Source organism: Lethenteron reissneri, chromosome 23, assembly GCF_015708825.2.
Source record: "Lethenteron reissneri isolate LAM-NWPU_2019-01 chromosome 23, ASM1570882v1, whole genome shotgun sequence".
Classification (NCBI taxonomy): Eukaryota; Metazoa; Chordata; class Hyperoartia; order Petromyzontiformes; family Petromyzontidae; genus Lethenteron; species Lethenteron reissneri.
Window position 1 is genome coordinate 7,010,856 of NC_083801.1, and position 127,159 is coordinate 7,138,014.

A 127,159-nucleotide genomic window follows, 5' to 3' on the forward strand; every position below is an offset into this window, starting at 1 on the left:
ATAGTTAGTGGGGGAAAACCTCAATAATCATGTAGGGTACTAACTCAAGGTGTAGGTCATGAAGATCAGTAATGTGTTTTATTGAGTATATTAATACTGTATTCATCATAAGCCATTATCTATCTACTGCTGGATGAAGGTCTTCCCATGCTGGTCATGGGGGTTATCTGACCATACTTCATCATGTTGGGAAGGGTGGGGTATGAACGAAGCGTACATAACCTGTTCAGATATCAAACAGCTGATGTTTTCTTTGCTGGCAATCTAACTCATCTCTTTGGGTATATAGCACAGTGCAGATACTGTACATTACATTTGACTGTATTTAGCTTTGAGGACATGATAGTGACACAACACATAGTGATAAACACTCGCACTTCTGGTGAATAGTTTCTGCTATGGGTAGATGATATAAGTTAGTCAATCATACACTGGGGTAATTGGTGTCTCATTCTAAAGCATGCCTCTTCCAGGGTGTCCTATCATGCTGTCCACACGTGGTACGAAAAGATGAGAGAAACCTTGAAATACTTTGAACCAAACAAAAACGTACATGAATAAAAAAATAAAACTTTGAAATCTAAATGTCTAAAGTAATAATAAGGGCAAAAGGATTGACCGGCTAAAAAATGAAATACACTGAAATGTATTATTTTTGGAGAACCATCTGGGTTAAAGCTATAGTGTACATTGTAAAACGGAAGCAGCGAAACATGTCCAGCAACATTACGTATTCATTATTTGTATTCCGCTTAAAAGGTTACAGAATCACTTCCTATATGTGAACACACTTTCAAATGTCACATTGGCATTCCTAAACGAAAACAGTTACCAGCATTCATCACCGAGTGAACACCCAGATGAACTTCCGGCTAAAAGGAGGCCAACGATAGCAGAGGGATTTTTGTTGTTATTGTTGCATTTACTTGAATCATGTTGTATTGTAATTTATGGGCAGCGTATTAGCTAGGGCACATGACATTTCGCTCACTGACATTCTATTGCTAAATTATATGAATATAATAACATTGTGAGGTGTTAAAATATACTGTTGCGCGCACATTTACATTAAAATGCGTTTTGCATTACTCCAGCATGACAATAACCCGTTGATTTGTGTGCTGATCAAAAATACTACAGAAACATTAACGTCAGGAGTATTTTTAAGTAATAATTAATGTACTTGTTTTTAATGTGCGATTATATGAACAACGTCATGCTTTTTTGTCTCTAATTATATGATTAAATATCTAAATTCCCGGCAACATATTTTTTTATGAAGCTGTTTTTATGTTTATTACATATTAGCATGTTCATGTCATCAGGCATGATCTATCCACTGCTGAATGAAGACCTCTCAAAGATGTCATCATCTCTCACGCTCTCACAGCATTTTCACGTACTGCAGCTGACATTTTGAATCACATCAAGATAATATTTTACATTTGAATGAAATATAATTTGAAAAGGGTCATAGAAAGTTTGGGGGAGATATAGAAACAATATATGCATTTTTTTAAACATTAAGATTAACGAAATGTGTCATCGCATCAACAGATCGTATAATAATATGGCTATTTAAACATCAGAGATGGTTTTACAAGCTTCCATGATAACTAAAAGTACAGGGTAGCCAAAGCAGCAGTCTTAATGTCCCTCGGATTTGTTTTTCTTGGGGTTTAATTTCAAACAAGTGCCTCATCAAACGTTCCTATAAAGAGCATTACTTTCCACATTTCAAAAAAACTTAGGAAAATGGAAACAATAAATAGATTATTATTCAACATATAGTTGCTAACATTTATTTATATGGTTGCAGTGCATTTTTTTTACTCAATGGAATAAGAAAATACGTTCATTTCAATATGGGAACCGGAAATTGTCACAGTGCAACTTACTGTTTTGTTAGAGCTATTACAATTCTACTGCAGTGCCTAAATCCATTAATCAACTCCTTAATGATTTTGGCCGTGGAAAAAAAAACATCTGTCAACTGTTTGGATGTCATGGAGATCCTGTGGCCCACCCTGCCTGGAAATTTTGATCGTATCTTGTTGGGAATGTCATTATCGGAAAAGTCTCAGGACTTTGCCAGTTATTTGCCAAAGCCAAGTATAGCATTTGAATTTTTTGCGTACGTGATATGCGGGCTATTGTGAGCGTGTCAGTTCAACTACCTGACCTAATAATTATGTGTTTGGGAAGCGTTACGATGAGCCAATTTGTATGAAATAAATGGTTTGCATCCTGCAGATGCTTGCTAAGCTCTGTGGGAAATTACCAAAGTAAACCATTTGCACGGAATCAGATACTCTGTAATAACATTGTGTGTCAGTCTCTTAACAAAAACTGACCATTTAAAAATAAAATATAAAAGAGAGCAACATTGAGATGTTCAAGTGTTTCACTTACAACTGGAAATTATTTAAGTCTTGATCAGGGATTGACTCGATAATCCTTAAATGGCAAGCAATACGAGTACAGTACCACTTTGTGCAAAATCAACATTGATTATATTATTCATGGATGGATTGGCCACTCCCATGGTAATGGATCATTTACTCTGCTGGCATGTGAACCTTATGGCGGGACCCCGGGGTCCCATAAGCCCCCGGCTCTCGCATAAACATTATATTATATTGTAAACAAAAACTTTGCTCTTTTTCACTAATAGGTTTGAAGGATGGTGGTAAGTGTTGTCTTGTTAAACTATGTCTTTAAAACCTAAAACTACTTACCTGCAGTCCCTCTATTTAAATACACTATCGAAAAAATAATTTAAACCCCTCTGTCAATCATCGTGTTTCTCAGTGTGGATTTGTGAACACACTTTGTAAAGAGTACATAAATAGTACGCGTTTTCAATGCGCTGTTCATATTCTAACAAACGTTTATACCAATGTCACTCTACAGAGTAGTGGGTCGCCGCTCCTCTTATCCGCATTAATACAAGCGGTATTGGGAACTATGGATTAACCGCAAAAAAAACCTATCTGCACAGATGCATGCGGACAAGAGAAGTATTATCAAACAGGAGGAATTAACGGTGCAACGCATCTCATCTGTTAAATATTTGCAGGTAATAGGATTGTCATCGATTGATCCTGGCTGCAGACATTTAAAGGTCACAAATAATAATGAAGATAAGAGAGCAGTTTCATTGTATTATGCATCCCGTTATGACAAATAAAGGACTTAAGTCGTGTCGGCAGTTTGAGCAGCTTTAGATAAGACTCATGTTCCTGCCCATACCCGAGCATGGAGTGCAGCATTCGCTTGTTCAGCTCTTGTGTGCATTCGTCCTCGCTGCTGCGCTTGGACAACGACATGACAATAGAATGATCCGCGCCAGGTGGGTCGAGGCGTTTATGTGCGCGGTGGGACGGAGTCGCCAAAAATACATTAATTACGATTTTGACTTCCGTTTGTTCGGGACCCTGGGGTCCCGCCATAAGGTTCATATGGCCACCTGTTAAACGAGTGCCATGCCACCCTTATTTTAGGATGATGATTCTTGGACTGTATCACTTTTTAACTGACAACATGACCGTTCATAGTTACCAAATCAGCGTTCAAGTTAGGTCTCCATTACAAAGAGATCATGTTTTTTGGTGACCTATCAATATTTACAGACTGGGCACTGAATTTACGGCATTTATATTTGAAAAAGGTTAGTTGTTTAAAATTAGGCAGCCTTGCAGGATAGCTTGTAACATTTCTCCTGCCGCTTGCAGGCTTTGTGTTGCTTTAGATTATTCGTTCGAGCCTTTGGAATTAGCACTGAACATTAAGAGTCCTAAAACTTGGTCTTATGCGATTTTGGCGACGCGCACAACCCACTTGTCTTAAACACGGGTTTTGAATTCAGTGCTGTTCGCAGTGTTGTTGTTCACGTGATGGAGTCTCATCATATGCACTGTGATGGCTCTCTCCTCTGGCACCAATCACTCTTCAATGTCTGGTGCTGTTGTGAAGCAACTTTCCCCCTTTTTCAATCTTACCTAAAACTGCAAAAATTTTTAGCCGTGATTTTTCAAGAACTACATGTGCTAGTGATTTAAAATTTCACATGTCACAAGGACAAAATATATCAGTACATATATACAGTATAAGATATCTCCCTGCAGTACGAACTACAAAGGCAAAGTCATTGGCTTTAGTGTTCGCACATTTCATCATTAGCCTCAGGTTCAATATGAACAAAGCTGTTGTGTCCTTCTCAATGTCATCTTGAGGTTTTTTTGTGCCATTAGTACAAAACGAAGTAGGTTTCAATCAGGCCATTGATGTTCACACAATGACCTGAACATTCTTTTTTTTTCAAAACGTCCTACTGAATTAAAGGCTTTTGAACTATAAACATGTCATTATAACTTCTGAAAATAATTACATTCTTGGGAATTTGTACACATTGAAAGCACACACAAAATGTATTCAAATCCATCACTTATTTCTGTTGGAGCAGCGGCACAGTGGTTTGCGCACTGTATGCTGAACCCATGGACCTTGGTTCGATTCCCGGCTACAATTAACATGACTGGTGAGAGATATATGAAACAGTCCTGGGCCACATCCATCCTTCAATAACGCACACTTACCAGCGTGGTGAAGTATGCGCAAACCACATTACTGACAGGCCAAAAGAGCTGCAAAACATATTATCCGACAGGTATATTAAAAAAAAGTATTGGCATTACCTGTTGGCAAGGTCATTTCCATAAGCAGCAATAACTCATTCTCTATACTGAATAATTTTCAATAAATGTCATTGCACGTGAAGATACAATAGTATGTGCATTGTGCTGATATGACAAAGTACGAACTAAAGCGATGAGGCATATATTTGATGTGAGACCATTGCTCCCTCCATGGGGCTACTGCCAGACTATATTGGTCCTGGGAGTATTGCTTCATTGGCTCAAACCAGTGTCTGTTCATCACAATTATGGATTGGCCCTGCTTTCTATGGTACAGTACCTGCTAGTCTGACTCTTGGAAGGGCATTCACTCATCCACATCCACAAAAGAAAACAAGACATCCTCCATCAGACGGAATATACCAAGCCTCTGCCCTACAATGATGTTTGCGTACTGCAATATATTTACGCCTCACCTAATATGTGCAGGGCATTTTCCCACTTTGTATGCACTGTTGCACATAGGTCACATTCTCCCTGCCACCCAGCTCTGCTAATGATAATACAGTAATACATAAATGTACAGCTCTTTGACAATTCACTGTGCAATGAAGACCTCCCCATACTACACTGCTAATGGGGGTTGTTTAACCATACTTCACCACACTAGTCATTGTAGGTTGGTGAAAGGCAGGTGATCAGGATTGATTCCGATATCACATGCCATTGATGCGAGCCATGGCTGGGAATCGAACTTAGGAAGCTGGCTTTATCACAAAATGCCATTATTTTCATAGTTTTTTTTATTGTATTTAAACACGAGCCCGGTACAGAGCACAAACCGTGACATGGGGAGGGGGGAGCACAGAAACTCCACGGACAAAATTACCAAATTCTATACTCCTGGGTTTAGACACGTGCGTTTGTAGTATTTGGCTGCAATACATTTGCACGTAATACGCCACTTCGTTGAGCAATCATTTGTGGCCAGGTAGCTTTTGACAAAGAGCTATATAGCTCAGGGGTGGGCCTTACCTGGTAAAATAAAAAAAAATATTGTTTAATAGTTAAGAGGGAGGTAAGAAATTGAGCTCACTGCCCCACCTAGGTGGAGACCGCTAGTAGGAGCGTACACTTTTATATGGGGGGGAGGGGGAGATAATGGAGAAATAACTTAAGAGAGGGGATAAAAGGGATGGGGAGAAGGAGAGGGCAGTGGGGTGCGGGGAGCAGTAATGCAAATTTTTTTTTTTACATCACAGACTGTTAATGGGAATATTTAATTGAAAATCAAAGGCAAGCCTCAGTGTGATTGTGGCCATGCAACCCAAACAATGGACCGTATAGTAAACGACTGGAGGCTGCGCCACATCAACGTAGGAATAGCAAACGCACACGAACTCTCCCCTGAAGCTAGCAGGCCTGGACATTGGCACTTAGCCCCTGAAGACATTGCATGCGGCGAGAATAGTACTGACTGTTTACTCATAAGATTAAAAAAAATCAACACACCTAGAAATGTGTAGTATTCCTTAATTATATGAATAGTGACTTAAAGCTTTCGTGACTGCAGGAATTCATATTCTTTGGGTTTTTCGGTAAAGTGACATAGATAGGTTGAAAGAAAATAACAAAAAACTACGACGTTTCGATCACAACACAAGCGATCGTCATCAGGAGAAGAAAAGAGGAAAGCTGCTGAGGGAGGCTGTTTTAAAGGTTTAAAATGGATGTAGCCCAAGGGTCATAAACAAAGTGTGCGGGGCTAGTGATGTTAATGTGAGAAATTAGCATGTTAATGTAAGATCGGAGGGCGACATCCACGGTGAAGGACGCAGAGGCGGCTATGTTAATGTGAGAGATTAGCATGTTAATGTGAGATCGGACGGCGACCTCCATGACGAGGGCGCGGAGGTGGATAAGTTAATGTGAGAGATTAGCATGTTAATGTAAGATCGCAGAGCCTCTGCCGCATCGGCACGCGAGGTGGCTGTGTTAGTGTGATACATTTAACCTGTTAATGTAAAATCAGAGCCAAAAATAGCAACTAACATCGGAAGGTAGGGTGGAAACATCACAGCCAGTTATGATTTAAACTGGTTAATAACGTCCTTCCAATGATTGCTCAGTTTTTACCCATCTTCTCGGTAGAAATTGTGTCTGTGTCTATAAATATGGATGGCTTCATGAACAAATCTTTGTTGATAGCCAGTGGGTTTGCAAAGTACCTTCGTCTTGGAGAAATCAAATTCGTGTGAGCCCACAGCATTAAAACAATGATCAGCCACGGCTGAGGTATTGGTCCTACCATGTTTCAGATCTGCCTTATGTTCACGAACACGGTCCGAGACATGTCGCTTAGTTTCCCCAATGTAACTACTTTCTCAGACACAGCTTAGTTTGTAGACGCCAGGGTATGTTCCAGTTCACTGGCTAGGTGATGATGGTCGGAAATACATCAAGCTCTATGGTGTAGAGCAGGGGTCCTCAAACTTTTTAAACAGGGGGCCAGTTCATTGTCCCTCAGACCGTTGGAGGGTCGGACTATAGTTAAAAAAAAACTATGAACAAATTCCTATGCACACTGCATATATCTTATTTTGAAGTGAAGAAACAAAACAGGAACAAATACAATATTTAAAATGAAGAACAAGTAAAGTTAAATCAACAAACTTGCCAGTATTTCAATGGGAACTATGGGCCTGCTTTTGGCTAATGAGATGGTCAATGTCCGGTTCCATATTTGTCACTGCTAGTCGTAACAAGTGATGCAAGTGTGCATCCGTTAGTCTAGATCTGGTTGGAGATTTCAAATGTTTCATTCTGGAAAAAGTCTGTTCACAGACATAAGTGCTGCCAAAGATGGTTGCCATTTTTGAGTGCATGGTTCCTGAGATGAGGATATGTCTCAGAGGGGAGAGATGCATAGAAATTATGAAGGCTGCTTGACTTGAATGCGTCTTTCAGAGTCACAATTCTGCAGTTCAGCCAGTTCCATTTGGTAAATTGTATCCACATTTTCAATGTCAATAGAAAATGGGTTACGGAAAAGCTGTATGTCCTGTTCATGGAGATGAAGCTCTTTAAATCAAAATTGGAACTCCTTTTGCAATTTTTCCAGTGAATCCACACATGTTTTGTTTGGGAATGCAACCAATGGTTTTTCCGCTAACAGATTTTGAGTTGTGGGGAGATGGCAGAAGTTTTCCTCCTTCACTTGTTTGATGAGGAGGCCTAATTTTACTTCAAATGCTTTGACATGTGATTGCATATCACAGATGAGCTTCCCTTTCCTTGAAGTTGCACATTGAAACTGTTGAGTAGCTCTGTTACATCTGTCAGAAAGGCAAGATGCCATTTCCATTCTGCATCATTGAGCTCTGGTACTTCTTTGTTTTTTTTAAAGCAGAAAAGCTGTAATCTGTGGAAGTAAGTCATAGAAACGTTTCAAAACTCTCCCTCGACTCAGCCAACGGACTTCTGTGTGATACAGAACATCTTCATAGTCAACATTTAGCTCAGACAGAAATTCCTGAAATTGTCTGTGGTTTAGTGCATGAGCTCTAATGAAGTTAACACAAGATAACACAACTTTCATAACAGAGTCCCACTTCAGTGATTTACTACACAGCGCTTGTTGGTGGATGAGGCAGTGTATGGCTATTGGATGAGAATGTTTATGTTTGTCCATCTCTTGGTTAATGCGAGCAATTACTCCTTTCTTAGACCCCACCATGCTAGGAGCACCATCAGTTGTCACACTGGCTAGTTTAGCCCAGTTCAGCTCCAAACCATTCACAGTTTGGCAAACCTTTTCATAGATATCCTCTCTTCTTGGTTATTTCGGTAAAATCACGTAGAAGGGAAGTAATAAAATAATAAAAATAAAACATAATAAAATAATTCTCACGACGTTTCGGCCACCAACGCAAGCAGCCGTCCTCAGGTGAAAACCAGGTCTGTCGGGGAGACAGCGTCTGAATGAAACAGCACACGAGCTTGGAGCATATATAAGCTGGGTTGGAAACGGGGGAAAGAGCGCCTTGACAAAAGAATTTGCATATCAAGAGGAATTTAGCATATTTATGGGAAATGCAGGAATGTTATTAGTACTACATATGCAGCACGGGCATATGTAGTACTAATCACATTCCTGCATTTCCCATAAATATGCTAAATTCCTCTTGATATGTAAATTATTTTGTCAAGGTGCTCTTTCCCCCGCTTCCAAACCAGCTTATATATGCTCCAAGCTCGTGTGCTGTTTCATTCAGACGCTGTCTCCCCAACATACCTGGTTTTCACCTGAGGACGGCTGCTTGCGTTGTGGCCGAAACGTCGTGAGAATTATTTTATTATGTTTTACTTTTATTGTTTTATTACTTCCCTTCTATGTGACTTTACCGAAAGAACCAAGAAGATGAATCCCTGCAGTCACGAAAGCTTTAAATCGAAAGATATCCTCTCCTGTAGTTGTTCCTTTGATGCTTTGCAGTGCAGCAAGCTCTTCTGTGACTTCGAAATAGTCATTCGTCCCACGAATAAAAATTAAAAGTTGTGCAGAATCACGAACATCATTGCTTTCGTCGAGTGCCAAGGAAAAATAGGAAAGTTTTTTTGTGGAGTTTTGCAAATGCTGATGCAAATTGTCTCCCATTTCTTCAATCCTCCGTGTAATTGTAGGTCCTGAAAGACTCACTGTACTAAATAAATCGGCCTTCTCTGGACACATCTCTTTGGCAACAGAAAGAAGGCATTCTTTAACAAATTCTCCCTCCACGAATGGTCTGCCAGTGCACGCTATTAGCTTGGCAACTTGAAAACTTGCTCGCAGTGATGAAATATTTAGCTGCTTCTGCTTCACAAAAGTATTTTGCTGAGTTGTTAATGTATTTTTCAGTTTTAATATTTTATCTTTTCTCACTTCTCCGACCAAACAAGCATATGTATCTTTATGTTGAGTTTCATAGTGTCGACGTAAATTGTATTCTTTGAACACAGACACTATATTCTGGCATATCAGACACAAAGCTCTTTCCTTGTACTGCATGAAAAAGTAATCATAAGTCCACTGTTCTTTGAATATCCTACACTCCGAGTCAATTTTTCTCTTTCTTGACATCATTGTTTCCTAGGGAGTCAAAATTGCTATTAGTAAAATACCAATATATATACAGCGCTACAAAAACAATATACCAGCAATAACTTTGCCCACACAGAGACATACAGACTGCACTGCCCATCAATGCAGTCTGATTGGGGGGAACTCCGCCCCCTCTCCCTCTTCCACCAATGACCGTCCTTCTCATGTAGAAAAAAAGTAACAGACAGGCAGCGGCGGCAAAAACACCCGGCGGGCCGGATAAATGTCCTCGGCGGGCCGCATGTGGCCCGCGGGCCGTAGTTTCAGGACCCCTGATGTAGAGTTTTGATGAGGGAATTCTTCTGGGATGAATGGCGGTGGGAGTCAGGTTTTAGGTAGGCATCCGTATGGGTAGCTTTCCTGTAGACAGAGTGTCCCATTGAGCCATCTAATTACTTTTCGATTAAAACATCCAAGAATGGTAACTTGCCTTCCTTTTCCACCTCCATGGTGAATTTTATGGCTGGATGTATGGAAATGATGTGGCTGAGGAATTGGTTCAGATGTGGTCGGCCATGTGGCCAGATGACGAATGTGTCATCTATGTATCTCTTCCACAAGGCCGGACGTAGAGTGGATGCCTGGATGGCATCTGTCTCTAAATTTTCCGTGAAAACATTGAGAACCCATTGTTTGTAGAATGTTGAAGTAAGTGTTGGTGAGGCAGTGTCTCACAAGGGTCAGTACATCAGCTTTCAGTCCTTGTTGGACCAAATCTTCAAAGATCGCAATGGTGTCAGGCACAGGAACTTTGGTAAACAAAGAGACCACATCGAAACTAACAAGCAAATCACCTGGAGATAGTGAGATGTCCTTAATTAACGATACAAAGTGAGCTGAGTTAAGTTAAGTACAGCTAAGGTGGTTTTACCAGTGAATGGTTGTAAGGTCTCATACATAGCAGGGGTTACCAAAAAGATTTCCAAAATCATGAGCAAACACAAGATCCAGGTTTGATTTTACACAGTACATAAAATTTGTGATCTGATCCCATCTGTGAAAAATGTGATCCCTGACAGGGAATACCCCGGCGTCTACAAACTAAGCTGTGTCTGCAGCAGTAGTTACATTGGGGAAACTAAGCGACATGTCTTGGACCGTGTTCATGAACATAAGGCAGATCTTAAACACGGTAGGACCACTACCTCGGCCGTGGCTGATCATTGTTTTAATGCGGTGGGCTCACACGAAATTGATTTCTCCAAGACGGAGGTACTTTGCAAATCCACTGGCTATCAACAAAGATTTGTTAATGAAGCCATCCATATTTATAGACACAGACACAATTTCAACTGAGAAGATGGGTAAAAACTGAGCAATCATTGGAAGGATGTTATTAACCAGATAAAATCATAACTGGCTGTGATGCTTCCATCCTACCTGCCGATGTTAAAATTAATTTCCGACTCTCTGAGTTACATTACCTTGTTAAATGTCTTTACATTAACAGGCTAAATGTCTCACTAGCAAAGCCGCTGCTTCCCTTTTCCTCAATGTGGCGGTGGCTCTCGTTGTTTAATAGGCTGAATGTCTCTCGTTAACACAGCTGCTGCTGCGGGAGCCATCTCACATTGACATGCTAATCTCTAATCTCTAGCAATACAGTGGCTTCTTCAACACCGTAGCCGTGGGGTTACATTAACAGATTGACATGCTAATCTCTAGCAATACAGTGGGCGAGGTATATTACTTGTCAAGTCCATCTCTAGCCCCGCCCACTTACCCTTGGGTTGTGTCCATCTCAAGCCCATATAACCTCTTGCTGCGTCGCTCTCTCGCTATATTTCTCCTGCCTCAGCAGTTTGCCTGCTGTATTTTATCACCTGAAGACGATTGCTTGTGTTGCGATCGAAACGTCGTGATTTTTAAAATCATTTTTCTATCTAGGTGACTTTACCGAAAGATCCAAAGTGTATGCATTCCTGCAGTCATGAAAGCTTTAAGTCAATGCTAATTTCTCACATTAACATCACCAGCCCCGCCCACTTCATTTATGACCCTTGGGCTACACCTATTCTAAACCTTTAAAACAGTCTGCCTCAGCAGCTTTCCTCTTTTCTCCTCCTGCTGACGATTGCTTCTGTTGTGATCGAAACGTCGTAGTTTATTTTCTTTTCTTTCAACCTATCTTCGTGTCTTTACCGAAAGACCCAAAGAATATATGAATAGTAAGTGACTCTATGGTGCATATGCATAGTCACCAAAATCACATTCATATGTGCATTAAGCTATACACTGACAACACGTTCCATTCATTGGCTGCCACATTCAGATAACCCCCTCCCCCCTCCTCCTCCCTTAACTTGTATTTAAGGGCTTGCCTCTTGGAATTTTGCCTCACTTGATACAGTAAATCTAGCTGTGACGGTCCCACCTGATGACGGAGACTTATTTTGCCTCTGAAACGTCGTGATTTATAATTTTATTTCTATTATTATTTCCATTATTTTATTTTTATTATTTATTTTTACCTACGTGACTTTACCGGAAAAAAAACTAAGAGTAAGGGTGTTGAACTCATGATTGTTCTCATGCGCTGCCAAAGCTATTTTAAGCACATCTGCAGTGACTTATTTGCACCTGAGAGATGACAGCTTATGCAGGAGACTTTTGACACATGCACTCTTATATGAACTGATGGCGCAATCTCTCTTGCCTAAATCTTATAACCCTTACAGTAGATATGGCACACGCCGGACAAATATTTCATCGCGGCAATTCTACCAATGTCAACCGTTTGTTGAAATGTTTTTGTTTATTTGAAATGCTGCTTGGTTTGTGTCTGTTTTCACCCCTCTTCTTCCTCAATCCATCACCTTTTCCCACAGCATTCAATTGATGTCTGTACCGTTCATTCTCTTCCATTGCTAAGGCTACCAGGCAGCGTGGCTTAGACCTGTAGTCTAGCTTTATTCGCAGGTGGTAGAATTTAAAGTAAGATGCTGACTCATTTTGTAGTTTCGATTTAAAGCTTTCGTGACTGCAGGGATTCATCTTCTTGGTTCTTTCAGTAAAGTCACATAGAAGGGAAATATTAAAATAATAAAAATAAAACATAATAAAATACAATTCTCACGACGTTTCGGCCACAACGCAAGCAGCCATCCTCAGGTGAAGAACAGGTCTGTCGGAAAGACAGCGTCTGAATGAACACCACCAAGCTTGGCAGCGTATATTTAAGCTGGGTTAGAGGAGGTTTTGTAGTTGCCATACAATTATACTGAGTGATATTCGCTTGTATGCAGTTTTCTCCGGTATGAATTTCTCTGGGTAATCAGGCTTTCTACCACACTCAATGATAGTTGTGAATAAATTGGCCTACATTCCCAATGCTGGAACCTCTTAAGCTTTTAGTGTTGAGACTCAGTCACGTTTTCCTGGGTAAGAAAATTCAATAATTTATTTCTCAAATGAGGTGATACCCCTCTCCTATTCACAGCCCAGAACCAGTGGTGGAAATTCTGCATTCTTATAGCATGGGTGAGTCTACGGCTGTTGCCTTTCCCATGAAGCAGTACTAATTTTGTTGACCATGGAAGAATGATGGGCTGAGTCAACGCCAACCAGAATTTGAACTTACAATCTTCTGAAAAATGTACATGCTGAGCCCTACAGTACTATCTACTTGGAATGCATTGCATCAATGACTCAGCTGTTACAATTCGCTCAAAATGTACAGTTCATCACGCATACCTGATCTTTGTAGAATAATTGATTGAATTGGCATCACCTTAATAGACTTTGCACACACGCCGTCTCAAGAAACTGCTCGTTTAAACAACAGAGACAGGAGCACTGCCATTTCATGGTGGGCAGAAAGGTGCTCTAATTGATGGACGTGTCTGTGACTGTCAGAGTAATGGGCTGGTAATTGGAATTGGTAAGCTGGCAGACGAGCGTCCGAGGCATCGCCTCTGTTATGGTTGACACAGACGCTGCCGCCTGAGCAGGTCCCAAAGTGACATTTGCAATTCCTGCAGTAGGTAAAGTGGAAAATCAGGGCACCTTGCGCGATGTTCCCTACTCGTCAAATAATTTGCAATTTAAAACACTAAGATGTCATATATATATAGATATGATATATGTATGGAGCAAGCATGCACAGTAAAGTTGGCTAGGTGGCTTGGAGGTCAGAGCAGTGACCCGGGAATGTTGAGGTTCTGGATTCAATTAAATCTGATTCTCAAGTGCAGCAATTTTATATTCTTACCTCGGTCACCAATGACAGCAAAAAAAAAAACATATTAGTGAATTTAGATTTTGTACTTACTTTGACTGAATTCCAACTCTGAAAATTCAAACATTTTATTTGAATCTAAGCAACAATCTCTTTGCAGAGTGCACAGGAAAGTGTCGATCGTTTATGTTAAAGATACAAATTCCACTTGGAGGATGTTTTAGAAGCCCCGTGAAAATCTCCTCTGCAGGTGTTCTCTGACATATGGTCCACACTGCTCTCCGAGGTTTCTGAATGGATTTGGAATCTAATGACACGATGCTGGTCAAACAACTGGCGAAAAAAAACCCAAAACATTTACATTTGTAAAAAGCGTGACATACCCTGTGCCATTTTTTTTGGCGTAATCACATATAGATTCATCATCGCATGATGGTCTCTATCATGCTGCACGAATTATGCAGGAAAATATAGGATAACATTGAATTCATATGATTTTCATTTTCCATATATTTTGAGTGTCTACTTGGTTATAGTCAACGCGATGGGAAAGTTAACTTGTGTGCATGTGTGTATATCTATAACAATAGCGGCCATTCACCACAAAGTGGCTGTGAAATTACCACAATGCTTGTGCCAGGCTAGGGGCACTTAGGAGGTCACGGGACAACCAAGTGTTATGGGTGAACTGCCTGCGACGCACCACCTGTTCCTCCCACTGTGCCAACATACAAAGGTCCCCCATATAGCCTACCCAGGCTGTAGGGGCAAGTGCTGTTCGCGAGCACCTATGAAGGTTAGCATGGAATGCAAGGCGGTGGGTAGCCAGCACCACGCCGAACAACCTTTGTCTCCTTCGTGGCGATTTTTACACACCGCAGCAGCTACGCATTCGAGACTGAGTGGACCACGGGGAGGCCCAGGACCGGTTCAGATAATCGACCCTGATGTTGGCTGTGAGTGCGAATCAAACTCCGGTCTTCAGATGCGTAGTGCAGCGTGCTAACCGCGACACTACCGCTCCCCACAAATAAAGACAAAGATCCCCCGTATAGCCTGTAAAAGACTGTTCGGGCAAGTGTTGTTAGAGAGTAGCACCTATGAAGGCCGCCACAGCATACGAGGGGGTGGGTGGCCAACACCTCGCCCGGACGCCTTTGTATCCCTCGTGGCGACGTTTACACATCACACCAAGTACTCATTTGAGGCTGAGTCGACCTAGGGGAGGCCCAGGACTGGTTCAGATTATCGTCACTGGTGTTGGCCGTGAGCGGGAATCGAACCCGAGTCGCCAGGTTCGTAGCGCAGCGCTAACCGCTACACTACCGCCCCCCACAAACACACACTCACACACACAGCTAGACACAGACACACACACAAATGACAGATGCCTAATTTTGGTCACATACCCCGTATGCTCAAACATATACTTTCACCGTACACGTATATATATATAATTCTGAGTGATACCTGCCGCCTGCTAGCTCTGTAAGCTCATTTCATCACCACTGGACACATGGCATGCAGTGTAAGCTGCGTCTCTGTTTATAGCCAGTGACCGTGGGCATGCTTTATTGAAGAGGGGTGATTTCCAGTAAATTACATGCAGGTTGAGCTGATAAATGGGTCACGCTCCTGCCCATTGATAATAAATCGACATTTCATGAATGTGTAAACTGGATTTGCTTTGTCCTTGAAATAAGATTATGGTTGGGAGTACATCGTAACATATCGGAACACAAGTCTCCACCTGTATTACATAATCTGTTATAAATATGACAGCTGCTTTATAATACAATTATCGTACATTGAGGATGTTAACAGTATGTAAATGGAACCACAAAAAAAACAGTGGTACGTGTATCATGGAGAACTTGGGGGTTCATGTATCTGATTTATGTTATACAAAGAAGGAGACAGTTGTATACAGAAGAGAAGAGGAAGCTCTTAAGCCTGGACTTTAACGCATGCAGGGGGTCAACAGCAGCGCAGATGTCTGGGGGGTGGGAAATCTAAACTTCAGCAGAGGGGAAAGCGTGGTCTTCCACTGAGCGAAGGTTGGCCGTGGCCCTTGGCAGAAGGCCTTGGTTGCTTCAGCAGAGAGTGCGCAAAAAGAGGAGTGTCAAATGAGAGGGGGAGAAATAGGCAGGGGGCAAGTCAATGAAGGCTTTTGATGGATGCCGAGAGCGATGTTAAAGTTGATGAAAAATTGGATTGGGAGCTCGCGGAGGGGATCCGAGGATTGGGGTTATACTGTCACAATTACCGGTACAGGTGAGAAGTCTTTGGCAAGTGTTGACATTGAAGTGCTGAATAAGTCCTTATCCTAAACCTTGCAGCAATATTTTGGGGAAGCCTTAGAGGAGAGTTATATTTGCCTTAGCATTTGACACTAATTATTGGATATTTCAAAAAAATCACTTAATGATCCCTTGCCTCCTGATTGACCTTGTCTGCACGTTAGCACACATTTTTTTCTTACATTTCTCCAACGTGTGTAATGCATCGTATTTATGTTTGCAAGGATGGTTCGTGCTATGCACTGCAATAGGAATTGATTTTACATAAGGCCAGGGAATATGCCAGAATCTGTTATTATAGTCATTCGTTTGATTCCAATACATAACAATACATCAACATCTATACCCGTCAATGCATGATGCGAGGGAGGATGTGGAATGAAACATATAATGTATATAAAAATACATACATCAACATAAACACGTATAGTGTACTACTGTAAATAATAATTCATATATAGTGTACGATATATTGTATACATTATTAAGAAACATTCATTCAGGGTATACAGGATTGCCCCTCTTATGCGAGATCTTATTACCTGTGACTCTTCTTATCCGTATGAGGTGTGTGGCCTGCAAAAAACACCAATAGTATTAATAATTAACATTTTCAACTTGGAATGTGCACAGGATTTGTTCACTCTCTTATAAAGAAAATTACTCAAAGGCACGAGGAACCACAGTCGCCGACATTTACCAAGCTCTGGGGTTCTCTATATATGAAGGCGTTATCAGTGAACTAACGAGTGTTTACATGTGGGAGGTAACCGGAGCACCTAGTGAAAACCCACTACCTCATACAGGCAGAACAAGTGGAGTCCACAGTTGTTGCTGTACTGTATTCTCCTGACAATCATGGGTATAGCACCTTGACGCCCACGAGAAGAATTTGTGTGATCCACCAACGCTCGTCATGGGGCAAGGTAGGTTGATTCTGCTCGGACTGAGGAGCCTCTAATGTTGGAGGACGAAGCCACCCCCAGTGAGAGACTGGCTGATGCCATTTTCTGATTTTGTGCAGCGATCTAGAGCCTGAGACCAAGTAAAAATGCTGGGCAGACATGATTACTGAAGAAAACTGCTGAGGGAGGGTGGTGATTTCATGTAGGCTGAGCTACAAGACATCATTATGACTCATTGGATCATAATAATTAGATCAACGTCCAAGGCATCTCACTCCTCGGTGTGCTGGGAAAGGTCATAGCAAGGATTATTCAACATTGCCTTGCCAGGCATGCTGAGGAGAAGATTACGGAGGCCCAATAGAGTTTTAGGCTGGGACGAATAAACACAGATGCCATGTTCTCTGTCCATCTGCTAAAGTAAAGGTGTGGGGAATTTTTGCAGGACCTACATCTCTGCTGTAATGACCTATTAAAGGCCTATAATGCCATCAAAATGCCATGACTTTGGGTTATTGTTCATGTTTTTGGAGTCCCTGACCCTTTGCTCATGATCATTTAAGGACCTTTATGATGGTGGACAAGCCGGGGTAAAGCTGCATAGTTGAGAGTCAGAGCCATTTCCTGTTTACTTCGGGGTGTGATAAGAGTGCCCATTGGCATGTACACTGTTTAACATCTTCTTTGAGCACGTAGTTTTGAAAATCTTTCCATGGCTGTATCAGATGCATTTCAATGAGGTACAAATACAATAGGGGGCTGATCGATGCCCAAGTACCCTCAAGGGATGGCTTCCTCCTGGTCAACCATGTTACATATGCCCCGTCAACCTTATCTTGTTTTATTTCCCATTGTTCCCCTCGTCATCCCATAACATTTTAAATCGCACTGCACCATGGCTCTTCTCTCAGCCCGAGCATCGTTCTATTTCACCTCCTTCCTCAAATAATATGTATGTATGTTCTGTATGTTAAACTTCTTTTGCACCGTACGTAGCCAACCGTGTTAATTGGAGGCGTGAGATCGAACGCACACCCATTCAGAACATAGCAATCAAAGAATACTTCTTTTGTGCTTGAGATTAAGGACGGGTAGTCAAATATACACGCACATGCATAACGCTGATTATACAAGTACTCATTACAATACTCCAAATTCACATTTTGGCTCACAGATAATCACGATTGATTAAACACTAATTTTATTTCCGTTGAATGCGAGGGCTTTCATTGATTAGGATTCACATTGCGCTACAATTAAATCCGTGAACGGAGAACGAACGTGAGGGCTGGGCTGCTCAGCCTGTCCTTTGAGGCCTGACCCCGCTGGAGGTGAGTGGCTTCGGAGTATAAAGGTGTGAGCAATCACATATTTTACAGCGTAATTAGGGTTGCGGGCCAAGCCATGTATCGGCATTCAAAAAATAACAACAGATTACTGAACAAATTGATTATTTGGATTATTGATTAATCTATTTATACAATGATAATAGCTCTATCGAGTAGTATGGGAAAGCAATAATTATGCATGTCGTTACCTCTGGGACGAGGGATGTGTATCTTGAGACTTTGAGACAATGAGCAGGTGCTTATTTTCAGCTCATGCGGTGCTAACGGTGGCATCCAGAACCTCTCCATCAATGTGCTATTGAGTCAGACCTAAACAAAACATTCAACTGTGTCAGCCATACAATCAACGACGATAGTGTTTAACTGTTTCTTAAGCCAATTTAAACCAAGTTTCAATTAACAGACACATACTCAAACCCAAAAGCAAGGATTTTAATTTCACAATTTTTAATGATGATCTTAATTGTGTTTTTTATTACTGCTTGTGTGAGGAGTCAAATTTGGGGAAACGGTTTGAGCTGCTCTATGATTTATTAAACTGACCAGGTAATTTTGATATCAGGGTAGGAGAGAAACAACGTATTCATAAATAATTAACGTCACAAACTTTTACAGTTCAAATAACGTTGATTAGAACTGCACTCCTGTTGACGAAGAGGATTTCACCAAAACCCAGAGATGCCCCTTGTCTGGGGGCATAACCAAAGGGAACCATTGATAGTGACACGGCAGTGAGCGACCCTGAACGTTGCCTCAAAATGCTCAATTTTCTTGTCTCCACAGTGTCATATGAGATTGGTGTTTTTGGTCTAAAAACGAATTCAACAATTTAATAGTCATCATGATGGGGCAAACAGCATCTCTGTTGTGTTGGTGGGGGGGGGGGGGGTAGAATCTGAAAATAAAACGACTCATTTATCTGGACTACACTGCAACTTCATGATATTTGGGGTATGTAGAAAATATTAAATCAGCACCAAGCATATTTTGCAATGTCATCATTACACTGTGCCTTCTGTCAAAAGTGTAAATTGCCCAAGCAATATTTTACGATTGCAATCATACCAGAAATAAAATGTTCACACCTGAGATATATTTTTTGTTCGAAAAGAAAGTTTTCTTGACAAATGGTAAAAGTCTCCAGAATTAAATTAGCAAGATTATATTCAGAATGAAGGATTGTGACCTTTCCAGAACAAATGTCTAATTTACAGTCACTACTTATCATTGGCTCCCATGCCAACTACCGTTAAATATATTCCAATATCCATCATATTCTGATTGCAATCAAATTACGAGTGGAAGTTACCTCTCACTGTCATTCGTATGCTGCTCTTTGCTTCAGGACTTGATGTCTCCTCAACTTATTTGTGCTTACTTTAAAATATATATCTTTACCACTGAGACAATTCCCTTAGAGTTCTTCTTTGTAATTTTAGCTTCATGTTTTACATTCCAAAAAAAACTTTAAATAATTTACATTTTGATTCAATTTGTTGTGGTTTGAGCCTACGTGATATGCTGTATTTAGGGGTGCTGTTGGCATTAATGACGCTACATGAAAGTCAACTATTTACTACTAGCCTTTTGCCCGTCCAAGGACGGGTGGATTGCAGTAAATCTGAAACTTGCAAGCAAAAAGCAGACCGCAACAAGATAATCATTGCATCCATTCGTGTTCAATTTGTAAGGGCGCGGTGACACAGACCTATTTCATTTTAAGGTTATAATCGCTTGTTCATCATGACGTCCTTTTTACTTTGATGTCTCAACAGCGTTACAAAGATCGCGTGACGTGAGGGTTCTGCCTTTGTAGTGGGGGTTGTAAGTTGACGCCGAGGAGGGGGGAGGAGGCGCCTTGCCCCCCCCCATGTGGAGTGACGTCACCCGCTAATTATTATGAAAAGGGGGGTGTCCATTTGGAGGACGTAACCTGCTCATGAATATTAATGAGGGGGACTGGACAATACTGCTGTGATGTATGTTTGTCTACTTGAATTAAGAGGCCACATTTACATTTTGTCTCAATTCGGGACCTCAACACAAACGTCTGAACCTAATTTAGAAGCAGTACTGTAATTTCGGCATTAATTTCAATTACAGTATAGGTACACGACGCAGGGGAAAACAGCGAATTAAGTGCATCAGCAACTTGAACAATTGGATGCAGACCTAAATGGAAGGCCATGAGTGCCAAAGGACATGGTACATAGAGAGATAAGTTTCAATAAAAATTAACCCGTAAAAACTAAGTTTTTCACTATAAATCCTTTATATGCGTGGCGGCTAGAGTCCTCTCGTCCTCTGGCTTGAGATGGCTGCCACCTATGGGTCAGATGATTGCATGCAACCATTAAGCAATTGGTAATTAAATATAATATTTTGTTCTAAAAAGTGTAAAATTTTGGAACAAAAAATTTCACGAAAAGTAATTGTCACGCACAACGAGTCTGTGTGGAAAATGTCAGCTCGATTGGATCACGGGGAGTGGGTTAAAAAACGACCGAAATATTTGCACGGTCGTAAGCAAGCAAGCAAGCACGCAAGCACGCAAGTGAACTTAATATAAAGGATTTAAAAATGAGACCAGTGTAAAACACATTTCACATGTCCGTGACACAGAAATACACCATCAGACTTGGTTATAAAGAATGAAAGGATTCGACAAACAGGCATCACCTAATTAACCACACAATGTTTATTCTATAGCCAAGCACTACAGTATCTCAAATGTTAATGGATCCAATTCAAGCCAATACAAGTTCATCATTTGACAATGCCATTGTTGCTGTGGTAATAATGAACTTGACATTGGTCCTAACTTCATTGGAAGTGATATAATACTCTACAATTGTGTCATATTGATAAGTGTCATCATATATGTTTCATGAGACATCAAACCGTCATTTTGGAGTGCCACATGGCCCACCAGTGACCATAGCATTGGCTGTTGGGTGAGATTACTTGATACAGCTATCGTGCTGTGACGGTTCCACCTGAAGACGGAAGCTTGTGTTGCCTCCGAAACGTCGTGATTTTTATTTTATTTTTATTTTACTTTTTATTAATTTTAATGTTTTACCTACGTGACTTTACCGAAAAACCGCAAGAATATGAATCATTGCAGTCACGAAAGCTTAAAATCTAGAATGAGATTAATGCTGTTTCAATAAAAATTATCATGAATGGGTTAATTGCCTGTTCATGTAAATAAAACAAATGCATATTGCCATTGTTCGATAAAAGTAAGATTATTTTAATTTTGCTTGTTGTTGCTGTGAAAAATCCACTAAAGGGTGTTTATTTTGTGGAATTTGCCAAATAAGGGTAAAAAAATTGAGAATCCAATGTATATGAATAATCAACATTGCTAGATAAATCAAATGTATTTTTAAATACTTTATATTAAGTTCGCTTGCTTGCGTGCTTGCTTGCTTGCTTAGGACCGTGCAAATCTTTCGGTCGTTTTTTAACCCACTTCCCGTGATCCAATCGAGCTGACATTTTCCACACAGATTCGTTGTGCCAGACAATTAATGTTCGTGAAAAAAAGTTCCCAAAATTGTACACTTTTTAAGCAAAAACAAATATTTTACATATATTCAAAAGAACTCATTCTTGGCTTTGGCTGAACGTCACAGTATAAGAGCCCAGAGCGTAACCCCTCCACAGGCCGTGGCGGAGTAGCGCAGTTGGTAGTGCCCTCGCTTCCCATGCCAAAGGTCGTGGGATCGATCCCCGCGTCCTCCACAGGCGAATATATTTTTAAATCCTTTATATTAAGTTCGCTGCCACGCATATAAAGGATTTATAGTGAAAAACTTAGTTTTTTAAAATCATTTTTAGATGTATATGTACCATTAACTCTTTATGTCTTCGAGTAATATTTATTATCAATGGATAATACACCGCTCGACTATCCATACAGTAAACCCTCACTATTTTCCGGGAGTTGTGATCGCTGTTTTGCGTATTCACGACAAATGTATTGGAGTGCTATTTTAAATTCGCGGGGGATGTGTTTTTAAATATTCGCGGCCGTAGCTCTCGCTGCTGACGACCCGACAAGAAGTGGTGATGCGTGGGAGCGGCGTGCATCTTGAGATCACAAAATAAATAGTTTTTAAATCGTTTTTAACCAAAGTTGCCCCCGCGTGATGCTAATCCCCCCCTCACTCTGCCTCTATCTGCCGCACATTTCCTTGACGAATATATTTTTTGAGGGATGGGGGGGGGGGGATTACGCGCTGTCAATATTTTTTCATTTATATTTTCACTCTTAAATACGTGTGTGTTCATCAACATAAAAGGTAAGTTATATAGCACTTATGCAATATATGTATTCATTAATACAAAAAACATGTATATGTTCACCTTGCTAATCTCGTCAAGGAGCATAAACCATCACACGAACAAAGACGACGGTCACCGCATCGCGGCGCTTTCAGATGCGCTTCTGCGGCCGTCTGGAACGCTCTTCCTTCCGATATTAGGAAGCCACTGGAGCTATGCACTTTTAAATAATCTAGATTGAAAACTCTGTTTCTTCAGCACTGCTTTTTGTGTTTAGTTTGTTGTCCTTCCCCCCACACTGCCGATTAGCACAGGAGACTACGTATGGTGCAGAAGAAGTCCAACATAATACATCAACGTAATGTATGTTTATGGCCGTTAACTCTATTTTCCTCAAAAGCTTTAAGCATTAATAGTCACAAAATGTATATTCCCACCGTTCTCCAGGAATGTATCCCCGTGAATATTAAGGGTTAAAAAATACTGGCAACTCTTTTTTATATAAAATAAAAGTTGACAAAGCATTTGAACAATGCTAAATTGTCAACGACAGCCGAGCAAGCAACACACTTTCTCTGAAGGACATGACGTCAATCCATCCATTTATCGCCCTCGTATTCTCAGCTTGCGTCCAATCAAATATAGTACTTATTTTCAGAAATGCTTCCAGTTGACATTTATGGTGCAATGGGTAATCTAGAAATGTAATTTGCAGAATGCGTGTCCGTGTACGCCATACACCAAAACTGTGACCATAAATCATGATAAAAGTAGCTTTGTGTTCAAATTCCCTACAATTGATACTTTATATATGACTAGTTGCTATCACTCTTCATGCCTTACATTTTTTGTCCTGGCAGAAGTAAAGAGTGCCAGATATTTCGACAGACTGACAGAAACATGCTTCTTTTAAAATCCAGGGCTTGAGGCTTTCCATAGGAATCATTCAAGGACTACTGAAAGTCAAACACTGAAGACATGATGGGTTATAGGGTTACAGATGGCTCAGCATGCCAGGTTAAATCAAAACAGACAAGGAGACAACTGTTTTGCTTTGGAGTTTGGAGACCTTACTCAAATGACACGAAAAATACAAATGCTAAGACAGTCAATCTACTTGAGTGAAGCTGATAACAACATTTTTGTAACAAAAAACATTTCTCACATTATGCCAGTTGCTCTGAAACCAGATTACTCCAAGGGCAGAAATTTGTTTATATGGACACAATCACTTTTTAAAGAATATCAGTGTCTGGCCAAAATAGCGAACATTACATTTAAATACGTAGATGTAGCCCACACATTTACAGATACCAAAAATGTGCAGAACTAAACTGTGATTCGTATAGAGTTGGAGCTCACAAAATTCGCTCCGCTGGTTGGATCGTTAGCTTCCCTAGAGGAGCCCGGTATCGATGAGCCACGTGACATGAACGCTGATCCATTGCCCTCCAAGTTAGATAAAATACAATGTGAAATTAATTTGGGCTTAACACTAAGCATTTAAAACTGCACATGAGCGTGTGCAAATAATACTGAATTGTAATCCAAGCAATATATTTTTTTATCTAAATGTGGTTTTAAATAGTTCCACGTCACGTCCCATGTTATCCAACAGTACATCAATTAGACATTATGATGAAAGGCACTAATGTAGAAAGCAGTAAATGTCAAGGGATATGATAGATTGCATGCCTGCATTGCAGTCGTGCTCTTGACACACACGTCATTAAAATGTGCTTAACCTGAATGTGTGTACCGTAGTGCTCCGATCACCATGAGGTGTCAACGCTGTCTGGACACAGTTCACAGACATCATTAAAATCTTGGGTTTCCATTCAGCCTGGCCTATTAACCGTTCTTCATTTGTAAACTTCAGTATGTGCAGAAATAACTTTTTAGTCTGTCACATCACGTGAACCTCATTAAAAAATAAGTGAGCACAATAAAACAAAATGTCACGTTATTATCTGCTTTGTGTAGAATTTGAACTGCATTTATTATCAGAACTTTGCGGAATGAAATGCACGACACATAATCTTTAAATTAACCCAACGAGTAGACATTTTGAAAGTTGTTCAACTGATCATAATCTGTTGGTAATTATCAAAGCCATTCTAATTTCAGTAGGTGTATACTGTATTTATTAATCTTGCACCGTATTTTGGATGTTTATTCTATTAGAGGCTGTGTTGATAAGCGGGGGGGGGGGGGGGGTAGCAGCGATGGTTACCGTCACTTGGTTAACTGCATCGTGAACCCAGAAACGTGCATTTGATTCCTGGCTGCAGCTAGCGTCAGAGTCAAGTCATATATAAACTGGTCATGGGTATTCCCCCTTCCCCAACCTACACATTGACCCACAAGGTGATGTATGACCAAACAACCCATATTACCAACATGACGTGTACAGGTTTCTCATCCAGCAGTGCAATGACAAAGGGCTATGCATTCATGTATTACTTATTACTTATTAATCGAACTGTTTGGCAGGATTCATGGGATATTGTACAGATCTGAAATAAATTATTATTTTATTCTACCAGGTAAGGCCCATTGAGCTTTATAGCTCTTTTTCAGAAGCAACCTGACCGCACATAAGATCTCAACGAAGTGGCTTATCAAGTAGAAATGTATAACAGCCACCTTTTCAAAACGCATGTTTCTAAATAAGGTATGAAAAACCGAAGGACCTGGAGAAAAATCCATTCGACCACAGGGAGAACATGCAAACTCCAAATATACCGGCGTCAGGATTGGAATCGAACCCACGACCTCATGTATACCAGGTGAGGTAGTTAACATCTCGCCACAGTGGTGCCGAAAGTGCAAACAATGTAGCAATATTGATTGCACATATTGTAATACGTGAGACACAAATGCATTGCTGTAGGGTAACATCACTGTAGTGCATAGCCTACGTATATTCCGTGCCTCATCTGGGATGTCTTGTTTATTTTGGGGATGTGGATGGCCGAATGCCATTCCATAGCACAGGTGTTCGGCAACCAAAATAACGAGAAGAGACAATGTTTTTAGAATTCGGTCCAAAAAAAATTTCAAATGCACGTGGTGAAAACGAGACGGTGGTGGGTCTTTAATAAATAACGTGTCATAGGGCAGTCCTTAAAGAGACACCACACACGGCTCAGGAGCCGCAGGCTGCCGACCCCTGCCGTAGCAGATACCATCGACCAGCAGGGCAAGCGTAGTGACTGGCATGGTGAAGCATGGTCACACAATCACAGCCATTAATATGTTGAGTATGGAATTCAAAACATCTTAAAATACATTTTACATTTGTTTCCCACGCCGGAATATTTTTAGTTCGATTTATATTTGTCACAAAGCTTTAAATGTTGGTCCACAAACATCACTAATATGAATTATGTATATGGGGCCTCGTGCATCAGGATGCATGCTAATCCAGTCTCCATAGATATTTCCAAGTACTGTTAATGCAACAGATTTATTTTTATCTCCTATGAAATAGCTGGCTCCTCTGACACGTACTTTAATCTCAGAGGGTAGATGTGATTATGACAAAATGTTTAAGTCATTTCCCAGCAAAACCATTTAAATTGCCTGGACGTTCTTTCCCTATGCCAGCCACTCTTATTTTTTACCTTTTGACGTCCTCTGGTCTAACATTGTTTGAAACTAGGCTCGAACGAAAGCTGTCTCTGGTGTGGACCAATCAGTTTCAAAGACAATGCATATGCTATCAGAGTATGTTTTTTTTTGCAGTCTAACCACAAGTATTGTGGTTAATACAGGTAGGAACAACAGGTTCCACACTACCCACCAGGGATTATTTGTCTGTCTGTCGTGCATATTTGTCTGTCGTGCACGAATGCGCTGTCCAACCAAGTTCCTACCTGCCCACTCCGAAGGAACGTGTTGCACACATGATTCCTTGTAAAAGGTTTTAGTTTGGTGTTTTAACATCTTAACACCTGTTTTGTTGCCAGAACAAAGGGGAAAACCTATTCTCAAATAAATCTGAGTATAAACCAACATATCATTGCACTGGCCTGCACATGACTCTGGGAGCTAACACTCACTCTGGGAGCTAACAAAGCCAGTGGATTCCAACGTACATATTGCGTGCAAGTGGCTTCAAAGACGATACAAATAATCACGGCAATAAACATAACTCATCCCTCTGCAGTTAAACAACAATGCTGCCAAGCAAGCTGCAGAAACAGCACGTGGTTCGTGTGCATCAGGATGCATGTTAATCCAGTCTCCATAGATATTTCCAAGTACTGTTAATGCAACGGATTGTTTTTTTATCTCTTATGAAATAGCTGGCTCCTCTGACACGTGCTTTAATCTCAGAGGGTAGATGTGATTATGACAAAATATTTAAGTAATTTCCCAGCAAAACCATTTAAATTGCCTGGACGTTCTTTCCCTATGCCAGCCACTCTTATTTAGAAATACTGCGTGTGGTCATTTTAACCTTTTGACGTCCTCTGGTCTAACACTGTTTGAGACTAGGCTCGAACGAAAGCTGTCTCTGGTGTGGACCAATCAGTTTCAAAGACAATGCATATGCTATCAGAGTATTTTTTTGTTTGCAGTCTAACCACAAGTATTGTGGTTAATACAGGTAGGAAGAACAGGTTCCACACTGCCCACCAGGGATTGTTTGTCTGTCTGTCGTGCATATTTGTCTGACGTGCCCGAATGCGCTGTCCAACCAAGTTCCTACCTGCCCACTCCGAAGGAACGTGTTGCACACATGATTCCTTGTAAAAGGTTTTAGTTTGGTGTTTTAACATCTTAACACCTGTTTTGTTGCCAGAACAAAGGGGAAAACCTATTCTCAAATAAATCTGAGTATAAACAAACAGATCATTGCACTGGCCTGCACATGCCTCTGGGAGCTAACAATCACTCTGAGAGCTAACAAAGCCAGTGGATTCCATCGTACATATTGCGTGCAAGTGGCTTCAAAGACGATACAAATAATCACGGCAATAAACATAACTCATCTCCCTCTGCAGTTAAACAACAATGCTGCCAAGCAAGCTGCAGCAACAGCACGTGGTTCGTGTGCGAGTGTGCGAGCATCTGCTTTTCGTGACGCTTCCGGTGCGCTCATACTTTATTGTTAACTAGCTTTTTGGGTGTATATTGCAGTAAATCTGAAATATTCAATAGAAAAATTGTTCATTGTTCAGCTCATGATTATTAATGGGGGGGGGGGGGGTGCCCCATGTGGAGTGACGTCACCCGATACAGGTTGTTGGGGAGGGGTGCGGCATGTGGAGTGACGTCACCCCTCATGGTTGTTGGGGAGGGGTGCGGCATGTGGAGTTACGTCACCCGCTCATGATTATTGATGAGGGGAGGGGTGCGGCATGTGAAGTGCGCGACCTTGTGCGTTCGTGTACATTTCCACGTGGACATGAATATTAATGAAGGGGGGGGGGCCTCTTTTGCACTGACGTCACGTACAGATGTAGCACTGTGCTGCGTATATTTATTTTTTACCGTCACTTTTTGTAAAACACGTCATATTTGAAGCGACTTTGCGTAATAAATTATTTAATTCAGCTCGACCTTCCTCTGCGTTCGTGTAAAAATCCACCCACTCATGAATATTAATGAGGAGGTGTGGGCCTTATGTGGAGTGACGTCACGCGCGGGACGGACAGACATTTCTGGGTGATTATAGTAGGTAATAACAATGACGCATGCGTATCAAGGCCCAGCTTCAGCAACTCTCGGATTAGGTGGGGTGGGGGGGGCAGTAGAGTTTTTTTGTGTAGGGGACAGTGGCGGTACCGTAACAGTGACAGATCAAATTTTGACTTAAAACTTTCGTGACTGCAGGAATTCATAATCTTTGGTTGTTTCGGTAAAGTCATGTAGATAGATAGAAAAAAAAATAAAGTGAATTAAAGTGAATACAAATACGTGATATTTTTATTCACTTTTATTTATTTTTTTCTATCTATCTACATGACTTTACCGAAAGAACCAAATAATAAGTGACAGATCACTCAGGAGAGGGTGACGTCTCTGTAGAGCACAGCCTATGGATATTCCCTGTCACATCGAGAATATCTTGTTTGCTTTGGGGATGTGGATGGGTGAATGCCATTCCATAGCAGCTGCCATGGAACAGCAGAGACCAGCGTAGTGACGGGCATGGTGAAGTACAGTCACACACTCTCATCAATTAATATGTTGAGTATGGAATTCAGAACTTACAATACATTTTATATGTACAAAAATACAAACACGTTGTGTTTGTAACTTCATGTACAGTAGTACATCTGTGAAAAAATTACTTCATAGCTCATGAGATTTCTCCATGATAAATACATATTCTGGATCTGAAATACATATTTTAATTCTGACACTGAGATTGCATTAATTAATTGCATGTACATGCACAGCCCCGTTGTCAATCCGTTGCTTGTTAGAGATTATATTTTATTAAAAATGTATTGTAGATCTCAAGGTGTAAATACAGGCTGAGAAAATATTAACCCTTTCAGATTTTCTCATGGCACAATCATTTTAACAACCAATTGAGATTAACTGCAGAACGTAATAAAGTGGACTACAAAATGGGGCTCAAGATGAATACGATCGAAAAGAAAATTCACGTCCAACAACTTTGCAGAACAATTGGTTATTTATGTTGCAGGAAGACGACTACAGAATGCATGCAAGTCCGTAAACATTGGACATTTATATTCTTTGGTTCTTTCGGTAAAGTCACGTAGATGAAAAAAATGTAAATAACTCAATTAAATCACGACGTTTCGGAGGCAACACAAGCTTCCGTCATCAGGTGGAACAGTCACAGTAATTTTGCTGTGGCTGTCACGAAAACTTCAAATCTAGAATTGGGCATTTATTCAAGCATGGGGATCAACATGATGAAATAAGAGGCGGAGGAGAGCAAAATTGAGTTTCGTGGAAAAATTGAACTTCATAATGAAAAGTAGCAAGCCAACGTGCCTATAGAGCAACGATTTTGATTAGTCAATATTATACCATGCTATATGTATCAGAAACATGGACATTTACAGAGGAAAATGCAGCAAAAGCTTAAAAGTGTACACATTAGTACGAGAGGTGCACGCTTGGAATTATACTGAAGCGCAAGAAGAGAAACACATTGATTAAAGTTAAACTTAGACTCAAGAAGAGGAACACGTGGATTAGAGAGCGTAAGTGTGTTAAAGATATTGACTGTTGAGCAAAGCAAGTTTTGACAAGAAACGTCATTTTAAGTAATGATGGCCGGTGGTTGAGACTAACAACAATCGAGTAGCAGCTGAAAGAGAAATGGAGATATTGAATAATCTGGTATACAGGAGTTAGATGGATTGGTGCATGTTTACACCATGAGATATGGTGATGGCTATCCAGCAGAAGATAGACTGTGCTTTATGATGATTTGTGCTATAATGTTTCCAATCATTAAAAACAAAAAAATACCCTGCATTATTTTCCTTCATCGCATTTTATAATAAACCCGATTTTAACGTGCACTCTTCAAAAGCATCAATGTAATTGTGAGATCAAAAACTGATGGATTGACGCATGAATAAATCATGTTTCAATGCAAAACATGCGATGAATTGACGTATGAATTTGAAGGGTTGAAATTCTAAACAGACGGGCGTCTCAAATAACCTCTGCAAAATATTTTCATGCATGAACAAGCTGAGAGATTACAGCATAAATGGTGATCCATCTCAATTGTAATCGACAGGTTAGCGAAGGATAACACATTCAAACTGTGCTAAAAGGGAAAACATACGGCCACTCTTTACCAAAGACAGACAAGTGAAATTTCCTGTGGTTACCAGGAGCTGACAAGTACAGAAAACTGCATTATTTTTTGTTACTATATTTGTGCAAGAACACAAGTTGGTGTGTGAGATTTTGCAGTGGCATGGATACACCTATTGATTTCAGTGCGGTTTCAAGGCCTTTGCTTTTTATTATTTATATACTGTAATGGGTCACATATTTAAGCTTCGCATCCTTATATTTAAAATAAAAACCAACTATTATTTAATCATGCAATATATATTAAAAATGTAATTTCTACTTTCTGAAAAGATTGTGTTTTCTAATCGATCATCATCAGTCATGATCTATTCACTACTGCGATTGGCACAATATATCTCAATCCTGCCTATGAGCTGATATTGGTCGCCGCGGTGAGGAGATGTTATCTGCCTCGCCTGGTATGCAGGAGGTCGTTCGTGGATTCAATCCTGACCCTGATGCCTGAGTTGGCATGTTCTCCCTGTGGTACACATTTAGAAACATGCGTTTAGAATATTTGGCTGCTATACATTTCCACATGATAAGCCACTTAGTTGAGCTATCATCTGTGGCCAGGTCGCTTCTGAAAAAAGCGATCTAGTTCAGTGTGTTCTTACCTGGCAAAATAAAAAAAATCGTTTCAACAGTAGTTTCGTTTTATATAATTTAATCTGTAGGTCTGTTCTACCCCTTTGGCTGCGATTCCAATCACCACTCTCATTCATTGTCCATCGTCCCTTCTTTGATTACTTTTCTGATTTTTCAGAAAGCACATAAGAGTTAACATGCACCGATTGAGAACTGTTTTCTCTAAGCATTTTGATTCGTTGATTTTCATGATCAACTTCCATTTCCAGTGTGTGTTTCCCCACGTTGATTAGATGAATGCCAACATCGTTATTTGTATTGAGGAACGTGTTGTAATTGAGCTAATCAGTAAACACCAAAAAGCAGAATCCATCTATCTGAGAAGTGTGGTTCAGGAATCCAACATCACGGACAATCAAATCTGTATATGATGCGAAAACCCATCGTAACGTAAAAATAGTATAGTCTGGAAAGCCATGAGTAAAATAAAACATCATGGACACATACTGTATTTCCTTCACTGTTTGGCTTCAAGGAAATGCCAGTTGCAGTACATTTGGTAGTAAAATGTAACATATATATGCACAGCGCTGAGATAACTGTAATGCAATGAACTCTGAATATTGCATCGGACATTTTAAATGTCCAATTGGTGCATACTGTCAGCTGTAACATACAGATCAGGAATACTGACAAAGTAACATGGTATAACGATGAAAAGTGCACAGATGTGTGTAGAGATTTCGGCTTTAAATTGCGATGAGAGATAGAAAACGCAACACGGAGAGTCGAGGGACCAAACACAAATCACAGACATCACACTGACAATTAGGAACAATAAATGGGCTTGATCTTGACACATTGCTAGACAGGATGATAGCTGAGACTGGTAACGTAAAGGGAGCCAACGCGAATAGTGTGCCCAAGAGAACAACCTCTGCAGAGATGGAGCGATAAGATCAGTTAATTTGCATGAGGGAGATGTGTGTAGCACAGACATAGACCGTGAGGAATGGTTATGACATGGGGAGGCCTTCATCCAGCAGAGCAGTGGTTAGAAAATGGCTGATGATGTGTGAAACATTTTGAATTGAAACATTGATAAACCGATGCAATATGACAATGGCATCCATGTCTGTTGCCAGACACAATCATGATGCATAAAATGAATACACATGAAAGGAATATTGGAAATATTTTCAGAAAATATATCAGAAGCACAATCGCACTTACGAATTCTTAATGCAGGGTGAAGTGTTAATGTTTATTCCTACAATTACTATATTGTTTTGACATGCCATTGTTGCTTTTTATTGTTTTACTCGTACATTGTCCAGACGATGGGATTTCATTTCGATTTAAAGCTTTCGTGACTGCAGGGATTCATCTTCTTGGTTCTTTCGGTAAAGTCCCTTCTACGTGACTTTACCGAAAGAACCAAGAAGATGGATTTCAGTTTGTGAACAGTCCCACTTGCACTCGCGACATACATTAAAATAAAAATGTGCAAATAATTGTTTGACCACACCGCCCCCCTACAACGTCTAGTGGGGTGGACCAACGGTATGAGGAGAAGGCCTACCCGTTTGACACAATCTAGCCATAAAAACACAATTTTCTACATGTCTCGTTTCACAGTAATGAAGAAGCTGATAGTGATTGCTGCATAGTGCTCGGATGAAGGACTGTGGCCTAGAATAGAATTGAGGTTGGAAGGGTGAGCGGTACAAGGACATTACCAGAGCTGCTGTGGGGAATGGGAATGATAACCCAATGGACATTTTCCGTTGGGTTATCTAGGTCATGTAATACAAATCCTAAACATTTTTCCAAAAGCTTAGAACAATTTCCCCCCATAACTGAAGCTACGTTATCATATAAACCAATTACAAACACTTTCGAGCATATCACTGTTCTAGTATGCCTGAAAGCCTCTTAGGATGCATATATATTTTGTATATGTTTCTAGTAATCAACGAATGTGAATTGGTTAATATTTTCTCCATTAATGTTTACACTGTTTTTTCTCCAATCCAATTTTCAGAAAACATCTTCTCATGTGCCCGAACCCGCTTCTGATATATTATTTGGATTTTATCACTTTGTTCGTTAACCATACTGGGCAAGTATGGTAAAACAACCCCATATGACTGCAATGGCATGGACAGGGCCTCATCCAGCAGTGGGTTGACAAGGGGGTTGTAAATGTCCATGAACTTTATGAATGCAATCTCAGTGTAGCTGTTTCATCTTTGTAAATGTTAGTTTTATCGTCCGTGTGTTTTTATTGAGGCTTTTGTTTGTGGGAGCCTAGATGACTGCATCAATGCCCACTGTGTCAAATGCCTTCCAAAAGTCGTTCAATGTACATTCATATAAACCTGGTTTAATAAAACAAACGGAACTTCATTTATTGCTCAAATATACTGCTTCGTCATTAAATAATGTTTTACAAATGTGTACTGCAGTTTCATGCTCTAGAAACCTGCCCTTTTCCATATATTGCAGTTTGCTGAAGTCAGTGTAATGCTTTCAATTAAATTGAACGATTTGCAATAATACACTGAGTCATTTTCCTGATGCAACTTGCTGACTGATATTCAGAATATTTCAAATATTGTTATTACTATTACATTTCTTTATACAGTTCGTGTTTGTGTCTACTTAGTCTTCAACATAGGATTATGGTTTGACAAAAATACATGATAAATGCATAACACGCCCCTTCCCCCTGTCGTTAATTTCATAACAGGAACCTCTCTGCTGTATTGAATATGCATTTGTCTTGTCCAGAATCTGATTAAGTGTACGTATGTGGTCGATAGTATGAAAACAAAAATCCTAATTCCAGCCTCATAGTCAATATAAAACCAATGGAAATTAATTGTAGACAATGATTGAGGAATTTAATCAAAAAGGAGTCAACAAAGTTAGTGTCAAGAAAAATACGAGCAAAATAAAAGTCAAAAAGTAAATTGTTGGAGGGACAAAATTGTAAAACACATGAGAGAATTAATATTTTTTTATTTTACCAGGTAAGGTCGTCTGAGCTCTTCTTCACAAGCGACCTGGCCACAAATGATATCTCAACAAAGTGGCTTACCATGTGGACAGTTATAACAGCCAAATACGCTAAACGCATGTTTCTAAATGTGGACTGAAAAACCAGAGGACCCGGAGAAAAATGCACACCGCAATGGGGAGAACATGCAATCTCCAAATATGCAGGCGTCAGGGTCGGGATCGGAGCCACGCCCTCCTACAGTGAGGGAAAAAAGTATTTGATCCCCTGCTGATTTTGTACGTTTGCCCACTGACAAAGAAATGATCAGTCTATAATTTTAATGGTAGGTTTATTTGAACAGTGAGAGACAGAATAACAACAACAAAATCCAGAAAAACGCATGTCAAAAATGTTATAAATTGATTTGCATTTTAATGAGGGAAATAAGTATTTGACCCCCTCTCAATCAGAAAAATTTCTGGCTCCCAGGTATCTTTTATACAGGTAACGAGCTGAGATTAGGAGCACACTCTTAAAGGGATTGCTCCTAATCTCAGCTTGTTATCTGTATAAAAGACACCTGTTCACAGAAGCAATCAATCAGATTCCAAACTATCCACCATGGCCAAGACCAAAGAGCTCTCCAAGGATGTCAGGGACAATATTGTAGACCTACAGAAGGCTGGAATGGGCAACAAGACCATCGCCAAGCAGCTTGGTGAGAAGGTGACAACAGTTGGTGCGATTATTCGCAAATGGAATAAACACAAAAGAACTGTCAATCTCCCTCGGCTTGGGGCTCCATGCAAGATCTCACCTCGTTGAGTTGCAATGATCATGAGAACGGTGAAGAATCAGCCCAGAACTACACGGGAGGATCTTGTCAATGATCTCAAGGAAGCTGGGACCATAGTCACAAAGAAAACAGTTGGCAACACACTACACCGTGAAGGACTGAAATCCTGCAGCGCCCGCAAGATCCCCCTGCTCAAGCAAGCACATATACATGTCCGTCTGAAGTTTGCCAATGAACATCTGAATGATTCAGAGGACAACTGGGTGAAAGTGTTGTGGTCAGATGAGACCAAAATGGAGCTCTTTGGCATCAACTCAACTCGCCGTGTTTGGAGGAGGAGGAATGCTGCCTATGACCCCAAGAACACCATCCCCACCGTCAAACATGGAGGTGGAAACATTATGCTTTGGGGGTGTTTTTCTGCTAAGGGGACAGGACAACTTCGCCGCATCAAAGGGACGATGGACGGGGCCATCTACCGTCAAGTCTTGGGTGAGAACCTCCTTCCCTCAGCAAGGGCATTGAAAATGGGTCGTGGATGGATATTCCAGCATGACAATGACCCAAAACACACGGCCAAGGCAACAAAGGAGTGGCTCAATAAGAAACACATTAAGGTCCTGGAGTGGCCTAGCCAGTATCCAGACCTTAATCCCCTCCCTGCACGACGGACACAATTATCCCTTGTGGGCTGGTGTAACCAGGAGGTTCCTACCAGTATAAACTTGAAACTTACGGGCATGTCCGTATGTCAGCTGGCTATGGCAATCCTTTGTCAGCAGTTAAACGTCATAGACTAAAAAAAATCACGTAAATGCAGAAGACAGCGTCTGCATGCAAATTATATTTCTGAGAAAATTCTAAGTTTGTTAATCATATGCATTTTGATCCAATAACACGGAAGTTAATTGGTGTGAAAATGTCAACTTTAAGGAGAAATTAAAAAAATACCTCGCATAAATGTTAGGAGAAAATAATAATGCGACTTTAGTTCCTCATGCAAACGTTTTACTTGTCAATTTCATACTACATTTAGAGTACTGTATGTTTCTATCATAGGCAACGATTCAGGAAATTACCCTTATATTATTGGTTCTTTCGGTAAAGTCACGTAGATAGAAAACAAAAAATACAATAATAATTATAAATATAAATAAAAACATTTTAAATAATAAAAGCAAAAAACCACAAACAAAAAATGACTCTTCTACATAGCATACTTGCTATGAAAAATAAGAGGTGAAACGTGGCCTATTTATTTATTTGAACGCAATGTTATTGACGAATGTATGAAGCCTTTATACCTAGTTTTTGTCACGGTATTTTTAATGGATAAAACAGTGACTCAGATGGGATGTGCTCTGTATACTAGTTTGTGTAGGTCAACTCATTTAAATGGCTCTTTCTAGATGAATGTCATTAGCCATTCAACACTGCCAGACGTATTTTCAGTGCTTTGTTCAATTGTCCACGTTTTCAAATCATTCAAAGACACGAGGTCAATTCTGTTTGACTGCAGTAATAGCGAGCTCCTATTAAGGGCATCACAAAACTGTTGCAAAGTCACAAACTGTGAGTGAAGTGGGCACATTCCACACAGTGTCATGGAATTATCCTTATAAAAAAATGCGAAGGATTACATACTAATTATCTCAATCGTATGATGTACTTTCTAGCTAATCACAAAGATAATTATGAAAGTTATAATTTATTCATTAATGGTTGTTGAATCTATGTTATTTTGTCAAGGAAACTTGGCGCCACAGGTAGAAGTCTAACTTGACTTGAGAGTGCCTCCAATTAGCACGGTTAGCTACGTATGGTGCAAAAGAAGTTCAACATACATACAAAAAGGTTTGTAGGTTGGCTCATGATGCGCCGAAGGGTGCCCTACTCCAGAGCACTACATTATGCTGACAAGCCGTGGCCACACCAGACACGGAACTCGAGGCCAAATACACACTAAACTACTCTGACCTCGGAGAAAGGATGGGAAGTGAATTGCCCGAGAAAGGATGGCAGATTGATGAACCAGCTGTGGCCACACCTGGCACGGGACTCGAGGCCAAACACAAACCACCCTTACCTCCGAAAGAGGAGGATGGCGTGAAGGCCAATCTGTGGAGGTCTGTCATATGTGTAAGGCCTCCATTGTCTCACAAGAGAGAGAGAAATTGCTTCTAATAAGAAACACATTGTTAATTCTTACACACTGGCCCATTCATGCAATGAGTTTTATCAGTGGGCTACGGTACAGGAGAAGGGGAAGAAGAGAAGGAGAGATAGAGAGAGATGAGAAGAGGAGGGCCGGTGGGCCGGAGCCCAAAGGGACAGGGGCAGCCTTGATGTTCGTGTGGGCCGGGTAGCGTGCGCTCTCCCACCCCCCACCGGTGTTTGTGAGGCTGCTTGATCGAGAGAGAAGTCGTGCATTGCACGAGAACGGCTGAGACGCCGAGTAAAAGTCCTCAGAGGCGTCGTGGTGAAGCAGTTGAAGGTGCTGAAAGGTAATTTTAAGATTTGCAGTTGTTGAATCGTGTAGAGCCGAAACATATGGCAAGTCAGTATATGGAGACTTAAAGTGAGTTTTGCAGAAGTAATATTGGGGGGGGGGGGGGGAGGAAAAGATGCTACATTTGTGGCTACTGGAGGGGGAAATGCATTGAACTGAAAGTCACGTGCCGTGGATCACACGAGCTCAAGAAAAACGGTGAATGTAGAACCATCAAGCCCGTGAACAATGACCACGGTGAAGACACGACCGTACGTCGGACGTTGAATAAAGAAGGACATCATTCTACACGTCGTCAAGACACGACGACACCTGGCACTGAAGAAAGAAGAACATCATTGTTCTGCACATCGTCAAGAGTAATTGAATGACTGGCGCTCTGCTTTATAATAAATAAGATACTTGTTTGCATTAAAATATCTGTCTATGGTGTGTGATTGAACAGCGTATCAAAGCCATTCGTTAAATGCGAGATATCCACGAATCTGTACAATAAGCTTGGCTTCTGTCATTGCGTATAACGAATGAATCACAACCTAGACAAATCTAATATTAAAATAAATGACAGATACCTGCCAGAACTACAACAGTGTGTCATCTAAAGTGCGTTACTAAATATAAAACAATATTGTGCATACAATTTGACACAAATGTTCACACACAGCTCTGTCATTGTCGTCGTAGAAATGTGTTATCAGTACAGTTGCTGCCGTAATTTAAAATCGCACCATCCTAACCAGTTCTCGGTGACAACTTGTTAAAAGATGTTGCGCACCCACAAAGACACCACAAACAAACACAGTGAAAACTCTACACGCGATCTCATACCTCTTCCCCTCTCATCTCACTCGAACTCCCCTCCATGCACCACACACACCAGAAAGTAAACTTTTAGTAGATGGTCCCTGTCAATCTTCCCTGAGTGAGAGGTCGCTCATTCTCCTCTGCTGCTATCTTGGTCTGGAAATCCCTTCCTCACCACCCATCCATGCTGTTCGCATTTTTTTTTTACCACGGTATATGTCCATTATTTTCTACGTAATAAACATGCACACTGCTTCTGAACAGGGTTCGGAGAAGTGGTGACGTTTATACACAATGATAATAATAGTGGTACTGTATTGTACATGCAGTTTGGATGCTGTTCTTCTCGTTGGTCTACCAGTGTTCTACGATGGTTAGGGCGAGGGGTCACGTTTTGTTTGATGACCAATATTAGCAAATACGCATTCATAATTTAAAGTTCGTAGAAGTGTATAATTATTTGGTGATGTTGCGTTGGCAGTGGTGCACAAGGACACATGATCCATGAAAAAAAAACACCTCGACACAACCGTCAATAATAACACTGCCTTCAAAGAAAATTTTAAAAATAGCCGGTTTCGGCAGGACCTCCACAGAGGGTGCTCAAGAAAATCCCTCTTGGGTTTATTTTTGTTCAACTCTTCCACGTTGGCCAAACGTGTTGAAAGAGGTGGGAATTACCCACACTTTACCCCACCGCCAAAATATTTTTTTTACGTGCTACCAAGAAGGACCATGACCCGAAACGTCGCCTATGACACATTATACAGGACAGTAGATCTCCCACGGGCCTGCGTTATTGGCAACATAAAGCAGTGCAGCAGCATCCATTTAGCGCTGTACTGTGTCTCTATGCTCCCACGTCTACGCTCTCGGATACGGCTAAAGTCTTGCTCCCTTGGGGTGGTACAAATTCCTGCTCGCCCCCCCCCACCACACTGCAGGAGTTTAGCATTTAATGTCCGACAAAAAAATGATCACTGGCTTCGATTTTCCGCGAAGATCCCTGAGCCACAGCGCCTTAGACCACATCCGCACAAACCGTGGCAGGCAGGCAGACGTGGTTACTCGATGCACAAATGTAAGATAAAAAAACTCTCCGGCAGCGTTCGACCGTGGTCACCCAAAATTGGGCCGCTTCAATGCCCGGAATCACGACTGCGGAGAGGAGGCCATCATCTGAACGATGCACTCGCGCTACTTCTGAACGCAATTGCCCGGCTCAACCTGTGACATGATGGATGATGACATGTTGCACATCAACCCGTGCAAATTCCAATCATTGTTTGTGAAGTCAAACCGTTGCCTTGGGTGGCCGCGCCCTGCTCCGGCCGGCGATGGAATATCCAACCCTTGTATTTTTAAAATAGAGGAGGGGGGGTCGTATTTGACTCATCTTTGTTACGAATCGAGCTTGGGACGAGCCACCTGGTGGACGATGGCGCAACTTGCGACTTCGACTGTTCCTGGGTCATCTCCGAGCCGTATCGACACCGGCACGTGCTCGTCGACAACGAGAGTGCTCGCTCCGTTGGTTTTGGGGCCGTACATAAATGACGTCACGCACCTGGGGGGGGGGGTCAGACATTTGTGACGATGTGTGACGAGGGGGGCGGGGGGTTGAGAAATGTGACGTCACATCAAAATGCGCAACTTTAAATAAATATAGACAACACGTTCTACTTAATTAAATCGACTTTTTAATAAATGTTTTCTCCTACAAAATCAGAATGCAGCGCCACATTAAATACGCACTACAATGACAATAGTTTAAAGCGATTTGAAGCATGTTTTTTTGGGGGGGGGGGGAGGGCAGAGCTTTGTGACGTCATATTTGAGGGGGGGGTCTGACTTTTGTGACGCCGTGTGACGGGGGGAGGGGGTGTCAAAAATCGTCCAAAATCGCGTGACGTCATTTATGGACGGCCCCTTTCTCGACCGGCGTTGTGCGTGAGAAACGGGAACCAGTCGCAGGCGCGGTCAACGTTGGCTCTGACTGCCCCATCGACCCCTCTCCATTCTTTGATATTCTGGTCCCCACGGCGCCTGGGCCCCATATCTCAGTGTAGTTGCACCGCCTGCACACTCGGTATTCCACGCCGCCGTCTTGCGCCTCGGTGTGTGGTGTCTACAATTGCGGCGCCTCTTTCATACTCTTAGTTCTTTCGGTAAAGTCACGTAGGTAAAAAATGAAATAAAAATTAATTAAAATAAAACAATAAAAAAAATCGCCTCTTTCACTTTGGGAGGGAAGTCCGTTGTCCGACAGCTCGAGTGCCAACCCACCCAGCCCACAGCGACCGCTGTCGCGCTCGTGTTACTCTCGTTAGTTTGCTGATCCGACACATTTGGCAGCGTTCGTGGAGTCATTCGCGACAGCAGCAGGCAAGCACGCATCTCTCGGTTGCTCGTGTAAAGGCACCGGGCCAACATGCCCGACCAGTCGCGTGTGGTTTTTAAATCCTTTATATTAAGTTCACTTGCTTGCTTGCTTGCGCGCTTACGACCGTGCAAATCTTTCGGTCGTTTTTTAACCCACTTCCCGTGATCCAATCGAGCTGACATTTTGCACACAGACTCGTTGTGCGTGACAATTTATTTTCGTGAATTTTTTTTTCCATTACTTTACACTTTTTAGGAATTTTTTTATATTTAATTACCAATTGCTTAATGGCGGCAGGCAATCATCTGACCCATAGGTGGCAGCCATCTCAAGCCAGAGGACGAGAGGACTCGCCACGCATATAAAGGATTTACAGTGAAAAACTTTGTTTTTACGGGTTAATTACGGGTTAATTTTTTTCCCTCCTGGCTGTCGCCCAAAACTCGTTCCACAGGTTAACCCCGCTAGCGACAACGACTACAGCCAAGAAGGCAATGGGGGTGCGAGCGGGAAGATGGAGCGATGGTGGCATGAGATGATAGTGTGCAGGAGCTCTGGTGGATTGTTACTTCGCGCTCTCACACCTTGAGCAGTGGATTGGCCGGGTAAAGGCGCACCCTTGCAATTGCTTATTCGTGCCACTGCCAACGAAAGGCCTCCCGTCAGAGGAAGTTCTAGAGACGTCCCCAAGAGCATATTTGGTCTACGCTTCCATGATGGCCAGAGGTGCTGGAAGAGGTGTGGACAGTGCCGGATTATCCTCGCAGCAAAAGTAGCTACGTATGCTATGGACCCCGCACTTTCAAGGGCCCCGCGCTAAATGCTTTCAAGCTATTAATTCCGGTTCGGTGATTCTGCACTTGCTCTATTACTATAGTACTATACTGCCTTTAACTTTTATGAACGACTGGGTGTTTAAGGTTAGCGATTTGTCGTATTATCTGGTTGTATAGCAAATGAAAAAATACAATTTAATATGCAAGTTCAAATGTGTGTTTTAATATTAATTTTGAAATTTAGGGCCGCTTTAAAACATATGCTACAGGCCCCGCACTAGCTTAATCCGGTACTGAGTGTGGAGTACCCACACTTTATGCCACCACATGCGACCTGCTGGTTGACTTCTGTTTGGATAGACGGAGGTGGAGTGGAATTTGAAAAACGTGTCCATTGTGATAAGGGATAGCGAATAAAACCGGCTACGCGTAGGTTTCAAGCACAGTGTATGAAGCATTATATTAACATGCCAGCATCCATTATTCAGAGTACTTTACTCGATTTAAAACTTGAGTTGGCTAGTTGTGTTGCCTGTCAGTCAGTCACATTTGCGCAAATTCATTTTGATGGTGACCTAAGAATAGGATGACCACGATGCATTTCTACAGAAAATGATGATGGTTTTTACGTAATGCACAAATGACGAGTGGTTTTCTCGTGCACTTTTTGTGCATTCGAAACGTATCTCTATTGCACTCTCGCACAAGTGAGCGGTTAAAAAAAAATCGTACAACGGTAATGAGGCTGGGAGCAATGAAGTGGTTGAGGCACTGTATTGTATGCCCAGCTACCTCAATTCAATTATTGGCAGCCGTTACATCAGTGGCGTGTGCTATATGAACCCATCCTGGACATGTCCCCTTCACTGAGCTGCCCTGACCAGCATTATGAAGTATGGTCAAACAACTCCCATGGCCGATGCAGGATAGGAAGACGTTCATCAGTGAATTGACAAGAGAACTGGAAATTGCTCCGTATGCTGGTATTGTGTGCAAACAGTTGATGTTATCTATACTGTGGAAAAAAAGCTGTCTTGGGAACTACTGCTCCCAAAACCTAAACCCCAATTCCCAGCCCCTGGTAAACCATACCATGAATTTGGGCTCGTTAAGACCCTCATACCACCCTTTATACCATCTCTCAGTTAAGGTTTTAATGCAGTAATTACAAAACACAAATTCCCCAAAATGTAATTTGTTGTTGGACCAACATTCGTGCCCATGTATTGTTCACAATTGTTTATGTTTAACATTCATTGCATTCGTTTCCCTTAACGTCGGCATCAGAGCCGAAATCATGTTGCTTAAGGCACATCCCAGCATGGCCTCTCATCTAAGTGCAGGTTATTATCTCACACATACATGGATGGATGATTATCAATGTATATGTCTGCATTAGTTATCCAGGTAATAGCATCGGTTAATGGGCAGTTTTCCTCAATGCTTCAGAGTTCACAACAGCTTACGACTATGTGGTCGGTGGTCTGGGGATATTCTTTCCACAACTGCACACTGAGCTGTCTTTGTATTTCCGTTTGTGAAAGTCGCGAGCGGATCTGTCGTGAGATGTGCAGATGTGATTTAACGTGAACCATTGTTTTAGAGGTACAGTATATTAAATCCCAGAGGTACATTACAAAATCCGCAATCGGGCGCTTGTTTTGGATATTGGTGTTCATCCAAATCTGTTGCTGTATAGATTTGGATTGACTTGTGTGATCAAACACTTAAGATACGTGAAAAACCTCCCTGTCGTAAGTGAAACGTGGGGTGCGATTCGCGGGGTTTGTGCTGGGCCATTTGAGGTTGGATGGGCGTCCCATCTTGGAAGGACTAATGGAAAAACACATGGATGAATGATCCACCTGGCTAAAATGGGGGCCACCACCATTAATTTAATTCTTTATTTTAAAGAGGTGATTCTTATTTCTAGGTACACGCTGGACAATGGGATTCTGACACCAGAGCAATGGTTTTATTGTCATCAAGGGTCTGGTGGCAGATGAATATCTGGAGCGATATAGGTTGTTACAATTGAGTAAAAGAATACTTCTAAAACATACCACTAACTGGACATGTATAATGCCACAAATGTATTCTATTGTATAAAATAAACACGAAATAGAAGGCATCAATTAAAATCGATTCATATGCTCAACACATTCCTGTGGAGGGAGCTGGTAGGAACGTTGGGTTGCTCGGTCAATGGCCAGGGTCAATGGCAGCGTGGTGTATTCCGCAAATGTGCGGGACCGTGAGGGTGGGCACAAGCCGGCGTGAGTAGGTTAAACGTTGAGTTTTATAAGGGCACCACGGGGTGACCAGCCCCTCCCCACCCAGCCCCACCCCTCCCACCCCCCACCCAGCCCCACCCTCCCCACCCAGCCCCTCCCCACCCTCGCCTCCCTACCCAGCCCCTCCCCACCCAGCCCCACCCAGCCCCTCCCCACCCTCCTCTCTCCACTCAGCCCCACCCCTCCCATTTTTGGATGCACGACGGAAGGACGGACACAATAATCCCCTGTGGGCTGGTGGAACCAGGTGGTTCCTACCAGTAAAAAGCATCGTGTGTCCCTTATTTGGGGGGTGGCCAAAGTGGCTTTGAGGTCAGAGCCACTTAGCCGCCGTCACTAAAATCCAGGCAGCTGCCTGTGATGTAGACGAGTCGGCACGTGTAGCAATGGTCTAAACAAAACCCATTCAACTTCGTATTTCACTTCATTTTGACAAAATTGCGTGAGTTTCGGTCCTCTGTTGTGGGGTTGGTGGGAATGTGCTGCCCCCTAGTGTGGATCAGAGGATAACTTGAAGGGATCTCAAAAGTCGTTATGTGAATGTCTTGCTTCTGTTATCTAACACTGGTTGGTTACACTGCCATGCAAGAGTTATGAATGCATCCTTTGCTGCGGCGACGTAACACCAATCGCGCAATTGAAATGAAATGCGGAGAAAACACTAAAACATTTTAAGACGGAAAACGTTGCCTTGATTATGTCTATATTTGAAGCTGAGGGCAATTTGCCCGTTGATTGCATTTGCATTCATCATGTCCAAGTAGTGCATTTGAATCGCACGTTAAACATTTAAATTAATGAAAAGCAGATGCTCCTCATGCGAGGCAAAACATTGCATTGTAACTCGAGAGAGAGAACGGCTCGTTGTGGTTTCATTCTGCCAACCCCTGGCACACAAAATCCCTGTGGTGCCATTGCCCCACTCCTTCCCATGTTGCCTCTGCAGATCCTGCAGTACGTGGAGTGCTTCGCGGGCCCGGACATCACGGCTATTCACAGCATGCTCATCAACAAGCCGCCCGACACTGGGTAGCTTTACCCCTCGTCTTTAATCCCCTCTCTAAACATTGAAAAATAATGTTTTGTTGGTGCTCGTCTACATCCACTAAATGAAGTTACAATTTGATAATTGTTTTTTACCCTTTTATCTGGCAACGAAACTGACACCTTTTTTTACAAGGAGTCATGTTTGCATTGATATACACCAATGGATTCTGTTTCCCTGTTCTCTGCAGACAAGGTAGCACCAATTCAGCATGTTTACTGCATGGTGGCCAATCATCCAAGCAACTATCCAGGATCGATAACTGCTTGGCTTCCGAAATGACAATAACGGGATAAATTGGTAAATTGGCGTTGTAGAAATGTTTGGGCGATTTGATTAATGGGTGATTGTCAGATAATTGTTACACACCTAATAATGAATGTAGGTTTCAGACGCTAAATTGGGTTGTTTGGCCAATTGCACTCATTAGAGAACCTTTAGAAAACCGAGCACAAATGTGGTGCAGCAGAAGCCGAGTATAAGCACACCCCTTGTAAGCAAGTGCTGGCGAGATATCCGTGGTATCCTATATCAGCGCCACGGTGGCGAGACGTTAACTACCTCGCCTGGTATGCAGGTCGTGGATTCGATCCTGACCCTGACGCCTGTACATTTGGAGTTTGACTGTACACCCTGTTGTCGCGTGGATTTTACTGCAGGTCCCCCGGTTTTTTCCTCCACATTGAGAAACATGCGTTTAGAGTATTTGCCTGCTATACATTTCGACATAAGCCACTTCCTTGAGCTATCATTTGTGACCAGATCGCTTTTGAAACAATTGAGTACTCAAATTGTAAATGTTGTGCATCCACTCTTCAACACACCAGTGCGCTAAAGTAGTGAAATGTTTCTCTTGTCAACGTGACACATTTTTTTACTGATTGGCCGTGTCGGGTGGTGGAGGGTTGCGACGCATTTATAGATAATGCAATCTAACCCAAAAACCTTTATTATGAATAATACCGGTCGCGAAAGCCTACTACGTGTTAAATCTGGTATTGTATCAGAACCGTGCTTAAACAAGTTTGCTTACACCCATCCAGCTTACACCAGATAGATACACACCGCCTCGTGTCCTCCACTATGAGGTCGGTCTCTCCGTGTCTCTGCAGGCCTGATGACCTCGCGCCATCCGCTGCACCAGGCTCTGCACTTATTCCCTTTCGAGCCTGCGGACCGCATCGTGTGCGCCTGGACCGCCATGCAGCACATCGACCTAGAGAACGACACCCTGGTGGTCCTCCCCGGCACGCACAAGGGAGACCTCAAGCCTCACGCGTACCCAGAGTGGGAGGTGGGAGAGGTTGCCGCGTCCGTCCGCTGTTGGGAGCAATTTTATTTCCCCAGAAAACAAACAGTTGACACCGTTTTATTATCCATTGATAACAATTCAATGTCATCAGCCACGATGTCAGCTGCTGTATGAAGGCATCCCCGACTCGTTGCTGTCTCTCACGGTCATCGGCTGCTGTACACGAGCTTGACTTCCATTGCTCTATCTCTGCGGTGAAAGAGGTCACAAATAGACGATCTCTCCAAGGTGAGGGGCAAATCCGAGTTAACACAAACCAGGCAATGTCCGTGCGTCCGTGTGCAGGGAGGTGTGAACAAGCTGTATCATGCGGTGCGTGACTTTGATCCAGCGACCCCACGCTTTCACCTGACGATGGAAAAGGGCGACACCGTGTGCTTTCACCCTTTGCTTATCCATGGCTCCGGAATTAATCGCACCGACGGTTTCCGCAAGGTGCGTCCGCCTTTGCTGATGGGTGTGTGCGTACGTGATGATCGACTGCCGATAGATTGTCAGCTTTCCACAGCTGTAATACGAGCAATAAATTTTCGTTTCACAGCCCTGTGTTAATCCACGTAAATTAATGTTTGTGAGAATCGCAATAATTTCCACTGGGTAGGGGTAATGCCAAAGCAAATACTTAGGTGCCATGAGGAGTCAATTTTTTTTTAGCGAGTTCACTTTTTTTTACAAACCACATTTATCAAATTATTGGTTCTTTCGGTAAAGTCACGTAGAAGGGAAATAATAAAAATAAAACAATAAATTCTCACGACGTTTCGATTGCAACACAAGCAATTATCATCAGGTGTGAAACCCACAGCAAGAACATTTGATTGCTTGTGTTGCAATCGAAACGTCGTGAGAATTTTATTGTTTTATTTTTATTATTTCCCTTCTACGTAACTTTACCGAAACATCCAAGAATATGAATCCCCGCAGTCACAAAATCTTTAAATCGAAACCACATTTATCAAATCAAGAGAACACAATATAGAAGGAAGAGACCGGCACATAGTGCCCTCCTCAAAAGTCTGCAACATGTTAGTGGCCATTGAGAAATATATTGCCATAGGTAACTTCATTGGACGGCGACATAAACTATCAAAAACGTTTCTCAGAGATCTGATTTATAATTTCCCTGCATTAACATTTGTTCATGGCTTCGTGTCTGCCTTCAGGCCATCTCCTGTCACTGTGAGCGGCCAATGTCATTACGTTGATGTGAAGGGCACAAGTCGGGAGAACACCGAGGAGGAGATCATTGGCTCGTATCGCCATAACTTTGACAAAGATGCTAAGCCCTCACTCTTGTAAGTTTCCATTTATACTTGGATTTTTCTGTATTGCTGATGCTTCTTCCTGATGAAAAATATGGATTTATAGAGCATCTAAATGCAAAAGTATCTCAAGATGCTGCACAGAAACAGTTGGCATATATGTTTGAATAGGCAGTGAGATATAGGCGAAAAAAAGGCTTTGAACATGGAATTGAATAGTAGCAGGGAGTTGACAGTATGGATGGCGAGGGGAAGGCAGTTTGAGACTGTGGCTCAGCAGGTGATGTTATCTCCCTTTCCAGGTATGCTTGTGGGGGATACCTGTTTGTATATTTGTCGTCGGATGGATTTTTATCCGGGTCCTCCGGTTTTCCCCTCCATATTTAGAAACATGCATTTAAATTTAGATTATTTGGCTGCTATAAATGTCCACGTGATAAGCCACTTTGTTGAGCTATCATATGTGGCCAAGTAGCTACTGAAAAATTATCTAAAAGCTCAGTGGGCTTTACCTGGTAAAATAAAAAGTTTAGTTTAACTTTTTTTGTGATCTGCTTACCTTTCCTATACTTTTCACTCCTATCGTGTTTTTGTATTGATTGTTGTAACTTTCTGACCTGCCCCGACTGGACATCTGTGAAAAAGAGGTTTATAGATTATTGGATTCCTCCAGTATAAAGATTCTGATTCTGATATGACCTTTATAAGCCAGGTATGATCCCAGAGATCAGGTGTTTTATTTTAAAAGAGAAACCTGGGTGAATATCGGCCACCACAATCTGTTGTGAACTCTTTAAGGGGTAGTAAAAAGGTCAAAACGAATCCATAGTTCATATTACGATGCATAAGATGTTTAGAGATTATGTTAATTTAAATTGTTATTGTGCATGCTCATCAAGTTTTGATGCACAGTGATAAAACGAACGTGTGACCATAATAAGTGCAACTGCCTATGGTGTGGCGCTGGAAGGCAGGGTTGGTAAAGGGGAGGATGCTGCAACTGTGACGTTGCGAGCAGCCCCTCCTTGCTTTGGCGTCTTTTTTCAACGGTTTTACTTAACTTGATTCCTGTTTGTCTGGGTCAAATCTTGTAATCAAAATTTCGTCCACTTCCCGTTGTTCAACCAATTTAACATTCTGCACACGTACTCAGATCCGGTGACAATGCATGCCTGTATCAAAATCGGCATAAATTCATGATATTCATCAATTAATTGCCTCCTTTAAAGCACTTACAATGTTTGTGTGGACGGCATATTAATTATATAATTTTGTGTCAGTGTAAAACGCCGCTGTCCCTAAACTGTGGAATTGGCTCGCACAAGAAGCAGGTGCCGCGTGTCTCAGGCGCCATTGACATACTTCTCGATCATGAGTTAAACGAAGTTGTTAATAAAACCGTTGTTTTAAAAAAAATTTTTAAAGGAGTTTGTTTTACCTTCCCCTTAATCCATACCACTATCCCACAGCCCACAGCCCAGCAAAGCAGCCAAGGTCATTGTCCACATTTGTGAACATATTGTAGTTCATACACATGCCAATATCTTCTTTCCTTGGCAGCTTGATATATTCATCAAAATTCGGGGGTGGAGGTTAATTGACTAGTTGTTTCTCTTGCCATTGTGGTACATGTGTGTGTGAACTAGTACTTCCACACACCCCTTCATGCTACACCCCATATCAGGGGTGGGAATCATATGGCTCCCGTGCTGTATCCAGCATCCAGTCATGAGCCCTACTGCTTTGAGTCATCATGCACACAAGAAGAATTCTGCACTGAAAGTCTTTGACATTATTTGGGTACTAAAAGGGGCATACAATCGAACCTTGAAACTTGTGTTTCTAATTGTAGTGCACTCGGTCACCTGTTGTCTCCCAATTGGTTATGAGAATGTATTCAGTCCGAGCATGATCCAGAGTTTTTATATCAACTAATGAGCCGTCTGAATGGATGCATCTTTACCTCCATGCTTCATCATTATTAAACTAACGTTTTATCATCATCCTTGTTCAACCACTAGTGGATACAAGGCCTCCCTAAGTTTCAAGTCTATTTTGGATAACCAGGTGAGAACTCAATAGACCAGAGTAGTCTAATTAGCAAGTTTGGCCCAGGTGACCACCAAAGACAAAAGCAATCACTAAAAAACCCAAGTACAATGGAAACTACAAATAGAGAAAAAACATAAATTGGAGCAAAGGCAAATACGTTGGAAAAGAAATTGAAAACGGTGCAAAAATACTAATCAATATTAAATAATGTGACTTGCATGTCTTGTTATGAAAGTTTCGCTGAAAATTATTTTAGGAAAACCATAAACTCACAGCGGTCCCTGTGAAAGATGTTGCCATCCCGACCTGCAATCGAGCTGAGAAATTCGTGAGATCGACTCCGAGTCAGTCACTCCGCTTCCGGTCACGAAACTTCCAGATGCGGAATTAAATGCAAATGAACACATTTCATCGTGAGCTGATAAAAAAAAACTACATCATCCAAATCAAGAGCACTTTAAACTTTCAGATGCGGAATTAAACGCAACTGAACACATTTCATCGTGAGCTTATAAAAAAAAACTACATCGCCCAGATTAAGAGCACTTTAAACACCACTCTTTCACATCAAAATGAGACGTGATAAATAAGGAGACAAGAGAATTGATTGGATTGCATTTTCTTTCCAGAAATAAAAATACACTGAAAGCAGTTCTTAACATCGCATGAAGCACATCATTCCACACATTTTGCATATCACCCTTAAAACCAAACCCCAACAAAAGAATTAACATTTTAGGACAATAATCATAAATGAGCGTTCATTAAACATGAGCGCCCATCTATGATTGACAATAAATGCTTATTTGGCTTTAGGCATAAACCATGAGATAAATGTTGAGATGCCTCACAGATGCAACAACTCGTTCTTGGATTTTTGTTTTTACTATATACACGGTGGATGCTTGAGCACTGAACTGTTGCTGTACCATTCCTACGAGTGAAGAGAAAGAGAGAATATGCTACTCGTGTCAGCGCAAAAGGATATGCTTTCTGTTGATAGTCGTGCTACAAATAATTGTGTACTGAGGACTTTTTGCAGCGTTCATAAAGAAAACAGGTGAACCTATCACTGTGCATGATACTATGCATATTAAATTAAAATGTCTTTACTCGTTAAAAAAAAGGCACAATTAACTTTAGTTTTATAGATCTGCAACAGTAAAGTCACTTTGATCAGTGCATATGCATATTAAAGATGTTACTGTCAGGGACATTTAGTTTTTGAAACACCTGCACATGTTTGAGCATGGACATTTCAGAAAAAAATGCATGGTCTTCCCCCCTCCATTTGGGAGACCCGGAGCACAAGACGAAACAAATTCAGCTTGCGAGGCCACAGCATATTAAAAAAAAAATGAACAAAAGTTAAGACTGAAAAGGACCTGTGCAACATTTCACTGTATCGTTCGTAATATATTTCCTTGCAAAGTTAATTGACACATGCCCTGAAAAATGTATGCCTACCAAATCCTGCGAATGAATGGTATGTAAGTGTTTCAACACACCAGTTTTGATAAGCTTAAAGAACAGTTGTACACTTCGTGAACGCAAAAAGGATGTTATACGTTTCAACGTATCGTTATTGGCTTTATGTCACCAACAACTGTAATGTTGGGCAAACAAAAAGCCATTCGGTTTCAATCTGATTGCCACACATCATCCAAAACAACAACAAATAAATGAAAGCGTGAACATGATAATCCACAATCTGTGTTCAACGGGGAAAAGTGACCCCTGAAAAGACACGGGGAGGCTTTAACAAATTAATGAGGCATTGCGGAAGTGAACTAAAGCAGTAGCAAAAAAGGCAGTCAGAACAATAATAAATCCAATCGATGCAACGTTGCTTTGCTTGGAAGAGGATAGCGTGCATCATTATTCCTGAGGAAGGACCACATTTCTGGTGGACTTTATCTTCTCCAGCCGCTTTGTAAGCTGACTATTGGTGATCTCCAGCTCTTCCACACGGTCCTGTGCTGACCTCAGCTGCAAAGAAAACAGTGGCAAGTATAAGCACAGATGGTGTGCCGATAACACACACTCATGTGCAAATGCTCATCCCCCCACCAATCCCTACCACCACTATGAACACCATTAACACCACCACAGCCATCCTCCTCCAACAGCAATATCTTATCTGTACATTTCCCTTACCTCTCTTTGCAGTTTACGCTTTTCTGCTTTAAGCTCATCTTCAACTTTCTCTGCATTCTCCGAAGCAGTTTTGTAACGTGCAACTTGACCTTCCAGGCGAGCTATCTGCACACACAGATGCGCATGTGTGCACGTCTCTGTTTAAAATCTGGTGTTAGGCACTTGAGTTCACACAAAAAGCAAAACGAAAAAACACTTCAACTTGAAAAGATGGGCCAAAACAATGCGAAAGCTTACACTTTGTTCCAATGCTGTGATGTCCTGTTCCGCTTTTGAAAGCTTAAACTTGTGCTCACTGAGTTGTCTAGTTACATCTCCTGAGGAAAAACAAAGACAACACGCACCATGCAGTCACATAATGAAACCTAATGCAATACACACTCCTCTATAATGCTACCAAAAAGGCCCAAGTTGATTAGATTGCCATTACATATGTAGATAAAATATCCAGAGCTGGATGAGTGCCTCCTCACGTGCTGAATATTGTGGGATGGTGAAGTCAGCACAGATAGGGAACAAAAGATCTATAGCACAACAATCGATGCTGCTGCACTGCCATCTACTGCCCACTACACCCCACAAGCCCAATGACAACCTGTTCGTGCATGGTCCATTACCCATCCAAGCACTATCCAGGCTTAATCACACTGAACTTCTGGGATATGATGAGAACAAGTGCATTCAGGGTGACTTGATCATAGATAACATACTGGCAGTATAAAATGTAGTTACATATTAAATGCTTTATAAATTCTGGATGTCAGAAGAATTGTAGCTCGTTTTAACAAATGCCAAGATCAGCATGGTTTATTTTAAAATGTTTTTGTGTGATGTGAAAATTTGGTTCATTCCACAGGCATCAAATAAACTTATCTTGCAAATGATGTCTGGAGCATTAACATTTACTATTAACCCTTTCCCGTTGAGATGTCTGCAAGCTATAGGGTGGGTCCTGTTCACCACTGAATCTTTAAATGCGCAAGCGGTTAGGATACATTTTATTTGGAGAGACATAGCGCCATTGTTTTTAAATACATTGTACTCACTGCAGATAACTGTAGGGACACAACCACACCCCATGATAGCTGGCACCAAACTGTGTTACATGCCTTCCCACATGGCCTTGTGGGAGCCTTGGTACCGATAAAGTTATTTTAGTTTTTTCTTCTGTATACGTACGTCATCGGAATGGAAAAGGCTTATGTAAACAGCATGCAGTGGTAACGTTCTCATTACCAGATGGCTGTATATGCTTGGTAAAAAGTGAGCTGTATTAAATACAAATATGTTAAACAAGAAATGTGTTTTTTTCTTCTTGGTTCTTTCGGTAAAGTCACGTAGAAATGTGTTTATTAAGTAATACCGTACTTTTGGCCGTGAAACCATGAAGGAGTCGTGTGCTTACTTTGTGTCTCGATACCATCCATGCCGTTTTCTGTGGGGTCGCTATCCGATTTTCCCGATTTCTGTTTGGTTTCTTCCAGCTGAATCTTCAGGCTCTTCACCTGTGCCACAGGAAATATTCACATAGAACCAAAATTGAAACAATTACTACATTTCCCAAAAAGTACACTAAAAAAACAAATGAAATGACATCTGAAGCAATGCGATATTAAGTAGAGCAACATCTTCAGACTCGGAAATTGGACTTAAATTCCCGATCACAGCTAACATCAATGGTGTATAGTATTTAGATTTGTTCTGGGTCTCCCACTTCATCAACGCGTACCGACCAGTGTGGTGAAGTATGGTCAAATGACACACATTACTGACACCTCGTGGGAAGGTCTTCGTGCAGCAGTGGATGGATAGGGGATGCAAGTAATATATACCGGTAGGAACCTCTTGGTTACACCAGCCCACAGGGGATTATTGTGTCCGTCCGTCTGTCGTGCAGGGAGGGGCTGGGTGGGGAGGGGCTGGGTGGGGAGGGTGGGGCTGTGTGGGGGGTGGGAGGGGTGGGGCTGGGTGGGGAGGGGCTGGTCACCCCGTGGTGCCCTTATAAAACTCAACGTTTAACCTACTCACGCCGGCTTGTGCCCGCCCTCACAGTCGGCCATATTTGCGGAATACACCACGCCGCCGTTGACCCTGACCATTGACGGAGCAACCCAACGTTCCTACCAGCTCCCTCTGCAGGAATGTGTTACTTCACATCTTCAGTGTGTGTAGCCTGGGAATAGCAATCACCTGCTCTACAAGTGATTCCTTGTCTTCAACCAGCCTCTTCAACCTTATGTCTGAATAGGAGAAATCAAATCCACAACAATACTTGAATGTACGATTTTGAGTAGCGTATGTTAACACAGCTATAATTGCACGCACACACACACGAATGAATGTGAACCATATAAAGCATAAATATACTAAACGGATGAAAGCTGGTGAATACGTACTATTTTTCCAAAGACTCAGATCACCCTATATTTTGTCATCTGCTTAACTATTGCAAATATAATCTATAGTTCAACAAAGTTATCACTAAAATTCAGGATAGACCCAGCCTTTATTACTTGGCCACTAGATGGCATCAGTGTAGAACAAACCAGGCAATGATGTAAAGTTTACATTAAACTTTCAAATTGGGTGTGTCCAATTGGTGAGGGCTTCTTGGCAACTGAGGGGTATGGTCAACCACGTACAGTCCTTGACAGAAGTAAAAAAATAGACTTCCTTCAACTTGTTATCAACCAAACAGAAATATACTATGGCTTGTTAATATTTGCATTTCCTATGATCTTGCAATATTATTTGTCGTCTCATAAACTACTCTGATGTTACATTATAAGCTATATGCACAATATAAAATGTTGAGTTTGTCAATGCGACAATTTGATAAACATGGCTTGCCTTTCGTTAAGTTTAAAGTTATACATGGGACGTAAAGCACTTCATTTTGCTAACGTCAGTATTTAGTTAAAAGAAAAAAATATTACTTGAGAGTATGCCTTCAAGTTCACAATAACCTTTACAATGACGTAAACGAGCTGTAGAGATGTGCTTACTAACACACCCATCACCGCAACCAGACCACCTTTACCTGTTCGTCGAGAATGTTTTTTACATGTAAGTTTAAAGTAATTTCTTAAAATTACAGCACAGCAACAGTAATCACAACTGCAAGTACAAAAAATCACCAAAAAACAATATTATGAATGTCTTGAAGAACTGAAAACAAATTAAATGTGTATGTGGGGAGTTGTGAGCCAATTGTGAAAAATCCACATTACTAAGTTAAAAACACAAGCTATCCAAGGGATGACCACTCTTGCTGTTACACGCAACCTAAAATACGTGGCAACATCATCTTATTAAAAACTGTCAAATTGTATAATCTTTTAGCAAGAAATATAAACATTTGTAAATATCATGCACTAAATGAAGAGAAATATGGTGCATTTAATCCAACAGTACTGTAAAGTGAGTGGCCCTAATCCTTTTTAATTGAGCATGAATATCTTGAAAAAAAATTAAACAATTCAAATGTGCATGTCAGGAGATGTGAGTCTAGTGGACATCTGTGAAAAGGGCTTCATAGCTCATCGGATTCCTCTAGTCTCAATAAAGATTCTGATTCTGAGTAATAGTGGAGAAGAGCCGTGGGCGACGCATTGTGCACGTGTGCGGTAGCGTGGTGCGGGAGGAAGCGTTGGATTGTGGCATCGCGAGACCACGACGGGTGATAATGAGGATCACAATGTCGTGGTGGGGAGGCCTTAATCCAGCAGTGGGTAGAACACGACTGGGTGACAATGATGATGAGGCAATGTCACCAGGCAGCGAGTGGATCAAGATGACGTCTCACCAAGCGGCCCATCCCCCGCGCCCTCGAGCAGCTGTGCAGCCTGCCGCGACACCAGGGTCACCGCCCCGCCGCCGGCAAGCGGCTCCCCGTCCGGCCCCACCTCCCCGTTCACCTCCCCCTCCGGAACCATCACCAGCCCGTGCTTCTGCATGGCACAGGAAACGCCGCGGGCAAAGTCACGCAACCGTGCCCGCATTGCCAGCACACCACGTACGCACACGCACCACGGTGGCAAGATGCTCACTACCACGCCTGCTATACACAGGTCGTGGGTTCGATCACGACCCTGATGCCCTGTATCTGTATTGTATTGGGGGTTTGCGGTGTTTTTCTCCGCGTGGTCATGTGGATTTTTCTTCAGCTCCTCCAGTTTTTGCCTCCGCATTTAGAAACATGCGTTTCGAGTATCTTGCTGCTATACATTTACACATGATAAGCTACTTCGTTGAGCTATTAATTGTGGCCAGTTCGCTTCTGAAAAAGAGTAATATAGCTCAGTGGGCCTTAGCTGGTAAAATAAAAACAGTTTTAATACTTTTGCATGCTGCCAAACCTGTGGGCGGACCCAGTATGCCTTTGAGTTTAAACTCATGTTCAAACTTCGAATGACTTATGCCACAAATATGAAAAGTGGACTTTCTTTTCTTAACAAGATCATGAAGACAATGTGGTTGCAATGTAAAAACTATAATGCTGCATTGATTTAACGCATTTGAATGGTTCCTGTTACTAGACAATGTCACAACATTAGCATCTTCCAAATGTAATGCAGAAGAAGGTAAGTCACACTAGTATCTATTTACATCCATGCACTTCTAAGAGTGACATGTCTTTCATATATATTAATCCATTCAATTTCCCTTTTTTCGTATTATCTTGGTACAGGCGCTAACTTATGAAGTTTCCAGTCTAGTAATTTCCTTGCAGTCATTTGAATTAAACCATATTGGGAATCCCAGAAGACAATACATAACTTCTCCTGGTGCCACTTTAATAATATTATCTATAATCACCTTCAAGCTGTGTGGGGAATATTTTGCCACATTACTATCATACCATATCGATATGCTGCTACACATACTTCATTTGGTACTGGCAAAGGAGGTCCCATGATGAGATGCACATACAAACTTAGCCCTCAACTGAGGTACGCTAATACAAAGCAAATATACACAACCTATTTTGTACAGCCATTGGTGACTTGCGACAGAGTGAGACTCAATCTTGGGTCAGAGCCAACATTTTGAGTGTAGGATCCCAGCTGGTCTGGCTCTGACCACGATAAGACACGTGACCACCTTCTACATGTGGCACTCGTACAGATATACACCTGGGTTGTGCCGTTTCATCTACAGATGGGAGCCATCTAGGTATATTGGTCATAATAATGAGTAGAATAGTCACACATTTTACTTAAAACATTTGAACTGTACAGTGGCAAAAGAGTATTGAGGCAAGCATCCTGTTTGAATGCAGATTAACACAAGCTGGGTTGTATGTTATAATATGCACCGCTGCTCTGGTAGAATGGAAAGTCTAATCACTTCCTCTGCTGGTTGACGGAATCTTTGCCATTGACTTGTTTCATGTATATACTATATTCCACTAACAGTGCAGTCTCAAAGCAAGTTGAGTGCTCTCATACCTTTTTCAACTCTTCTTTAAGTTGAGTGACTTGTTGCCTGAGTTCATCTCTTTCATTCATGATACACTCAAAGTGTACCTTTTGCCTTTCAAGAGCCTGGCCCCCATTATGGGGAACAGGAGTTCCAAGAGTAGAAGAAAGGCAGCAGTGAGAAAAACAGACGAGAGCAATCCAGTTCAAAGGAGCGTACAGTTTAAACACAGTGCAAAGGACAGCAGGCAAAAGGGGGTAAAGTATGGTGCAGCTGTTACCTTTTCAAGAGTCCAGTAATAACTATGCATGCACAATTTGAATATGCATTACATTCTTGTCCAGTTTTACTTTCGTAGTTGCTTAAATATTGCTTAAAATGTAATGGTATCCTTACACACATTACTGGTGTATGTCCTTCCTACTTAATTTAAAGGTATGTGCTGTACACACACCGACATGTTCACATACCCCTATCTTCTTTTCTTTCCACCCAATTGCTTCCTGGAGATCATTTACCTCCCGCACATATGATTCTTCTTTACGCTGCAGTGTTTTAATTTCCTGAAAGCGTGAGAAGGCAGAGGAGAAAAAGCATTTGGTAGAAATGAAAGTAGAAATGGCAAAGGCCAAATGAGGAAGAATATCATATGCTAATTTTAACAGGTATGTCCTGTGTATTCTTTAAAAGGCTCAATGTCGTAAACTTACCAGCATGGACGCATCCAAGTTTGCAATTGAGGGCGCTGACCGCGGTGAATGTGATACCAACAAAAAATGCAACTTATCCAATTGCAAAACAAATAAACAATGATTTTACTTTTTTAAACATGGTTAGACCATGGGAGGATGTGCTCTTTCTCTAAAAAAAATATATTATTGCTTGGCACCCGACCTATATAGCAGTGGCTTGGCTATTATTGATCATTTGTCTTCCTACTGCTGGTACTCACATACAGCAGCTGTTTTACTTAATGGCGATATCAACCTGGGAGGCCCTAGCAATTAGTCACAGTACCAATTCGCCTTTGATGAATCCATTCAGATATCTTGCAGTGTGTCAGAAAATTGCTGTACAAGATATCTTTCACAGAATTTCTGAAAAATCCTTCACGTTTTTTTTTCATCCTTTACACAGCAGAGGTCATAATTTCCCATGTACCCTGTCATGAGATGGTTGAATGACCATAAAAAGATAACTTTTGATTTTTTTTGCGACTGTCAACTCAACTACACTTGAGGACCGAGCGAGAGTTTAATCACAGATGACTTTGTGGATTGAAACGGAGGTCCTCAAGAGTTGTCAGCCCAGCACTCTGACCTCTATTCCACACATGTACTTTAATTGAGAACAAGTCCATGCACCCGCAAGGCACATAACCCATATTTGCCATTGTGTATCGTACTCATTCAAATGGAGTGGAGTCATAGTCTACAGATATTAGATGGTGTCAACAAATGTATGTATCGATTATGACCACAAGCTATTTTTACAAGTTTCAAAATGTTCAACGTAAACAGCCGTTGACATAATTAGGTAATCAATGCACTCATTCATGTACTTCCACACGTTTTGTACACCAAATGCAGTGCACATACATGCATGCCACACAATACAAACATGATATTTCCATGCTCACTAGCGCTGGGTCGCCAATAGCACATGGATTGATGCTATGCTTGGCATTCACTAGGGTAACCTGGCAGACTACAGTAATTACAAACGCTTAACAAATCAATCACATATATGAGGTGATTATTTGCACATTTTAATTAACTTAATTCCTTGATGATTTTCAGGCATACCATCGAGATAGAATAATTAAATGTTAGCTATTGTGAGGTTTACTAATGACTGTAGAGGACATATCAAGGTCGCACAGGATAATGCAATGAAACATCTCTACCCATTCTGCTTTTCGGCAGGTTAGCCCAGTTATATGCTTTGGAATTTTCAGAAATTAGTATCTCGTGTATTGAAAATGTCAGTTATAATTTGTTTATATTACTATTTACGTAACTATATTCCCATATAACAAAACAATTGCAATGATACTTAAAAATACAATTACTGCGGTAAAGCCTGCTTCCAGTAATTGTGAACACGAGCATAATGGCATGACTCGCAAAAGACGAAAAGCTTTTGATTTTCTGACAGTTGCCATAACTACCCGGTGGAGTTTGTGCGCAAACTCCTAAGTGGCAGTTTGACACTAATTTGGGCCCAGGGGAGTGCTGAAAATTGCTGCCACCAACTGCTCACCTCTATGAGTGCATCCCTCTGCTTGAGGCCCTCTTGCAGTTCATCATATTTGTACTGCAGCACACTTTGCGCATGCTTCTGTCTCTCCAAGTCCTGGGAATATCAAAAATAAACAACAGTTGAAAACATCTCACTTCATATATATTCAAGCACCTATATAAAACCAACGTGTATTGTTAAATACATCCTATACCAAACTAAACACGGGTGATCTTTGTCTTCTGCTCTGAAATCACAAACTTCACAAGTCTGGGTTTTCATATTCGTGTTGTTGTAATCCAAATATTTAATGAGAAAAATCAAAAAATATCCCTAACCTTTGCAAAATAGACATATGGAACCTTAATTACAAAATATTAATTACAAACATTTTTTTTTTGTAATTACAATTTTGAAAATATTCTTGGGCAACGTTTTTGTAATTACATTTTTGGCAATATTCTTGGGCAACACAACAACAGAACACCATGGCTTGCCACTGCCAATGGGGTCAAAGGGTGTTTTTTTAAAGTTTGCATAACAGCAGATGCAGCAATTTGCAGGAAATATCAAAGTTGTAATATGAGCCGTATCAATCAGACCACTTGATGCCAACAGTCCTAATGGCGAAGTGCACTTGTGTTTTATTCTTATTTGAAATAAGTTGCAATGACCATCTGAAGTGCACACATGTGTTTGCCTTTGCCATTACACATGGTCCAACAAAGAGAACTGCTCAGAGTCAATCGGCAAAGTGTGCTCTTTAAAAACATCTGTCTAACATCAACGGCCCGATCTACTCAGCTGTGACGTGCGTTTCATATGGTAGTTACGAGCAAAATCTGTTTCACATTACATTATCCTCGTTATTTTGCTACCTAGAAATATACAAACAAATCTAGCAATATTTTACTTGGCAATGCAACACACATTTGAAAATTGGCGATTACCAAAATACACAACCCAAACCTCTTCATGGTTTATTTATGCCTGAATATGTAATTGACCGTGGGGTTCGATACCGATATAAGCTCCCCATAAACATTCAATTAGCATGTCTTGCTATGTGACTGTTTACAGGAGGGCTTAAATCAATAAGTTGAATAATAAACATCATTTTTAAAGTACTCGGCTGTACCTTTGGGGAGTGCACAAAATTACTGTGGCTCAAAAATCCCCACACATATATTCATAGCTGAACATGGTGTGCTGTCAATGTAACTTGCAAGCTGTGTGATATATTCAGCAGGTTGTCACTTAAAAGCTCATTGCTTCAACATAACTGCGGGTGATGATACTAGAAGCTGTATAGATGGTTTGGGTTTAACTTCATGGGTGCAAAGCATCTGCTGTGCAGTCTAGTTTAACAACTGCTGCAATACAAATACGCACATAAGACCGAGTCAAGAATGTTAAACCTACAAGTCATTCACATCGGCACAGTCTATGGGAAATCAAGTAATTACAGAATAAGAAATGTTACATTGGTGATTTATTTACAAGTATGATTCCTGGGGTCAAACAATGCTCTCTGAATCTGGTAATCAATTATGAAACAAACATTTGTATTCCACATTTTTCAATACCTGGTCATTTCTGTAGGAGTAAATACGTACACATGACACAGAGACACATGCATGTGAATCAATGATGTTAAAACCACCAGAGCAAAATGCACACTGCTGGCTCGGTTGACAGCCGAGAGGACACTTTTGCGCAACAGTGCAACGCTAAGTACCTTGCATTTGTCCTCGTGTTGGCGCCTGAGCTCCGCCATCTGCTCCTCCATCTCCTCCATGCTGTCGCGCAGGGTGTCCACCTGTAACACGGCGATTGATGCATTCCACTCAGTCGTGCCTCTCATCGACAAATAAAACAACATTTTGATTACGAATTATGAGAACCTGTAGAATGGAATTGTATCTCACATGTATTCACTGTATTGTGAAATTACACAGCACATCATCCCGGCATTGATCAAATGGCCGGGATGATGTGCACCTCCGATATCACGGTTGGCTACGTAGAGTGCTAAAGAAGTTCAATGCACATATATACAAATAAGTATCGTCCACGGTGACTGGTCTGGTCACCACGGTAGGAGTGGGGAATTTATACCAGAGGTTCAAGGCCCTCAAAAGATGATGGGCAACACCCAAAACTTGGAGACAATTTCACTGGTATTACTGAACAACAGGTGGAGTGGTAGCACAGAGGTTAACACACTGCACTTTCAACTTTGTGCGGTGAGTTTGATTCCCAGCCATGGATAACATCAGCAGCGAGTGATATCGATCTGAATCAGACCTGCCCCTCCCCCGATTCACCAAGTTACATTGTTCAGCATGGTGAGGTATAGTTAAACAACCTGCAATATTAACAGATGCGGGGAAGCCGTCATCCAGCAGTGGATTGACAAAGGTATGCCAATTATGAGTTTCATTCATTACTGCATCTCTGGTAAAATAACTATAAACAGTTAAACATTTTTTAAATGATCACAACAGCATCTATAAGAATGACCAGTCTTCACGAATATGCACTGTATTTTGCACATGTCATAAAATTGCTTCAGGGTTTACATTTGTGTACAAACTGTTTCTTTTGCAGGAATGTTTACTTTGTTCCCATATTCCACAGAATGTATTTTCTTACCTGATAGATCAAATTAAACTTCTCGTTGTCAAGCTGTGCATTCGTCACCATAGCCTTTTTAAATTTTTCCTGGACCTCTGACAGTGATTCCTGCCAAAGAGAATCCACGCAATAACATGAGTAAAATAAGACAAGATGCAGCAAGTTATTTTTCTTGAGCCTCATTTTCACACGAATGGAAATATCACGTTCAACTTTCTGAGCATGCTCTCTCGGTGCAACACTTGTCAAACAATGTAACATTCACCATGTTCCTACAGAGGGAAATATAATACAGTCCACTGTGTTTACAACAGACTGGTGCTTTTAATTAAGTCAATTGAATGTGAACAATGAAAGTTAATCAACATCATTAGGGATGCAAGCTTGAAACACGTTGAGTTAAAATCTTACTCATTATTAAACCAAAAGTACATTTATTTTTAAAAATAACATGCAAACTTTTTGTTTTATTAATCATTTACAGCCACACACTATTTCACAACATGCAGCGATTACGAGTTAAGTTAAAGTCTTGTTGCTTTCAAAAGGCAGACGCTTGTGTGAGTGCATCAAACAACACATGGAAACCCTCAGTTTATTGTATATCTCCACGTCATGCTTCCAGTACCTTTATTTCTTTTAGGCCCTTCGTGTATCTGGAATCTACATCGCGTAATTGATCCTTTAGCTCATAGATATCCTAGTGAGCAGAAATGGAAGCCAGGTCTCAAGAAAACATGAATCGTGAAAGAAGTGACAGACCTAGGGATGGGCTTTCCAATGCACAAGAAACCCATCGCTGCTTCAACACATCGTCTCTGCGGTATACTAGTTGAATTCACGTGTGTGGAAAGCACTCAAGGGGTAGGGAAGGTGGGGGTGGGGGGGTTCATAGAATCTGCCACCTGTCAGAAGAGCAAAGTATGTACAGCGGTGACACCAACTGCAGTATAGGAAATGTTCATCCACACAAGGAAGTGAAGAAAATACAACGCTGATGGGGGAATATTATACAGATGTAAAAAGGTGTTTACGCACAATGAATACCTCGACGATGGTATGAAGGGACTTTGTGCTGATGGTCTCGAAGACACAAGAGAGATGTATATAGAAACATGACTAGGGACTCATACTCTTGGGTTTTTTTGGTAAAGTCACGTAGGTAAAAAATAAAATTAAAAGTTAATAAAAGTAATAATGTAAATAAAATAATGACCAATTTTTCTTGTAGCCCCGCCCACCACCCCCACGTTCCATTCCCTGGTTACCACATTCAGATAAGCCCCTCCCCCCTTAACTTGTATTTAAGGGCTGGTCTTTTGGAATTTTCCGCACTTGATGCAGTAATTTTACCTGTGACGGTCCCACCTGATGACGGAGACTTGTGTTTCCTCCGAAACGTTGTGATTTATTCTTTTATTTCCTTTATTACTTTCATTAACTTTTAATTTTATTTTTTACCTACGTGACTTTACCGAAAAAACCTAAGAGTATGAATCCTTGCAGTCACGAAAGCTTCAAATCTAGAATGACTTGGGACATTGGCCTTTTCTGTAATGTTTGATCAATCTACCATAAGACTAGACTCGATGTATTTCACTGAAGATATGTACACACTGTTTATGATATGTTTTACATATTTTATTAATATACTCTTGAGAAGGTTTTTGTAAATCAGCTGTGTGGCTCTCCGTTGCGTTTTCGGGTTGTACTGCGTGTTGCTAAGCACGATGTCTGACGTGTTGTACATTTCATTCCCAGGACACGGTGTGGAATGTTGGACGTTGTGCCGAACAACGCACGGCATAACCCAACATCTCATGCAAAGAGCTTTACTTGCATTAAAATGATCAACTATTGCCATTTATTTTATCAGGTGATATCCCACTGAAACTCGTGATCGCTTTTTTTAAGGACACAGGATATATGGGCCACCAAAGTTATGTAGAGACAATTCTAGAATTTTTCCAATTATTAGAGTTATGGGTAATTTGGCTCTGCCACTACACACAAATATTATTTTCCAAATAGGTGAGAGGTTGAATAATTACTGGGCACGAGCATTCATTGGAACATTTTATTTATAAAGGTGTAGTGCCGAACAAGATTACCCAAGTGATATTCATCTTAATATCAAATTTATTTCATCAGCGACTGCTGGATATATCTGCGACAAAGGGCAAGAGACGCCTCACCTTGGTCGAGACATCCACATCTCCAAGAGAGCCAATGTCTCCATTGCCCTGCTTGGAGGACAAGTTGGATGAGGACAAGGCTGATACGGCACTCCGGGATGCCAAGGGCTGCAAGCAGCATACAGACAACACACAGGTTACATGGCCGCATCACAAGGCAAGCCAGGGTATGGCACCTCAACGCCAAACCTTTATCTCCACTGCTATATTATAGGTGTCAGCCACCCTAGCCGACTGCTGTGCTACAGCTGTGGTTACATTACACAATATTTAATTAAAATACACTCTTTTGCCGTAAATATAGCACCACAAAGTGGCCGATTTGATTGATGTGTGTGAACTTGAATAGTGAGTTATAAACTAACACCCTTTGAGGGTGGCAGCAGTGTGGAAACAAGTCTTGACTTGCCTCCGGTGCAAGCAAAAACTGCAAGGCAACACACACCTAAAACTATGAACTAGTTTTATTCTACCAGGTAAGGCCCATGGAGACATGACAGTATACTTGATGCTATGTGAAATTATATTCCTTACACTGTAGAATCACAGCCATGAACAGGGTTTTTGCTGAAATATGGACGTCAAACATGAGTTAATGACTTGTTGCGCTCCCATAAACAAAGTCAATATACTTACGCGTCCTGTGTTTTCTGCGAGGTCATTGTCACTGTGATCATCAGTGTACTGGAGGAAAAAAAAGGGGTAAAAAAAAGTAATCAGTCAACATGCGTGGTTGCAGAACCTTAGGGGATCCGTGTACTGGGGATCCAGCTTGCCTGTGGAATGCATTTAGGCAGCTTGTTTATGTCATCGAGGTCAGGGCAATGAATAAAATGCTGAAGCTGCAGCTTTATCTTCAGTGCACAACTTCAGCACTACGACTAAATTGAAAACAGAGGCAAACAAGGATCCATATGATATCAATATCGATGCCTTCAGTTTGTTTTCCCCCCAGCAAAGTTAGCAAGACGATGTGACTCAAAACAGTTGGTCAATCTCCGGCAAACGCTTCTGCAAAGCCACGGCAACATTCAAGTCTGTTTTTAGCGTTAGAAAACCAAAGCTTTGCATCCCAGCTATTTTAATCCACACTCCCAACTGTGCAAGTAAACTCACTTTAGCCAGCTCAGGGATTGAAACATCATCGAAATCAGAGAGTGCACTTCCTCTGCGAGAAGAGCAACCGTAGATGTCCACTATTGAGCCTTTCCGTGATGGTGGGTTTGACGACTTATGAAGAAAGATGGAAAGGGAAACAGAAAAGAAAAGAAGCAGTTACAGGTAGATGAACAAGGTAGCCTGTGTCAATAGAATATAAAAAATAAACATTTACACAGTAGAATACTCTTTAAAAGATCTATTATCACCAAAATAATGAGACATAAAATATGTAAATGAATGGAAAACCAAAAGTTGTTGCAGGAATATATGTTCTTAATATACAAACTCCATGATGGCATGCCATTTGTGCACGTGTTTAGCATATGTGTAGAAGGGCACATGTGCATATTTAACTGAATGAAAATACCATTGAGATAAATGTGCATACGTATGTCCTGACCCTACTAACGGCACATCTTTCGGTTAACGCTAAATGAAATGTAGCTAACATTGAACTTGGTGGCTTGCATTCCACTCCCGGCTACGGCTAACATCAGGGACAATATTTAAACTGATCCTGGCCCCTGCCCTCTCGCTGCATTAACCAACCCTGTACTGACCAGCGTGGTGCAGTATGGTCAAACAACCCCCACAAACAGCATGGGATGGCAAAGCTCTCATATAGCGGTGGATTGACATAGGTTTGCACAATTAAAGCATGTTTTAGACTGTACTGACCAATGCACAGATGTCTGAAATATCACCTATATAATTCGAATGTTTGCACATGTTAATTAGGAAATATTAGTGTGTATTATTTTAAACACAATATCCTATTATTTCATAACTGTGTGGATTGTGTGTCGTGTAATTTTTTTTACTTTAAATTTTTTTCTAATTTTAGTCAGATATTAACACATTCAATGTGCAGCTGAGTTACAGAAAATGAATCACACCAACCATTCCCACAAGGAAATGTTAAAGCATCCAGTTTGGATGAAAGTCTCTCCACATTTTTCGCAGTAATGTGTACAGTTTTGTTTGCTCCATTTTTGGAAAGTGGTGTCCTAATGTGACACGATATTACATTAATTTTCATAAATAATAAATAACGCATTCCTACACGCAACACTCTTCGAGTGCATGTATCATGAGTATAATGTACAAACAGTAGCTCTTGTAAAATATAATGATTATCTGATACTAGCTGGTGCTGCTACTGTGCTTTGTTCAATAAAGTGTCAACACGCTGCGGGGACTTTATGAAAGAGCTGCTGATGAACGCGGATTTCCCGGTGTTCGTCGGATTGTCAAAGGTGGCATTGGTGGCCGGCTCTCACCGTGACGCCCCGGGCTGAGCGAGTGGATTTCCGTGAGTGTACACTCGTCACCTCATCATCAGAGGACTGATAACCACCACGGCAGGCGGAAGAGACGGAGGAGGAGGATACGGCAAAGGAGCAACACAGGAGAAGAGCGTAAAGCAGCAGACTGCAGCAGCGGTGGAGTAAGCAGATTCCCCACACGAACGATGCAGTGGCTCGGGAAAAAAAATCCCCACTCAGAAATGAATACGTTCACACACATTTGAGTTAGGTTATAGATAAGCACGCAAATGTTTGCATGGAATTAGACCCGATGTAAGCCCATTGGCAGTTCTAGCAGCCATTACAGAGATTACAAAAAATAATTTATAATATTGTAATTTACAAGATGATGTTAACAAGGAACAAGTGCAGTAAAATAAATTAACAATTCAATATAATTTTTCCTATTAAACCAAGAATCTTAATGATGCATTAATTACATTTCACACAATGAAGCTTGTTTAGCATAACTCACATATCATTTGCTTGCATTTGGCTCAATTCTATATCGCGAGTATAATCGTGTTTGGACATGAGCTTGTAAATTAATACCATATGCCAAACATTGTCCTATATACAACCCTAGACTACAGTACCGTGTATGATACATGAAGGGTTTTTTTCTTTTCAGTAAACAGCAGCATATTGTTATAGTTTGATACTTACAAGCCAGAAAGCAAAAACAATTAATCACAATTATGTTTTAAACACACATTACACTCATGTAAACAATCTCCCTACGGCAGGAGTGGTACGATTAATGTGAAGGTCTGCTTATAAATGTCCCGTTAGCTCTACTATTTTGATATCCCCATCAGTGGTTCCACATGCATGCTCTCCACATTTACGCCACACACCGAGACAAAACACGTTACAGGTAGCTTCCTCTCCATTATCCGTGGGCGGATTATTCGCCTTGCAGATTGCCAGTCCTTGTAAAAAATGTCGTTTTTGCTTGTATTGGTTTAATGATCTGCCTCCGAACGTGTGACTCAACCGATGTGACTCACTCTTGCAATTACAGCCAAAACTAGTCGGTGGAAGAAACATTCTTTGTTTCACCCGCTAAACAAGACATGTAAGCAACACACGTTTTCTTGGCGACCATGAAGTTTGGCCTTGTTTCCATGATTTTCTTTTATCCGAGCTACTCCTCCCATGACCACGGACAATGGAGCGTTGGCTGCTGTACGATTGTGAGAACACGTTGGCATCTCACCGCTGGGCTGGCCCTACGAGAATTGACCAGAGAGCTGAGCCGAGAGCCGGACACACCCTCTGCTGCCTGAAGTTTTACAAACAAAGCAACGACTTACAAGACACTCCTAAAGGGCACGTGAAGGAGGTAAACGATGCAGGGGATTCCATTATTTTAAGCCAATAGTCACTTCAACAATGTACATGCACTGTGCAGGGTTGCCATATATTATTTGGCACAGGTAGGCCAAAGTACTATATTATCGCAAGTTGAATTGTTGATGCTTCCATAATCATGAACAGCATGGTTATCTGAAAATGTAAATATTACAAATTCACGTACTTTGGATAAATAAGTCTCTGTCAGGCGTAAGATAGTGTTAAGTAGAAGTGAGCCTGACATATGCTATGTAGTGGATAGGGGTAGAGTTTGTTCAGTCCAACACTAATGAGGCTAGTGGAAGAAGATATTTATACAGGGGTAATTGAAGCAAGCTGCCGAGAGCTGTGTTCAATGCCTGTGAACTGATATTAATTGTAGCACTGTGAAAACGAATCAGAAAATTAACAATAGCTCACTTTCATAATACGTGAGCATAAAGCATACCTTGAATTCACACAATGTATGCTATGTATAACAGCAACCTCGACGAAGTACTTAGATTTTAGAACACCAATCACCTAAGACAACATCAACCCAAGATACATAGAACATAACCCCTTTGCCATGCCCAAATTACAATTAACAGCTCTTAATATCACATTGGATTTTTTAAGTGTAACTGTTGCAGCCTTCTAATCAATTAAGAGAGTCATAATGTATTTAAAAGTGTCTAAATGCTCAAATAGCACTTACCATATTCATCTTTCAATAACATTAAGCTATTTAAATAAAAAAATGGCATTTTAATATCCTGTTAACTGAAAAATATACTGAATATATACAATGGTAGGATAACATTTCAGACAATCTTGATTTGAAGCTTTTGTGACTGCAGGAATCCACACTCTTTGGTTCTTTCGGTAAAGTCACGAAGGTAGAAAATTAATAGATCATGACGTTTCGATCGTAGATAGAAAATTAATAGATCACGTTTCGATCGTAGATAAAAAAAATTATAGATCACAACGTTTTGATCAAAACATCGTGATCTATTAACGTCGTGATCTATTCATTTTCTATCTACGTGACTTTACCGAAAGAACCAAAGAGTATTTCCGACAATCGCCCTTCTTTAATGCAAGGGGTACTGCCCAAAAAGTTATCCCGTCTGCTTTTAATTTTCTCTCTCATCAGGTCATCTGCAAGACAAAACTTGTGACGTTTCGTGGCCGGTGCTGCCAATGCAACTCTTGTAATTTTTACGAGCATTGACACATTTCCCTTAACCATTCCGACAGCAGCCACAATGGAACCCATTCCCAATACATGAGGGGAGCATAGGCCAGGTTCAGCGAGTTCAAGGCCAATGAACATAGCTGGCCAAGTGGAGCTTAGGCAGCTGTCTAAACCAAACACATGGACATCCTTGAAATGCCAAACAAATAGTCTTTGAATGAACCGACATGTAAGCTTATATGTGTGGCCTTTTGACACTCGCATACAGTGCCATTGCTTGATGATGTTCAATTCACATTGTCTTACTGCTGCTCGAGCAGGACATGGGGAGGTAACTCTTTCGATGCTTTTGGTTGCCGTGAACCAGTGAAGAAAACTCGTTGGGGATGGCTCTCTCCACAGGATAACACTGTTGACTTCTCATGAAGCAATGCACGTTTAATAAATTCCAGAGGCATGATGCGATGATTCGACTGCCAAGCAGGGTCTCAATTGTAGACCATGCTGTGCGTTGTTCAGAGACAATAGTATGTGGTAGAAACAAAGAATTAACAGTGAATAATCCTAAATGTAAACTGCAAATGCATAGCCACGCTTTATAACCAACGCAAAACATATCAAAATAATGAAGGTCCGATACAATAACAAAGACTGAAAAGTATATTCAAGCATTGCGATTCACTTGTCGTTCCATTTTCACTGACTTGGCGAAGTGCGAGTCGATTCCGACGTGGCCATGGTTAGTCAAAGTCACTGCAAACACTGTTAAAGCAATACAAACAGCAAACAGCCTGCACTTACGACCCGTGAGGAAGAGCCCCGCCACCCACGGGCACTGCCCAGAATATCTTCTGAGCCCAAAGTCTACAGGGAAGATGTGTCCAACACAGAGTGGTCACCGGTGCCAATACACACACACACACAGTTGTGCTCATTCCATAAGCCCCTGAATGTCCTGTTCTCATGACATTATGGCACTCTACCAGTTTCCCAACTATTACCACCAGTAAAGTCACGTAGGTAGAAAATGAAATTAAAATTAATAAAAGTAAAATAATAAAAATCACGACGTTTCGGAGGCAACACAAGCTTCCGTCTTCAGGTGAAACCGTCACAGCAAATGTCTGTATCAAGTGAAGAGAAGTCCCACTTGATACAGATATTTGCTGTGACGGTTTCACCTGAAGACGGAAGCTTGTGTTGCCTCCGAAACTTCGTGATTTTTATTCTTTTACTTTTATTAATTTTAATTTCATTTTTTACCTACGTGAATTTACCGAAAAAACTAAGAGTATGAATCCTTGCAGTCACGAAAGCTTCAAATCTAGAATTATTACCACCAGTCCACGTAACTTCTATGTCACTGAGGTCATATGCTCAGTGATCTTTGATCCAGTCCTGAGGCCCTAATTTAAATGGAGCCACATTAGGGGCCGTCCATAAATGACGTCACGCGATTTTTGGACGATTTTTGACCCCCCCCCCCCCCCTTCGTCACACGGCGTCACAAAAAGTCAGATCCCCCCTCAAATGTGACGTCACAAAGCTCTGCCCCCCCCCCCCCAAATAAAACATGCTTCAAATAGCTTTGAACTATTGTCATTGTAGTGCGTATTTAATGTGGCGCTGCACTCTGATGCTGTAGGAGAAAACATTTATCAAAAAGTCTATTTAATGACGTAGAACGTGTTGTCTATATTTATTTAAAGTTGCGCATTTTGATGTGACGTCACATTTCTCACCCCCCCCCCTCGTCACACATCGTCACAAGTGTCTGACCCCCCCCCCCTTAGGTACGTGACGTAATTTATGGACAGCCCCTTAATACCTATTCGTTATTGTAGTTTAACATTTGAAATACATTCTTACTGCATTTTGTAGATAGTGGCAAAGCAAAATAATGTTCTGCAGTACTGCAATCTTGCCCCTACTTTGGAAATATTTACAATACTCCAGTCAAGATATTTAATTCTGAGTGTAGCTGCATATGGGGAGCACTGCAGGAGGTCTGGGCAACATATATGATTGCATCTATACTGTGCCCAGTTTCTAGTTCCGATTCTGACCAGGACAAGACGAAACATTACTCATCAACATTAGGCTCAGTTAAAATTTTAATTTCAAAGATAATAGATAAGTTTCCATTTACGTATACAAACAAGCCAAAACGTTGAATGGGATAGTTTCATGATCAAACTGTGCCACCAAAATAAAAGAAAGTACCGTATATTTTAAACTCACCAGGACTTTGAATGAGTAAACGTATCACAAGGAAGATACACTATCATTAAAAACTAGCACGTTGTGATTTAGGATCTGATAAATGCTCAAATCTTGACTTAAAGCTTTTGTGACTGCAGGAACTAATCTTCTTGGGTCTTTCAGTAAAGTCACGTAGATAGGTTCAAAGAAAATAATAAAAAATAACAGAAAACTACTACGTTTCGATCGCAACGCAAGCGGTCGTCTTCAGGAAAAGGGACCTTTTGATTATATTCTTTGAACCTGTCTACGTGACTTTACTGAAAGACCCAAGAATATGATAAAGGCTCGCTTGGACAGTAACTCGACCCTCATTTAAGGATAAATAAATTACTTTGTCACCACCATAAAACAAAACAAAGACACTTTTCACTGCATGGGTTAAAGGTTGTCAACAAAGATTGGACACTGACCCTGCAGCTTCGAGCAGGGGCCAAAGGCTCACTGTAAAGAGAGGAAGTCTGTTGAAAATAATTAAAACAGTTACATGTCCGCATAACGATCACAATTCATATGCGTGAGACACCAGTAAAATGTATTCAGCATTCACTCAACAATGAGCACACCACATCTAAAAGTGTAATGGTATATACAGTCTATTCAATGTGCCCGAGATGAATGCGGTAGAAGTGTGCGACGAAGCACAGTTGATTCTGTAAAACTGATAAGCTGATGCTCAGTGTAACTGAATAAGTCATATTTTAAAATACTTTTTTTTAAACACGCTTTAATGAAATGTACCGTACGAGTAATGGCAGAACTCCACGACTCGAGGAAGTGGCCCCGAGGCTTGCCATAGCGTAAAGGGGCCGTAGTGATTTACAGCCAACGTGAGTTGAGCGTGGACAATTAGACCCAAGACGAAACATAACATAAAAAATAATGTTAATTTTTTTTTTATAGAATATAGTATTGTCATCAGTATGACATAAGTATACCAAGTTTGCAGTCGATACTACACTGGGAAGTGGGTTAAAATTGAGTTACAAGATTTGAGCATACAACAACAGAGTGAGCTAAATAAAAGCGTGTAAAAAAAAGTAACTCGACAGGGATGCATGAACATGTTATGGGGCATGAATGAAACCTGCAGGGTGGTCGTGCAGCGTTTAGCGCTGCGCTTACGAACCCGTCTGTCTACACGAGTTCGATGCCCGCTCACGGACAACATCATCGGTGATATTTATCTGAACCAGTCTTGCGCCTCCCCTAGGTGGACTCGGCGTCAAATGAGTACCTGGTGTGATGAGGAAACATTGCTACTGGGGAGACAAAGGCGACCAGGCGTGGTGCTGGCCACCCACCCCCTCGTGTACCGTGTCGGCCTTCATAGATGCTCGAGAACGGCACTTTCCCCAATAGTCTGTTAAAGCTATAACGGGGGAGGGGGGCGGTCATTGTCTTTGATGAAGCACAGTTCAGTCTATAAAACTGATAAACTGCTGGTCCGTGTAACTGAAAAAGCGATTGTAGAATGGGAGATGTGAAAATGTTAGGGGGTAGACAGAGGTAAGTGAAAGAAAGCTGCAAGCAGCATGTTTCAGCAGAGGAAAGAAAACAGACCCTTTTGCCAGTGCGCCTTGAAAAGGGCATGTCATCATAGCCGCCCCGGACACCGTCATCCTGCTGCCAATGATTAACATGTGAAAAAAATAAACTCAGCATCCAAAGGACATTCCGTTGTGCGTAAGCTTTACCCATGCCACTTTGCTAAATGTCGAATTATTAAGTCAAACTGTCATCAGCTAATAATATTACATAAATAGTAGCTTTTTTAACATGTAAACACAAAGTGTTATAAAATGTCGACTCACTCATGACAAAAATATGAGGTTAACTGTTTCCTTATATTAAATAGAGGAGACATCTATTTAATATAAGGCACCTGAGTCGCAGGCCCAAAAACGATCTTTAAGCAGAATAAGGCAAGAGGAACATTCGTGGTGAAACTTACATCGCTTAATCCCCGATAAGGAAAGGCCACTTCTAACATTCATTCAAGCCTCGTTTCCATGACCACTGCTAACTGGGCTCTGCAGGTCCAGCAATAGCCCAGGACCAGCACCATGGCCCATGTCCCCATGAGCCACTAGGATCTGTGAGCTGGGCTCCCACTCTGTCCCCTCCCCCCTTTGTCACCTAACCCTCCGTGGCTGGAGAGTGGTGTTTGGGAAGTGACATTTATTTTACATAATTTAACAAAGGCAAGGGTTTTAAAGCAAATAAATGCATTGCTTAGTAATTGTATGGCCATGTAAGTTAACCGTGAAGTGCGATAAAGTAACCAGCATCACTAGACACTCAATATTTTACTGTCTTGGAAGAATTTATTTTTATTTTATCAGGTAAGACCCACTGTGCTATATAGCTCTTTTTCAGAAGCGACCTGGCCACAAATGATAGCTTAACGAAGTTACTTATCATGTGAAAAGTATCGCAGCCAAATACTTTGAACGCATGTTTCTGAATGTAGAGGGAAAAACTGAAGGATCCAGAGAAAAATCCATGAGACCACGTGGAGACCATACAAACTCAAAATATACAGGCGTCAGGGTCGGGATCGAACCCACAACCTCCTGTAAACCAGGGGAGGTAGTTCACATCTTGCCACCACGGCGCCCTATTGTCCCCATGACATCACGACTGATTCCAGTGTCAGCCCAGAAAACGATAATGGCTCACAATTTGAAAAGGGGACTCTGTAGCCTTGTTATGGGATCAAATGGAAACCATGCTACTTGGTTCCTATTTGGGCTTCTGTGGGGACAGGGGTTCTCCAGTCTGGCCAGTGCTGCCAATAGTTCTCAGTGGTCGTGGAAACAATCAACAGTCTCATGAGTTTGAGTCCGTGCACCCAACCCATGCCCCTGATTTTAAAGTGTACCAATAATGCAGATCACTTTATTCAAGTGTCTGCAGATTACGTTATTCCAGTTTATAACCAAACGATCATGTTGTTTGACAGGTGAAAATGGCAGAGACCACTGCACTAGAAAACCAATGCACAAGAGAAAAGTAGAGTAAAAATTACAAACCAAAGTGAAGTGATTATGATTGTCAATTACGACAAACGTAACAAGTTTAAAATCAACCACGATTGTACGTGTGAACTTTGTTTTACAGATAGTTCGAGCCATCTGATGTCACTACCAATGTCAGGCTTTACAGCCTCATTCACAGGTAATAAAATGTGTTTATCCAAACAAGGCAAAACAAATTAAACACATCTTGCCAAACTATCTCGGTCTTAGTGGAAAGGACGTTTGTGTAATTGGTCTCATACATTTTCTTGTGCAATGCATGGGCATCGATCTACTTGTATTTGCATCTATATAGCCTCGTTAAATTCCGAGAGCATAAAAATAGCAAAGTACACACCACAACATGGGCCTTGGCTCTGCTGGAGCCAGCATCCCAGTTGTCATAACTATTTTTCTGATAAAGAAAAAAGAGCACAGATCTCAAGTATCACACATTCAGCATTAGCTCATAATTATTCAGAAACCAGGCTTAATGTAAAAAATAAACATGAATGTCAGAGGCAAAGCCAATATTTAGGCAATCTCCGATGCGCCTTTAGAGATTTCACATGCAAAATAGAAACCAAAACGGATTTAACATAAACTATTCATATACCGCCTGCTTTACAATCATGACCAACAAGCAAGAGAACACCAACACATTTAGCTCAGCAGTCCTGTGCTGTCGACTCCCTGTCACTACCTTTTTTCAAGTCTAGACCTTTTTCCTCTGCCTAAGATTGAGTTCCCCTCTCTAAAATAAACATGACCACTATTTCTGTTCAGCATCTTGACATGCAGTTGCATGCAAATAATATTTAAATGCTTAATATAATTGTACATTGTATGGCCACAACCTTAAAACAGGTACAGCAAATATCCCCGAACCTCCGATTAGAATGGTTGGCTATATACGTAGAGTGCGAATTAAGTTAAACACTACATACATACATCTATTGTAAGATGCAATAAGTGGAACTCTCTATTGCATTGATGCATACGTCTTAAGATATGATGCTGACACCATGAGATGCTTGCTGGTTTCAATATACAGTACACATTCTTCTCAAGAGAAGAACAAGGCTAATAATCTAGATTTGCAATTGCCGTTATAAACCATATCTGTACGGGTCAATGACACACCAAAATGTATTTTACAAATTAATTGTCTAGCCCTGTAAAGGATATTTCATAAACAATTACTGTTATGTTAGGTAGGAGGCATTCATCATGCATGCAGCTTGATTGCATGGGATTAGCCTGAAAGATATAAGAAACCAGAATAAATAAAGCGATTACTTTCCAATGAATGGATATGTCACGTCATCCAGTTCCCTTAAATATCACACATCTGCTTGTTACTGCCTGGAGCTCATTCTTGGAAACCTATGCTGGAATACTGGGCTAGCAATAGGAAATCTATGACTTCGAATATGAAAAAAATTACTCTTGAAACTAAATAGCACATAATACTCTGAAAAAAAATCAAACAATAAATGTGTTAAAGATACCCACAGACATTAATGAAAGACAAAACCCACAGCCATGCAGTGAATAATACCTACTCGAGAACCGAGCTTCCGTCTGTATTTGTCGCTTTGCCAAATCTACAATGGAACATTGAGATTAGATGAAGAAATAATGTGAACATTGCTTAGATACAACATGTGCATGCTGAATCACTCTTCAACAAAGAAATCCAATGAAAGTAAATCCAAATCCAAATCACACACCAAAGCAGAATGCCATTTGTAAATACTTCAAGTACACAACAACATTTTTGTTAATCACAGCGCAAAATATGTAAAACCACAAGGCTAGTTTACCTGACAAAACAAGGGACCGCTAAAGTGTGCATGCAATAGTTTGAGGTTATATTTTAATTTAAAACAGCAATGTGGTAAAACAGTCTGCAAATTGACGGCCATTTTAATTATTAAAACGCAAGCAAGTGCACTCAAAAGTTGATGGCTTTATAATGCCCGGTTCCTGCTTTCGTTTTCGATCAGAGACCACAGCTGCAACGTGCAGGACTTTCCATTTTTACTGATAGGAACCCACTGGTTCCAGGGCATTATTGTGTCCGTCCGTCGTGCAGGGAGGGGCTGGGTGGGGAGGAAGGGGCTGGGTGGGGCTCGGTGGGGAGGGGAGGGTGGGGAGGGGCTGGGTAGGGAGGGGCTGGGTAGGGAGGGGCTGGGTGGGGAGGGGCTGGGTGGGGCTGGGTGGGGTGGGGCTGGGTGGGGAGGGGCTGGTCATCCCGTGGTGCCCTTATAAAACTCAACGTTTAACCTACTCACGCCAGCTTGTGCTCGCCCTCACAGTCGGGCATATTTGCGGAATACACCACGCCGCCGTTGACCCTGGCCATTGACCGAGCAACCCAACATTCCTACCAGTTCCCTCCGCCGGAATGTGCTAGCGAACAGTTCTGTGCACTAATCGTTTCACATGCAACACTGCATTGTCACGCACTGACGTTTGAGGGTCATTATCTAGTTAGCTGTGCACTTATCACCTCGTCAGTCTCATCGTCGGCAGGCGGCGCACGCTGAAAAAGGTGAACATTTAATATTTAAGGTTAGTAGATACTAATACTCCTGGCAGTTTAAATAAAGATTGCTCAGAATGAAGTCATATATGAATAAAAAATGTATATGCACCTTGCAGTCTATGAATAGAACATTTGAAAGATGAGTATTTGCAGTTAAATAGAAATGTTATTTTATATTTTTCCTTTTGTTTGAATATTACATGCACATTGACAATAGGCGCTTCCAGTCAGCACTCAGGCAGCAGTGCAGAGATTTCTAAAATAAAAAGTCGTGCTGCCACAACGGTCAGTAATTGTTAAAGTTTACTGGTTTCAACGCAAAAAATACAAACCCTTCTATGGTCACTACTCTCCGATTCTCTTTCGGCACTGGACAACCGCTAAAACAACAGGAAGAGAAGAATAAAGAATACAGTAGTGTTAATGACAGCTTAAAAAAAAGATACGTGAAAATGTAGCAATGAAAAAGGAAACAAAATCACACAAGAGTGCAGATAAGGAGACGAAAGATTGCATATACCGGTTTATATTTTCCCAGCTGGCTGGAGTACAACTCTTCATCATCCTGGAATTCAACCACGATATTTTAAAATAACATTTCCGCATGAAATGTCATCAGGTGCCGTCAACACACAAATCAGAATTGGCCTTAGGTCTTTTAAGTATGCATTCTACGTTTTTTTACAATTCTCCCAACAATAATGTGGAGACATATTTACACGAATGCCGTCAGCCATAAATGAAAAAAGTGACATTTTCTTCGCATAAGCATTAAAGCCCATGAACACGTATTGAGGCCTATGTTCAATAGCTCAAGACAAAATGTAAATGTTAAGGAGATGAATGGAGGTAGGTACCGGCTTAACTCTGTGATATCGGCTGGAGTATCTCTCTTCATGATCCTGTAATCCAACCACACTCGTTTACTGATGCTGTATTTTCTACATAAAGTGTGGCATGCAGCATTTACATTAATACATACAAATGCGTGCATGATGAAATATAAACAGAGTTTCCCTTGAAAAAAAGTACAAAACCTAAATGTAATTGTCATAAAGTACCGTACTGGTTAAATTGCATTCAAAATAATACAGACCAATGGATATTTCTTTGTAGCACCATTCTTCACCCTACTCCTTCCACTGGAAGCATCTCGTTCGCATTCATAGTCCTCACGCTATAACAAAACAAAGCTTAGTCAGGAAGCACACTTGAGCAGGAAAACTCATAGTTGTTCATGCGACTGTAGTGACTCTAGCGACAAACCAAAATATATTATTATAAAGAATAGTGAGTACCAAGAGTGCTGCAAAAATCTAGACTTGCTCTAATGTGAACATATAAAGGATAATGATGCACTAATTAGGTGAGCACTATATTTATATATTTCACTGTAACCAAATGCTTCCTGTGCATGTGCCAGCACAATGAAACTCAACTCCAGCACCAGCAAGGCTCATCAGTCAGCTCGGGCTCAGTGACTCCCACACCACACGCAGCTGCAAGCTACTGACCCTGCTGCCAGAACGGCCGCTTCTCTCTGAGAGCCCATCGGCGTCAGAGAAAGGAGACGCCCGCTGCCGCTGAAAAGGGAAATGCAAAGTAAGGAAAGGGAGGTAAAAAAAACACGGCAAGGAAGCCGCCGTGCGAACGGCGCAGGTGACAGCAGTGCGCAGAACGAGAAAGGATGGAAGAAGGAAGCAGTACAGACCGACTGTGGTCTGGAGAGCCTTGTTGATGGAACCTCCACACCATCCTGTGAACCCATGACATCAGCTTTGAATGTAGGATCACAGGTGCATAGGTAGTCATCGCCAGGTGATGGAAAAACAAGAGGTGAAATGACGGCTTCAAATAATACTGCCGCTGTCGTGAGAGTTGATATTTTAAAGCTGATTTCTTGCAATGTATTGCTGTGACCCATCACACATGCCATGATTATGAGTTGTCTTAATCTGAAATTGATCTGCATATCAGCAATGTATAATTATCACGTGATAAAACACACGTAAAGAAAGCCATGTACATTAACCCGGAAAGCTGAGGTTATGCTTGAACCAATTGTACACGCAGAATTAACAGTGCCCCAATATTCAAAGTGTACATGGATGTGCTTCATTCTCCTTTAACAGAAGACGCATGCAAACACGCAACATGTCCTACCATCCACTGGTGTATATTGTCGTATTCCTCATTATGCCGCGGCAACTGATACTTCTACACATAGCAGGACATATCATAAAAAAATACAATAAAACAATGCAATGATAGGTTAATATATTATACTATCATGCAGGTGATGTTTGCACAGTATAATTAATAATTTCATAGGAATTGATCATTGCAAACATGTGTTCACAATTGTTATATACTTTATTACATATGTTATATGAATATTCATGATTTTTTTACAAATATTTTTCTTAAAAGAATGATTCAATCACAAACACAGCTCTTAGATGTTTCACAATATAAATATAAAAGGTGAGACGTTTTACATGTCAACAGCTAAGCATGTTTAATAAATGTACTTGAAAGAGACAATAACCCGCTTCCGAATTTTCAGGGATATTTAATAAATTATTGTAAACGCATAATAATCTATAATGCAGGCAATGGGAACCGTTAGCCTTCATGTTAAAGTGTCGTAACAGAATCAGAATGTCTTTATATTGGAGGAATCCGATGAGCCTGTAAAACTCTTTTTCACAGATGTCCAGCAGGGGCAGGTAAAGTTCTGCAGTTAGATTGTTTGGTGCATGGCGAATGATACAGAAAAAAAATCGCCTTTGTGCCCCCTATGCATAACGATAAATTACCAATTTGGGTGGCACACTTATTCCATACAGCATCCAGTGAACGAACATTAATTTTAAAAATGTATTTCTTGATTTCCTAAACTGTAATATGCACACGTAGTTGTTTGTAACACAATGAATAACAATCTTGTTATACAAAAATAAAGTCTACTATTTAGTTCTTTCAATCTTCGCAATGATGCAATAACCCAAAGAGCTGTGGAAATTAAGATGAGGTCCTGATTATAACAAAGAATTTGCCAGTGAACCAGCATGCACTGGAGTCAACATCTAAATTACCACAGGCAGCTTATTCAGAAAATTACCAATGTATGCTTTGTTGAAAAGTGGACGTTAAAGACCACTCGACATCATACGAGGGGCGTTTGCATTTGTCGAGAGACCAAATTGGTATTTTAAAACCATCTGTCCGCAATTAAATTGCACAATAACTATCCCTACCAGAGTCAACAGGCACAGGAAAATCAAGGGCCCTCTTGGCGACTGTTTAAGTCAAGCCATGTGCAAAATTAGTTCCCGTGAAACAATGTCGTCTAAAAGATGGCTTGAGTCATCACGTGAGAGTCAGCACTGCATCTGCAATCAGGCCGAAACTCACGAGGCCCACAAAACTTGACAACATTACCCCCATTTTTGGCAAGGTTCTAACTACCGTACGACAGTGAATCACGGCAAACTTTAATACATCATTTACAATTCCCAGGGGTGAGCTTATTATAATCACGATGAAAGTCACGCAACCTTTTGTGTAGAATAAATACAACTGTCCTTGTAAGGCACAGACTTTGAAGGCTTAAATTAATGCACAGTATGTTAGTAGAAATAAAACACCATGCACTGGTATAATCGTTTTTGTAATGAAATCTTCATTCTGATAATGCTGATGTTCTTACATCAACACAGCAATGCAAAACACTGTATCCATATCTTTGCTGAGAGTCAGTCCTACAAATACTGCAAAGACACATCAGATTCATATTCTTGGTTCTTTCGGTAAAGTCACGTAGAAGGGAAATAATACAATAATAAAAATAAAACATAATAAAATGAAATTCTCACGACGTTTCGGCCACAACGCAAGCAGCCGTCCTCAGGTGAAGAAACAGAGCTGTTGGAAAGACAGCGTCTTTAAGACGCTCTTACTTTACCGAAAGAACCAAGAATATGAATCCCTGCAGTCACGAAAGCTTTAAATCGAAAACACACCAGATTGTTCAAAGTATACTTGGTAAAGTACTTGCAGTTTTCATTTAGCAATGTTTGTCACCAAATATTATAAAACAGGAACTACAATCGAGCCTTGAAAAAATCATATGCCCTTACACAGCATGAACAAGTAAAGTATGTGGCCCATAACGACAGTACAATATACCCAAGGGAAACAACGATATGGCGATTTGAACAAACTTGAATGTTTTACTGCCAATAACTTACCTATTGTGTCGGTGGACACAGTCCCCCCTTCGTAACCCTGACTTCCAGACGGATAAACATTTATTCCGCTTGCTTAATGCTACAAATGGTGATTTTTTTTTATGTGTGTGCGGGATCTAATCGACGACTTTTCACAATTGTAATAGTATGTTCTCATCCCACTACCCAGTACATTGAGTGCATACAGTGACGCACACTGTGTCACAAGGAACTCCGGAAGGGACGCTATACAAGTACTTTTGATGTCCTCATGAAGTTATCTTACCACAAGAGCCAGATCGCCCGCCTCTTTCGGCTGGGTGCACGAGTGGCTCACTGGGTAAATATACTTGACTGCAAAAGACCCAACGAATTGAAGTTAAACCAGGCTATCAGTGCATTGAAATAGTCATTAGGTCCCACCCAGCTAGCAGCTCCAGAACATTCACAACATTTGCTTCAACATTATTTTGACGTCTAGTACAAAATACTCAACATCTAGTTCACTTTCTACCCAAGTACTCTCCACAAATGGGCAAGAGGCCAGTGGTGGTGCAGCGTAGTGCAGGTTCACCTCCTGACTCGTGTGGTCTTGCACTGGGGATAGGCTGGGAGAAACATTCAACTAATGTATCGGTTGTATTGTATTCACCAACACTGAGCCACCCAAATGGATTCTTAAAGTAACGAAACAACATATATTGAAATACCACTTTAGGATTTATGGATGTACGTTTCTAATTGTATATAGGTCATTCACTGACATATACGACCGATTTAAAAGGCTAATGCTTGCTACATAGAAATCTATTTTAAAGGACTACTCAACTTATTATAATAATTTGTGTAACAAACCAAACTCGGACTGGTTATGTTAAGACACAGCAAATCAAAATGAGTGTTGGGATTTCAAGTGCACAGTTGTTAGTAGAATTTCAAGCACGAATTCCAAAACCATGCTTTTTTTCCTTACCTTCTGAATATTGTAGATCTTAAAAAGAGAAAATATAAGGTCAAAGAATGAGAGCTATGGCATATACAGAGGAGACAGGCCAGGCTTGTGAAAACATCGTGGAAATCAACTTGTAATTTTTTTACAAGACAGTTAAAAGAATGAAAACAAAATTCGGAATGAAAAGAAAAGTCACTAAAGTGAGTGCATGTGATAATAATGTGTGTCAATAAAAGGTACAACATAACCGGTATTCCAGTGCCACAATAACTTTGAAACATGACAAGGCACCAACAGCTTCATTTCCTCTATCACACTTCTGGTCTATAACTGTGACAGAGACTTTGCAGAGACAAGACTCATAGGTATGGACGGACACTGGCCAGTATTACACGTGCACGCACACACACACACGCTAATAAACTGTCAACTACCCATCATAAGTCACGGGCACTCCCCAAAGTGTCACAACAATTTTGGCAGGTATGCTTGTGTGTCACTTTGTTCCTGTTAAACACATTAACAGCTGCAATACGTTCACAAATGTATGTACATATGCTGAACTTCTTTCACACCGTACAACAAACGTGCATTCCTAAATAAATCCACAGTGCAGGAATGATATGGCAACAGTGTCCAGTACTTGAGGGTGGCCCAGGCAGTACTGTATAGCTTCTCAAGGCTTGTCATGCTGATAAGCTTGAGCTGGACCCCACACAACCCAGGGAGCCAGGGTGGCTGTCAAGACCTGATTAAGCAGCCCCCACAACAAACCGTCATTGAACATTGACTCACCAGTTTAAGGCGAGGCTGTTAACAATAAAGGCAAGGGGGAAATTGCATGAGAAGGGGCCTACAACTGTACAGCACTTTACTTTGGCTCAGGGCAGAGGTTGACCTTAATGAAGGCCCCAATAAGCAAGACTGGACTGTCTCGTCTGGCCGAAACAATTTCTGTAATATTATTTTCAATGCTGTTATAAATAAAAAAAAGTGTTGGCATTTAAACCGAACAGAATTATTTTACGTTCAGGGCAATCTGTTGATTTTCTTTGTCCAAGTCGACCAAGGCAAGGAAGTAAAGTGTATGGTTGTAGGCTCAAGCCATATCCGGCTGACTACACTAGTTCAGGATGTCCTTTCCACGTATTTCAAATGGTAAAGGTCCTCAAAATTTCCATGTCATTAAAAAAATATACATGGTGAAGGTTTTCCACATCTCTAAAGTTTGGACTTTGTTTGGGGTGTTTAAAAATTCCTGTATTAAATTGGTGTGATGTTCCAGTAATAATTACCTTAGCCCAATCAAAAAATGAGTAAAGTACTTCACTATAATAACTAACGTAATACGAAGTCAATCAAATGAACATTTAACGTGGTATATTTTTACATTACTTCACCAAACACCGCAAACGGCTTGCTGCTGCTGCTGTAACTGTAGATAACAATAGTCCCAACTGGACTAATCATAATAAAGTGCTATAAATGGGACAGGAGGGGGATGGGGGGGGGTTCAATATTACATTTAGATTCTAATTTCTGTTCAGACACTCGAAGTTTCACACTTTGCTTATACCTCACCAGCAGTTTGACATACTGTGACAAAAATCAACAGTTCGCCAAACGCTGTGCAGTTTTGGTGAGAAAATCGTTTCACTTGTTTGTGCTTTTCACACTTACCAAAGTGACAACGCCAGCATATTCCCACTCTTAACAATTAGTTCTTACATTAAACGAACTGCACTGTGGCATTATCTCTCTGCCGAGCAGGTTCAGGTGTGGCTACTAGATTTATTTAACATGACGAAGAACAGCTGCACATTCTCAGTACCATGCTGGTAGGGGTGACAGCAGATAAAAGATAGCCACAACTCTCGCTCAATCAGAATTCACCGTGGTAAACACAGCCATCAATACACTGTATATATGCTTCTATCCAATGACGGTACTCCCCCCTGTACTTTATCTTGATGGGGAACAATTTAATGTGTCCTTGAAGTGCTTTGGCCAATTTGTTCATTTCTTCTCTTCACTAGATGCCACTTAGACAAATGCATGGTTTGATCAATACATGCCACCCAATAACAATGCGCTTTCGAGTTCAACATGGTCAGGATGAATGTAACATTTGCGGCTTGGCTGACACCATCAAATCCGTTCCACATGAGCAACACTTTATCCAGTGTTCAACACACAGCCTGAGCCCAAAGCACTGATGTAATGAAACATAGAAAATGTATGTCCGCAGCCCTTGAGTGGTTTCTTGTCTCCATAAACCTTGATTGTAAAAATCACTCCCCTTGCTAAAAGACAAAGAGAGAAGTGAGGACCTTGAGCATGACTTAACAAAGCAATGATTTTACCTGGACACCACAGTAATGGAAAACATTGACAAGGCTTGTTTACGGTGTTCTAGTCATACTGTATTTCTGAATGGAATATGGAAATAACGTTATCGTTTAATAACGATTGTGTTAAAATCAAACAGTATTCAACACGAGATTACGATCCGTGCAACAATTGTATTGAACACAGTGCAAGTCCCATTTGCTAAAGTAAAAAAAAGGATATTTCCATCAAATCACTACATATTTGACATTGAATAAGTGTTTTCAGATCTTTGCATAAATATCCAAAAACAAGACTTTTGGGGCAAGTGCTGTTAGCGAGCACCTATGAAAGCCGGCACGGTACACGAGGGGGTGGGTGGCCAGCACCACACCCGACCGCTTTTGTCTCCCTAGTAGCAATGATTTTACACACCACACCAAGTACTCATTCAAGGCTGAGTCGACCTATGGAAGGCACAGGAACGGTTCAGATAATTGTCACCAGTGTTGGCCGTGAGCGGGAATCGAACTAGGGTCGCTGGGTTTGTAGCGCGGCGTGCTAACCGCTACACTACCGTGTGGACAAGCACTCACACACGCGCTTTACAGTACACATAAAGACGCACCTTATGACAGCAATGCAAACTTTCTAGATACACAGTAGTAGAGCTTACAGGGGATTTACTATTTTTATATCGCACATCGCCGACCGAATGCTAGATCTACTGGTTTAAAAAAAGAGGATGGGTGCATGCTTCTAGGCAATTACAGTTGCCCTGGTCAAAGTATCCATGCGGCAAAGTTTGGCCCGACTCACTATGCCTTCATGTAACCAGATAGCACCCTAGGTGTTGCTAGAAGACCTAACAGGGCTGCTGCCATCACTCCAATAGCAAGCCACTCCATCCAACTGGGGAACAGTGTGGCAGTATATAGCTTGGCACACTTGCCATAACTCTTGACCAATGTGGATTTTTACAATTCGTTTTTTTGTTGCATCTAAAACGGATATCGAAAGCAACAAAAATGTCAGTTTTTACGGGAGAAGTTTTGCACAAATACAATGACAGCTTGACAAATAGTTTATCATATTATTATAGGGGTGGGGAAAACACTACAGTATGACGATATAATACGAATTTATTATACTGTATTTACAATGTATGCAAGTTATCTAAGATTAGAGTATTAGCATGCAAATATACCACCAATGAAGGCATTCAGATTTGCATTTAAACAATGTCATCATTATAAGTCATGACCTAATAAATTGCAAGATAAGGGCCTTCCCAAGCTATTGCCAGCTCTTACGATCTTAGGATGCAACAATTCATATACCACCTGCAATCATATTAATAATAGGGCTTTTCCTCCTTTTTTCTGGCAAAACTGAAACCTTTTTACGAGGATTCATGTCTGCATTAACCACAATACTTGCAGTCAAAATGCAAACAAAAACACACTATGATAATATATGCATTATCCTTGAAACTGATTGGTCCACACCACCTGCAATCAGCTTATTACATCGCTCCATCTCCGCAGTGTGTCATACTCGCAGGCGTGTTCCCTCCTACCATCTGCACGTGTGGTTGTAATGAAGCAGACTGCAGCTCTAAATGTGCCAGCTGATTTTCCAACTGGCAGCATCCACCTAAAAGGCCATGGGCCAGGACCCTACACTGATAGCATCCCCAAGGGCTGAGGGCTTAACAAACCACACCTCGTCGTCAAATAAAAGCGAATGAAAAATCCACGTTCCTTGTTTACTATGTATGTGCCAGGTAGGGTTGGTCCACTCACTTTTTAAGGACTCAATGAATGCAATCATGTCTGGAAGGTTCACCATTTCGTTTGACTGCCTATGAATTTTAGCTCACCTAAAAAAAGGCTGAGCATAAAGACTGACCTAGTTTAAAATATGGCCTAAATAAAAGTACAGTGTAAAAATGTACTGGACAAATGAGCAGGATTACACTCTAGAATTGAAGCTTTCGTGACTGCAGGAATTACTATACTCATTGGTTCTTTCGGTAAAGTCACGTATGTAGAAACAAAATATAATAAATAAATCACGATATAAAATAAATCATGACGTTTCGACCGCAACACAAGCGCTCATCGTCAGGTGAAAATGGGGCAAAACACATCGCGAGGGAACACACAGAGGGACATCACACACAGAGCACACAGAGAATGGTAACCTGCACGGAGGCAAATACAGGAAGAAGATGGGAGACGTGAACTCAACAAACCTTAGAAACATAATGCGATGCAAACCAGTCGGCTAATAACATGGTTAGACACTAACCTGGTTGACCACGTATTTCAAAAGACTGCTAAATTTTGTGTTCATGAACACGCAATTTTGTGTTCATGTGTTCATTAACAAAGTTTGTATTCGTGAACACAAAATTTAGCAGTCTTTTGAAATATGTGGTCAACCAGGTTAATGTCTAACTGTGTTGTTGGCCGACTGGTTTGCATCGCATTATGTTTCTAAGGTTTGTTGAGTTTGCGTCTCCCATCTTCTTGCTGTATTTGCCTTCGTGCAGTTTGCCATTCTCTGTGTGCTCTGTGAGTGATGTCCCTCTGTGTGTTCCCTCGCTATGTGTTTTGCCCCATTTCCACCTGATGATGAGCGCTTGTGTTGCGTTGGAAACGTCGTGATTTATTTTAATTGAACGTGATTTATTAAAAGTTTATTTTATTTCTACATATGTGACTTTACCGAAAGAACCAATGAGAGCAGTGACACCTTGCAGCAATAATGAGGTTAAAATCAGGTTAACACGTCCCATAAAAAAAAAAAATGAAGGCCTCATCCCCTTCTTGAAAGTAATGATACATTTTGGAATTCTGAAAAAAAAAATTGCAGTGGAAATTTAACCAACGCCATTGCACAACCAAACACAGCTTCTGCATTTTGACCGAAAAATTTCCGCGAGTCTGCTCACCACAGGATATTGACAAACAATATCTGAAAAAAGTAATAGTCATGTAACAGTTCTTCAGTTCATGAATTCAATCCGTGATCTTTACACTCTGAATACATGCATAGATTTATTCATGTATGACATCATTATTTTTCACGTATCAAAAATTACAGTGGACGCAAATAATATATGTAAAGCAGTGGAGCCCACAAGCCAAACACAAACCAGATACAAAAACAAAAACAAATTGATTCTTAAATCAAATCGCAACGCCGAATAATGGAAATTCATAAAAAAAATTAACTTAAAATAAAAATAATAACATAAGCAAATAAGACAGAATGTGAATCCTTGAAGTTTGAAGCACATGAATGTCTTGCCTGCATTTTAAAAACATAAACAAATCGAACACTAATACATTATATACATAAGTATATGCATAAAAGGTGGCCAGGTGAATCTGATTAGCCACCCATTCTTAAAACAGATTCTCAAATAGTGTCAATGGCGAGTTTGGACCGCAATGGTTACACCAAAAACGATCCCATTAAATGTGAGTTTGTGTACATTGCACGAGTATGAAACCAAAATGTAATAATCAGCGCTTGAATTTTGCCAAATTAATATTTTGACAAGTTGTCAAAATTCGTAGCCCTGTGAACGTGACCCCCCCCCCCCCCCCCGCCATGCAGTTACACTGATTTCACACTCAACAGCTACGCCAACAGCTACATATTTTTTAAAAGATACATCATACATTAAGAGCGTGACACTTTCTGTAATGCCGTCACTATGTAACTTTGACATTGTCTGAGTGAATGTGCACACATGAAGTGTATCCATTAAATCGTTTTTCAACTGGCATGGACATTATTGTTTTCAGAAACCGCCTTGCTTCGATTCATATTCAATCAACATTCTTTGAACGAAAAAATAACAAAAATTCAACACTTTTGTGCACCCACTTACATCCTTCTGCTGCCTCTCCAATTCTCGCAGGCGAATCTCTCTTGCCTCCGCTCGTGCAGCCCTCTTCGACGCGAGCTTGGCCTCCGCCTGACAAGTGAAAATCACATGACATACACGTCTGTAAGCACAAATGTTGCAACGTCGACTGCTTTCCCCAAGCCACGTAATGGGTTGAAGATGCTGCTGCACCGACACATTTTAACACAAAATGAATTTGTGCAGTTTTTGTGACTGGTGACCTACTCGGGTGTGACCCAGAGATTTAGTGTGGATTGTTTCACTGAAAACTATCAACGCTACATTTAGCTGTAGGTTAGACCTTTGGAATACTTGGATTGACTTGCTTTTGTTCACAATGTCAAATTTAAATTGAAACCATCGCAGGTGAGTTATATACCCATGCTGTCCCGAATGCAATTACCTTCTCAAGGCCATCCTATAAAACAAACTGATATTGCAGTTTATAGCAGCAAAGATTTGTAACGTCTATTAAGTAGCTTTTTATATTCTGCCTACTCTGCTGCTCAACTTGATTTTGCATGCTCAGCTAAAATGTATGCAGACCAGACAATAGGCCAATATGAAATAAATTTTGCACATTTTATATTTATATGCATGTCACGTGGATTATTCATATCAACTTCAAGCACAACATCGTTTGTAAATGTAAGCTCTTGTTCCAAGCTACAAAGTTTCATATTCGACAAGCTGTTTTCCAATATTTGGTTTTTATTACTTTGTACGTGTATTATATAAAGTATCCAGCCTGATAATCGCCAGATATATGCGAGGATATGACTACAGAAGACAACAAATCTATGGCAGCCACTTTTTGATTTTGTTTTCAACAAAATCCTAAATAGCTCCAATCAGATGACATAGGCATTTTCCCACTTAGAAATAGTGGGCCTTTGCATGTTAAGCTTATTATATTACAGAACAAAGTAATTTTTCATGTTAATAAAAGTGCACTGAGTTGAAGGCAGACTAGTAATTGTAATATTTTAAACATTTGTGAGGACTTTGCACGTAGTATTTTATATCTGCTTCAATCATTAAAGGGTAATTGAACAGTGAGCACGTGGACATTTTAACTTTGTGATGGAAAATTACATCATCAATAATAAAATGATAACAACTCAATGTAATTTCGATTAGCCAAACAAACACGAAGACAGGAAGTAGAGACAAATATCTGGCAATAAGTCAGCTTTTCAAAATGCATTGGGTTTATTTTAAATTAACGACTGTATTGGCAAATCATGAATTTAAATACCTCTTTCAATGAAAAACATATATTTAAACATCCTTAGAGTAAAGTCTATCAGCAGGACTTCAAGATGTTGGGACACTATATTCAGCTGAACGTATATTCCACACACACACACAAAGGATGTTATGTTTGGCACTATTTCCATGCATTCAGCACGAGCCTAATGAACAAAAACTGGGTGTGGTTGTGATATTCTTTTCACCATCCTGACTTAACCTGCAATTATTTAATTACTGCAGAATATGTTCTCGTTCAAAACACAGGAAGACAACTTCGAAGCCATTCATTGGTCATGCTTTGAAAATCCTGTTACATTTTATGCTCTTTAAAAAACGAAATGTATTTCTGAGATGAAAATAAGACATGTGAAGTTAAACATTTCACTAATTTCCAGTCATGTATTTTAAAAGATTTGCCTTCACTAAAACATGACCATGAAGAACAGAATATAAAGGCACTTTGTAAAAAAATAATAGGACAAAGTGTCTCCACCCATCCCCTGGCCTTGCCAAATCTTGTATTGTGCCTTGGTTCGATATATGAGCGCATATTCAAAATCAATTTCAAACAAACCTACTGATATTAATTATAATAGATCGTGTCTGCCCTTGGCACTCCCCACAACCTGATTATGCCAGAGGATGGATAGAAAGTACCATGATTTTCAAGGATATGCAAAGTCAAAATATACAGAACACTTACGTATGATGAAACATTTGGCCTATAGTTTAATATGGTTATCTAAACACAATGCTTTTATAGTCAAATTTACGTGGCTAAAAGTCTGAAATACTTTTCAACAATATTGTATGACTAAAGAAGTGTGTTTACATGATACTTATCATTTATACATCTATCTTACATTCATAAAAGGGTTACTGATGAGCTACAAGAAATTGTTCCTCAAAAATATGTTTTGTGAAAATTCACGAAAACAAAACAGGCTTGCAATGCATGAGTTAAGAGTCCACAAATCTCTCGCCACTGGAGGCAATGTTCATTTCAAATGATTGGGTGGGTTCCCGCCTATGCCAGAAACACTATCAACACTCTGCACCGTGAACTTAGAGTGAGACAGAGTGAGGTTGAGAGTAGGTGTAGACTTCTCGGTTCTCTGGACACTTTTGGAAAGTGCTTAGGGAAGTACCATTTGAGCTTTTAAATGAATGCCGTTTAGGGGAACATACACTGGGATATAGATGGTGTTGACCTACATAAACATATAGCCAGTGTAAGTACAAAGCCACATTGCTTAGTTTGCTCCTCTTATACTATACATCATTACATTGTTTAATGAAGTAATTTACAGCAAATAATATGGTGATAACGCGTTGGCAGTGATGAACAACGCCAATTAATAACGCGACATATTTGTCAATAACGCTGTGGCCATAAACGGAAAAAAATATCGATTACATTTCGAACAATGACACTTTCTTGACGTGACGAACGTGTTGACTTGACAAAAGTGCCGAGTTTTTTTTCAATTGTGTAAACCAAATTCACTTTAAAGAGCTACACACGCAATACCTAAGGCGTGCAGATGGAGCTATAAGGTGCTGGACGGGCACGCTGTGGGGTTCTATATAGTGGCACAAAACACTGCCACTGCACACTGTACTTTGGCTTGTTTGTAAGACCAGAAGGGTTTGGCCCCATTATGTCAGCAACTGAGTCAGTGGCTTGGAAGCAACTCACTGTGAATAACAGCATGCCCTACGGTGCATACGCCAATTTACTTGACGTCTTCATATTAGACCATTTCTTGAATAGCATATATTTTTTTCAGTTAAGCATGTAAACAATTTGATCGCTACATACTTTATAACATGCAATACGTTTAACTTTTTGATAATTTCACTATTTTAATTGTTAAAATACATTTTAAATCTTGACTTATATTATCCACATACTAAATATCCTTACCTCCATAAGAGTATGAATCCTCACCTCCATAAATGAGTATCCGGAATGTAAAATGTTTGAGCCTAACTATTAAGATTCAACAGTTACACAAATATCTAGTGAAGAATATGATCGTACAAAGCCGACAGGTTTCCAGTGATATCTTCTGCATGTACTCACAATCGACCGTGCAAACAGGACACGAGTAGTAACGTCTCTGCAAGTATGTGCAGCACCAACACTGAATAAACGCAGCTTAGCAGCTTGCAATCCCTTACACGAGACATCTTGCTAATCTCAGGATTTTCGAAGCACGCTAAAATCATTACGCTGTTCTACGGCCACCTAGAATTAACTCCATGTTACAACGAATGAGGACGTTTAATCATTCCTACAACGCTTAAGCTCTGTTAATACCAGACATATCGATGTGTCACACTGGACGGGGCCTTGCAATAGCAATATAAACAAAAGCAATGTAAAAGAATGCGGGCGAAGTGATGTTAATTAAGTACAGAATGTAAATGACGTCTCAAGTCATTGTTTTCCCATTCAAAGGATCAATGGAACAGCACTCATGTTCACTGACAGCTCTGGGCTCGTGATCTAAATGCCACATTACCAAGGAAGGGTTAGCCTCTCACAGTATGAACAGTGCTGTCTCATCGCTAGCCATGTTCTGGTCACGACTGGAAGGACTCTCTCCATCTTCTTGGTTCTTTTATTGTGTTTTATTTTATTATTTTATTACTTCCCTTCTACGTGACTTTACCGAAAGAACCAAGAAGATGAATCCCTGCAGTCACGAAAGCTTTAAATCGAGACTCTCTCCATGTCATCACTATCCTGCGATGCCACAAAACATTGTCTTACTCGTGCGCTTGATCCAATATCGTTGCTTAATGTCTGTGGCAGTTGTCTCTCTCTCTTGGGCATATTTACTCCTTTCGCTGGCATTTTGTTACAAGTCTCGTCCATCCGCTGATATCCCTTCTCGCGACGTGTCCTGCCCAAGCTCACTTAATTTTCTTCACGGCCAACGTGATGTTTCTCATTTGCTCTCTCATCGATATGTTCCTTTGCGCATTCTTAAGCTTTAGTTCCACGTTTGTAGTCGAAGTTGACGTCTCGAATTTCATGACAGGTAATAAGCACCGGTCAAAAATCTCCTTTTGTCAGACAAGAACATTTACATACTCTTTGGTTCTTTCGGTAAAGTCACGTGGGCTTTCCCACCTGATGACGGACGCTTGTGTTGCTCCCGAAACGTCGTGATTTATACCAACGAGTATGGATTCCTGCAGTCACGAAAGCTTCAAATCAAGCACATTTACGTTTTAAAATAAAAAATAAACCACTGTAAAAGTATTAAGTCAAATGTAACTAAAATGACACTTGTTTTTTTAAATAGTAAATGATAAATTAATGAAAAATGTTACTTGTTATGACGTTCACATGTGAAACACCACAGGTATCTTGTATGTTTTTGTCACGTGCTTTATTTTGGACAGAAAGAGCCAAATTGTGTTTAGTGAAGCCAGATATGAGCTATTGTCTGGGCAAGGTCATCACCTACAAAGAGCTATCAAAGCTACACCTCCACATCCAGTCAATGCACTGTATTCATTTGAAATTAATAGTGTGGCAGCTGAAGCGATTTACTTAACAACAGACCATGTGCTCTCCCTCAGATCATGCTTACTGGCTGGTCAAAAGGCAGTGCACAGCTGCAAGGGTTCAGTACTACAGCAAAAAAAAAGAACCAAGCTTGCAGAGGATAAACATGCACTAAATATAGCTCCCATTCCTAACGAGTCTCCTCAACACCCAGCCAACCCTCCCATCTTGCTGCTTCCCTGCAGCCAAAAGATAAGGTCGTCTTACCTTCTTTATTTATATTAGGTCTTAAAAAAAAGATAATGATTTGTAAAAGAAATATCAGCACACACCTTTGTTAGCATATCATTACTTTGCCTGCACGAACCCCTCTGGAATGTTCCACCCTCATGCGGGCCTCGGTCTCCCCCAGGATGATCTTCTTGCTCGCGTTGGTTATTTTGGTGACCGCATCAGAGGCTCATCCCACAGCCGTGCCAACAGCATAATACATATTTTGCATTGCCCACGTACGATATAACAAATGTACGTGTACGATTAAACAGCAGCAGCACTCTACGTGAACCAGACATAACACAGCAACGTGTATTATCTCATTAAAAGATAGTTTAGTAATTTTAAACTGAAAAGCAAAGCGTGTCGTTGTATCTGACAAAATGTTTGAAAAGAGGGTGAAGAACGTATTAATGTTGAAAGTGAAAAGTGTCATGTATGACGTTTGGAATACCAGACCTTGGAATAGCAGTCCGGATTTGACAATGTTTGCGACAGTGCGACAGGTTTGACAATATTGACAAAATGGGAGTGGATTTCACAATTTTACAAATCTGCACTTAGAGTCTTAATCATGACATGGTTGAAATTGAGGGTTATTCAATTGTACTTGGCCCGTAAAAAACAACGGATGCGCAAAAAAATAATGATCTAGTACAACTACAAAAAATGCTCGCCAACTCGATAAGTTGGTGGGTGGCATCATAAGGATGTAACGTGCCAGCGAATACATACCCTGGGGCTTCATAGCCCATGGTTTGTGTTTGATACCCCTACTCTGGAAGAAGTGCACACAAAACAAAAGGTACTGAACCATAGCTGAAAAATGATACTTTTCCTCACAGCTGCTATACAGTTTGTCTAATGCAGATATGGTTGAAAAAAAATTGGTAAATTCAAATGAGCTCTACCAAAGCAATTAATCTGGAGGCATCCTGTATATTGTGGATGTAATCTTTACTAAAGCAGTGATTATGCTCCCAACATTTGGAATAACAAAATGTTCTTTGGCATGTATTGTGCTTCAAGCAAAGAGCGTAAACAATGTTGACTTTTTACTCTTGCCATTATTCTAAAGTTTACCTATCCATCACTGGCAAGTAAGGCATTGCCCACCAAAAGGTTATGTGGTATCTGAGAGTAGACTCAATACCATTATGCTAGAAAATGTCAACACGACAGATATACATTTACTTATGTGATGCACCACTGGCACAAATGTAAGCAGTGCTGACATGTGAGATCAGCTTGCAGGATGGGAACAAAGTAAAATGTTATGCACATTTTCTATATATCTCGGATTAGCATGCTTGGCTATGCAGGGTGCAAAATAAGTTAAACTTACATATGCTAATTTACAGAACTCGTTATCTTTATCAGGCTTGATCAAGCCACTGCTGGATGAAGACACCCACCCCCCTAAACCGTTGCCATCCCTCAATCCATTTGGCACCCGCATAGGAGGTGATCCCATCATATTCTTAGGTTTTTTTCGGTAAAGTCACGTAGGTAAAAACATTAAAAAGTAAAATAAAAGAAAAATCACGTTTCGGAGGCAACACAAGCTTCCGTCTTCAGGTGGTAACGTCACAGCCACTACAGCTGTATCAAGTAAATGAGAGATTGCAGGCGCTACCACTCCGTTATATAATGGTTGGAGTAGTAGCTCCTGCAATCTCTCATTTACTTGATACAGCTGTCGTGGCTGTGACGGTACCACCTGAAGACGGAAGCTTGTGTTGCCTCCGAAACGTCGTGATTTTTATTTTATCTTATTTTACTTTTTAATGTTTTACCTACGTGACTTTACCGAAAAAACCTAAGAATATGAATCACTGCAGTCACGAAAGCTTCAAATCTAGAAGTGATCCCATCACTTCCAACTCCCAAGAAGATGGACTTTTTCGGCACGATCCCTTTGGCTATCACTCAATCATTAGTCTCGATCATTGGCTAACAACATCCCTTCTCGAGACATATGCTGACAAAGCCCACTTACTTTTCTTAACAGTCACCATGTTGTCTTTAACTTGAATATGTTCTGCAATGCATGTGTTCCTCTTCCTGTTTCTTAAATGTAATTCGAAGCTTGCACCTTTCCCGTTGCTTCTATACGCATTTATCAGCTCTTATTAAATTGTTTCGTCAATTACCATGTTTATTAAACATGTGTTTTCGCTGGTTAATATATACCGATTATGTTTTTCTTTAATCAGTGCATGTTACACTACTGTATTGTAAAATATTTGTTTTGTAATTGTGGAATGCTTTGATTTTGTCTGAGGCGTGCTTGAAAAATAGCGTCTTAGCTTAATGGGCTTTATTTGGGAAATAAACGTCTGATTATTTCGAATAGACAAAATACTTACAAAGCATATCAGAACTATTCTTTTCCGCTTTGGTAAGGGGGCACATGGGGGTGGGGGTGCTTTTGGCAGTTCTTATGTGAAGAAGCATGACCAGGATGAATTTGATGCCGCTTCTTGGTCATTCATCTTATCCACACTTTTGTGCAGATAATTGGATGAAATGCATATTTTCGGAAGGCTATTTCAGTGCCAATTGTGGTCCGGGACAAAATCCACGGATAAATGCAGGTAATGGGATATATTTGCTGCGAAACTTGTGAGTTATTCTTATCTGCCACTTATAGGTGACCCCGATCTGCAGAAAAATGTCAGTGACCGTCATCATTGTCGTAAGCCTTTCCACCGGACGGGACAGGCCGGTCATATGACCACTACCAACCACAACAACAACGCATTGTTGTTGTTGTGCAGAAATTGCTGCAAGCATTCTTGTTGCCACATGTCATATGGTAGTTCAAGGCCTATAATAAGCAGGTGTGAATACTGCGTATGTACTGAATAGTGTGTATATTATAGTCTTTGGGTCTTTCGGTAAAGTCACCTAAAAAAAATTTGTTCTACGTGACTTTACCGAAATACCCAAAGAATATGAATTCCTGCAGTCACGAAAGCTTTAAGTCAGTGTTTATATTGTATAGTGGCCTACTTTTATTTGTGGCTGAGGGAATTATCTCGGAATATATTAAATAAAAATGTGTATACTGCATTACGATGGTAAATCTTAGACATCATGAACTCAATGGCATCCTGTAAAAGTGTGGTGCACCCACTATGACTCATGGTGTTCGATTAATGAGTGCATATGTAAGTAAACACTAGTAAATGTATAACGTGTATGAAAGACGTATACACTGTGGCAGTGTATAGGTATAAAGTGTATGTTAGTTTGATGGTGAATTCCCATGACATTTTCACCTCTTTATTAACCTGGCAAAAACACATACTGTTTGAATCAACGAGTGTACATTATATGCAGTGTAAATCATCAGCTGTGTTTTATCCACTGCTGAAAACAGGTTCGCCCACGTCGTTGACATCCTTTATGACCCTCTGATGTCAAAATCCATCTCGCTCCTAGGGATGAGCTGACCTTATCGTCTCGTCTCCTGGTGGTTGTCCACGCCCTCATTTGGCTGCCATCTATGTTATGTCGTCTTGTCCATCCGTTTTCATCCCGTCTAGGAACAGTGTCCTGCCCAAGCACTTTAACTTTCTTAAACAGTCAATAGGTCTCTAGCCTGCCCTTGTTCTTTGATAGATGTTCTTCTTTTTTTTGTCTGACAGTGTAATTTCAGCACGTACTTCTCCATGTTTATTTGCTTACTTTTAGTTTGTGTTCGCTTTTCTTTGCCAGTGCCCATGTTTCTGATAAGTATGCAATAGCAGGAAATATGCTTTGATTGAAAACTCTTACCTTCGGCATAATGCTATTTTCATTTGAGAAAATACATTTTATTTCGTAACTTTTATCTCAGTACACCTTCAACAGTTGCTCTCCATTTACTGTTTGACAACTTTGTCCAGAAAACAATCCAACATTTATATATTTTTAAAGTTGTATTATTAATTAACAAGTGCGTGACTTTTGCTTTGCTCATTTACCTTAACCTACTCTTGGCATCCGTCTCCAAGTTGTGATCATATCCTGACGTTCACTTTGTGTTGTTATAAAGAACATCTGACGTGGTAGTGTATCTGTCAAAAGCCTTGACGAGAGTACATCTCCTTGCCGGACTTCTCTATTTTAATTGTTAAGTTTCGTTGTACATGTCGTACAAGACCCATAGTAAATGTATGGTATTCTCATGGTAAGCTCACCTCCTTGACCATCCGGCTAAATGGGTCGTCTATGAATATGAGCGTGAAGTGGTGTTAAGGCCATGGTAAATGTATGGTAATTCGATAGCAATCTAGCTGAACACATTATCTATGAATCTGGTAGTGTCGTTGTCGTGCAAATACGTTGCCAATGCATGGTATTTCCGAAGTAAATGTGTTAGTTCACAGTAAATGTATGGGAAGTCCATAGTAAATGTATGGTAAGACCATATTTATATGGTAATCCATGGTAAGTCCACGGTAGATGCACGCTAAGTCCATGGTACTAACACTGCCAGATGCATAGGCAAGTCCACAGTAAACCCATGGTAAGTCCACGGTAGATGTATGGTAAGTCCATGGTACTAACACAACCATCTGCCAGATGTATAGGCAAGTCCACAGTAAACCCATGGTAAGTCCACGGTAGATGTACGGTAAGTCCATGGTACTAATAAAATCACCTGCCAAATGTACAGGCAAGTCCACAGTAAACCCATGGTAAGTCTATGGTAGATGTACGGTAAGTCCATGGTACTAACACAATCATCTGCCAGATGTATAGGCAAGTCCACAGTAAACCCATGGTAAGTCTACGGTAGATGCACGGTAAGTCCATGGTACTAACACAATCACCTGCCATATGTACAGGCAAGTCCACAGTAAACCCATGGTAAGTCCACGGTAGATGTACGGTAAGTCCATGGTACCAGCACAACCATCTGCCAGATGTATCGGCAAGTCCACAGTAAACCTATGGTAAGTCCACAGTAAACCCATGGTAAGTCCACGGTAGATGTACGGTAAGTCCATGGTACTAACACTATCATCTGCCAGATGTATCGGCAAGTCTATAGTAAACCCATGGTAAGTCCACAGTAAACCCATGGCAAGTCCACAGTAAATCCATGGCAAGTCCACAGTAAACCCATGGTAAGTCCACAGTAAACCCATGGTAAGTCCACAGTAAACCCATGGCAAATCCACGGTAAACTCATGGTAAGTCCACAGTAAACCCATGGCAAGTCCACAGTAAACCCATGGTAAGTCCACAGTAAACCCATGGCAAGTGCACAGTAAACCCATGGCAAATCCACAGTAAACCCATGGTAAGTCCACAGTAAACCCATGGCAAGTCCACAGTAAACCCATGGCAAGTCCACAGTAAACCCATGGCAAATCCACAGTAAACCCATGGTAAGTCCACAGTAAACCCATGGTAAGTCCACAGTAAACCCATGGCAAGTCCACAGTAAACCCATGGTAAGTCCACAGTAAACCCATGGTAAACCCACGGTAGGCCAAGTGGGCTCTCTCACCTCCTTGGCGATGTGGCTGAGCGCGTCGTCTTCGGCCGCGAACGTCTCCCGCACCGGGTTCCGCTTCCTGCCCGGCGTCCCCATGCTGCTCCCACTGCTGCTGCCGCTCCGACTACTACGACTACAGTCACCCACCAACACCAACTCTGGCGATGATTATCACCTACGACTCTTTATTACCAGCAGCAGCAGCGAGTCAAGTTGGGAGCTGCTCGCGTTTCGCCTCGCACAAGACTGTTGCCCTCCTCCGCCCCCTCTCAAAACTCTTCGACGCTGCCACCCCAAGGGGCCCGTGACACCAACAACAACCACCACCGATGCCGCCGCGCCCTGAGCCAAAACCGCGTCTCTCCCCACCCTTCTCTCCTCTCACTGCTGGTGGCGTCTCTCTGTTTTTCTCGCGTGCGGGCCCCTGAGCTTGTCCAGTAGAGTTGCCGTGGTTCCGCTGCTGCCGTAGTTGTCGCTGTGGTTCTTCTTCCCTGCTGTTGCTGTAGCTCTGTGTGTGAGTGTGAACGCCGCCACCACCGCCGCCTTGTTCGTAGTCGTCTTCTTCTTCTTCTCCGCCCGTCTCTGCCTCCTCTCTCTCGAGAGGCCGAACCCGCCCTTGCCCAGCACGCCGGGTCCCCCACGTCAGGGTCACGCGTGACGGACGCAGCAAACCGCATGGCCCGGGTTCAAATAACACTGGTCAACACACTTTTTCTGGCATAAGTTTTCCAACGGTTTTAAGGTAATTTTGGGGTGCTGATTCCAAATCTGGCATCAGTTTTTGTCTATCACATCAGGTTTTTGAGATATAAAATATTGCATTTTCAATAAAAACTGCATAAGAAAAATATTAAATAAATGTGGATATCTACATAAAATTATATTATAAACACACTATCCTAAAAATACAGCATCATATTTTAACACTAAAGCAGTCACTGACTCGCAACAACTTGCAATCATTAGTGACGGAGTTAATTTCGGGTAAAATCAATGAAAATGGGGCATGCCGATAGCATAAAACGAGATGTGATAGAGCAAATCTGAGATCAGATTTGGAATCAGCACCCTGAAATTAGTCTAAAACAGCTGCAAAGTCCAGGCCAGAAAAAATGTTTTTTTTTTTGTTGACCAGTGTAATACATGAATTTGCTTGCGTTTCGCCCAGACGACGGTGGTTGTTGTGTGTTGAAGGTAATGTAATGTAATAAATGCCTAACAAGTGGGCCGCGTGGAAGGTTACCGTCTCCCGCATATAAGTGGACAATGTCAGCCGAGCCACAGGTCCATTGTGGTCATGTAATCCAAACTACAGACCGTGTGTCCCACCTGAAGACGATTGCTTGTGTGGCGATCGAAACGTCGTGATCTATTATTTTCTCTACCTACGTGACTTTACCGAAAGAGCCAAAGAATATAGATTCCTGCAGTCACAAAAGCTTCAAATCAAGATCGTGTCGTAAATCTTTGGTAAAACATATTTTAGCGTTGCTGCTCCACGTTTCTGGAAGACCATTGGCGCTCATTTACATTTTTTGTGTACTCCCTTAACACCCCATCTTCATTAAACCAAAATACACACATTACTTGCACATACTGTACCTTTTTTTCTTGCGCCTCTTGCTCGTGATATTAGCACAGTTGTTTTTTCATTCGCGTGTATTTCGACCATTAAATAACTCGTGGTAATGTGTGCAAGATTCCTTTAGTACCCTGAACTCATTCTCTGCGATATTGATGGTTTTGTTATGTTGCTGTGTTCACCACGGATCTGCCTTGTTAAATAGCCGAAAAAATGGCTAATCGGCATCATCTAAGAAATAAAAGAAACTTAATTTAAAAACAACCAACAATATCTCTTTAATGTTCCCAATCATAATTGATTTAAGGTATTTATAAACATAATGTGGATAAACATAGGTTTCCCCCTCCTCCCCCAAGTCTGATTGGAAGGCACGACAGCCCAAGGAGGGATGATTGATGGCTCGTGCTAGTGGAAGGACGTATTGACAGCCGATGGAGGAAATTCTAGATTTGAATTTTTATTTCTAGAAATATTTTTTTTTATTTCTATTATTCTTATTTTATTATTTATTTTTTACCGATGGAGGAAACACGTCCGTGAGAGATCTCCAACCGCTGAGATGGAGCCATAAGATGAGCTTGTGTGAGCCCAGTGCTGGATAGATTTACATTGCAGCAGCGTGAGAAATGGCAAACGACTCGGGGTGGCTTTCATCCAGTCGTGGATCGATCGTGGCTGACTGATGATTATTGAAGTGACGTGTGGTTAGCTCATGGAATTCACTGAGAAAATTCAAATTTAATAATAACCACAGATTCATGTAACAGAAAAAAACTACATTGGACACAACGTGATTCTCGACAGAATTTGAATTTCTGGTCAATTCTTGTTCCGTCACCTGAGAGATAATTGATGTGTCTGGAGCCATTTTGCTTATATAAGGGAATACCACTAAAACATGTGCACAACTGGGTCACAACCCACTTGCTGTACTACCTTTTCCAAGTTTTACACGACATGATGGCTTCTGTAATTCACGAACCTGCCTCCGAAGCGCTGGGATACATGCACGGTTTATACGCATTTTTACATTCTAAAGACCATGGTATTACATATTTATATTCAAGTTTGTAATCTTTTATTTACGTTGTCCTTGGTCAATTGCTGCTGTGGTTAAGAGGGCTCAGCTAACGTCCAGAAAATTGAGATAAAATTCCATTATGCTATTGATTTACACCATCATCAGCCCTCCAGAGTTTATAGAATCACTCTGTGGGAAGACGACTGGTCGATTAGTGGATAAGCTGGCCTCTTTCGTAGGAATGTGGAATTTCCACTACGAGCTCAGGGACGCGAAAATAGACGACAATCACAAACATTTGTTAAAACAGGGACGAAAGACACGGCACCCATTTAATCCTCGTCGATAATTATTTAACATAAAAACACATGTTTAAGAGGCAGGAAATGCGTTGTAAACGTTTCACATTTTATTACAATCATAAAAACAGCACAAATACAACACATTCGTCAATAACACTGCTCTCCGAGCAAACGGTCTGCTGAAAACAAGGATCATTGACTGAAACGTTGCTAATTATGAACATTTTTAATTTTAGGCCAATATAACTTCCGAATGTGTTTTTTTTTTGTCAACGCAGTATCAGAAAATTCCTTTATGCACAGTAATTTTTTTTCCAAACGGGATTGTTCACTTGTTTGAATTATATTTGAATTTATATATATTTATATAATATATAATAAATATATATAATAAAAATATATATTATTTTATTACTTCCCTTCTACGTGACTTTACCGAAAGAACCAAGAATATGCATCCCTGCAGTCACGAAAGCTTTAAATCAAAATTGTTTGAATTTGTTCTTAAAAAATCTTCCAGTCAATGGCAGTTCGCAGTCGAGTGGCCCCTCGGAGTGCCCCCACAACCCCCCCTCCCCCATCGTCATCGAGTGACGCGCCGGCCAAGTGAAGGCGGAAGCGGCGACCACGAGGGCTGTGGGGCTCCATGCGGCGAGGCATGGGGGAGGCCGCCACTGGGGCGCCGCGAACTCCTCACCAACCTCTCACTCTCTCTCTCACACACACAGCTGTCCGAACATCACGCGGTCAGGGCGTGTGCTGTTAGTAGTAGCAGTGTGTGTACACGTATGTCGATGCAGTAGCCCCATATATGTACATTAGGCGATGTGAAAGGGGCACGGTTTGCTATTTAAGGGGTGGTTGGGTGGGTGTGATGTCCCGATGCTCCTGTCGTCAGAGCTGCACGACGCATCGTACACGTAGAAGGGGTATAAGGGGCTTCCCGCCAGCCGTATACAATTGCATACATTGTGGTGAGCGTGTCGGAGGCGTAACTACACATTGACACGATGGGCACTTCAATGATAACTACCCCAGCAACTGGCACATGTAAGCTGAGCCACCGCTGTGCACAGCAAGAACATGCTTGGCTAATGGACAACAGAGGGCTGGTGCAGCAACCCCAAAGTTGTACAGCAGCTCCTCGATTTACGTAGTAGTTGCGTTCCTGGAACGTATATCTAAACTTAGTATGTTGAAACACATTCCTGCGGAGGGAGCTGGTAGGAACGTTGGGTTGCTCGCTCAATGGCCAGGGTCAACGGCGGCGTGGTGTATTCCGCAAATATGCCCGACTGTGAGGGCGGGCACAAGCCGGCGTGAGTAGGTTAAACGTTGAGTTTTATAAGGGCACCACGGGGTGACCAGCCCCTCCGCACCCAGCCTCACCCCCCACCCAGCCCCTCCCCACCCACCCTCCCCACCTAGCCCCCACCCAGCCCCACCCTCAACCACCCAGCCCCTCCCTGCACGACGGACGGACGGACACAATAATCCCCTGTGGGCTGGTGGAACCAGTGGGTTCCTACCAGTATAAAGATAACAGTACTGTACTATGAGCATGCGTTCCCAGCCTTTCCAACTTACCATTTCATACTCAACACTTAATAAATTACCATTATTTTTTTTAAACAAAGACAATTTGTATTGAAAGTTATATTTTTTATACTGCACAGTTTTAAAACTGACAAAAAACTGCATTGTATCGTAAAATATATTCACACTCACCGGTGTAGTCTGGTAAAATAAGGTTTCATGGCCCATGAAACACCACAGTAACATTGTGGTTCCTCCCTTTCAGAATATAGTACTATATGCTAAAAATATAAATACATATTTTTCCTATATATGAGATAATGTATGCATCCATAATCCGCTATTCGTCTTTAACATGAGACGTATCCCTGTATCTCAAAAGGTTTAACAGGTAAAGATGAAACAGCTGTTGTGGGTGTTAAAATGACAGGTGATATTCCACAAGGTACCACACATTACGTGTATCGGGTTCCATAAACAACTTGTTGGCATTAGAACCGTGTTGTGTATTGTGTTAGAGAGACCCCAGTTTCTTGAACCTGTGGCTCATTACTAATACATTGAATACTCTATACACAAGTGTACGAACAGCTATTAATTAAGTGGAAGTTTGTTCACTCATCCAAGCACTCGCAAAGCTAAGCCTTAAACATCGATTATGGAATAAATATATATAACTTCGTACAGTTAAATAGATATTGTCGAAATAAAGTTTGGATACAACCAGAAAAAGTCGATCAAGGAGATATCGCCAAGACTATTCAATGTGATGAGATATGTTGTGAAAACTGGACGGGAGAAATGAAGGCAAAAATATAAATGGTAACATCACTGGATCTTTAACGTGGACATTCACAAACAAAACAAAAGATGAAACGTAAGCAACCAACCATGGAGATAGATATACTGGGAATTGCACCGAGAGACAGGAACACATGGATCAGAGGATACATGCGAATTGCAGACGATAATTGTTATGAAAAGTATTTGGGTTTGGGGGCACGACATGTCCTTAGAAGAAATGATGGCCGACAGACGATGCTGGTGGCAAGAATGGCAGCCAAAAGAAGATGACCACAGATAGTGATGAGATAATCTCATACATAGGGATGACATGGATTGTAATGACGTGGGTAGCCCTCGTTCAGCAGTGGATGGACCACGTCATAAAAAAAAATAACTTGTGAATTAAAACTTGAAACTAAAAGTGGAATAGCTTAGGTGACAGAACAGTTTCTTATATATATTAAAATTCAGGGTGAGTCGTGAATGTGGAAACATCCTTTGAACTATTGTTCTGAGGTAAATACACACGATGTCCCTAACTAAAGAGGAGCTTATGGGGATTATTCTCTTGGCAAAATTAGTACCAGGGAAGTGATAAGTCATTTAACAACAACAAATATCCAGTGTGCTACTACTACAGCAAGCACAGTGGTGAAGCTTTCAGCCAAGTTCAGGGCTATGGATGCCACTGTTGCCACCAACGTCACGACCACCAAGTACTGTATTGCAACGAGGCAACCACAAATGCAGTTTTGCTCTGGACTGACCCCATCCAAAAAAGTCTACGATAAGGATGTTGTATGAGAGTGAAATTGTCCAAAGTAGCATTGTTTGGCAATTGTGCAGAGACATGGGATAAAATACTGTACAAGTTTATCAGAAAATCCGGTGGATAAATTGAACTTGTAAATTACTTTAAAATGTAAAAAAAAATATTTTTAAATCCTACTTAAATTCGAAATACTTTGTTGTAGAATTATAATGGAATTGTATTTCTACCAGTAAGATGGACTCAACTTCTGTGCTGGGTTTCTGTTAACTGCTCAGAGAAAACTATTTCCAAGTAGATTGAAGCATTTTGTATGCTGTATACTGACAGATTACACAAATGATTCCTTTAGAGTCTTTGACAATACATTTGGAATTAACACTGCACCGAATACACTTTATTGATGCCATAGAACTACAGTACAGTACTTGTGATGTCCCTTCATTACAATCACAAAGTTGATTTTGTGCCCAAAAAATTATATATATATCAGTCCTGTAGTTACAAATGTAGCCCTTCGACCTCGGTTAGACCAACTTAGGAAATATAACCAACACCACATTCTTAAGTGTTTTGTGCAGATATTGTTGACGAGACTGAGACACCTTGACACTTTTGAAAAGCGGCCGTTAATCTTGGCACAAGAAGCTGGAATTCTCGCCCAGGTGCCTGCTTCCAAGGTTATTCAGCCAAATCTCCTTCGTGTGTAGTACATCTCGGTTGAATGGCAGGCAGGTTTTTAAGGGGATGTTGATTGGTTGGCTGTTACCCAATTCTGCCAGCTGATGTATGGCTGTCGGTGCAATGTTGCTGGTAGTGTTCACGGTATGTCATTCATTTGTAGAACAGTTTTCTGTGAAGGCAATTAAAAAAAGTTTGCAGAACACACGGCTTCAAAATTACATTAAAAAAAAACCCAGACTAACTGGCAGGAAAACCTCCGTTGGATTTCAGGAAATACGCTACCGACCGAATTGAGAGGGTGCCGGTGAACTTATGAATGAGTTAGACGGTGTGTCCTTTTGTTTATCTGCGAGGTTGGCGGTCGTTGCCATGCCTGGTTTTGGTCGTTGGGTGTGTCACGTTTTTCTGTTTCCCCATAGCCCATTACAGTGCATTTGCAAGCCATCATCGGATTAGCATAGGAAAGCCACCAGTCGGCCAACATTACTGGTTCAGTTCAGGCATGCAGTGCAACCTTGGCGAAAAGAGTTCATAATTCTCAGCAGATGTTGCCAATAAAAGGTTAAAGTCTAATGTACTTGTATTTCAATCAACTTCTACTAAAACAGTGATAACGTAGATGTTGTGTGTCTTTAACGGCAATGCATGGTGTCATGCAAAATTATACTGTTTTAGCATTTCCATTAATCGTCCTCCATTCTGTATCTCCACACATCAATATGTAATATTTTGTCTCGACTGTTTACCTTTTGGTATTCGAGACATGTTAATCGGCAGCATTCGTTTAAGCATGCATACGTTTATTGTTATCCAAACATGGAACGAGTGATTTGATTCTTCACTGCTATGTCATTCGATGCTACATTGTGTATATTCTACTATTGCGTATGAATGATGTTTACAGTTACCATATTTGGCATAGCGTTGTGGATATCTCACTTATTTGAACTTCTTGACTTCCTGTTTCGGCTGCCAAGAAGTCTGGCTTTTTTCCTTATGGTTGTTTTTGGCTGATATCCTCTGATGAGAATAGTTGCACACTCCAGCTCTCCTGCTGCGTGAATAACAGCTATTTTTAGTACATTACTAGCAAATGTGGCGTCAATAATGTTGGTAATACGGTGTACATTATTAGTACAGTGATGAAAAATATTGTTTTCATTAAAATGCTGCACGTGTAAAAAACACAATTCGGTAACATATCATATTTACAGCAGGTATTTGATAACCGTGTAATTATAAAAGTAACTGATAAGCATATCACTGTTGTGGAAAGCTATTGGATACTATGGTATGTGTTAGTTGTGTAAGGCCGTACACCTGTACCTGTGCGATAACGGTTTGAGAATTAGTGGGATTCAATGTCACCAATTGCTCCCATTCCGTGATGCATTGACCATTTACCACGTGTACCCATCCAGTGAGCATGTCATGATTTTCCCTTCACGTGATTGATCAGTTGTGATTCAGGGTCACCATTCCATTCAAGAATACATTATATTTTTTGTCATTGTGATGCGTTTGGAATTCTTGAAGGAACAGGGTGTAAATAACCCATTTACATGCAACACACGTGAATTTAAAACAATAGATTATTTCACGTGCAGTGTTTATACAGATACAGTGTAAGAATTTATTTTGATCCGTGAATGTATGCAGTTATAAGCCAAACATTAAGTTTAAGCATGTCATGTGGAATCAGGCCTGTTGTGTGGGAGGCCACCATAATAGTGATGTATCGTTAAGCACAATGAACTTTGGTCGACCAAAGGGACATGTGGTGGTATGGTGGCCACTAGCAACCCCTAGCACCAGCCCTGTGTGGAAATAAAATATATTACAGGTCAATGGCATCTGCTTTTTCTCTTACCGTAACTTGACACCACATTATATAGGGGCATACATTAAATTCTGTATGTGTGTCAGATACTGACCTGCAGTATGACAATTTAGGAAAAAAATATATACATATAAAAGAGATTCCTAAAGCTTGATTGCCTGAGACAGTTATTGCAGTGAGCACTCAGAGGTCAGAGGCCAAAGTGAAGCCTTAAATCCAGGTGATGGGTTACTATGTCCATGTTTCTACAACCACTGGAAAGTGCTGGCTTAGTTGATGAACCGGGCTTGCCGGTTTTACCCACACGAATCTTACTGGGCCAACTCAACACGAATACCTCTTTTCCACTCTACAACCAAGCTGTGCCGAACCAGCCTGGCATAACTCAGGAGGCGCTTGGTTATTTTCCACTGCAGAAACTGAGCCGTGCCACTGACTGTGCCCTCACAATGTGGTGACTGACGTCATACGCAAGTCACAAGTCATTAGGCGCACCCCTGTCCCGACTTGACCCAGATTCAGATAACTTATGAAGCCAGTGTTATCACAGCCGGTGGAAAACCACTTGTGCTGAGAGGGTACCGTGCTGCCTCGGCCTAGACGTGCCAGTAGAAACGGCATGCGAGTTTAGCTCTGGAAAAGAACCTCGGAACTCACTTTAAAAAAAAGGAACGCTTTTATCTGAATCAACCCCAGAACTAGTTGTAACCAGAAAAGAAATGCGTGACCAATGTTGCACCTTCCTTTGTTCAATTCCATGTCTGGGTACTTAATTTTGGATAGCTTAAGAAAGCCTAATGTAACCTAAACTTGCTTTGAACGTATTTGTACAAAACATGATCTTTTGAAGCCCACATCATGGTCCCGGGTGGTACGGAGTAGGAGGGAATCATGGTGGTGGGGGGAAAGGAAACAGATTGGGAGGGACCGATCCGTTGTAGCCTGATGACTCATGGCCCCTGCTTACACAGATCCAGGGCGTGCTGCTGAACATAAGAGGGCCATTCCTGGGCCATTGCGCTCGTTTTCATTTTGTATTGGAAATGTATCATACGTGGAGATCGGGTACTGTCAACTTCGTAAAATACAGCAGAAGGAAGTGATGAGATGTGGTGACAAGGATCAATGGTCACGACGACACCTTGATCTTGAGTCAACTTTTAAGCACACCCCTATGAGTTAATGTATTTTGTAAAATAAAATTGGATTGTTACTGTTGTAAACCTGGAACATGTAATGATTTTGTTTCATAGATATGTTAAATACTCATCGTGGAAATTTTTTTTCGTAAATCTGGCCTGTTTGCCTACAGTGTGGCATATTGCCAAAATACTCGATTGACTGTGAAGACCTCACACGCACATACAGCACCATCTAGTGGACTGATGTAGCATAAGTAAACGTACACGGCATTTACGAGTAAAAAAAAACTGGAATGCGCATCAATTTACGGCACAATTCTTTGGTATTTCCTTCCAACGTTTTTCCAGTCGTGCTCTCGGTCTCATGCCATGAGCAGCAATATCGACTTGGATCTCTTGCAGTGCAGCCAGAGTTCAGCATCAGCTAAATGATTATTCAGGACATCTGAAAGAAATAACGATGAGATCCAAAATCTGTTTCAGTCTGAAGCTGCCTCAACACATGGCTGATGGAAACTCAGCCAGCAACTCTCTACATGGTGGATGAAGTCCTGCACCCGTAATGTCTGCAATTACGTGTGAAAGGCCAACCCATCACTAACCTAAAGTATGTGGCGGCAAAAGCCCTCTACATTTCAATTGGCCATGACCCTTAAGGGATTCCGCGATGGCTTCGAGCCTTTTAAAGGAATGGCATGGGAGCCATCAGTTGTCAGCACATGGAGAGTGGCTGGGGGCAGACCCAGATATAGCAGCTGCCTACATTTTAAGAGTTGAAGGCATTGAACTGGCACATTGTAGGTAATGGTAGAAATAAAAGCTGTCTCGCGCTCAGAATTACAAGGTCAGTCGAGAAGCACCACTTAAGGAAGGAAGATTTCCTGAAAACTCCTGTCCAACCAGAAACAAGGGGAGCTCAGAGGAAAAAAATACCATTCGGAGAGGTTTCAACATCAATGATGTACTCCGTGGAATGAGTGCATGAAGCAAACAATACTACAGTATCTTTTCAGTCATAATCGCCAGCAACCCTTCAACAGGAGGTACAGCCCTCCCAAGTGGGTGAACCCCGTTCAACTCCAGGAAAGAGACAGCGGAATGCTTCGCAATGTTGCGAGACATTCAGGATATGAGCCCCCGATGTTGCTGACCCCATACTATTGAGACAGAGCGAAAATGTGAAGCTGAGGAGGAAGACACTTCACAGTGCCTTAGAGGCGCGTGACACCGTACTGACACTTTTGGAGTGGTGGTTACCCCCAGCTCTCCAGATTAGCATTTTAGCATATGAATTGTATCACAACTGAAGTTAAACATTCATTTGTACAAGCGGTCACGTGATTATCGGGGCCTGTATTGTGCGTGCACAACGAGACTGCAGTGCGCAAGTTTTGATTTGGGATTAAAATAAATACGACGTTCCTTAAATGTTGAAACGTTTTTTGCATATCATTGAGAGACGTCAAGACAATACACAGCAGCAGTGGCGTCACTAGGGTTGGTGTCACCCAGTGCGGTAACTCGTGGTGTCATCCCCCCATGGACCTCCTCTAGGTACTAGACCATACAGAATCCTTAGCAATGTTTTTTGTACTAATGTTACTCGTAAATCCTAATTCATTGAATGTAATGGCAATAGTAGTGACATAAACAACTAGCAATTTTAAAATTCCAACTTTAAATTACAATATCATACGTACAGCCTAAACGTACTTTTACATAGTTTAATGTGGTTAAAGTGAAAATTCGGTAAGAAAACAATAGAATTCGAAGTAAAAAACGTCAAAACATTAAACAACTACATTAAAATCAGATATATAATTGCAAGTCAGTGATGTTTTAAAATAATAATTTAAAAAATCAAATGTATTAAAACATAATTTAAGATTTAAGTTATATTTTTAAACATGTTTTTAAATTGTCAATTTCTGTATTTAGTTATCAAAGAGTTATATAATCAATAATTGTTCTACATGTAAGTTTATTATCAATTTTAATCATAGAATGTGATAAATATAGTTGTAAATTGCTTAAATGTAATATTTCTTGGATTATATGAATACTAACAAAATAGTTTTGTAAAATATTTCTACATTGAATTACGACATTATTAGTTACAACATTATTAGTAACTGAACGGAAGCCTTTTTAGATTTGTATCCTTCTTTTCCTTTAATTACTACTTCATTCTCAAAAAGGTTATTGAGATATGTTCACAAATACTAATTAACCACAATATTGTAGCTAAAACACCAGAAAATTTGACAAAATCAGCGACTATAAGTAATATTTTTAAAAAGTTTTTTTTTTTAAACACGCTTTAATGAAATGTACCGTACTAGTAATGGCAGAACTCCACAACTTAAGGAAATGGCCCCGAGGCTTGCCATAACGTAAGGGGCCATGGACAATTTCAGCCAACGTGAGTTGAGCGTGGACAATTAGACCCAAGCCAAAACATAACTTATAAAAAATAATGTTAAAAAAAATATATATATTTTAATGATAGAATATAGTATTGTCATCAGTATGACATACGTATACCAAGTTTACAGTCGATACCACATTGGCAAGTGGGTTAAAATTTAGTTACAGGATTTGAGGATACAACAACGACAACAACAACAACAGACAGTGTGAGTTAAATAAAAGCGTGTAATAATAAATACACGAGCAGCAACGAAATCAACAGCGCGTGCTTGGCGCGCGTGCAGACGAAACCACGCGATTCGTTGTAATTGGGTAATGATGGCAGCTCTGACCGGAGAGCGTTAGAAGGTAAAAAAAGTAAATCAGCACAGAGTTTTAGCCTTGTAGGTAAATTGATACAGTACATGTAAGCTGGGCTTGCGAAAAATGTTTTTGTTGTTATAACTAACTACAGGGATATTTTTTATATAAAAAATACAGTCTGCTGAAACACTGCACAAAAATTGTATAGACTAATTTTGGTGTCACCCCCTCTGATGGTGTGACCGGGTGCGGTGCGCACCCCCCGCACCCCCCTACTGACACCACTGCACAGCAGTAGCACATTTTTGAAAAGTAGTTCAACATATTTCACTTAAAATATTAAGGCTCTAGTCAATGCGTACCCTATACGCTCACAGAGAATATCCAGTAGGACAATAACTCTTGACTCCATGTTACTGGTAGGAACCACCTGGTTCCACCAGCCCACAGGGGATTATTGTGTCCGTCCGTCATGCATCCAAAAATGGGAGGGGTGGGGCTCGGTGGAGAGGGGAGGGTGGAGAAGGGAGGGTGGAAAGGGGCTGGGTGGGGAGGATGGGGAGGGGCTGGGTGGGGAGGGTGGGGCTGGGTGGGGAAAGGAGGGGAGGGTGGGGAGGGGCTGGGTGGGGCTGGGTGGGGAGGGGCTGGTCACCCCGTGGTGCCCTTATAAAACTCAACGTTTAACCTACTCACGCTGGCTTGTGCCCGCCCTCACAGTCGGGCATATTTGCGGAATACACCACGCCGCCGTTGACCCTGGCCATTGACCGAGCAACCCAACGTTCCTACCAGCTCCCTCCGCAGGAATGTGTTAATGTTGCATGTCCTCTCTGGTCCGTGCTACATGTGCTCGTAAGTTCTGCGATCTCGTGATAACCTCGGTTGTAAGAGTTGCGCTTTTATAAATGTACTTTACTTACTCTTGTGGTTTTTTTAACGACTGGTGTTCTAATGTTTTGTTTGGATCCCCACGGTGTTGCGTTGTTGTTGTTTTCATTTCAGTAAAAAACATAAGAATTACACCTGCTTAGGTCTTTAGTGTTTTGCATACCCTGCGTTGCTAAAAAGAACTTCCATATTTTTTGCCACTGGCATGTAAAATGCTCAACCCTGGGCCTGTAAAGGGGGAGATTTAATGAAAAAATAAATAAACAACACGCTAAATATGGCACGCTGACCCAACACACACTCTCATATGAGCTGGCACGTGTGTGCCAAGTGCAGAGCCATCAAACGAGCGCCAACTTGGCAGTCGATCCACTGCATGCACCATGCATCCTCGTGCACACGGCTCACAGCGGCAACCCATGCGCACTGTCGCGTTGGCCAAATGTAATGCAACGGCGAGTGATTTCATCATAATCCGATTTTCATTCTGATCAATTCTGATTGTATAAAATCTTAAGCTGATTTACCGAACCGGCAAATTGGATGGGTTGGAGATCATGTAATTTCCAATTATGACCAAATCCGATCGTACACTCCATACTCTGACATTGGCGTGTGTATTGTCCACGACTTATGTGCTACGTGCAGCACCTCCCCTGTTTGGCACCTACCCTGGCCCACACGCATGCAAGCCACATGCCCTCTGTGCTGCGCCCAGAGAATACGGGTATCACAAATGCCGCCCACCAGATGACACATTCAGCGTCTGTCCACGTTCAGGGTTGCCAACATTTCGCCAGACCAAGACCACTTTATATTTCTCGTTCGGGCCGAGGTATATCACCACGGCGCAGTGCACTACCATAAAATTCAACACAATAGCACCAGAACTCTTTTACATAATGTGGATCCACCCCATGCTTCCTCTATATGCAATTAATCCTAATTTATTTTCTTTCTACGTGACTTTACCGAAAGAACCAAAGAGTAATCCTGGATGGGGATCGACTCGTGACATATCTAATTTTAAAATAAGTGTTTGACATGGTCTGCATACCGTATATGGTGGACACGAGCCTGTAGTCCAGTTCTATGGAGACATTGACGGCGGATTATTCAGATGCTCTGCGTTGATAAGGTACCAATGTGTAGGGCAGTGAGATGCTGTAGGGGTGAATACACCTGTTGTTTCTTTTGCAGCTCGGGTGTTGATTTTGAATGTTCTCGCCTTCTTGCCTAGGTATTCTCCAGACGATTCGGAATGCTTTCCTCGTGCTCCGATCGGAATTTACTAAAGATCACAAGTGGAGAGCTTCCAAAATGAATCGTATGACTCCGTTGAGGCTCTTCTGGGTAAACAAACAAACAAACAATATGTATATACAGCACAGTAGTTGCGGTACGCATGTGTGATGGTGTTAACATTATTCAATGCATATTTTTCAGGTCACCTACAGAGATTACATTTTTGTTGTTTTCATAAACCAAATAAATATATAACATTTTTGGTTAATTACATTCGTAAGCAATACAGTACATGTTTTTTTTCACCGATTAGCACGTTTTGTTGCTTATAATGCGAAAGAAGTTTAACATACATACTAAAAAACTAGTTCCCCTTAATTGAGGTTTATCTAAAAAAAATATAATATGGATTCGTGAAGAGACGCGGTAATGTAAAACCTCATTTTAGTACTGGATTGTACTGAATACACTGGATATTGAAAGGAGGCACGACAGCGCACCATCCTGAATAAAATGCACTCTTAAGCTGCACCACTAGAGGGAAGATTTGGCATACGTAATTTCCACAAGCAGCGAGCGTCACTCGGTGGACGATGGCAAGTTTGCAGAGCTACAACTTAGGAATTTTAAGAGACATGTAGATACACCATTACGATATTGCGCTACTTATTACGACACGAATGTATGTTGACCTTCTTTCGCACCGTATGTAGTCAACCGTGCTCATCGAAGGTGCGGGGGAATGAAAAAAACAAAAATATGTACGATCATATAACTATCATTATCATCATCAGACATGTTCTAGCCACTGCTAACTTAACAAAACATACACATGTACAATCACATAATCATCATCAGACATGTTCTAGCCACAACAAACGATATTCTAGCCACAACAAAGTAATAAAAAAACATGTACAACTAGATAATCATCATCATCAGACATGTTCTAGCCACAGCAAACTATATTATAGCCACAGCAAAGTAATAAAAAAAATTACAACTATATAATAATCATCATCAGACATGTTCTAGCCACTGCTTGCATCATTATCTCACACGGTCTACAGTCCGTCTCTGGCCCGACACAAGAGTTGATCTCACTACTACATCACCACGGGGCAGTCGTCTTCCAGGGCGTTGTCACCCCTTTGGTTGCCACTTCGTTCTCATTCATTCTCTCCAAAGGTGCCCTGCCTAAACCCACCTATTCTACTCAGCAGTAAATGAGACGTCTCCAGTGTGTGTGTGTTTATTCTCTGATTCATCTGTTTTCTCGTAAAGCTTACTGGTTTATGTTTTGTTTTTATTATTTCCCTTCTACGTGACTTTACCGAAAGAACCAAGAATATATATACTTATTGGTGCAATTAAAAGAATGTACCGCTCCATGCTTCTTTGCGTATTTTCTTCTATCTATTGCTCCAGTTTCTTTGTCAACGTAAATGTTTCTGATGGATATCACGGTAGGTAATGTGTGCTGACTGGCACGGACTTTTTTCCCCTTTAGCATACTTGTGTTTATTTTTCCATCCGTCTTTCGTTCGCCTCTTTTTTAAATTATTTGGATCCTGGTCCGCCTTCAATAATTGCTCTGAGTATACATGTTCTGCTGTCTGTTCTAGTTGTCTCCCACAATGGTTTGTTATTTTTGTTTAGTTTCTGCGTTCATTTCAATTGCAATGGTGAAAATATAACTGTTCTCATTTAACTGTGTTTATTGAAATGTATTTATGCATACATTACATATAGTGCAGTATAAACGCCTATGTGCTGCAGCTCAACCCTTCCTATTATCTGCGATTTTGCGAATATGAATAACGCGGAGAGTAATAGCATGGCTGGAACCACTGTTGGTCACTAATTCGATTTTACACAATGGAGTCTCTACTTGTTTTCTGTGACCCTCTTTTATGTGAATCCTGTTGACTGCAACTCTGAATCAATCCATACATCTTTTAGTCGTTCACAAATCAGGTAATCCTTTTTGCGAAAATGTTGCGGATAAAGAGCTGTCCCCCTATATCTTAATTGACTTCACTGCAATATCGGCGCTTTACATAGTATCAAAGATCATAACAGTGTGTTGGTCACTTAGATATTTATCAGTGACACTATACATACGTAAAAAAACAAGACTTACTCAAAAAATGTATTTCACAAAAGTTGAAAGTGCAGGGCCTTCCTATCTCGAGTGGAGTTTATTGTTTTTGTGTTATCAAACTATGATATATCAATGCTTAATGGACGTTAACATCTATGATTCACAATTTGTTCATATGCATTTGACCCGTAGCCAAAACCGTGGCAGTGGTTTTCCGGTGAGATATGACTGGATATTAATGTTGAAGGTTGACTTGTCGTTTCCATTACACATCTGTTAGCAATACAGTATTCTATCCATCTTTTATAAAACACCCAACAAACACACTTTCATTACTATCATTCTCTTTAAGGGAGAAACGAAACAGATCAGAATGTCTGAACACTTTCAATCAGACGTATTTGTATATGAAACACTTCATCATAATCATTAGCCATGACCCATCCACTGCTGGATGAAGGCCTCCCAAATCTGTCAACATCTCTCACTCTCACACAATGCATCAATTCAACTAGCACCTGCACACACGCTGATTTCATCACTCCATCTCCACGGTGGGGTGGTCTGTCGGGCACATTATCTTGCTTTGTCTTCCACTCCACCCTCGGTCTCGACACCAGTCATCACCCATTCTAGTGATGTATCCTGTCCAAGCACACTTGAGTTACTGAAAAATTTCTACGATGTCTCTAGCTTGCGTTTTGTTTGGGTCGTAAAATTGTGTGTCGTACACCCTCCCCCACCCGACACAGCCAATGAATAAAATCATCACGTGAACAAACGTACCAATTTATTACTGCTCCAGCACACCAACGGTAACGTTGGAGGGCAATCCACAAAAATGTACAATGGGGTACAACGCTTCGCTGGTTAGTTACAACCAGCATGATCGGGCAGTTGACAGAATAATATTGGACGTGAAAGAATGCCTAAGCGTTGAATTTGCGTTTGTTCCTTAGGCTTGTGAGCTCTCCCTCCAACCACACTCGTTAGCATGAACCCAGCGGCCCGATTTCTATTCCCACTCACGGACAACACCAGTTATCTGAACCGGTTCTGGGCTTCCCCTAGATCGACTCAGCCTCAAATTAGTACCTGGTCTGGTGTGTAAACACCGCCACTAGAGAGACAAAGGCGACCGGGGGTGGTGCTGGTCACTCACCCCCACGTGTGCAAGCATCTATAGATGCTTGCTAACAGCACTTGCCCCACCAGTTTGTTCAGGCTATACGGGGAATCTTTGTCTCTGCTGTCGCACTCAGGAGCACCTTGGTTTGGTTTTTGTTTTACAGGGAATGTAGTTTCTACCACAACTTCTGTGTGGGCCGGAGGCTGGCTGGATAAGATAAGAAAGGGGTGTGGTAGATGAGGGTAAATACAATGTAATACACCATTAAGATAGAATACTTATGTTTGTTTAATGAAGCTCGGATAATACTGCAGCATGGAGTTTTGAAATGGAATTGGTATTCATTACCTTCTAAGCCAAATCAAAAGCAATATTAAACATCACGTTATTAATGTTAAAGGAACAAACATTGAATCTTGCTTCATGTATGCATGTTCTACGTATGTTGAACTTCTTTCGCACCGTACGTAGTCAACCGTGCTAATCGGAGGTTCAAACCTTAAATGCATACATGCAACTCTATATATATGTACATTGTCAATCCATGAAACGTGGATTCTCAAATTCTGAAAAATTACGATATCTGCCTGCTGTTTCATTGCTCGATTTTACCGCACTACCATTGCTTCTCAGCAACACCTGTTTTAATGCGTGGAGGTCATCCAAGCACTATCCATCCCCATTCTGTTGAGCTTACACGATTGAATAAGTTGTGGTGCATTGTAGGTGATGTGGTCATTTGCACTGCATGCACAAACTGATATGTAATACAGTTTTTTTGGGTTATATCGCGTAAATATAGAAATGTGTCGTTAAACCCGCCACCACCCGACACAGCCAATTAGTGAGGGTTGTCACATAAACAGGGACATGCCATTGTGTTACTAGTACAGCACATCGGTGTGTTGGAGAGCAAAGTCACAACATTGACAATCTGAGTACAAATGTAAATGTTGTGGCTTTGCTCTCCAACACATCGATGTGCAGTACTAGTAACGAATTGGCCACGTTCTATTTACGTGGAAAACCTTACTAATTGGCTGTCAGGTGTTGGCAAGTTTAACGACACATTTATATATTTACGCGATCTAACCAAAAAAACCTGTATTATGGATTATATTGGTCACGAAAGCCTACGTGTGGAACTGATATGTAATAAAAACAACATATACATTTATTTTATGATCTACAATGCAGTAAATTCATCGATTACAATTTTGCAAGCCAAAAATGGTTTGAAATAAGATATCAAAGGGAGTTTCGACACTTGTATTAAGTTTCTTTATTCATGTCCATCGGAATAAAAATGGTCAATTACTTATTTTATTCATCATCGGACCAACAGCTCGATCTGTACCAACAAGTGGCCAAATGGTTGGCTGATAATGTGTGGCGAGGGGATTAAACTGGGTGAACCGGAGAAACCGCCTGCTTTGCCAGCCTCAAACAAAAAAACACAGAGGTCAAAACCACACCGAAAACAACAGCCGCTAGACCTCGTGGCCAGACAGGTCAAGTCGGTCAACTGCAAAGCTGTGAAAAACAAGTAGAAGAAAATAGATGTCACTGCAAATGGTATTAAACATGTATTGTGATACATGACTTGTGCTTCATTAGACTGTACGTGCATAAACCATCACACTGCCCAGCCTTATCACCATCATCATCGTTCATCATCATTGTCAGTTATGATCTCTCCACTCTCGAATGAAAGACCTTTAAAAACTGTCCTATTTTCCAAAATAAAAATCTTGCTACTCTTTCACCACCTAAAGGACACTCGTATATGTGTGTAGGTGCTTAGTTATTTCCTGCTGGTTATTTACATTTCTGTATTAGGGTTCATTCCAGTATGCAAGAAAGCTGCCAATGGAATAATTTTTACAAGTCAAACATCAAATTGGAATCATAAGCATTAACATTTATCTTCATTATTTCCAATCTACAGCTGTACAAAGGTTTACCATATTGTCGCCATGTCATTTGTATCCTGTGCTTTTGACATATATATAAACTCCTGTATTTTTCACTCGTTAGCTAATAATCTAATACAGAGCAATGTACTTGGGGCCTCCTCCAGTGATGTTAGAGGGAGCGTTAAAAGTATTGCTTTAGCTTTCTTGTCCGTAATAACAACAGCACAGGTATTTCTTCAGTTGTGCATATGAACGGATTATTCAGTACATGTCAACCGAATGATGCTGTCAGAGCTGGGCTTGACCGAATTTAGTACAGTATAACAAATAGCCAAGCTGAGGACGTCCAACTCAATTTGCATGCAATCTAGTTTTTTTTCTTAAAATGGGAGCCTGAGAATCAAGCCTTGGATCATCGCGGTCCTGGCTCATAGCTCCGACAGAGACTCAACACGAGCATTAACTCCTCTTTGGGCAGTGAGCCATTACTACTGCACCTCCTCTCTTTAACATTGCATCGTGCATATCCCTTTGTTTGGCAGCCATTGACTCACTGTGTATGTTGTTTTTCATTTGTGCTCGTGATTGGTTTTTTTTCCACAATTAAGTTATTTGGTGGTAATTGTGCTGCATTGGCAGTGGTGCACAAGCAAATTTGACCAAAATAAACTCTACACATGTGTCAATAACACTGTGGCCTTAAAATGAAAATATATAATAGGCAACGTTTCAGGCAATGGCCCTTCTCTGTGGCACACCTCGGCACTCTAGTGAGAGTACATTTAAAGTTGTTTATTTTCTGTTTCATGTTAGTTTAGAGTCATATGTGTGACATTGGGATGAACATTTAAAATGCAATTCCCTGTCTCGATAGATTCATCCACTTTAATTGCAGGCATCTGATGTGTACACAGAGATACGACCGAGTGCACTGCAGACAAGGTACATACACCCAATGAGACAAGGTGTCATGTCAGTCAAAGACAGACGACAAATTAGGTCCAGGCAAGCATGCATAGCAAATGTGAAGTAAACATCAGAAAGTTCTTGCCTGATAGAATCCTTGCACTATTTAGACAAACGCTGTTTCATATAAAAAAAAAAACATTGAAGAGCTCCGAACTTGTTACCGTGAATCTGAGGTGTATTTTGTTTATTTCACGTTATTTATTTTATTGATCAAGAACCCAACACACACACAACCGCGAGGAGGGCACAGGTCACGAACGCGTCACGTGTCGGGGCGAGACCCTCTCAAAAAGGGGACCTGCTGGCAGCGCTTGGGCTCACATGATGATTGTGAGTAGCATGTTTGCAGGCAAGGGGAATGAGATATATCCTCACATGCGTCATCTGTAATGAAGAACTCACTGGCACAGCATCCGTTCACTATTCCGGTGTATCATTTTCGGAGGCATATTTTTGTCAAGCAATGCTGTCTTTAAATCAATCTTACGTGACTTTAATCTTGATTTGAAGCTCTCGTGACTGCAGGAATCCATACTCTTTGGTTCTTTCGGTAAAGTCACGTAGGTAGAAAAAAAAAACAAATCACGACGTTTCGATCGCAACACAAGCGGTCTTCATCAGGGAAACTTTTTTTTTTAAATCCTTTATATTAAGTTCGCTTGCTTGCTTAGGACCGTGCAAATCTTTCGGTCGTTTTTTAACCCACTTCCCGTGATCCAATCGAGCTGACATTTTCCACACAGACTCGTTGTGCGTGACAATTAATGTTCGTGAAAAATTTTTTCCAAAATTTTACACTTTTTAGGACAAAAATGTTATATTTAATTACCAATTGCTTAATGGTGCAATGCAATCATCTGACCCATAGGTGGCAGCCATCTCAAGCTAGAGGACGAGAGGACTAGCCGCCACGCATATAAAGGATTTATTGTGAAAAACTTTGTTTTTACTGGTTATACTTATAAAGGTTTGGGGATGGGCATAGCCCAAGTGTATCAACAGCACCAGGAGCATGGGCTGTGCACGAGTGCCAATGCAGCAACAATGGCAATGCAGTGGGCGAGTGTTCCGTCCAGAACAGTGTCAGAATTTTGCCGACAAGAATATTGTGCACTTATTTTGTAGACACGGATCAATCACATTGTCAACAGTGCAAGGACAAGTCACTGATGTGATTTGTGAGAACTTTTTGTCAAAATACAAATTTCAATGTCTCAATATATGAACTTTAAATTACACAGTTTTTTTTTATTTTTTTGGGATTATGTAATAGTTTATACTTTACAAACAATTAACTTAGCCAGAAAGTCCGTAATTGGCATTAAACAAATGTATATCCAAAAGTGATGGAGATCAAAGATTTTCTTACTAGCCTTTTGCCCATCCTATAACGGAAGCTGTAATATATTATTTATTTGATTAACTTTCAATAAAGAAACGTCAAATTTAAAGCGATTTTGCGTAAAACAATGTTATTTCTTAGGATAGCAATGACGGGGGGTGGTCTTGCAGTGACGTCACGTACAGATGTAGCACTGTGCTGCGAAGATTTATTTTTGACCATCACTTTGTGTAAAGAAACGTCATATTTGAAGCGAGTTTGCGAAAAAAAATATCTTTCCGCTCGACCTTCATCCGCATGAGTGTAAAAATGCACCCGCTCAGAGTGACCTCACGCGCGTTACACACATTTCTGGGCTATTATAGTAGTAATAAAGGTGATAACGGGTGCATGATCTTCATTTACATTTGCAACTGATACAGAGTTATACATTTTTAAGGCAACCACAAGGTTTTATAAAAACGGTGAAACATGTGTAACGAGTTCCGGAGACACTTGTAGAGGTAACTTCTTTATTACAATACAACACTCCAACAGTCCAACTCTCCAACAGTCCTGATACTCTGTCACAGCCTAGGTACACAGCCTAGCTACACAGCCTAGATACTCTACTCTGGCTATGCTCCGGAACTCGCCCTCACAAGGCCGTGTGCGCCACCAGACATCCCACAGAGCACACACAGCCCCCCCCCCCCCCCCCCCCCCCCCGTTGGCGGCGCCAAAAAGGCTTAAGCGCCTGGGAACCCAACGCCTGGCGCCCAGAGGCTTAAGCGTCTGGACCCCCTGGGAACCCAGCGCCTGGCGCCCAGAGGCTTAAGCGTCTGGACTCGCCTGGGATCCCAGAGCCCCCAGCAGCCCCTCCCTTCTTATGTCACTACATTACTCCCCTCTACGTAGCCTCCAGCCGTCCCGGCTGTCAATAATTAGAAAGTTTAAATTAACGAAAGGGAGAGAGAGAAAAAAAATACGCGAGCCTCAACAGGAAAAGAAAAGAGAACAAGAAAGCAACCATAAATACCATAACCAACCTGTACAACTCTACACTATATACAAGCATCAATCAACAAAAAGGTGAAATAATGACACGTGAACAAACGACCCGCGGCACACCTAGCCCTCCTTGGGATCCGCATAGAAAACGGGGAATTAACAACAACAAATATACAGATTCCGACGCGTTGGATGCACAACCACCGCATGGATGGCAGGGTTCCACACCACCCTGCCAGCCTCCCATCCGTCAGGTGGTGAGAAGGCGAAGACCAACATGTCGAGCATCCCTCTACACACACTAATCCGGACGTCTGTCTACATCCCGGGTCGAGAAGTCGTACTTCAGGGCCGACCCATGTACTGGGCAAAGAAGTCGCACTTCAGGGCTGCTCCAGTATCTACATTTTAAAATATATATCTAAAATTTACATGACACAAACAAAATAAATCTGCCTGCTTCTGCCCAGAAATGGTGGCCGCACGCGCGAACCGCATCTCCAAAAGGCATCTCGTGCTTGCGTCCCAGCAGCCCTCAATGAGGACCACCATCGACATTACATGTCAACCGTTAGCACCCCCCGCCTTTCCAACGTGGCGTCTACATCCTAAAACCGCGCACGTCGGCCATATCGGGGGGGCTTCAACCCAGTCTCTCTCCAAGACTCGCATCGCAGCATATAGCTGTACCAACCGAGCTGAGACCCAATCTCTCCCCAAGACTCGCATCGCAGCATATAGCTGTACCGACCGAGCTGAGACCCAATCTCTCTCCAAGACTCGCATCGCATGCATATAGCTGTACCGACCGAGCTGAGACCCAATCTCTCTCCAAGACTCGCATCGCAGCATTTAGCTGTACCGACCGAGCTGAGACCCAATCTCTCTCCAAGACTCGCATCGCAGCATATAGCTGTACCGACCGAGCTGAGACCCAATCTCTCTCCAAGACTCGCATCGCAGCATATAGCTGTACCGACCGATCTGAGACGACCCATCGTTCACTCCCTGCACAACATGCACCCTAACAACTGAGGGATACAGTCCCAACGTAACGGGACAACTACACCTGAACACCACGAATCTCCAGCCCACTGTTTCAACGTGCCTCGGAGTGTTTCAATCTTCGGGCCGTCAGGGCGAGCCTACTGCTCCAGACGCACCATGGAGGGTCTCAACCTCCGGGCCATCAGGTCAAGCCGTCAGCGATTCCATGACGGGACCACACTCTCCGAGCCATGTGAGCGCACAGCCCACTAGGCTAGACATGCCACGGAGTGTTTCAATCTCCGGGCTGTCAGGTCAAGCCGTCAGCCATAGTATGACGGGACCACACTCTCCGAGCCATGTGAGCACACAGCCCACTAGGCTAGACATGCCACGGAGTGTCTCTATCTCCGGGCTGTCAGGTCAAGCCGTCAGCCATAGCATGACGGGACCACAACTCTCGTGTTAAACACGCAACACCCGCTGGGCCATCCTGGTCAGGATCTGCATCCCAAGATATTTGAGAGCCATCCTGACAATTCCAAATCCTTGGCAGCATGTCATCATCTCAAAATAAATGCCCCATACAGTCTATACATGCTGGGCCCGGAAGTGACGTCGCTCCCAGCGGTCATTGCTCCCCCGGGCGAAGTGACGACACACCCGGATGTATTTGCGGCGGGAACGGCTGCCATCTTTGTGTGGGAGCCAGCGGAATTGCGCGGCCGCTGCGCCGCCTCTCTCCCTCCTGCCTCCGCCTGTGAGCGACGCATGTCGTCCAGGATGGAGACGGTGGCGTGGAGCAGCTCAGTGAGGCGAAGCAGCGCCTCCTCCATCGCTGCTCCCGACGCTGGAGAGGGGATGGTCGGCGGAGCAGACAACTGTTCAGCCGGCGGTGCAGCGTCGCTGTCGGCCGGCGTTGGTCGCCCCATCGCTGCTTGTTCCTCGACATCGCCGTCAGGACTGAAGGTACGTGGCTTACTTCTTGTCTCCATAGCCACTTCTGACGCCAAATGTAACGGGTTCCGGAGACACTTGTAGAGGTAACTTCTTTATTACAATACAACACTCCAACAGTCCAACTCTCCAACAGTCCTGATACTCTGTCACAGCCTAAGTACACAGCCTAGCTACACAGCCTAGATACTCTACTCTGGCTACGCTCCGGAACTCGCCCTCACAAGGTCGTAGAGTCGGGAGTTCCAGAGTCCCAGCGCTGGCTCTCACAGCATCCCAGGGTCTTCAGATGACTGGTCGTGGGTCTTGGGTCTTGAGTTACAACTGGGCCCTGATCGTCCAGGGAGCTCTCCTTTTATGCCTGGTCCAACGAGGGGTGGGGCCATGTGCGCCACCAGACATCCCACAGAGCACACACAGCCCCCCCCCCCCCCCCCCCCCCGTTGGCGGCGCCAAAAAGGCTTAAGCGCCTGGGAACCCAACGCCTGGCGCCCAGAGGCTTAAGCGTCTGGACCCCCTGGGAACCCAGCGCCTGGCGCCCAGAGGCTTACGCGTCTGGACTCGCCTGGGATCCCAGAGCCCCCAGCAGCCCCTCCCTTCTTATGTCACTACACATGTAATAAAACACCTACTGCAATCCTTGCATTTTAGGGAGAACATTAAAGTGTTTTTTTTTTCTTCAAACAATGGTACATGAAAAAAATTAGAAACCATAACAAGTGTTGAAAAAATATACACTAAAACCTATAGGATTCCTTACCTGAAAAAGCGGAATTATATTATTGAATGTACCAAATATATGATGTGTGCTCCTTCTCTCTCTCCCTACATCAAATAAAGAATGCCTAATGGTTTACTTTTATGAGACATGTTGCTTTAATTCTAATAGTGTATGAAAAAATGTATTTAATATTCAGTGCTAATCAGGATATATAGTATACATATGCATTAGCTGCGCACCAGCACACTCCGTATTTACTTTACAGCCCCGGGGAGGGCAGAGGTGACTTTAAAAATGAGAACGTGAGTGGGAATTGGTGCGGTGCCCCCCCCCCCCCCAGCAAGCACGTAACTATGGCACAGGCAAACACCATACCCCACCCCACCATCTGTCACAGCGTCTCTCCTTGCGTAATGCCACAGCACTTGCTCACAGCATGAATTTTCGTAGGGTGGCAGATTTATTTAAGCGCCGTGCAAGAAAAGCCACGGCAAACACTTGTGACAGCCCCGACGCACGAAAGGAGCTGTTTTCCAAGTAAATAAATAACGCAAGCACATACATTTTCAACAAGCTCGAGCAATTATGACCGTCATCGTCGCGAGTGAGTTCTTGTAAGTGGAGACAATATTTTGCTGCAGTTATTCCATCACAGTGTTTTCAGCCAAGTTTCAGTAAATACCCAATGCTTTTTGCATTGCCAAAAAATGTGCAATTAAAATCATGTTGGACTCTAGTACATATATATGTACATATATATAATGAATTGTTGAAAATTCTAAATCAGCGATTTAGAATATTCCAATGTTAAGTACTGCATTGCACGATAGAACGATTAAATATACAAAATGAATGTTTCGTATTCTTATGGAAATCTGTCATCGGTAACAATTCCAAATGAATCCCACCTGAATAAATGTGTATTGTCTAATAAATATCCTCTCTTGCGTTTAGTTATACACAATGTAATATATGTAATAGCTTTAACGACTTACATTGTAACTAAGGTAACACGTGCTGACTTATAGCAACAGTGGATAAACCATGATGACAATACGTTTTTTGTCAACTTCAACTTTTAATTTGAAAAGGTAAGGCCCATTGAGCTATATTCTCTTTTTCAGAAGCGACCTGGCCACAAATGGTAGCTCAACGAAGTGGCTTGTCATGTTGAAACGTATAGCAACCAAATACTCCAAACGAATGTTGATTCTAAATGTGGTTGGAAAAACCGGAGGACCCGGATAAAAATCCACGCGATCAAGGGGAGAACATGCAAACTCAAAATATACAGGCGTCAGGGTCGGGATCGAACCCACGACCAACTAAGTCAACTAAGTCAAGTTCTTGACCATGACTTTAAAATGGTTGTCCCTACAATTAAACGATCATTTCAAATTGTCACCTAAGTAATAAGAACATTGTACAATTTGTATACAGCATTGCACAATAAAAATTATATTGACATACTTTTTTTTGTAACTGAAATCACATATTTCCAAAATGTAATTACAATAACAAAATATCCTCTTGATATTGTTTATGTTGCGGATTGTTTTTCACTTCACTTGCAGAGCTATCTCCAAAGTTCAAAATATTCAACTGACGTTTATGATCATATTCAGGACTTATTTTGGCACAGTGCAATACAAGATACTGAACTAATGTAATTGTTATGCCAATAAAACTAATACAATAATGAAAAAAACATTTATCTACATTAAACACTGTATTATTGAAATATTAACTGAAATACAATATTGCCATATTGTTACAGTACAGCTGTATCATACAACTATTAACCATGTTCCTTTTCAGTGACTGAAAATGATGTGTTGTGCAATGTCAACATCAATTTAAGTTTCTGGGGAACATTCTCCGTGACACGAAGTTGTCTAGCGACTGCTGACCGCAAACCACATCAACAGGTGACCGAATGTTCAGGCTAAGCGTGATCCAGGGCTTCAGTCACACTGTGAATATTTGTGCAATAGTGGACACACCTGCCACACTTTCTCGAGAATACCACAATTTGTGGGAACAATTTTGTGAAAACATGCTTCTCCTTTCATACATCTTTGACAACTATGCCATGTACTCTCGCGTAAATGGTTTTTCATTAACACCGCGCCATTTCTACACATCCCTGTGTTGTCTTGAGTGTGTATGTAGACAAATTATTTAAATTACTGTCGGTATATTCAACATTTCATCCAAGGTCTTATGCTCCTTTGAGCAATGTATAACCTGTATGCAATAAAAATGAGTGTCCATTTTTCTTATGATGGTAGCTTATATATACAGAATATTAATTATATCTCTGATTTATATCACTTCACGTAGTATTTGAATAATATGGCAGATAATTCACGTTAATTTAATGTAAAAAAAACAAGTCACAATTTCACCTGGCTGACCTGTAGCTGGCTGAGAGCACTTTGAGACAACAGCATATGTTGTACAAGAGAGACTTGTAGGGAGGCGCGGGTGTGAATAGAGTATAAAGGCGTGCAATCTCTCTTTAAAATTATAATCATTCATTGGTTCACTAGAGATCCCAAAACTTTGCTAAAAGCATCACAAACTCGCTGTCCTACGCACCTCCGTAC

General features: G+C 41.3%; 2 protein-coding genes across 16 annotated transcripts; one reads left to right on the top strand and one right to left on the bottom strand.

The window, feature by feature from the left end:
• The first annotated feature begins 44,695 nt into the window (after positions 1-44,695).
• Positions 44,696-47,460, top strand: LOC133345898 (phytanoyl-CoA dioxygenase, peroxisomal-like). The gene is given in 5 exon segments (XM_061557002.1): positions 44,696-44,789; positions 45,919-46,103; positions 46,407-46,556; positions 47,285-47,298; positions 47,300-47,460. Coding segments are annotated over 5 exon segments (564 nt in total). The 3' UTR covers positions 47,421-47,460.
• Positions 47,461-50,042: 2,582 nt separating this feature from the next.
• Positions 50,043-99,539, bottom strand: LOC133345896 (leucine-rich repeat flightless-interacting protein 2-like). Of its 15 annotated transcripts, none has more exons than XM_061556987.1 (33): positions 98,917-99,539; positions 88,343-88,429; positions 82,129-82,146; positions 79,087-79,140; positions 78,635-78,679; positions 78,438-78,506; positions 78,020-78,100; positions 77,781-77,825; positions 77,444-77,488; positions 77,256-77,303; positions 76,888-76,920; positions 75,938-75,979; positions 74,731-74,787; positions 72,916-72,975; positions 71,766-71,813; positions 69,892-69,954; positions 67,774-67,839; positions 66,528-66,593; positions 65,203-65,316; positions 64,723-64,770; positions 64,087-64,194; positions 62,520-62,591; positions 61,910-61,999; positions 60,993-61,073; positions 59,276-59,368; positions 57,484-57,576; positions 57,043-57,138; positions 55,398-55,542; positions 53,783-53,832; positions 52,998-53,097; positions 51,830-51,909; positions 51,593-51,697; positions 50,043-51,424 (listed from the first exon to the last, which is right to left on the bottom strand). In XM_061556987.1, the coding sequence occupies exons 1-33, from the start codon at positions 98,998-99,000 to the stop codon at positions 51,314-51,316; spliced, it is 2,397 nt and encodes a 798-aa protein (XP_061412971.1). In that variant the 5' UTR covers positions 99,001-99,539; the 3' UTR covers positions 50,043-51,313. The 15 variants fall into 15 exon arrangements, with proteins under 15 accessions (XP_061412971.1, XP_061412970.1, XP_061412973.1 ...); XM_061556986.1 differs by having other exon boundaries at positions 72,916-72,978; XM_061556989.1 differs by lacking the exon at positions 76,888-76,920 and having other exon boundaries at positions 72,916-72,978.
• Positions 99,540-127,159: the final 27,620 nt, after the last annotated feature.

Bases quoted from the DNA above. Each gene is read 5' to 3' on its own strand.
- LOC133345896 (XM_061556986.1), bottom strand. From the start codon at position 99,000: ATGGGGACGCCGGGCAGGAAGCGGAACCCGGTGCGGGAGACGTTCGCG. The intron at 77,489-77,780 runs GTACCTACCTCC...GTTGAATTCCAG, and splicing joins GATATCACAGAGTTAAGCCG to GATGATGAAGAGTTGTACTC. The intron at 66,594-67,773 runs GTGAGATGCCAA...GGTGGTTATCAG, and splicing joins CTCGTAGGGCCAGCCCAGCG to TCCTCTGATGATGAGGTGAC.